This window comes from Podarcis cretensis (assembly GCF_951804945.1).
Source record: "Podarcis cretensis genome assembly, chromosome: 3".
In the NCBI taxonomy this organism is placed as follows: Eukaryota; Metazoa; Chordata; class Lepidosauria; order Squamata; family Lacertidae; genus Podarcis; species Podarcis cretensis.
In genome coordinates this window covers 92,780,634-92,891,469 of record NC_137172.1, presented here as the reverse complement: position 1 = coordinate 92,891,469, position 110,836 = coordinate 92,780,634, and the positions used below count along the sequence as shown (strand labels likewise).

The following is a 110,836-nucleotide window of genomic DNA, read 5'->3' as shown; positions in this document are numbered from 1 at the left end:
TTTTTTGCGAGCTACTGAGGACTGTTTATTTTCTCAGCAACGGCTGTAAACTGAATTGGATTTCCCGTGCGGACATGCGTCTGAAACATAAACAAAGCGCACTTAGAGTTGACATCAGGCAGCAGTTTTGTAAACTGAACGGACAGAGAATCTCTTCACCCACAACATCAGTCCTCAGAGTAAGAATGATCTTGCTTGGCAGAGAAATGCTGGTTGGCCCGCCATGTCTCCACGATGAGAAAATAAACTTCCTTTCCTTCTTATAACTAGGTTTGTTGTTGTTGTTGTTGTTGTTTAGTCGTTTAGTCGTGTCCGACTCTTCGTGACCCCATGGACCAGAGCACGCCAGGCACTCCTGTCTTCCACTGCCTCCCGCAGTTTGGTCAAACACATGTTGGTAGCTTCGAGTACACTGTCCAACCATCTTGTCGTCCCCTTCTTGTGCCCTCCATCTTTCCCAACATCAGGGTCTTTTCCAGGGAGTCTTCTCTTCTCACGAGGTGGCCAAAGTATTGGAGCCTCAGCTTCAGGATCTGTCCTTCCAGTGAGCATTCAGGGCTGATTTCCTTAAGAATGGATAGGTTTGATCTTATAACTAGGTTTACTATGCCTAATTTTTCCTAGTGGTCTCTTGTGCATTTTAGAGCTGCATCCCCCACAGAATAAACATAGTTCAAAAAGGATAATGTGAAGCCGGGGGTAGGCGGCATATTGTACATAAGGATATGGGGGAGGGGGGGAGGGAGAAGGATTAGCAACGAATGAGGAATAGCTTTTGAAACTGATGGACTATGCTGAAATGGCGAAATTCACTGCCGAACTAAGAGGACATAATGACAAAGTGTTTAAGGAGGAACAGAGACCACTCATGGATTATCTATCAAAGTATCACCCATACATGAAGTTGTGGGCAGGATTTGAAATATAAGCGGTGGATTACTGATGTGATCACCCTCTGTTCTCTGGCAGGGAGGGAGGATGCCATTTGGTGGTTCGCCTCAGGTGCCAAAATGTCTTGGGCTGGCCCTGCCACTAGTCAATGTGGCCTCCAAGTTCAAAGGCAGCGAGTTCCAAGAACCTCATGCCCAGTTTGTGGGCTTGCCATGAGGCATCATACAGTCATACCTCGGGTTGACTGTTTTTGGGTTGCACTCTGCGGTGACCCGGAAGCAATGGAACGCGTTACTTCTGGGTTTTGCCGCTTGCACATGCGCAGACTGTCAAAATGACATCACGCGCATGCGCAGAAGTGGCGAATCATGACCCGCACACACGCAGACGCACAGACGCAGGTTGTGTTCACTTCAGGATGCGAACGGGGCTCCGGAACGGATCCTGTTCATATCTAGAGGTACCACTGTATTGTCATATTGTCTACAGTAGGAGACCAGGTGCTTGAGTCAATAGGCTGGTCCGGTGGGCTTTTTCTTATGTTCTTATCAGCACCCGGAATTGCACAAATGCTCTTCATAGCAAAGAAATATAGGAAGGTTTCGCCTGTCAAATGTCTGGCCGTCATACAGCTCATAAGTCAGGGGGAAAACTGAAAAGAATATGAAGTTGATGCTGAATGTCGGCATAATACATCAGAGAAAATTGCACTATAACCTTGTTAGGGAGTTGTGCCCCAAAATGGTATATTAGCTCATGCAGGAGATACGGTAGCCTGTTGCTGTGTAGCTGGTGTGCATGACCCCTCACCTCCAAGTGTTGGTGCTGACCTTTAAAGCCCTAAAAGACCTCGGCCCAGTATACCTGAAGGAGCATCTCTGCCCCCATCATTCAGCCTGGACACTGAGGTCCAGCGCCAAGGGCCTTCTGGTGCTTCCCTCACTTACAGGAAACCAGAGGGCCTTCTCGGTGGTGGTGCCCGCCGTGTGGAATGCCCTCCCATCAGATGTCAAGGAAATGAACAGTTATCTGACTTTTAGAAGACATCTGAAGGCAGCCCTGTTTAGGGAAGTTTTTAATGTTTGATGCCTTATCATGTTTTAAATATTCTGTGGGGAGCCACCCAGAGTGGCTGGGGAAACCCTGCTGAATGGGCGGGTTATAAATAAATTATTATTATTATTATTATTATTATTATTATTATTATTATTTATTATTATTATTATTATTATTATCATCACCTCCCACATTTATATATATCATTGTAGAGTCAGAAGGGATCATGAAGATCATCAACCCCCTACAATGCAGGAATTTGCAGCTGTCCCTGATGGGGATCGAACCTGCAACCTAGGCGTTATCAGCACCAACTGAGCTATCCAGGCTTGCACATGGGCAGAGATTTATCTAACCAACTGAGCTATCCAGGCTTGCACATGGGCAGAAATTTCTTGTAACAGGGACTTGTGCGGAAAATTATCGCCACGGGGAAAGTCATGATGTCGTGACTGAGAGCTCTTTCAGAGGACTCCCACCAGCACCACCGTTATTCACAGCGCTGAAGCACTACTAGTTCTCCAACAACTGAATAGGCAGCCAAATGCCTTATCAGGGATGAAGGTCCATGGAAAGGCTGCATGCAGTTCCCTGCAGGAAAGTGGGTTTCTGTGTGGGGAATGCCTGTGAATTGCTGTTGATTGTGTTCAGGCTTTGGCCTCTCCTGTGTGTTGGGAGAGTGAGGTCAGCCTTTTTTTCGCCCAGTCTAGCTACTGGCATTTACACTGCCCATTTATAGTACAATGTAAATGGAGCTGTCTGTCCTATGGTATTCCCATACATAGCAACTGATCTCATTGCCAACTCAGCTATTCCATGCTTTCTAGAGAGAGGGAGAGAGAGAGAGACTGCGCACAGGAGGCACTTTCCATAAAAGGATGGCTAGGGAATCTTGCTTTATTCTGTGTGGGGCTTACTGTTTCAACTAGCAAATCAGTGCGATTAATGAGCCAACTGGGTATAATAGCGGGAAAAGATTTTTCTGGCCCACCACAAACCTAACTGCAGGAGAGGTGGTAAGAACTGATTATCAGGGGGTTTAAGTAGATGTGCCCAGGGAGCTCTGATTTCAGGAGAGTCATAGAATTGTAGAGTTTGTAGGGACCCCAAGGGTCATCCAGTCCAACCCCTTGCAATTTAACACGGCAGGGGGGAATGTTTATATTCTAAATAGCTTTGTTCAAGCTCTAACCCCTTCTTCGTTTTGCTGGAGGGTTGCTTTGAGAAAGGAGAAAGTGGCAGGTGTCAAAGCCTTTTCTTCCCACCTCGACAGACTGTTGCCAGTAATATTATTAATAATCCTCCTCTTCTTATATTTAAATATACAAAAAGATAACCAACCATTATTCACACAGCCACAGAGTGAATACAATGAACAAAATGATCCAAATAGACCTTCTGCATTTTTTATCTCTGGGTTTGGTAGTTTTGGGGGACCAGATGAAGCTCATGGGCTCCCAGTTGCTGATTCCCTCATATCTTCTGACCTCAAGCATGTTTCGAAAGAATGTGCTGATTTTCCAACTAATCTTACCAATGGCACTCTTTCTGTCTACTCAGAAACTAGCAGCAGCACACATTGCCTGCTATTACTTTTTAGAATGCAAGTTGCATACCTTCCTGCTCTAAAGTTAAAATGCCATCTATACCTGGCACTTCTGCTAGCTCTAGGAAAATTGTATTTATATACTGGAACTAATTAGAATTTCAGCTTTGTTTCTGCAGCCACTGCAAAAGCAATTGCATCCAGGAAATACTGGTTCCTTTTATGAGCCTTGACTCAGCAGGCCTTGAAATAAATGCCCCCCGGCTGCTGCTTGCTTCTGACATTTTATACAAGTTGTTTTTCTGCGGTTGTTTTTTTCTTCTGCCTGTCTTTATTTTCATTCTTTATTTATTGTGCGTTAGGGAGTTTGGGAAGGGGAATCTATGCAGAAAATATTCTTCTTGTGTATCACTAACCCATTTAAAAATAGCTATGCAAAAATATGATCAGGCTGAAATACTGAGCAAGCTGCAAATATTTCCTAATACTGTACATGGAAACTGGTCTTCCAAATAAAAATATCAGGCTTTGTGGATCTCTGCTCCTGAATTTCAGCAACTAATAAAGAAACCTAATTTTAGCATGCTGATGCCAAAATTTAGGGGCTTTGTTTTTGATAGACACCAGGTTTCTGCCACCTAGAGCCTGCAAACTGGCATTCTCTTGGGTTCAAAATACAGTCGTACCTTGATTCTTGAACTGAATCCATTCCAGGAGTCTGTTTAACTCCCAGAACCATTCAAAAAACAAGGCGTGGCTTCCGACTGGCTGCAGGAGCATCCTGCAGGAGCATCCTGCAGCCAATCGGAAGCCACAGAACCTACACCGGATGTTGGGCTTCCAAAAATCATTCAAAAACCGAAACTGTCACTTCTTGGTTTCGGTCATTCGGGAGCCGATTTGTTCGGGAGCCAAGGCGTTTGAGATCCAAGATACAACTGTATGAGATGAGTTGGGGACATTCCATGTAACCCATCTGAATGATGGTGACAATAGCCTTGCTTAAACCATACCTATACCCATCTGCTAAACCAAATCCAAGACTGGCTTCAGGGTATATTGTCCTCTCGCAGGCCTCTTCCACTCTTGGTGTGTCCAGTGGGTCCTGGTGTCAAGGAGCCAACAGGGAGAACAGGTCATTCACAGAACAGAGAAAGACAATGACACGCCAGCTAATTTACATTTAGCTTCTTTATTAAGGAAGCAGAACAGAGTACACACATAGACTTCTGAGGGCTGCTCCTGTCTAGATGGAGCAGTTGTCCAGACTGGCTTCACTTCCTATCCCTCTGTGTCAGGCCCCTCCCTCTGTCTACGGTGAGCCCCAAGCCACCCCCTCTGTTTCTGCCTGGCTCTCTGCTCTGTGACATGCAATAGACGCCTCGTTCTGGGAGTAGCATCTTGCAGGCTGTCAGCAGAGAAGCTGTCAAGGTGACTCTCTGGTGGAGCTGCTAAGTCTGATTCCTGCCGCTGCGCTGTACTGGGGCACCTGCCTGTCTCCTCCTCTTCGTCCTCCTCCAAATTCCCAGCCTCCAGCACTTCCCAGCTCTTCCCCTCCTCTGGGATGTAGCTGATTTCCCACCACCAAGAGCCCAGATCCAAATCCTCTCATTCTGTGCTTTCCCTGGGGGGCTCTTGGTCAGGCACCCTCCACCAGTTCTCATCCAGCCAGTCCCTGACATCTGGTAGACTTATACCTAGCTTTGTGGGCAGTGCCCCAAGCAGTTCAGAGTGGCTGTCCCCAGCCACCCTTTGAATTTCACAGTGTCTGTTATGTACTGAGTTGAATAGGATCCAAATTGCAGCAGTCTGATTGGTCCTAGAACAATAGGATTCAGAATGCAGCAGTCTGATTGGTCCTAGAACAATAGGATCCAGAATGCAGCAGTCTGATTGGTTCGCAGGAACCACCCAATCCAACTCCAGGTGGAAGTGAATGCGCAACCTGATTGGCCTACAGGAGAATCCCGGAATTAGCCAATCACGTGGGGCCCATTGTGTAAATAATGTATTTAAAGCAGACATTTCAGGGGAACTTCCATTCCTCCTCACTACTATGAGCTGAATAAAGAGCATGAAATACACACTTGACTCCAAGTATATTTCAGTGTCCCAATCTGGTTTCATTCTAGGGAAACTTTCCCCAAACTGGCTGTCTTCTGGCTGGGGCCATTGGGAGCATTGGGGAAAATGTAAATGGTGCTTTTAGCTCTCCTCTGTAGCTGCATCTGGGTGGTGGGCCAGAGGGTGTGAGGTTGTTTTTTTTCTAAAGGAGGCCCAGGCTGGGATCAACAGTATTTGGGGCCTTGGCAGCTGTCAAAGGATGCCAGGTGTGGATACTGGCCCTGACCATATTCTCCGATGTTTCAGAGTTGAAAATAGGGACACATCTGCTCGCAGTATCTCTGTCCTCACAGCAAAGATCATTGCTTGAGCCACCTGTCCCGTCCTTGCAAAGTTGCAGTGCCTCTCCTCTGCTGGCAGATTATGCTGCAGCAGCTTGCAATTTATCCCGCAGTGGCTTCAGAAGCTGGGCATTGCGTTAAATTAGTCATAACCTTTTTTTCTTTCTTTTAAGAAAGCAGCAACCTCACACGTTAACTATTTTTAATCGAACAAATACTTGCAACCTTCCCATGTGCCTTCCCATGTTTACTGGGAGTAAACAGAAGAGTAAGCATTGCCTACCTATTAGTAAGGGACGCTGGTGGCGCTGTGGGTTAAACCACAGAGCCTAGGACTTGCCAATCAGAAGGCTGCGGTTCAAATCCCCGTGACAGGGTGAGCTCCCGTTGCTCAATCCCAGCTCCTGCCAACCTAGCAGTTTGAAAGCATGTCAAAGTGCAAGTAGATAAATAGGTACCACTCTGGCGGGAAGGTAAACGGCATTTCCGTGTGCTGCTCTGGTTTGCCAGAAGCGGCTTAGTCATGCTGGCCACATGACCCGGAAGCTGTACGCTGGCTCCCTCGGCCAATAAAGCGAGATGAGCGCCGCAACCCCAGAGCAACCTCCCTTTAATCGATGGACTGGCAATATGACAACACTTCCAACTTATGAACAGACTGCTTATAGAGGTAGACTTTGTTTGGATAAATATGACAACATTTAGAATGAGTTTATACAGAATGTAGTAGGGTATTAACATCAATATACGTACAGTGGTACCTTGGGTTACATATGGTTCAGGTTACATATGCTTCAGGTTACAGACTCCGCTAACCTAGAAATAGTGCTTCAGGTTAAGAACTTTGCTTCAGGATGAGAACAGAAATCGTGCTCCGGTGGCACGGCGGCAGTGGGAGGCCCCATTAGCTAAATTGGTGCTTCAGGTTAAGAACAGTTTCAGGTTAAGTACGGACCTCCGGAACGAATTAAGTACTTAACCCGAGGTACCACTGTATTAGGATAATAACACTTTATCAATTTATATACGTAGGTATGACATATATTACATTGCATTTTTGTATATCACCCCCTTTCTAATACACATCTTTGCTCTTTTTTCCCTCCTCATTTCCCTCTCTTTTTCCTTTGTATCACTTTATTTCTTTATAATTGAAATTATTTCAGTAAAAATATTAATATTAAAACGTGTCTTCTTGGTGCAGTCTTATTTTGGGGTACAACCTCTGTAGAACTTATATAGTCTATTAAAAAACCTCAACAAAGGAATCACAAAGAAGTCCACATTGCTGGTGCTGGCAGCAGTGTCATTTTCTGATGTTCCCCACCTTTCAGAGAATATATGCTTATAATTTATAAAACGCCAAACCTTAGGAGCTGTATAAAAATGAATGGATCTGTTCCCAAGACATAGCAAGGGAAGAAAATGAAAGGTTATTATCAGACTAATGTTGAGGAGATCACAGTATGATAAGGCTTTAAGTTATTGGTGGCTTTGCATTGCATGATTATATTATTATCTAGCAAGTGAATAAGCACATGGTGCAATAAACCAGATTAAAACAATGGACGTTTGTCCTGTTTCGCTCCTATGGGAATGAGCAATGGGTATATGGGTGTAGCTGGAGGGGCAGGGGGTAGCTGCCCCCCCATTAAGTAAAACAATAAAAATACTTAAGTAACTGAGCAATCACATTGGTTCTCTCCCCCCCCCCCAACAAAAGTCCTGCCGCCTCTAACAAAAAGCCTACCCCACCCCAACAGAAATCCTGGCTAGGCTCATGAAGGGGTAAGCGCCTATTTGTTAGTATTAAGCCCTAAAGTTACAAGCTCTTGCTCCTTCTCAAAGGCTGATTTCAAATGGGGGTTTAATATTGCCAACAGGTCGCTCAGACGTACCACTGGCAACAGCTTTTCAAAACTTTATTGGATTTTTCCTGGAAAGGGAAATGCCAGATTCAGTGTGGGTGGGGTAAGAGTGAGGGGTGGCATTTGATGGTGTGGCGGATGCTTGTGAAAAACTTGCATGCACAAGTAGCACCATCCCTTAATAAACAACCACCTGGAAGCATCCTTGGGCTGTAATCTGAACCCCATCTGCTTGGTGATAATTCCCATTTAATTCAATGGGATTTATTTCTGAGTAGACATGGTTAGACTTGTGCTGTTACTTGGTCATTGCAAAGACCACACTGAGATCAGGTAAGGATATAATTTAACTGGGAGCATTATTGATTCTTGATAATTTCGTACCACTTAAAGGAAATATATTTGTTTTTTCCCAAATTTCAATATTCGCTTGATTTATTTCCTCTCTCTTATTGTTAAATTCATCGAATAGGGTGGTGTGTTTTTTTTGTGAAAAGCTTATTTTGAGCAAAATAAGAGATGACAGCAATAATTTGTGTCAATCACATTTACAAAAATATCCTTGCTCAGAACAACTCCATCTGGTGTCTCGTCTGCTAAATCTTGAAGGAATACTCTATGAGGAGAGGTCTAGATCAACCATGAGAATGAGCTTGTAACTTTTGTCTTTCACATATAAAGAATGGTTTTCTTCCATGTTGTTTTGTCAAAAGAAAATGTTGTCGGGGCTGCCTGGTCGGGGCATGTCAGAACTATATACTCTAAAGCTCTGTAGATGCCCTAAACGTTGATCTGTTTATCAGTGAAATTTCACACACTGCATGAGTCAGAGCACAGGAGGAATTTGGCTACTAAACCTGTAAAGCTGCAGCTATAATGAACAGCAGATACTACTTGGCCACTACTTGGCCACTGCTGCCCTCTGTGGGAAATAACTAATTTTTGCCAGACTTTCCCTAAACATCTCTTGCACTGTGGGGCCTCCATTGGGAAGGTCACGATGAGGTTTCCTATTAAGCCACAGCTCAAAAATGCAATTTTTTTCCCACAGGCATCAGGTTGGTCACTGTGATAACAGGATGTTGGATAAGATGGACCATTGTCCTCATCCAGCAGCAGCTTCTTCTTATGAATGAGAGTAGAACCTTCTCAGTAATTACACCCCATGCTTTGAACTCTATTTCTGGAATGTTTGTGCTGTTCTGCTTTAAAGAAAATTATAGCTGGGCTTCAGAGTAGGGTAATGGATTTTTTACCCCAGTGGCTTGAATATATGTAACGGCTTAAATTTTGACCCTAGTTATTTCTAGCTACAAGGACTATTTTGCTTCCTAAATTTGTTGTTGTTTAGTCGTTTAGTCATATCAGACTCTTCGTGACCCCATGGACCAGAGCATGCCAGGCACGTCTTCCACTGCCTCTCACAGTTTGGTCAAACTCATGTTCGTAGCTTCGAGAACACTGTCCAACCGTCTTGTCCTCTGTTGTCTCCTTCTCCTTATGCCCTCCATCTTTCCCAACATCAGGGTCTTTTCCAGGGAGTCTTCTCTTCTCATGAGGTGGCCAAAGTATTGGAGCCTCAGCTTCACGATCTGTCCTTCCAGTGAGCACTCAGGGCTGATTTCCTTAAGAATGGATAGGTTTGATCTTCTTGCAGTCCATGGGACTCTCAAGAGTCTCCTCCAGCACCATAATTCAAAAACTATACGGGTCTTTTGGCTCCAAACACACCATGCATTTAAAGCCCATGGCTTCTTCCAAAGAAACTGTAGTTTTCGCTACAGTTCCCAGCACCCTTGACAAACTACAGGGTTATTTGGGGGCAGTCATGGAGTTTAAGTGTACACAGCAACCTCGAAAAGTAGAAGTGCAGATCAACTCTCATGTCAGGCCATCTTATTTCCACCTAAGCAGATTGTAAATTGCCATTCCTATGGAGCAGGGAAGGGCACTCCTTGGTTTGCCCTTAAAATCCACAGCGAGGAGTTGGGATCAAGCTTTTGTGCTGTAGGGAACTTGGTTCAATTTTTATAGCTGGCGTGTTGATCTGTCCCTCAGCATGACTACTGCTGGATCTGCTCCAACCTGTGCCTCACATTGCCACAAGATGTCGCCGTTTCCAAGGCTCACCAAATTTGCTTTATTGTCAACTAATAATGTTTATACCATTCCCCGCAATAGCAATTAATTTGGAAAGATTCGTAGCTTTAAAAAATAGCAATAATTGAGCAAAGCCTGGTTTCATTTATTTATTTTTTTGGCCACTTTTAAATCAAATATCTGAGCAGGAAACAATATCGAATCACGTTACCACAAGAAACTCGTTTTAAAACAAGTAAGAACCGTAAATAAAGTCACAAAACAGTTCAGTGAATCTGAAAAGCACATCATTAAAAAGATCAATGACATGCCTGGGCAAATTAAAATGTCTGCAAAAGATGCCTAGCACCCACTGAGGACCACACCAACCAGATCTGTGAGGGGAGGCCACATTAAACCGTGGACCATTAACATCAAGCAGACATCTTTTTAATTCTGTAGCTAGGATGATTTCTGCTCATGATGGTATTGGGGCTGTTATACCTGATCTCCCTGCCAATTTGGCTTGTGCCTCCAAAGCCTTTGGGACACCCATACCTACAGCATTTCTCCTTAGCTGATCCATGCAGGTCTACTAAGGAAGGGGAAATAAAATAAAATAAAATAAAATAAAATAAAATAAAATAAAATAAAATAAAATAAAATAAAATAATAAAATAAAATAAAATAAAATAAAATAAAATTATTTATCCCCAGCCACTCTGGGCAGCTTCCAACAAAATATTAAAAATACAATAAAACATCAGACATTAAAAACTTCCATAAACAGGGCTGCCTTCAGATGTTCTCTCCCCTTCTGCATCCACCAAATGTTCCCCTGTCACTTAGGACAAGGGGAAATTGCAGCTAAAATTGCATCTGAACACTAGGCTCTGCCTACCTCAGAACTGTCTACTCCTTTTTTTTCTAAATTATTATTATTGCTGCCGCTGCCAAAGTCAGCAGGGATTTTTTTTGGGGGGGGGGCAGCAGAAACATTTTCTTGTGGGGCCTGACCTGGGTTAGCTACCCCTGCTGTATAGGATCCACGTTCTTTAATTACTTTGTGAATTTGGCACTTTCTCGTGCACAGAAATGTGGGGAGCTGCTTCGGATCCAACTACTTCAACCAGCTCCATCTTGCTAACTGTCTGCGACTCTTTCGAGTTTCATGTGGGTCTTTTGTAGCAGAGGTAGATTTAGGGCAGAACGACTGGATCCACCATACTGGGTCCAAGCAGGGTGTCACAACTATGGTGAGCAGAATGGAAGGTGAGGGGGGGGCATCAAATTTTGGCCTTGCACAGGGTGCTGCTTAAATGTGAAAGTCCATCCCTCTTCTCAGTCCTCTTCAGGGATGCCAGGAATCCATCCTGGGGTCTGGTACATGCCAGACATCTGCTCTGCCTGGTTACAAGGCCCTGCGTTGGTTAGGCAGACTTTTTCTCCTATTGGGCATTCCCCTTTTGTGTTAGCGGCAGTTCCATTGTGAATGAATGTGCCCTCCATTCTGAGGCCCTTTGAATGTATTCAGTGCAGGGATTATGCTTAAGCACTGATTGTGTCCCAGGTCAAAAGAAGGTTCTGCCGAGTCAGCAAAGTGACTGGTCAACAAAAGCATGTGTAGAATTCCTTTTAATACTGCAGCCATATAGCTGAGCTGGGCAGGGAGGAGGAAGGAGGCAGTATTCATAAGTAGGAATGCCGTGTCACCTAGGGTTGCCATATTTCAAAAAGTAAAGAATCAGGAAAGTTGTCGAGCTTTTTGACTTGTCCTGGTAATGTCTGGGAAAATCTGGACATATGGCAGCCCTACTGTAGCCCTGTGTTATGTGTTGCTGAAGGATGTGCTAATTGGAGGAAGAAACCCCTGAATGCTAAAGTTCCCTCCCAACACATTATCAGGTAACTGATCACTATAGGTGAAATGAAGGTTTGGGAGCAATTGGCTTCCATGCCTTATTCCGGGGCTGAAATGATGGCGGTACCGTATTTTTCGCTCTATGGGACGCACTTTTCCCCCTCCAAAAATCAAGGGGAAATGTGTGTGCATCCTATGGAGTGAATGCAGGCTCCTTGGCTTCAGCGATAGCAACGCAAAGCCTCCAAAGTGCAGAAGGAGCACTCCCTCCACGCTCCGGAGGCTTCAGGTTCCTTTTGCTGAAGCCGCGAGAGCAAGACTCTCCTGGCTTCAGCGAAAGGAACCTGAAGCCTCCGGAGCGCAGTGGGAACTCGCTCTGCACTCTGAAGGCTTCAGGGATAGCTGCCTGAAGCCTCCAGAGCACAGTGGGAGGTCCCACTGCGCTCCGGAGGCTTCAGGTTCCTTTTGCTGAAGCCAGGAGAGCAAGAATCTCCTGGCTTCAGCCGAGAGGTAGAACTGTGCAGCGCCCCTTCAGCGAAACGGGAGGAGAAATGGAAGGGGCCCCATTTCTCCTGCCGCTTCGCTGAAGGGGTGCTGAGCAGAGAGGGGGAGAATTTTTTTTTTCTTGTTCTCCCCCTCTAAAACAAGGTGCGCCCTATGCTCGGGTGCATCCTATAGAGCGAAAAATACAGTAAATGTTGTGGGGAGCGCAATGAAATCCACATTCCCCTATCTTCTTATTTCTCCCCAACTTTAGTCAAATCACACCCAACCTGCAACTTCCCAAAATATAACCTGCTGTAACAAAAGGTGAGGAGTGTGAGCCTCCTTTGTCTACCCCTCCACCCCCCAAAACCTTTGCCTTGAGCTATCTAGATGCTTGTGAGCATCGCTCAGGGATTCCACTAGTGTTGATAGTGCTGGTTGGGCTTCTGATACAGTAGGGATGGAGGAAGCACTGTCACTTTCGGGTTCTTTCAGGTTCGAGATCTGGTGGTGGTGCCCTGCCTCTTCCCCCCTTCCATTTAAGAGAGCACATGTGTGCTGGTCCGGGGGGGGGGGGAGGTTACCGTGGGGCGAGGTCCAGGACCTGAGTTGAGGGTCGGCAGACAGTCCTCCTCGGGCGAAGCGGGGTCCACAGAGGGAAGCCGGGCAAGGACAGGAACTCTGGGGGAAACAGGACTGGATGCTGGCCGAAACAGCTCATCAACGACGTTGCTCCCGCAACCTGGGACCGGGCTGACTGGTCTTTATCTTCTCTGAGCCCAGGGGCGGTCCCGGCCCCCAGGAGACCCGCCAGGAGACCCGCCAGGAGACCCGCCAGGATCCAGCACAGGTGCAGGCGCTTCAGAATCAAGGCCCTGCCCCAGTTCAGCTGGCCCTGGAGGCGGGGACTCCTGTGCAGGCTGGGATTCCTCCAGTTCAGCCTCTGAATCGGATTCCCAGGCCATCACAACATGCTCATCTCTTCAACTTCAGGAATGAATGTCAAAACTTCATCTGGAAAATAAATTCCACCCATTCTCAAATGGCGTTCACATACACCTTAAGACAGACCATAAGATTCAGGTAGATAAAATCTGAGTATTAGAATCTGGACCCTATGGCCCAGCTTTGCCAGTAATCTACATTTTTATTCCTGCTGTTTTTAATTGTTTTTAGGGTGGGGGGGGGGCTCTGCTATTTTTTGCCTTTTTCCCATCCGCTTCCCCTTTTCATGATATCATAGCTCTTTTATTATTTCTGTTAGCTGCCTAACAGAAAACTGGTCCTAACTGCTAACCTTCCCTCAACAAGCATTTTGCACCACTGTTGTATACATCGTTATTCAAAACCAAGTCCTGTTGTGTTCTCTGGGCTTCCTGTGAGGTAAGTGGGTGTAGCATTGCCATCTCAAATGAAAAGCATCAGAAATGGCCCTGATTAGGGGATACGAACTGCTATTTCTGGTTGAAACCCCAATTGATCACAAACACTAGTCAAGGAAAACTGAGCCTTGCTCCCCACCCTCTCAGTTCCCACGCCCTTTGACAACTGTTCATATCATGGCTAAATATGGACTCAGATATTATTTAACTGACAGGTAATAATCCTACGTAGGTTGCTTCTTTGTTCCACATAGAACATATTCATGACTAATTTGAACACTGCTGATCGTAGTTCCTGTAAGGCAACAAAGCAGCCATAGTTTTCATAAGGTTGTGGGATTCCCACCCGCCACCCGCCCCAAGAATTGAGAGGCTTGAAGGAAAACCAGGACAGGAAAAAAAGCTTTAGTGGTGATACACTGACCCTTCACAAAAGGATCAAGGCTTATACCTGCAACGGAAATGGGGTGAATATCTCAGCATATTAAGCAGAGAAATGAACAACCTTTTTGCCCAGACAGATGGCCTCTTCACTTCTCCGTTTGCAGGAGCCAGCGAACAATCAATGAAGTCTTCATTGCTTCAGCCAAACCAGGAAACTGTAGCTAATGGCTTCAGAAACAGCCAGGATATTAAGCCCCAGTTTATAGTGGGTTTAGAATCTTGGCTAATTCAGAAACAGCTAACCACAGTTTCCTGGTTTGTATGTGATGGGAAACTAGACTTAATGGAATACTTCCTGGTTTGTTCCCTCACCTGCACAAAGGGCCGTGTGAGGACAGAAGGCTTGTCCATATCTCAGCTTATTATAGTGAGACATGGTTGTCCAAATGTTGCTTCCTCCCAGGTAAGTGTGTATAAGGTTGCACACCCTTAGAGTCAGTGCTGTTTTTCTAGGGGTGAGGAAAAGGTGCTCGAACGCACCACGAATGCCTCCCTTGTTTTCTTAGAATGACAATGTCGCCCACCCGAGAGGTTCTGGAACTAAGTTCTGGTGAGTTCTGGCTGGGGGAAAAAAGCCCTGCTTAGAGTGTCTTTAAGTCATTTATTTGCCTCCCTCCTCATTAGACTCAAGGCAGGAGTTGTGGAGGTGGTACCTTAGGCTCCCTGGAGAGAATTCACCACCCTTCTTGTGTGTTAAAATCATGAGCATTCATGCTTTGCTTTCACAGCCATTCAGCTGAAAAAAATGACCCTTTAAAAAAAATAAATGCAAGCAATTTAACGAAGCATGGAAGGGGTGTGTTAGAGGCATGCTTCTTGCTTTTGTCCAGGAATCAAATTTAGATCCAAAGAAATACAAAGCTGGCCACCTGATGTGATTTGAAAATCTCCCCCCTCCCCAGCACAAAGACCAGGGCTGCGCATGAACAATCGTTCTCTGTATGGCAAGGGCAAGGAAAGAGATGCCTTGCAGCAGTTCAATACCCCCTTCCTATTTATAGCCTTAAATGCAACGGTTAACAGCACTGGTCACGCCAGTTTTGCTATGGGGCCTATTATGTCACCAGGATCCCTGCATGGATTTCTTTAAACGCAGTGTACACAATTGTTACATTTTGCACACAACCTGTTCAATTAAGTGCTGCCTGGCTTGTGTGTGTACGTGACCTTTTGAGAGAGGCTTGTGGAGGGCTGTTGATTGAACTCGCACACAGTTGAAATACCAGAGATCATTTCAGAATGAATGTTTATTGGCAGGGGTAGGATAGCCCAGGGTAGCTATTCACACCTCCTCGTTTAATATATCAATTTATGCTTCTTCTTCTTTTTTTTTTGCAGGGTGAAGCATGGGGAAGAGTGCAGAAGGTCCCTGATTCAATCTCTGCCATCTCCAGTTAGGGCTGTTGCAAATCCCAGACACTGCCAGTCAGTGTACACAATACTGAACTAAATGGGACCAGTGTTCTGACTAGGTACACAGCAGCTTCCTGTATTCCTACAAATCATTGCATTCAGGCTGCCTGTGTTTTTGCTGCCTTTATTTCCTGTGCCTTTGACAGCAGCGCTATCTGTTGACATTAGCAGGAGATATTGCTCACCTCTGCAGATCAAGCTGCTGTTAATGGCACATGAGTTAGCCTGGCTGTCCCCTCCCCCCATGGTCAGCTAGCAATTTGATTCTGTATACCTAAGACAATTAGCAACCTATTGATTACAACAGACTTCTGGGGTCAAACAGAAGCAAATCGGGACCTCTAATGTTCTGTGGGCTTTCTCATTTCAACCTAGCCTTTATATAACCCATTAAAAGGTGCAATAGAGGGACGCGGGTGGCGCTGTGGGTTAAACCACAGAGCCTAGGACTTGCCGATCAGAAGGTTGGCAATTCGAATCCCCGCGACGGGGTGAGCTCCCGTTGCTCGGTCCCTGCTCCTGCCAACCTAGCAGTTCGAAAGCACATCAAAGTGCAAGTAGATAAATAGGTACCACTCCAGCAGGAAGGTAAACGGCATTTCCATGTGCTGCTCTGGTTCGCCAGAAGCGGCTTAGTCATGCTGGCCACATGACCCAGAAGCTGTACCCCGGCTCCCTCGGCCAATAAAGCGAGATGAGCGCCGCAACCGCAGAGTTGGTCACGACTGGACCTAATGGTCAGGGGTCCCTTTACCTTTACCTAAAAGGTGCAATGAGAACATCTCCACCTAACTACTGTCATTTCTGCAGATCCTCTTCTTGTACAGCAGAATTGGGATTACTAGGGAGTAGCGATGGGTGGATTTGTCCATTTTGGTTCTCTATTTTCTCATTTTACTGTAAATCTAGTCCTTCACATTTCTGTAGCAATGTGATTTAAGAAAACAGCAACACTAAAGATACCCTCATGAAAATTTGCAAGCATTTTAGTGTAAATTTCTCCCAGTAAACACATTTCTATTTTTCTTGATACAAATATTTTTGCAAAACAGTTTCTGCTAATAATAAATTTTTATGCATACTCTGCCCTAGCAATGCAATTATCATTATTTTTTGCAAACATTACTTGGTTGGGGAACTGATTTGCAAAATTCAGAGAAGCGGAAAAGTCTTGGAAGGATGGCTGTCCGTGAAGACCAAAGCTCAAAAAAGAGAGAAAAAGAGTCAAGGCTAGCTTTGTGCTGCGATTCATACAGAGCAATTACGCCCCCACCACACCCCAAAGGATGTGTATTTCATTCCTCAGGGTACTCTGCAAACTTTTTTTTAAGTAACAAAAAACAGCAACACAATGGTGGGCAGGCTGGGTCATCCTCTTATATACCTGCTGGGATTGACAAGGCACCTGACCCTCACCTGAATCTCATAGCTCTCCTGTAGCTGCCTCTGATAAGTTATCATTTAACTCTTGGGGAAAATAATTAGCATCACACGTCATGTGCATGGAAGTTGCCAAACCAATTAACCAGCTAGAAGGATTACTGTTAATAGCACCAGTTTTCCTATAACTTGATATTGCTGGATAGTTTTGATGAACTGCAAAAGCATTTTTAGTTTGCTTTCTGTTGCCACCCTGGAACTTTTCTTTATTAGTGCCACTTTGTTTTGAACAATTCCTTGCAAATGAAGGAAAACAACTTTTCTGCTTGTATATGTTGATAATATAATTTTGGTTACTGAGGACAAACAAGATTATACAAAAACAAGATTGGGTGCAGGCCTGGCTGTGACCAAGGTGACCTCTGTGCTTGCTTGCTTGATCAATAGTTGTTGGGAACTTAAGGTCCCTGCTCTCTGCTCCCTGCTCTCCCTTCTTATGCTTTTTGTACTGGACCTAGAGACTCCAATAGAGTGCATTCCATGTCAAGAAGGAGGGCAAGTGGGCACTCTATCAAATGACAGGGCAGGAGTTACATGGAGCAGGGCCTTTTCACTGGTGGTGTCCATTGTATGCCTCACTCTTCCCAGACCTGCTCTCTTTCGGCCTGCATTTTGGAGCTTTATAATTTAGGAAGACTTTGGTATAACTGGTTGACAAGTTTTATCAGTTGCTGACGTATGAGCGGATTTTATTTGCTGCTATTCTGTGCTTCTGGTGCACCAGGGTTTACACCAGCATAATAGAGTTCACCAGGGTGCCAGAAGGGATACAATTTATGAGCTTTCTCCATTATCTGCACAGCTGGGGGTGTTCAGTCAACAGTGCAAAGGCTGAGCTGAAGCATTCCCTGCTGGTTACCTGCTTTCAGCAATAGGGGTCACTGTTTGGTAGTACCCAACTGGTTAGCTGTCAGATTCTAGAGCTCCCCATTGGTGGCTCTTAGGTAATTCATAGGATAGAGTCCATTCATAAAACACAGTGTTCATTCAAAAAGCAGTAACATAAATCTCCTTTGCTACATATTGGGTGTATATTTCAGCAGTTGAACGTACAGGTTTATGGCCATGCTGTAGTGTAGTGCTTATGCAACTGTGAATAAAAGTGACTTGGCTCATTGTCTCGGGGTATGGGGGGGGGGAGAGATGACAAAACTGATTTCCAATAAGTGCCCCTCCTTTATTTCCATAACAAGTCCTTGAGTCTATACTCTGAATAGTGACACCAGGGACCTAGAAGGTGCAGGTCTTGTCAATCCAACCCCTGCACAGTCTCTGTTAGAATTCCTGCTCCATGATTGCAGTCATGGGATTTTTGTCTATCACATGACGGTGTATGTTTTGACTCCACAAAGTGGGAAGTGACTGAGACAGAATGTTTGTGTTACTGTGTTCCATGAAGTGGGACTATTGTCCTTTGTTCTTTTTCTCTTTGCTGTCTGATGCTAGAGAGAGAGGGAGCCATGTTGCAGTGCTCTGTGTGTGTTTATATGTAAATAAAGTAAATTAGCTGAGTTGCTGAGGTCTGTTACACAAGCTGCAAAGACTCTGTGGATCCCTAAGTGTGCCAATGTCTGTTGGCATCAGTCGCTGTGATGTTCAGGTTGAAGAAAGCTTTTGAAGCTCCCGAACGATTGGCCAGGAGGGAGAGAACATGCCAGTCAGGCATGTGTCTCTGCCAGGGTCCTACTCGAGTGTAGGACAAGCTCCTGACAGTCTCATCAGGGCTGACCTTAAGGCGATTGGGGCAATTTGGCAAAATTGGGCCCTGTGTGCTGCTCCTAAGGGGGCCCCCTCACCAGGGCAATCTAGATGGATTTTATTTATATCTAAAAGATTTTGCAAACTTTGGCTGTGAACTGGGGCCCTACAAAAAAAAAAAAATCAAGTTGCGCCCCACTGCTTCAAATTGGGCCCCACTGGCTAGCCCTGAGTCTAATAGTTGCTGGGCTTGAGTTACCCCGCCCTTGCATGAATTCTTGGGTTTGCAATTTTGGGAGAGGGGAGACTGCGGCACTGGGGAGCAGGCAGGCTGGCGAGGCCCCCTAGATTTAGAGGCCCGAGTTGCCCTGCCCTCACATGAAGTCTTGGGTTTGCAATTTTGGGAGACAGCCCGCTGGGGAGCGGGTGGGCTGTCGAGGCCCTCTAGATTTAGAGGCCCTAGGCTTCAGCTTACTTAGCCTATACATAGATCTGGCACTGCTTCTCATGCCATCAGGTTGTGGCAGGGCAGAGAAGAGTCACAGCTACTGAAATGATATTTTCCAATTTTCCTGCCACCCCACCCTGCAGAGGCCCTGCCCTCTTGTTTTGCATCTGGTCAACCTGCTACAATCCTAAAACAGCTCCTGGCTGGACATGAACAAATGATGCCACAGGGTGATCTATCCAGCACTCTGCCAGCCAAGGAGTGGGGGGGGGGTGTGTGTGTGTGTACATTAAAACTGCTTGTGCTGCTTTCAGAGCAACATATTGCACAACAAGCGGGGCAGAAATGGTCAAAGTGGTTCTCGAGCGAACTACTTTTCAGGGGCCGGGTGGAAAAGTAGAGAAAGAAGATTATTGTGCGTGCTAATTAACTCTGGAAGGCTGCCAAGCTGGGCCTCCAACTACTTCCAAGTTTCTTATCATGAAGTTTGTTTGGTAAATAGTTTGGCTCAATCTGTTTGGAAGGATTTGGCATCTCCACACTAGCATTCTTTTTATCCCCATTCGTTTTCCCACTCGCCAGATCACTAGTTAATTGATTAGCGTGCCTCTTCCTCTGCTAGTTCCCATTCTGAGTTCTCTTTGCTTTGCTTTGCTTTCCTTATGTAGGTCGACCTGTTTAAGTCTTCCTTACCGTGGTTATGCTCTTCATGTTATTACTTTAGTCAAAAATAATCACAATGCTGTAGGTTTTTAACAATATTGTCAGCTGCCTTGCAGACTCAGTGAATTGCAAGATGGGGAATGAATGTTTAATGAATAAATAACAATAGATTTCCTCCCCTATCTGTTAAGAATGGTTAAATGATCAGTGAGAAGTGGCTGCGTTATTACAGATGGTGCTTATGGCAAATTCTGCATCCATCAGGGATGGAAGCCTGCAATAAAATAAACAAAATCCCATTGATTTTCATATAATCATTTGCTTTTGTATAAATTGATTCAAGCCTACGAGAGGCAAAGAGCTGTGGAGGGCACTGAACCTTTTCCTGCTTGGGCAGAGGAAACCCAAATCAATTACTCTCTGGTTTGTGAGACTTTCCTAGGTCAGGGATAAGAAACCTGGGGTCCTCAAGATGTAGTTGAACTCAAACTCCCATCAGCACCAGTCAGAATTGCTGGATGCTTTTATTGTTTTGTTTAGTCGTTTAGTCATGTCCAACTCTTCGTGACCCCATGGACCAGAGCACACCAGGCACGTCTTCCACTGCCTCCCGTAGTTTAGTCAAACTCATGCTGGTAGCTTTGAGAACACTATCCAACCATCTCGTCCTCTGTAGTCCCCTTCTCCTTGTGCCCTCCATCTTTCCCAACATCAGGGTCTTTTCCAGGGAGTCTTCTCTTCTCATGAGGTGGCCAAAGTATTGGAGCCTCAGCTTCATGATCTGTCCTTCCAGTGAGCACTCAGGGCTGATTTCCTTAAGAATGGATAGGTTTGATCTTCTTGCAATCCATGGGACTCTCAAGAGTCTCCTCCAGCACCATAATTCAAAAGCATCAATTCTTCGGCGATCAGCCTTCTTTATGGTCCGGCTCTCACTTCCATACATCACTACTTCCATACATCAAGGGGTGTGTAGTTCTGTACCCTGGCCCCAAGTCTATGTTTGCATGGCACAAACGATTGCAGAATTGTGCCCTGCCCTTGTGGCTTCCTTATCCTCTTTTCTGAGCTCTCTCCCCACTCCCGGCCATACAAGAGAAATCCTTGGGCATGTCTGCACATATGAAATGGTTTTATCTGTTTTGTGAAATATGCAATTGTTTTAGGTGTGCTTTTATTGCCTTGTGAAATTGCTTTGAGAGTTTTCATGGGAAGCAAGTCACAAATTAAATAACAATAGTAAATGGTGTCGTTTCTTTTCCCATGGGACCAAAGGAACCTGCTATCAGTCCAGAGCTTTCAGTGACAACCTGTGGATGTCCCAGGTATTTTTGAACACTTTCAAGCCTCATTTATTTCTGTGGGACTGTTTGAGGGCATGATCCAAGTGACTGGCTTTGAAATGATTTTGACTTGAAAGTGCTTAAAAATTGACTCATATGTTTTAACTTATATTTCACAACATGGTTCAAATATTTAAAATGTTTTAACATGTGTCAAAAGAAGTATTACAAAATTGTCAGAGTATCTAAAGGACTGTTAAAGATTATATATTTTTTAAACTTTGCTGCCATCCTAGTCCCACCTGGGTATTAAGTCCCATTAAACTTAGTGCAGCTTACTTCTCACTGAATAGACAAGATTAGAATTGCACTGCAATGCTGCAAGCCTATATGCACTTATGGAGAAATAAATTCATATGAATTCACTAGGACTTCATTCTCAGTATACGTGCATAGGATTGCACTGTAAACTAAAGTATTCTTCCAAGTAGTTCAGTAATGTTTGAAGCTACCAGTGCTTGCTGCTCCCATGTTATTCACTCTGGGTTTATGTCCTGCATGATAAACCCAGAATAATATCATTGGGTGTCTTATAACTTAAAGGTTTGAGCCAACTAAAGTGGCCATCCCCGTTTCAACTGGTGCATCTTAAAAAGAGTGCATAGCTACTGTTCTGATCCACATAATGCTCTCTTAACATGCTATTAGCAAAGGAAAACAATACTGCAGACTCCCACTACCCCTGGCAACTTACCTTGTAACAACATAATGGGCAATCGCTGATAAGCAGAAAACAGCACGGCAGATTTAAGTGCAGGGTTACATTCCCATAATACTGGAACACTCTGAGAACAATGGGCTATAAATAGTCACACACACGTTGTACCAACTCGGGCACATTCAAGTCTTTGCTGCGGTGGTACCAAAATTAACACTTGCTTGTTCAAAATTTAAACAAGGTACAGGATGAAATATTGTGGGGCTAACTTTGGCTAGTGCATGAAAGCACACTTCACTTGGCATAAAAGTGAACTTAGCCTCATCCGTGCAAAGAAGGCTATTATACAGCACCTGGATAGCTAGTCTATGACTTCTCTGTACATCTAACTCAGGGTTTGTATGTTGGTCTGTAGCTTTTTTTTGGACTACAACTTCCATCATCCCTAGCTAGCAGGACCAAGATGATGGGAATTGTAGTCCAAAAACAGCTGGAGACCCAAGTTTGGGAAACACTGATCTAAATAAAGATGTCGTTTTCATCCAAAGGGATGTATGAAACTGGGTGGGTGGGTGGGATTGCATTCCTTTTTATTGATATAAATTGAGGCCGCTGGTTCCACTATCCTAAAATCACATACTAGAATAGCTGCATTTGGTTCGTTTTGCCTGTTTTGTACTCATTTTCTCTCCACAGTGATGGCCGAATGTTACAGAAGCAAATCTCCTAGAGGGGACTGCATCCTGAGAAATGATGTCTAGGACTGCAGCTCCAGGATTGTACAGTGAATCTTGGGAAGATGTCCTGCTGAACACAGTGGGACCTGCTTCTGAGTAAACATCCTGATGGAGGACGCTGAATGCTACATTTGATATACAGTTGTTACTAGCTGGTGTTGCAGGAAGCAATAGATACAAAATGTCCTTTCTCCTGCTTTGCAACTGTTAGGCTTTGCACAAAGGAGTAGTGGGAGATAACTCGCCTCTTGAAAAAGTTACATTCGATGCAAGCTACCTCTCATACTGGAAGTCTGAGAACTGTTCAGATACAGTAGGGAAGGTGAGAAGGGTTCTGGCAGGAACTGTAGCCACTTGTAGTCTCACAGGTCCCACACAAAAAGTACAGTAGAAATATTGACTAAACGTGAATTGCAAGGAACTTTTGGTCTTGTCAATCCTATGCTCCCAAGGATTGAGAGGAAAATGTTCTTGAATGGCAAGGCATTGCTGAAAGGGAGAAGAGAGTGCTTTAGGCAGATAGATGGACACCCTTCCATTAGTTAGAACACAGGAAGTTCTCTTATGCTGGGGAAAAACCATTGGTCTACCCAGTTCAGCCTTTTCCGCACTGACTGACAGCAGCTCTCCCAGTTTTCTGACAGCGGTTTCTCTGGAAATGTTAAGGGTTGAACACAGGTCTTTCTGCATGCAAAACAGGTGCGCTAGGATAGTTGCAAAACTGCCACGTACATGTGGGTTAGGAAGCCTTTGCTCTTGCTGCTGCTGTAAATAATAATAAAAATCAGAGCATGACTATGCCATGGAGACTGGCAAAAAAATATAAGTCTGAATCTATTTTGCAAATGTTGACTGCAGAGCGGATATATTTGTATTACTGATTTTTATAATTAATAGACTGAGTTAAAGGTACCCATGACTATTATATTAAAATATACATGTGTCTGTTGTAGAAATCCTGATTGTGCTGTTTGGGTCTTTTTAAATACAGTGGTACCTCGGGTTAAGTACTTAATTTGTTCCGGAGGTCCGTTCTTAACCTGAAACTGTTCTTAACCTGAAGCACCACTTTAGCTAATGGGGCCTCCTGCTGCCGCCATGCCGCCGGAGCACGATCTCTGTTCTTATCCTGATGCAAAGTTCTTAACCTGAAACACTATTTCTGGGTTAACGGAGTCTGTAACCTGAAGCATATGTAACCTGAAGCGTATGTAACCCGAGGTACCACTGTACAGGGGTTGCTGTTTTTTTAGAGCACTGCAGGTACAAAATCAGTTTGGCCAGTGACCACAGCAGGGCTTGGGTGGGGCATGAATATTTTTAATGAATGTCTGAAATGTGATGACCTTTAGTTCTGCTCCCAGACTAGTCAAATTTTGTGACGGTCCAAAAGGTAGAGAGAAAGAGAGAAAAAGAGAGAGAGAGAGAAGAGAGCAATTAATGCTGACTCTCATCTTCGGCTCCATTCCTATAGCTTCTTACCTGAGACTAAACCTGATCGTAATTGCTTCTGAGAAGACATGACAATTAGGATTGTGATATCAAGATGATTGTTAGAATTAACTGGTGTATATATCCAAAGACATTGCAAAATTCATCTAGGATTGTCAGCCAAAACATGCAGAATATGAATATTTACCCATTTTTTGAATATACACTGAGTCCAACTCTTTGAAATGCCACCATGTGTGGACAGCCTCAAATCAACAGCTGATGTCTTGAGCAACATCTGCATGTGTTTCATGGGCTGCATTCAATTGCATTCCAGAAAATTTTGAGGCAGAGGCCCCATCCCACTTTTGACAAATAACTATGAGTTTTATTAATTTATTGCTTCTTGTTGACTGGTCAAATTTTAAAGCTCCCTCTCTATATTATGTCACTGGCTTTATATAACAAACAAGCTCAGCATTCCTCGCATGCCTTTCAGGAGAGAAGAAAGGCGTTCTTCTAACAATTTTCCACAAAGGGCAGGTGATGGCTTAGATTATGCCCATTCCTCTCCCACAGCTTTCAGATAGCAAGCTGAGAATTGGGCTGCCTCGTTTTATCTATAAGGAGATCAGTTCAGTCTCTAGGGATTTGTGACTGAGTTTTGTGTTTGTTTGTTTTTGTTTTTCAGTACTTGGAGGAACACAAAAACAATCCTACTGGGAAATTTTTTTGCTTCTTTCCTTTTATTATTCCTTACATTTTTCAATGCATGCATTGTTAGAAATATAAAGAAGATACAGAACTTTATCTTGGTTAATTGAAACTAATAAAAATTTTACTGGTACTGCAATTCAAAGCACACCCGATGGAACTCAGGGAGATTTATAGTGCAATCCTGTACATGTACACTCAGAAGTAAGCTCCACTGAATTGATCATAACTTACCCCCAGAAAATTGTGTATAGAATTTCAGCCTTACTTTTGGATAAATAACTTTAGGAAATGTCACACTTTAGGGACATGTCAAGGGTAGGAAATGGGTGCATCAAGGGCAAAGGGAGGAATAAACAAAGCTGCAGTATGTCCTTCCTTTTGAGAATGTGGGCCGACCTAAACTACCTAAAATGTGGATGTACGGTAATTAAATTCACCTAACAGGAGTCAATATAAGCACAAAAAATGAAGGTTAACGCTGTCTGATTCACTCATGCTTCCTGCCACCCAGAAGCAATTAGGGTGCAGCTTAATTTACAGAGGAGATGCGCCCAAGTCCCCTCTGGGAATGGTGGAGCAGAATGCAAGGAGCCTCACTCTCTATCTACTTATCCTTCAGGGTCCTTTTTCTTATTCCTTTTGGGCAACTTCTCCCTTAACTTCCATATGCAGTCCTCAGCCATCCCCCAGATGAACTGACAGCGTTCATTTCCCTCATATTTGCTAGACGGCAAAGCTGTTTACTTTCCTTAGCAGTGGAATGTTCCATGCCATGTTCCATGCCATCATTTTAGCTGTTCGTTGGCAGAGACTCGTTACATGCAATACGATATAGACATAGACACTTCTGCAATGAGTCAGTGCGTTGCAGCTAACCTGGTGCAATCGCACTGCACAAGGCCTTGCATGAGTCATATGACAATGTGATAGCAGAGCATGGAGGCATGCCTGCACTAATCCTAATCCCAGCCACATTATTATTAGGACCTAGAAGCCCCCTGTGCAACACTTTGACAACAGACATGAGTTTCAAGGTCTGTAGCTCAGACTATGAGGTGTTGATGAGCTTCTGCCAACAATTACTTTGAAGGACCTCATTAAGACAGGTCTGTGAGTACTTCCAGATATGGGAAGCTCTGGCTATCATATCACCAACACAGGATGCTGACTAAGAAATACCTTGAAAAAGAGGAGCATGCGAATTAGATATGCAACAAATCAGATTTTGAGAGGGACGGTATGTGTTCTTTAGATATGTATGGTGTAAGCACGTAACACACAGTGATCCTGCTTAAATTCCTTCGAAGAGGGTGTGTGCTGTAGCTGCTTATGCCTTGGACTTGGACTGGAGAAGGTAAAAGGTAAAGGTAAAGGTACCCCTGACCGTTAGGTCCAGTCACGGATGACTCTGGGGTTGCGGCGCTTATCTCGCTTTATTGGCCGAGGGAGCCGACGTTTGTCCGCAGACAGTTTTCTGGGTCATGTGGCCAGCATGACTAAGCCACTTCTGGAGAAACCAGAGCGGCACACGGAAACACCGTTTACCTTCCTGCCAAAGCTGTACCTATTTATCTACTTGCACTTTTGGTGTGCTTTCAAACTGCTAGGTCGGCAGGAGCAGGGACCGAACAACGGGAGCTCACCCTGGCATGGGAATTCGAACTGCCGACCTTCTGATCGGCAAGCCCTAGGCTCTGTGGTTTAAACCACAGCACCACCCACATCCCATTGGACTGGAGAAACTCAAGTTCAAATCCCTGTTCAGTTGCAAAGCTTATTTGGTGATGTTGGTCTGGTCATGGAATGAAGATTATATCTATGGCAAGAGAGTTGAAAAAGATTTTTTATTTGAGGGTTTTTTTATTTTAAGTATTGTTAACGTGAAGAGTGTGAAAGTTGGGGGTGGAGTTGGAAGTTTTGGGCAAGACAGCTTGTGTTCTCTAATTATGCATATTTGCTAGGGAGGTGGGGATGGTGTTGCATTTCTAGATACATGTAGGGACTCAGACTTGTGTAGGAGCAACACCATCTTTCCTAGAAACCTGTCGCTTTAATTCTGGTGAGCACAGAGGTACTTTTACTATATTTCTTCTGGCTAGTGGGGTTTTATTTTTTACTGCCAAGCCTGGACATAACTCGTGGCCCCTTGGTCTCAGCCTAACCCACCCCGATGAAGTGGCACTCCAGATGTGGCCCTGCTGGCTGCTGCTGACAACTGGAGCACCTTAGGCTCCTCATCTATGAGAAAGGAAAAAGCAAGTCTCATAGTAGGGCAGGGCTGCTCTCCTTTGTGCAACTTAATTCCAAGTACGGTGGGCAGAGAAGGATGCTGTGCCTTGCAGAATGCCTTTGATTCCCTGACTTTGATTTGCAAAATGAATGTGGAGGGGGCTGGCTGGGATGCCATGTGAGTGGAATCCAGTGGCAAAATTTTTATTTCATAGGAGAACAGTTAGGGCCAGAGGCGCCAGCCTACGACGGCAATTGGGGGGGGGGGCAGGCAACATTGCTATCATGAGACATTACAGGTGTCAGCAACACACCTCCCTCCCTAAGCCGGGCAGAAGCATCCTAGACTTGGGGAAGGAGGTGCCAGACTTTAACACTCTAATGTACTGGGAATATTTAGGGAACTAGCCTAGTCCCCTTAGTCCACATGCCACTGGTGGAATCTTTCTCCTCAAAAGAGGAATCACAGAGGTGGAAGCAGGGCCGGATTTAGGTTTGATGAGGCCCTAAGCTACTGAAGGTAATGGGGCCCTTTATATGTCCAGCTGTAATTTGTTAACAACAAATTGTCACTGTTTTTTGTGTTGAATATATGCTATATGGTAATTTACGGATCTAATAGGTATCTAAAGCCATTTGCACATAACAAATAGGAGCCTACACAACACAAAGCACTGTTGCTGCATGTAGGTTTTATTTTATTTGTTTATCTTATATTTTGGAAATGTACATCAAGTTCCCCCCTTTAAATTATTTGCCGCCCCTCCCAAGAGAGTGGGGCCCTAAGCTATAGCTTATTTAGCTTATAGGTAAACCCGGCACTGGGTGCAAGGGACCACGAGGGTCATCTAGTCCAGCCTCCTGCAATGCAGGAATCTTCTGCCCAACATGGAGCTCAAAACCCACGACCCTGACATTAAGAGTCCCCTGCTCTATCGATTGAGCTACCCCTGGCCAGGAAACTTTGGGAGAAGCGGGGGGTGGGAATCATTCCCTCTTCTTTTCGCCACCCTTCCTCCCCGTCTCCTGGAATTTCTCTCCGCAGCCGACGGAGGCGAGGGGCTTGTTCTTTCTCCCTTCTCCCTTGCTTGGGTGTCGCACGCAGCACCTCGGGGTCAGATCCCCGAGTCCCAGCGAGGGAGAAGGGGAGGGACCAGCGGCTGGTGATGTCAGCTTGGGAAGAGCGAGGGAGGGAGAGGAGGGAGAGGGAGAGCGCGACGGAGGAAGGGAAGGAGGGAGGGAGCCAGAGCGCAGAGCCAGCGAGTGTTCCGGGTCAGGCGCAGGAATGAAGAAAGGTGCTGCTGCTGCTGCCTCTGCAGCCTGAGCGACGAGCGAGCCGGGCTCCTTGGGAGAACTGGGAGACACTGATTGGACAGCGGAGGCCCAATAAGAGACAAAAGCAGCAGGAAGGTTTTCTGTTTCTTTTCTTTTCTGCGCGTAGTAGTCTGGAGCGGCAGGAAAGAGTTTTCTCCTGTCCCAGGCGAATGTTTGCAGGAGCTGCCGCCGCCTCCTCCTCCTCCTCCTCCTCCGGGACTTGCTGAGGAGAGAGGAGAAGGCGAGGGCGGCCTCGAAGGCGGCGGCTGGCAGACCAGCGAAGGCGACGTGCCTGGGGAGCCGGCGTCGGCGGCGAGGGTTGCTAAGGGCCCGGTTTGGAGCCGCCCCCCTCCGCGCTGCTCTCCTCTCTCTCCCCGCGCTCGCTCGCTCGCTCAGGGCGAAAGAAGCCTCGCGCGCGCGCGCGCCTGGCGCTGGAACTGGAAGCCGAGCCGGGCAGGGGGCCGCGGGGAGGCTGAGGCGCTGCCCCGAGTGGCCGCGCGAGCCTCGCGCAGCTTGCCGAGGCTTGGGCTGCGGGAGGCAGGCAGAGGGTTGCCGCCGCCGCCGCCGCCTTTGCTGCTATGTTTCATTGCATCCCGCTGTGGCGGTGCAACCGTCATGTGGAGATTATCGACAAGCGCCACTGCTCGCTGGCCGCCGTGCCCGAGGAAATCTACCGCTACAGCCGCAGCCTCGAAGAGCTCCTGCTCGACGCCAACCAACTCCGAGAGCTGCCGAAGGTGAGCGAAATAGGGGGGCGAAGAGACGGCGGGGCCGCCCTTCTGGGGTGCGCGCGTGTGTATGGGAGGGAGGGAGGGAGGGGAGAGATTCATTTTCGCAGGTGGGTCAGGAATGGAGCGCCGCTCTCGTCTCTCCCCACCCCTCCCCGATCCTAAAGGTGAAAGAGTCCGCGAGAGGTTCCTTCACCTCGGCTGGGACTGGGAGCAACCATTAGCAGCGAAGCGGGGGGGGGGGGAGGTGGCCCATTGAAATCAGGGCCGTTTCTCAAACTTCTGAACTTCGCGGCGGGGCGTGGGGGGGGGGGAGTTCCGCCCTTAGTGTTCTTCTCGAGCCACCTATCAGCGCGGGTGACTGGTTTACTCGGAAGTTGTGTGTCGTGACCCCCGTTCTCACGACGGCATCAATACATTCCGACGGTGGTCTCTTTGGCGCATGGGCTTCTGTCAGAGCGCGCTAGCAAAAGCCCCCGCCCCCCCCCACCGCTCGCTAGTTTGGGATGGACAAGAGGAGAAAGTGTGGGCGAGGAGCTAGCTAGGTAGGGAAGGGGACCTGAAAAACAGCTGTCTCTGCCTGGGCGCCAGCCTTCCTTGCCAACACAGCCCTAAGTCTCAAGTCTTGCAAGACCTGCTTTTCCATTTGTGTGATGGCCTGTTTGCCTTGTTTAAAAAAAACAACAAAACAAAAAAAACTGTCCTGCTTCACAGCCAGATACGAATGAGATTTTAGAATAGCATCTTGTCAGGAAAGAATAAATGAGGAACAAACAAACTTGGGACCCAAGATATAGTGAAAGTGGTACTGGGCTCTTGTTAGGTAGCCCCTGTCTTCCTGATGTAAATAAATTCTGGATTTTTTTTCCACTGGGTAGTGCTGGAACTAACCTTCCATTTTCAGGTATTACTGTGGAGATGGGAATTGTGGTATTGTGTTCAATTAATGTGGTCATGAGGGTGGCCACTTATAGTTGTTGAACTGGCCCATGCTCAGGTTCACCATGGAAAATAGAACATTTGGATTTACACTGAGATGAAGAAGACCATGTGAACTATCCCCTTTACACAGGAACTATTGCAAACATTGTTTTATAAATTCCTAGTCTCCTGCTGTGTTAGTTTTTTTTGTTTTTTGGAGGGGGGTTGTGTTAGCCTTTTGTTAGCCTGTCCAAATAAAAAGGTTCTGAGTGGGTTATTTTATATTTTAAAAACATGCACGGTACAAATAAAGCAGACCCTGTGACTAAAACTTAACCACGTCAGCTCAAATTACCTTGCATCTCTTCTGAAATACTTGGGGTAAGTCTGTAGTGAGGCCTCATTATAAGTGAGTGATATAATCCATAGATGCAGCAATGGTATTGATATGTGCTGCTTTTACCAGTGGTTCTGAAAAGGATCTTTAGATGGATTTAAAATATGGGCAGAAAGCATTTTTATGGCCTCAAGTAAGTCTCCTTATGCCACCGTTCCCCCCCCTTAATGTACCAGTAGATACTTCCCCTTTCACTGTACAAGTTTATGAATCAAGTACCACCACATCTACATTTGTGGTGGTGAACAGCCTGTGGTACCGACTGGCTGAGTTGCTGTGGTTTCTTGGGGAACTAAGCCCTTTGCAGTCCAGTTTCTGTGAGGGAAGAGAAGGTTTTTGGTATGCCTAGATTAAAGTGGAAACACAGGGTATGCCTGAGAACTGGGATACAGGGAAGCTAAGTGACAAGCTGCATAGACAGAGGCTGAAATAGAAGGACAGAACAGGTAAGGACCTGAGAGAGTAACCTGAAAGAAGCATAGGTGGATAATTCAGCTTGAGGAAAGCTGCTGCTTGCTGTTTTAGCTACCAGATTTTGGTAAAAGTTTCCATGTGATGTGATGTACAAGCATGTCTGCTGAATCAGCATGCATGACACTTGGAGAAAACATCACCCTTATTTAGCTCTGGTCATGCTTAAAAACCCTCCCCACCATTTATACGTGGCTAGTCGTGTCAAAATACTAATGAGCATTTCGATGTGCATATGAATCTGCATCCCACTGGAAACAATATGGTGAAGACAGGTGTGTATTCTGAGCCACATTTGGTTTATAGCAATGGTTCCTGATTCTATAAGACAGGGATGGGATACAGCTGGACTCTCAGGTCCCATTATCCCTGACTGTTGGCTGCACTGACTGCTGCTGCTGCAAGTTGGAGTCCAGCAATATCTAGGTAATTCCAACATCCCTGCTGTAAGAGATGTGGAAGTCTGCTTTCCCATATTGAGCTTTTTAGCTGCTTAGGAGTGCAAGCCTGGAGTGTACCCCTTGGTTCAAGTAGCTACTAGAATGGAGCAGAATCATCACTTTTGGTAGGTAGGCCATTTTTGAAGTAGAAAGACTGAGAATTGTCAGTTCTCAATTTATAGGACGAGTGTTGCTTGTTTCCTTTTGCTATTTTCACTCTTAGAACCCGTACCCTAGGGGCAAAGGACTTTAGCACCTATAAATTGTCAGAGGACCTGAAGTATTCTGTGTGATGATTCATTCCATCTAGGATATAAGGAACTGTCTTGAATTAAATCAGGTTAGCTGAATTCCGTGGGAATGATAGATACAGTATACTGCTTCACTGCTTGTGCATTGATTTGGAATCAAACATTCTGTAATAAGAAGACCAATCAACTCTCTCTAGTACTGGCTTTTCAAAATCTTAGAAAATGGTATTCCCCCCAGGGGGTACTTAAGGGTACACAGTACCAGCACCTCTTTTTTGATTGTTAAAAATGTAGCACTTACTGTAACAACTTCATGGTGCGTACCAGCACCTATTTTTCTAGAAAAATAGGTATTTCCTAGTCCTGCTCTCTGATATTATTTTACTGGAGATCACATTGCTCTTTCACTGAGCTATGCCTCTGCCATATACAGTTTGTGCTTCCCCTCTGGAAAGGGAACTTCATTAGAAAAACTCAGTCTTCTTAGATTGCCTTCTTCCAGGATTCAAAGGCACAGTTTCATGGGTGCAAACCTTTGTGCAAGTCATATGCCAAATCACTGAGCCATACTGTGTGTGTGTGTTTGTAGCTGCTTCATGCTCAAATATCATGCTGGGGTCTGTCAGTTTGTTTGTCTGGGTAAAGTCATTGAACCTGACAACATGCTTCTTAAAAGTGATAAACATGTTTGTCTTTCCATTCTTGAATTTTTCCTTTAAGAAATACAATACCTTCAGCTCCTATATTTGGTCTTCTAAAGAACTAACCTTATTTCTATTGTACTCTCAGTTTACAGTGACTCTTCTCAGAGCAAAACATGGTTAAGAAAGTATAACTGGTTCGAAGTGGATGTCTGAACTAGGGTGGGGGAAGGTTTATAAGTGATCACCAAACCAGAACAAGAAGCTATGGTTTGAAGTTGTTTTCAAACCATGGTTTTTGCCAACTCTGATTCAAGCCCCCTTCAGAAGTTACTTGGGTGAAAGGGGCTGTATGAGTAGTAGGCACAGCAAGGCAGGACTACTGCCCCCCAAGTCACATTGCTATCTGCCCACACACCCCTCTATCCATGCATTGTGTGGATGTCTTCATGGGGGAAGCCTGTCTACACACACAGGCACTCACTCATTCTGGGATCCTGATCATGCAGGATCTAGTCCTGCTCACAGTAGACATTGAAGCTCCTCCACATGCAGCTGCTGGGTGACCTTGGGCCAGTCACACTTCTCTGAAGTCTCTCAGCCCCACTCACCTCACAGAGTGTTTGTTGTGGGGGAGGAAGGGAAAGGAGAATGTTAGCCACTTTGAGACTCCTTCGGGTAGTGATAAAGTGGGATATCAAATCCAAAACTCTTCTTCTTCTTCTCTTGATGGGCATGACTAACTTAGGTTTGTTGCCTTCAGTGGTCTACTCTGAGTAGGACTTAGTTGTGTGTGACCCATAGGGTTTCTGAATGTGTGCAAGCCTTTGTGCGTAGACACTGACTCCCCCTATGCACAGCCTGAGGCTTCTTTTATGTGAGGAGCCCACTTCAGATGAGTAAGACATGAAGGGACTTTGGTGTGATGTCTGCATGAGCAAAGGAGTTAGTCATCACTCTTTTTGCAGAGATGCTGCATCCTGGTCAGGGGAGTGAACTTGTTGTATGTATGTGCTTCTAGTCTATAGTTACCACAAAGTATGGCTTGGTGTGTTTTCTGAATTCAACAAAAGTGTTTCATTCATTCATTCATTCATTCATTCATTCATTTTCATCTGCCCAGTGATGTATGGTTAGTAACATGTCAGATCCAGGAAGTGTTTCTAGGGCTTGAACCCAGGTCACATTCCAGCATTCCACTTGCTTCTCCCCACAGCCAAAGAAAAATAGCCACCAGCTGGTAAATAAAGGTTGCATTTTATCTGTGGCCCTTGCTTCCCTTGAAATTGTTTTAGGGAATATTGTGATTTCCAAGGGTCATAAGGCAGGAACTGGCAGGCTTTAACACTTAAGGGTTCTATTTTGCTTTGTTTTACTGTAGCTCAGTCAGTGGCAGCTGCAAAATAGAGGCTCGACTGGGTGGACCTGATTCAAAGAATTAGAACCAAGCTCCCTCTGAGCACATGCTCAGCCCATAAATGTATGATCAGTACCAGAAATGAGCTCACAACATTTTTCACATGAAGATCCTACTCTTGATTCTCCTCCCAACCCCTTAACTTTCATTTTCATAAACCTAGTTGGGCATGGGGGTTGGGAGAGCTTCGTTGTTAAACAATTGGAAGTCAGAAACTTTTGCCAGTCTCCTAGATGTCTGTCAATAGATCCCAATCTACCTTTTGCTGACCCCTGTTTTGAGCTGCTTTGAGTAGTCCATAGGTATTAAGAAGTGCAGGATAGAAATTTCTACGTAAACAAATGTGGTTCCATTAAAATAAAGCTTTACCAAAACCTTTTATTTACTGGCACTGTGATGAAATAGATATATATATCACCTCTGCCATTACCTCTCTCTGGTCTAAATAACATTTTGTGCAGTTTACCAAACATCTGAGTGTACATATTTTCATTTTTATGGTCTTTGTTTTGCACCTTTCAGAATTTATTATTATTTATTGAATTTTATATCCTGCCCTTCCTCCCGAAGGAGCCCAGGGTTACAAGCAGACCCACAATTTAAAAACGAAGATTTTTTTTTTTTAAAAAAAACCCCACTACAATTAAAAGCACTCTAAAACCAGTAAGTCTGAAACATTCTAAAAGCATAGAGTTAAAAATATGATTCCACTCAATGGTCTCAGTGTTGCCAGGAACAGTATTCTTTAGCTATCAAATGCCTGGGTAAAGAGGAATGTTTTCAAGTTTCTCCTGAAAGTTACTGATGATAAAGATGGGTGCATCTCTCTAAGGAGAGCATTCCACAAACAGGGAACCACCAATGAAAAGGCCCTGCAATGCGTGAGCACTAACTGAGCACCCACTGCTGACAGCAGCACCAAGGCATCTACTGCTGAGCATAAGGTTATCTGACATGGTTGATATCTGGGAAGGCACTCCCTTCACTATATTTTATGCCTTCTTAAACACATGGGCTACACTGTCTAGCAAGTGACTACCAGGAACACATCTTTGTCTTTCTCAGTTGTTGTCATTGCCAGCAGGATGGCTTGCAATTGTGGATTCATAGCTAACAGATTTATCAACATTAGGTGTAGTTTGGCTCTCAGATCCAATGTCCAGAACTCTGCAATTCCATAGTATAGATATGGTCTTAATAAATAAAGAAATTGTCCAAGGTGTGAAAACATTGAAGGGCTGCCTAAATTAGCGCTCTGAACATTTGATAACTTGTGCAAATAAGGGGGGGGGGGAATGCAATGTATAGTAGAGACAGAAAACAATAACCTCACACACCTGTCCCGATAGGGGAAAACTTCCAAAGCATAATGGAAATCTCTTTGCCACCCTGATTATGTGTAGGAAGAACAGATCAAGCAATGTGTGGGGGCAATGCAGTGTGCATGTTTTTATAGCTATTTCCTTTCAGGAAATATATAACAGAAGCAGTCTTTTTCAACCTGCTGTCCTCTGGATGTTCTGGTCTACAGCCCCCCCCCCCCAGTCCTGACCATTGATGATTCTGGCTGGGGGCTGATGGAAGCTGGAATCCAAAACAGGTTCTGGAAGGCTGCCTTAGTGGTTTAGTATGAAGGGGAAGGCTAATCGCATTTAGGCAAGAAACAATGTGTTTTCGTTTGCGAGCCTTGAGACTTTAAAGCAATTCATGCCTTTCCCTGAGAGATGACAATATAGGGTGTGTGTGTGTGAGAGAGAAACAGAATGAAGCTAAATGGCATTTGGAGAATTGCAAATACATAATGGAACTGACATTTCCTTATGCTCCAAATAATAATAATAATAATAATAATAATAATAATAATAATAATAATAGAATTTCTTTCCACCCAGCAAGTTTTATCGCTGAAGTGGATGGCTTGTTGCCTGAACATTCTCTTTTGAAATATCTAGATTCTCTGGAACAGCAGGTTTTAAGGCATGGCATGGCTTCAAGTCAGCTAAGGTATGCAGGTGATACTGTACCATGAGCAAGGCCAGACATATGTGAAACTGGATAATTGAGGTTCCTGCAATGCTTCCGTATATATTGCCCTTCCTCCAAGGAGCTTGGAACACTATTATTCTAGTAATTCTCCTGTGGTGGAGGAAGGGGATTCTGTGTGGGTTGTCACTGCCTACCTCTCCACTGTCATGAAGGCAGGCTTTCGAAAGGGTACACCTGTGGTGGGCAAGGCATTCTCCAGACTAATTCAATTCGTACTTAAGTAACTGTGTGGGACAAAAAACAAAGCAACATAGTTCCAGCTTAGTTCCAGTAGTAGTGGAACTGTCTTATATGCCTTCAGACTGCTCTCTGGGCCATTGCTGTGTGGACTGTGAACGGCAGCGCTTTTTGGGATGTAAATGTTTCTGACAATACTGCTTGCGTAGTTTCTCAACTATACCCAGGACCCACAAGAGAATATCTCGTGTCTCATGCCTTGTTGATGCCTTAACAGTCCCTAACCTTGTTTTCACAGGTGATTAGTCACCTTTTGGCTTCTGTTCTTACAGGATGTTACTGTGTCCTGTCCCCACACTAAATGTGAGGCGATTTACAATTGGTCCTGTGATAGTGTCGATTTGAAAGCAAGTTTTCTAGTTAGGGGTTGCAATGAAGTGAGGACAAAATATAGCACAAGTTGCTTCAAGGTTTTGCACACCGTTGCAAACAGTTAGGATGTTTTTGACGGTAGGCATCTTGGTTGGCTTCTGTGAGAAAACAAAATGCTGGATTAGGTGGTCAGTTCCAGTCAACTCTTCTTGTGTTTTTATGATAGCAGCAACATATATATATACCTGTAGGTATTTGAATTTTCAGTTTAAAATATGAATTGGTACATCACCTCCTTAAATTTCTCATTTTTAATACTTGTGACGAGTTTTTTTATATATTTCAAGCTAAACTTGGTTTTTTTAAATAGTTGCAATGTTCTAAAACAAATATGATACTCTAATTCTGATTCAGTTATCTGAATGCCATTGCTTAGGTAGCCTGAATTACAGCACACTTGCACAAATGGGAGGCAGGAGCAGGCATGGGGTACCCCTGATATATTCAGAGATACAAACCCTACAAAGGCATGGATGGCTGCAGCAGGGAGGATATTCCCTCCAAACATCCTCATGGGTATTGAGCAAGCCCAGTGCCTGTAGAATGCTGACTGAGGGAAAACACCCTGAAAACTGGGTGGGAGGAACAAAATGGGATGGAGGGGCTAGAAGAGCAGCACGGAGGAAGAAGCACAGAGATATAAAGATGCTTGCCTGTTTACTTGCTCCTGCATAGCCTTCTGACTGAATTTGAAGGCCTGCCTCAAGCACCCACCCGCCCCTGTTTGCATGTTACTTTTTGTTCCTCTTATTGTAAGTTAATATGATCAGAATATTTTCATTGTTCCTTGAGGCTCTTCAGACTGCTTAGCTGAAAGAGCACTTGGATTATTAACATGCATTTAAAAATAATAATAATAAATTGCACTGTAGTGGCTAAATGGGTCTAACAACTTCTTTAATTTTATACTTTTCTGCAGCCATCTTAAATTTTGGACGCTTTGTCAAAAGGAGTGTAAGTGTCTACAGTTTAGACTGCAGGCTGGCCAATGACCTGGCAGTCTTCATCAAGGAACTTTTATCCAAGCCTTTGGGAAGGCTTGATGTTGGGAACTACTCAGAGAATGTTTATCTCCTGCTTTTGTTTTTAGCATTTACAACCCATCTTTCCTCCAAGTGTCTCAAGGTGGTTCTCTCCCTCTTCATTAATATCCTCACAACAACCTTGTGAAGTAGTTTAGGTTTTTTTTATATCTTGCTGACATTTCTGTTTCTTTTATTGTGAACATTTTATATAGTGTTCACTGTTTTCTTTTTTTTTTGTATGTGACGTATGGTATCGGGTGGCCTCTAAGTTAGGTAAGTAAACTCCATCCTAGGATCATCCAAAGCAGTTTGAAGACACTTGAGGCACACCTCTGATGCTAAGCCAGATAGACAGAAGTGCAGGTCTTCAGAAACCTGACGAAACTCTGGATTTAGCTGTCACGTCATGTCTTTCTTCCCTGTCACAATGTTTTATGACAGCCTTTCCTCTATAAATTTGGAGTGGAAAACCTGGTTTGAAAACGCCTTAAATCAACAGGGTGCAGGCCTGCACTCAGTTACACCCAAGTGCTTCCAGTAACACTTGTTTTCTTGCAATGTGTAGACATACTTTGGCAAAAACCTTATTCTCAACAGTACAATAGGGATTTTCATCTGTCCTTGTAGTGAAACCAATGTGTACGGTACAAGACCCAGCTGGAAAATGTGGGCTTAAATGGTGGAGTTAATGGGGGAAGGGATGGGTTGCAAGGATGGGTGGGCGTATAAGGGACACAACTAGAAATGTCCATAGCCCAGTAGGACTAGCTTATGTGAGAATTAGTGGGTTTGTATGTTTATACAGAACCGCTTAGCATCATGAATTTGCATTCTTACAAAAAATGAAATGCATCCTCTGCCATTATCTCAGGTCATCTCTTAGGAACCATAGGCAGCTCCCTTATACTGTTGGTCCATCTTACTTTGTATTGTTGATACTGACTGGAAGATGCTCTCCAGGGTTTCAGCTAGGGAGTCTCTCCCAACCATACCTGGAAAATCCAGGAGCTTTCGGATGCTTTACCACTGAGCTATCCCCCTTCCCCAAATAGTCCACATACACATTTCTTCTTTTCACATGCTTGCTGCCTCCAGATTTGTGTGGACAACAATGTGTAGATTAGTGGTAGGAAGGGAGTATGGACCTTTCCTTCTTGGGATGCGACTTGAGATTTCATTCTGTACATCATTAGTATCTCTCTCTCTCTCATTAATCCCAAGTGCTTTAAAAGTAGCTGCAATGAGTGTGGCGTACTTCAGATTTCAACAACTGCTGTAATTACTTAATGCAGAGCACTAACTCAGTAATTGCCCATCTTCACGAAAGCTTTGCAATTAAGGGGGGAGGGGAATATATTTAACAAAATTCATATATTGCTTGTTTTAATAAAACTTCTAAGTAGATTAGAGTAGACACATGTAACTTATTTGCAATGTTAGAAATTAGCCAGGCACCAGGTGCATTTTGTGACTGGTGTGGGTCCAATTGCAACCACATGGAGATCTCTGGATGCCAGGTTGATGACTGGAGAAAGCAAAATGTCACTTACAGAAGGACCTGAAATAGTTTCCTTTGAATTTGTTTTATTCTAGATTGTTTTATTTGATGTTTTAATGTGTTGCAAACCACTTTGATGTATTTTCTTTAAAATATAAAGCAGTGTAGAAATGAAAACAACAACAACAACAACAAATCTCATTGCAACCCCCCCCCCCAAACCACCTAGACATTCCATTGTGGCAACCATAACCTAGGTCTAAGGTGCCATTTGGCAATTAGATTATATATTTAAGTTTCTAATACTACTTCTACAGGTCTGGATAGGCTTGTCCTAAACAAAAATATTGCAAGCAGGCACCAAAAAGAATACAGTGTAGAGGAAGGCAGTTCCTAAGTGTAGATGCAACAGCCTAGAAGCCCAATTTATTGCAAGCTTGGAATGAGTATTATGTGGCACCTGGAACAGTAACAGTGCTGCGGATCAAAGTGTTCAAGGGGGCATCCATAGGGTAGGGCAATCCTGCAAGTAAACTGGTCACAATACAGTTTTAAATACAGATAGTGATGCCTAGAATGTGGCCCAGTAATAAATCAGGTTCTATATGCTAATGGGGTCTTGGGAAGCTCCTCATAAAGGGCCAGTGTGGTGTAGTGGTTAAGAGCGGTGGACTCACAATCTGGTGAACCGGGTTTGATTCCCTGCTCCTCCACATGCAGCTGCTGGGTGACCTTGGGCCAGTCACACTTCTTTGAAATCTCTCAGCCCCACTTACCTCACAGAGTGTTTGTTGTGGGGGAGGAAGGGAAAGGAGAATGTTAGCTGCTTTGAGACACCTTAGGGTAGTGATAAAGCGGGATATCAAATCCAAACTACTACTACTACTACTACTACTCTTCTTCTTCTTCTTCTTCTTCTTCTTCTTCTTCTTCTTCATTGTAGTAATCTAGTTTCAAAGCCACCACTGCCTGAACTTCTGTGGCCAAGCTCTCCAGGGGTGGTCATAGCTGGTGCAGCTGGTAAAAGGCGCTTCTAGCCACTAGGGCTACCGGGTCCTCCATTGACAGAGCTGGTCCCAGAAGCACCACAGGGCTGGGCTGTGTACCTGCACTAGCCAGTGTTTAGTTGGCTTTGGAGTGAGATTTGTGCTCTCATCTTCGTCCAGCATGCTTCCTTAGTCTGAAGTTCCCCAGAATGCCAAGGAGTCGGCAATTGTGTTGGCTGCCCATTTCATCTTTGCATTGCATAGTGAGAGCAGGGCTTTGACAGAATGGCCAGCTTCCCCCACTGCAAAATCTCCCTGAGCATTCGGGAACACATCAGGTTCCATCAGTCTCAAACTAGGTAGTTCCCTCACTGATAACTTCTGAAGGCTTTTTAAAAAACAACAGCAATGACACAGACCTGTAAAACTCCAAAAAATATTGTTTCTTAAAGGGAAAGTTTGTACCATTCAATTCACTTTCAGGGGACTACAGTATAAGGCAAAGTCAAGGTATTTAATGTTTTCTTTCTTTTGTGCTACATTGTTATGTTGTTCAGTTTTGTGGTTGGTTGTGCAAGAATTACTTATACAAAGTGGCAGGCTGGGTTGTTTACTTATTCTCCATGGCACTGCTGGTAATGGAAGTAATCTGTCTACATTCTCTCTTCCCCTTTCCCGCTGCTGAGCATGACTATCCAGCTTGCTAGTGTATGCCCCAGTCCTTGTTTCTCTGTTTCCAGTTAAACTGGCCACAGATTCGGTAGCATCCAGTAACAAACTATGATTATAGGTTTCCTCTGCAGCAGCTGGAGGTGAAAGCTTTCTCCCTCTGCTGTGATCTGATGAGTCTCGCAGCAGATGCTCTTTAATCTTCACTGCTTTTGCTGCTCATTCTACATGTTGTGTGCGTGTGTGGGAGTAAATCTGTGCCCACAAGAAAACAAAGCAAAGCAATGATTTCAGTGCATTGCTGAAGTGAGCATGTGGAAGTTAGGTTTTGCAGTAACTCTGAATTGTCTGTGACAGAAGGCCCTCGCTTCTGTTGAGTTGCTTCCCCGTTCCCTCCTCACCCCCGAGTGGGTCTGCAGTAATGTAGACGGGCTCAAAATTGGCCTCTTTGTAGGAGTGTAGGTCACCCAGATGAGAAGCTTTTCTGAGCACAGCTGCCACGACTAGACTGGCGATGTCAGAGGGAAGTGCCAGCATTTGGTGAGGGTTCAGTCATTCTGCTCACTCTACCTCTTGTCTACCTGTTCAATCTTCTTATTTTGCTAACCCTGTTAGACTTGAGATCACCTGCTAGATCTCAAGTGGGTGAGCCACGCCCAGATTTTATGGATGTTTTGGTTTCAGCATGATCCTGCAAAGGTTTGCACTCTTTAATGCCTCCCCTACCTCTGTTGTCTAACCTGTGTTACTAATTACGAAATACCATTCTGTGAAAGAGTACAAATTGAACAAGGCATCTATTAAAGTCTTAGAAGCATTAAAAGATAAGGCGCCCAGCTTTCTTGTATTATATGGCTTGGTTGTTTGCCACTCTGCACTTCTTTTGGAGAAAGAATGAGACAGAAATTTAAGGAGGGGGACACACACAGTGAGAACCATGCTTATAACACTTGCCATGTGTTAAAAAACAAAAAACAGCTAAGGTGTTAAATCTGCAATTTCTGTGAGATGGTTTTACACCCTTGTTTGTTGGCAAAACTGTCTACATGTGTACAATTAAGTAAGAAAGGACTACTGTTAATTGCTCTATGTGGCATCTATTACCAGCAGTGATAAGCTACTGAAAGTAAAAGGTCATGATATAGCTGGTGTGATTTCCCCCCCTCCACCGCACTGGCACATAGCATTTTCAGATGCTTCCACTGGTACAGAGAAAATCACCAGGCTGCATGAGGTAGCTGCTGTACACTATCTGTCTACCATGAAATAACAGCTGCAGTGAGGGTGATTTGAAAGTGATCTCTGTTTGGTATCAGTAATGTTTAGACTGGCTAGTATGCTTTAATTCAATTTTACATGATCGGGAATGACCGGAAAATGTTAAGAACATTAATGTAGCTATAAAAACATTTATATACTGCTAAATCTTAAAAGAAAATATCAAAACAGTTCACAGCAACTTTACATAAAACCGATACAATAAATCCCATGTAATGTTTTTGAAATCAGAGAACTATTGTGGAAAGGTGTTGTTTTTTTGTTGCCAATTAATTTTTATTGAATTTTACAAACTTTTAAACAAATCAACATCAAATTTAACATAAAACCATTTAAAAGTTGTATTCTTAAGTGCCTAAAAAAGCCTGATGAAATAGAAAAGCTTTCAGTAGGCATTTCAAAGTTGGAACAGAAGGAGCCTGTTGCCTCTCTATCGGTAGAGTGTTCTGCAGGACTGTGTTTATGAAACTAAAGGCTAGGTTGCTTGTTGTTGTCAAATGAGCCTCACCTACTTGGCTAATGACCAATGATGCATCAGCAGATAATCTCAGTGATTTTGTTAGAGTGTGTGTGCAGAGGGTGAGTAAGTGATCTTTGCAGGGTGACCCTGTGCATCCTTTCTTAATGCACCACAGCAGCAGATTTGTGTTGTGTGGCTGGAAAAATCCAAGGCACCTTGAAAATTGCTCCTGGTGCTTGAGGAATTTGAAATATTTCCCCTTGATTCTGTGCTGGGCTGCCTCCTAAAACAGCAACTCCACTCCCCGCCAGGTTGGTGTTTGGATGTTTTGTATGGGGTTTGGTCCCATTTATGTTAAACAACAAAAACAAAGGGCTGTTCCTGTTTCTGTGACTACATCTTTTAAATGGATGGATGTCCAATACAAATTGTGGGAGGGAGGGGCAAATGCTCATCTTTTTCAGTTCTCAGCTATTGGCTAAAAGCTCATGCACTCATTAAAACTGAGGTGACTTAAAAGCGGATGACAGATCTGGTTCTCCTTCTTCAAGAAAACTGCTGCATTAATCACAGAGGTGTGACGGAATATATTCTTAGCTATATCACATAGCTGCACCATATGCACCATAACCACTAACCCTGGAATCCCCAACATCACACTCAAAACCTCCCTTGGCACCTGCCAAAATCTGTCCCAGTTTCTTAAAATCATTGCTTTTTGGCTTGCAAGGGTTACCTGCTTTTGTCTGTCTTTTTGGTTGGAGGTGGGTGTTTTGCCTGTTTGTGGGGTTGGTTCTGAGCACCGCCAGTTTTTCTTTTGTGAAATGGGTATTTTGTGGTGCCCGCAACAGTTTCTAAAATTTCCAAATGTTTCCCTTGGCTCTAAAAGGGGTGTGTGCATGTGTTAGGAAATCTCTGTCCTGATCTACCTACTGGGCCTTAGCAAATGGAGGAAAACAGTCACAAATTACTAACACTATACGGTACTTGCATGCAGTGTAACCACTACATCTTTAGACTGAATAAGGGAAGCTTACAATCATTGCTGTAACATTTTATAAGATGCATCCATTGCCCACAGGCACATGGGTGTAAGTACATTTTTAAAAGTCCTAAGCAATAATTACAAAAAAAGAGGCTAAAACCACAAATCACCTACGTACAGGTGAGCACTCATTTCAGTAATGGGTAGTGGTACAAAGTTTTGAAGCTGAATTATATTCTAGGTTGGAGCAGCCCAGAGGTTCAATGAAATGGCAGAGGATGCTATGAGAATGCCATGCTAAGTGTTCTGAAAAAGTGGGTCCTGTCTCTGGGAGTCCTTTGGGATCATATTCAGGGTGGAGTGGGAGAAGGAAAAAGGAGGAAGAAAGTGCAGTGAGATTTCCTTCCTTTTTTTGTTCAGGGTTTTGATTTGAATCACCACATGAATCTCTATAAAAACAGTCTTCTTGATTAAAAGCTGTTTGCACACAATGAGTAAGATATTGCATACCTATACTTTCCACAAGCTGAGGAGGATTGCTAGAGTGAGGGAGACTTCTCGGAAGTTTGTTCATGTAAGACTTCCTCATGTAACATGTGTGGGATGCAATATTTGAATAGGTTGTTGTGTACAGAATGCAGGTTTGACTAGCACAAGTGGTATCCCAAGTAAAATTCAGGTGTCAGCAGTGTGATCCAAACCTATACACGCCAGATTTTTATGCATGCACACCATACTGAAGTTACTGTATATAGCTTGTGGCTTTTGTAAGCAGCATGCTGGGAGGAAAGACAAAGTCAGGTGGTGGTAGCTTCCACTTACTGGAGGCGTGGTTTATGGCTTTGCCTGTTCATCTTATCTGACGACTTGAGAGCTCTTGATATCATTTCTGCAAGGTGGTGTGGTGGTAGGAAGAGGGAAGATAAACAAAATAAATGTCTGATGTCAACGTGCCATTTCACATTATGGATTTTTAAGTTGTGCTTTTTAAAAATTATGCAAATTGGTTGCCGTTCTTGTGCACAGAACATATTTCCTGGACCGTCCTAAGTTCCTCATTCTCCTTGTCTCTTTCGGTCAGGCTGCTTCTAAACTAGCTTTGACTTTACAAATGTTGACCTTTTTTTGCTAAGCTACTGCAGACAGCTTGGGGTCAGCACAAAGTACTAATCACAGGAGGATTATAAGCAAAACATTTCATTGCATGTCACATAGAAACCTTAAAATGGGCAGTGTATGGTACCAGCAAATTTCTAATACTTCTATTGTATGTGGGTGTCAGAATCACTACATATATTCACTGTTCAATCATAGAACAAAACAAATGATGTGGAAGTAGTACATTTTACTACCTTCAGTTTGGATGCAAGCTCCCCTGATTTACAATATCCTTCTAAATATTTAGAATTTGTATCACTTAATTCAAAACCTGAATGCTCCATTCAGCTTAATTAAAAACTGTCCACAATATTTGCATATTTTTGGGTGGTGGTGGGAGGCACACTTTGTATTCTGCTACTTTTAATAATATCAAAACACACGTGGGTTAAAGCAGGTAAGGTTTGGCATCTGGAGGAAGAAGCAAGGAAGAGTGTTTTCTTATCTCTTCAGCAACAGCAAACACATCAAGTTGTAAGTTTGCCCCTAAGGGATACAGAATCTTTTGATCCTTATCTCCAGGAATCCCCAAAATGCACCCTTCTGATTTGCAACACAGTGTTGTCGACTCTACTTTAAAAATTAACATAATATATGTGTTTAAACAATTTTCTTTCCTCTAGAGCAGATCTGTCCAGCCTGTGGGCCCATCAAGCTGAACGCAGCACATTAGCTTGCCTCTTGCCTGCCAGCACAGCTGTTTTTGCAACAAAGAAAAGATTTATTAAGCCACCCCACAGCTTGTGATCTACTCTGGTGTGTCACAAACTGTGCAGATGTGCTCTAGATTTATATGACAGGAATGAAATATGCTTGTACCTTTTTCTTCCACCACCTTGTTAGAAAAAAATGCTTTCTTCTCCTTCCTGGTGCCTGAATTCCTCTGGAGAATTGTGATGAGTTCCTATGCATTTACAATGGAATTCCCATCCATTTCAATGAATGGTATGGTTTTGTGCTTGTACAGTTGTACCTCAGGTTACAGACGCTTCAGGTTACAGACTCCGCTAACCCAGAAATAGTACCTCAGGTTAAGAACTTTGCTTCAGGATAAGAACAGAAATTGTGCAGCGGTGGCGCGGTGGCAGTGGGAAGCCCCATTAGCTAAAGTGGTACCTCAGGTTAAGAACAGTTTCAGGTTAAGAACGGACCTCCAGAATGAATTACGTTCTTAACCCAAGGTACCACAGTAAAAGGAAATGTATGCAGAACCACTTCTCTCCAGCTGAATAGAGATGTGTGCACTTACACTGCTCCAGAACTATTTATTTATTTATTATTTGTTTATTTATTAGATTTATGTACCATCCATCATAAGCTCTCAGGGCAGTCCACAGAATAAAACGAGTAAATAAGTAAAATGAAACTGCAAAACAATAACCCCCCTCCCACAGGCACATTAAAGAAAGGCTGCAGAATATTAATCAGCCAATATTAATTAATTAGATGAATGTCCAACTATGTGGAATGCTGGAAGTCATCCTGTGTGCCTTACTGTTGCAGCAAGCTGTGGCGAAAAAAAAGGACAATCTAGCCATGAATTTCTGACCCCATTTGAATAAATAAATAAAAAAAAAGCAGCAGCACCCTTTACGTGACAATTGTATGCTACCACTGCACAGTTTGTAATACCCAGTTGGAATAAAAAAGGAGTGAATTTGTTCAGATATACTGGTTATGAGGACAGAGCACTGTTATATAGTGATATAAGCAACTTAGCTTGCAGAAATAGGCAACCTGACCAAGGGAGTGCCTGCCTGGGAGTGCATGGGGATCAGGAAAGTGAGAGCCTTATCGTTGGTTGTGCAGTGGTAAACATGAAACGTGTTGGGAGGAAGGGCTGATGTAAACAATTTTTGCGCTCTCCTCCATTCAATTGATGTGATTTAGAAAGTTAGAATAGTCTTTGGGTGACGAGACAAAGTCTTTGTTGCTGTTGTTTAGTCGTTTAGTCATGTCCGACTCTTCGTGACCCCATGGACCAGAGCAAGCCAGGCATTCCTGTCTTCCACTGCCTCCCGCAGTTTGGTCAAACTCATGCTGATAGCTTCGAGAACACTATCCAACCATCTTGTCCTCTGTCGTCCCCTTCTCCTTGTGCCCTCCATCTTTCCCAACATCACGGTCTTTTCCAGGGAGTCTTCTCTTCTCATGAGGTGGCCAAAGTACTGGAGCCTCAGCTTCAGGATCTGTCCTTCCAGTGAGCACTCAGGGCTGATTTCCTTAAGTCTGGTAAATTAAGTAATGAAATCTTCATTGCGAGTAATTGAAAAGATGCTTCGGATGAATTCACTGTGATCACAATTATATATTTAACACTATTTCAGGCAAGGGGAATTTTAGCGGCAAAGAAACACCATCAATGTTGGCCAAATTGGCTCACATGTTAATGCTGTCATTCAGACTTGACCCCATGCATGCGTACTCACAGGGGATATTCCACACTGGGCAGTCTCTGTCAAAGAGTGAGACTTAAAGTGTCACTAACTAGGGAACATTAAATGGTCTTTGCTATACCGCCTGGGTTTATTTTTTAATGGACTACTAACATGACTACCTGCAGTTTTTGTATACGCACTTAACAATGGATAATTATTTTCTCTTTCAGCCTTTCTTTCAGCTTGTAAAGTTACGAAAACTCGGGCTTAGTGATAATGAAATTCAGCGGCTTCCTCCAGAGATAGCAAACTTTATGCAGCTGGTAGAACTTGATCTGTCTCGAAATGGTAAGCCTGATTATATGAATACATACATCTTCTATATGGAATTGTTTTAAGGATTGTTCATGGCGAGTCAAGTTTAAGTACCTCAACACAGAACTGTTTAGCCAAATCGAACTGCATTTACTCTCTCCCTACTTGGAAAAGTCATGGGTTGCATGTTTGCATCCCGCCCCCACCCCAATTGAAACCCACACAGGTGAAGGGCTAAACCAGCACATAGGCTCTAAGCATTAGTCTTGTTTCCTTCCTAACATGTTGGCTTACATGCATCTTCACATTTCCAGTATCGAGTAATAAGGTTTCCTTCCTGGGTGATGAAATAGACTAGCCTACAGGTGGACAACCTGTGGTCCACACAGGCCTTTTCTGAAGCCCACCATGGAATACCCATCCCTACTGCCACTCCTGAATGTGTTGTGCTTCCCTCAGCCTGTCCAACAACTGCTTGCCAGACTGCTGGGAGCAAAATTTGCATGTGCCAGATGGTGCATGGCAGTGGAGTGCAGTGAAATTTTTCATAGGGGAACAATTAGGGCCAGAGGCACTAGCTTGCAAGGGCCGTTGGGGGGGGGGTGTCAGTGTCATGAATATGATGTGATGCATCTCCAGGGCTCTGGCAGGATCCTGGAGCTCTTCTGTTTCCTTCTAAAAGTTGGATGGGCTTTGGGAAGATGGCAGGACAGATCTCGGACGCATCAGAACCTCGCACCTCCCTCCGTAAGCTAGGCAGAAGCTTCCCAGGGTTTGGGAAGGGGGCACCAGGGGAACATTTAGGGCACTACTCTAGTTCCCTTAGTCCAATGACTGCAAAGCTTTTAATATCTGATGAATTATTGTATTTTAATATTTTGCTGGAAGCCGCCCAGAGTGGCTGGGGAAACCCAGCCAGATGGGCGGGGTGTTGTTGTTGTTATTCCACTGGTACATGGGATAACTCCCCCTTTTCACCTTGCTCCCCATCTCTCTGCCCATTTCATACATCTCTGCTTCCCAGTCTTTGGGGAGAACTGAGAAGCTAGGCAGGGAGAAAGAGGTGCATGATGGGATTGCTGAAATCCCCCCCACATGCCTCTGGGCCATAAAGGTTGCCCGCACCTTGTCTAGACGTTCTATTGATTGCACTGAGGCCCCTTGAAACTGCCTCTTTGAGCTGCCTCACTTGTCACTGTGGCATGTAGAGGTTTTGCCACTTCCTGTGGGAGACCAGCTGCTAGGAGGCTGAAGTGCCAGAAGAATGGGGAACTTTCATGTGATGCCCAAATACAATGCCTTGATTGTTCTGTGTGCTATGGTAGATAAGAAAAAGGCAACCCATTATGGGAATGGTAGTTTTAAGCTGTCTCCATGAAGCATATAGTGCAGACAAGCCTATAGTATCAACATTTTGGCATTGGGGAATAGTGTTCTAGCTGGAAAAATAACTTGGGTGGAACATTATTGGGTTGAAGGTGCCAAGTATCTGACAGTGGCGAAGATTACCTTCATTGAGATACTCCAGCAGAGAGCAGTACCTTAAAAAAAAAAAAAATTCTGCTGTTGAAACTACATAACATGTTTCCAGTATCTGTTTTTGTAAAGACTTTGTCAAGAGAAGTTTGACATTTGCAGAGGTCTGTCTTATAAAAAAATATTAAAATTTGTATGGAGAGGCATCACTCACATGCTCAAAGGGTATGGATAGACAGAATGATTGAAATTAGCAGTCTGAAGAGAGGCTGCCATGAGAGAAAGGAAAGAGGCATGGTAATAGTATTCTCTGTAACTGGTATAAACACAGCTAAGGAACATAGCTGTGGATCAGGAAGTCCCTGTTCTAAAATCTGAATCTATTATTAACTCGCTAAATGACTTTAGGCAATATGGAGGATAATAGTACTGGTTTAGGGTGGGGAACTAGATCATTATTTTCCCTACCCTTCTTGGGCCAAGTTAGACAGGTGAGCTGTTGGGTGATCATTTGCCAGTATAGGACTTGCAGAGCATTGCACAAGATGGAGCTTCTAAAGACCTGACAATTAGGAAAAAGCATTTCAGCTTAGCCATGTTTTTACCTGCCCAGCAGATGATGGTGGGTGGCCATGGCTTGACTTGAAATGGACTTGCGAGCCAAGTGGGGAGGCCATGTGTGTGTGTCTCACTGGGCCTGTTGGGTTATTGTACCCCTATTGAGTTACTGTACGATTTACAGCAAGATAATGGAAGCGAAGCACTTTGGATGGGTAAAAAAGCTCAAGTCAAATGGCAACATTGCAATTGCTACTATTCTTTTGTTAGTTCCACATAGGTATTAGGCTGTCGCATTGCAGGGGTCCCTTCCTTGAGTCTGGCAGAATAAGTCAAAAGATTCTAAGCCTGCATGTTCAGAGGACCATTCTCTAAGGGTCTCTCCAAACTTCAGTCTCGAGCTAAGTCAAGCTAGCTGGAGACAGCTGCCACACCCCTCCTGGCAAAACAAAATAGGTCTGGTTTCTTTCTTGTTCTTGGCAGCTTACTGCTGCTGCTTAGGGAAGCAGTGGCAAAAGCAGGGGTTGTACATGCAAGAGCAGCAAGGCCTCAGACCTTGGAGAACCCTAATTATGGGGAAACAGAAGCTGCTCTTTCGATTCTTGGCTGTGCCTCAGTATCTCCAAAACAACTTCTTCCTTACTATTAAGTGTCTGTAAGGTTTTAGGATGTGTGTTATTCTTTTTCAGTGTTGTCCTTTATGCTTGGAGTTTTAAAGTGTTTGTCCAGCCTATCTCTCCCAGAGATATTGCAGCAGTTTTAGGTTTTTTTTAAATTTATAGAATTATTTAAAGACCACCCTTCTGAGCACAGCTCACCCAAACAGACTTCCATCTCATGAAAACAACACTAGAATGTGTCCTTCCCACTCCATAGATGTTGGGTTGCCCATTTGATCACCCAAATGTCTACTTTCATTGTCCCCTCTCTTCCAAAGTGTTTACATCAAGGTGGGAAGCCAGTCACAAGCACTATGTTGGGGCTTTAAAGGCCTGAAAATGAGTGTCCTGTCTATTGTGAACAGAGTGATACCTATCTCCTAAAATGTTGAACCTATTGCTTTCCCAAGCACTATTTGTCTTTCAGTATTCTTGGTGTTTTGCTGCAGAGTGATAAGGAGTGAGTTCAAGAAAAGCTGAGTGAGCAGCTAGGATAGACTACTTTTTGTTGAGCATTTGCTATATTCCACACTCTCACTGTAAGACTTTCCCATTGCTAAGTGACTCTTTGATACTGTCATACTGGAATCATTGGCTGTTTCTAAATTACCTGTCTTTTTAAAGCATCCTGGTTTGTTGACACAAAGTTTCTGGGGCACTTATGCAATATCCACCGTTTGCTGAGCATTCATTCTGATTTGTTTGTGGGGAGGTTATACAAAGTCACATGAAACACTTGTTATCCTATGATTTCTAGTGTTTTCCCCTGGGACTTTCCAATTTTTATTTTTGGAAGTTGCTTTGTTGTGTATCGTGGATTTGCTGGTATGTGGTTGACGCCTACTGCAAAATAACAACAGTCTAGAAGTGACCTTCAATGAGCCATCACAAACTCAGTCACTTTTATTTTCTAATTAAGTGGGACAGCTGTTGAGTGTGTAAGGATTATAGTAGTATGTTTCTTAACAGGTCAACTCCACAGCTGAAGTGTGATGGAGTAAATGATGATTTATAGGTTTACTGTTCAATGTAAATATAAAGGATGAAGAAGTAGGTAATGCAGATTAATTATTTCCTGCACCTCCCACTTTTTAAAAAACCCTGAAAAAAATCTTCCTTTACAGGTTTCTCAGGTAGCATTATGACATATTGCATGCAAGGGTGTGGTATGAAAGTTAGCTATATTTGTTAATAGTGAACTACTTTAAAAATATGCAAATATTTACACACATTTGCAAACAACTAGAGGAGTAACTGAAATGTTCAAGTTCTAAGTTCAACACCTGGTAGAATGGCTAACATTATCTCTTCCATCTAGCTTTATTGATTTAGAGTTTGTTGACTTGCTTTCATTGTTCTTAGAGCTTGTGTTTTCTGTTTTTATTATGCACACTCTTTTGATGGTTCCCCCCCCCCTGTGAAGTGGCCTATAAATTTGTTGCTTAAAATAAATTTATCGGGACTGCTACAACATCTATATATCCTGAAGAACAGGGTTGGAGAATTTCTGACCAATGAGCCAGACGTGGCCATCTCTGCCTTGGATTCAGCTACACTTTCCCTTCCTCAGCCCAACTCCCATGCACCAATTAAGCTTAGAAAACAGGACCCCATTTATGCAAACAGGGACCATTTTATCTAAACCTAATTGCCCTAGGATGGCAGTGATGATTTTCAGGGTGGCAGCCAAAGGGGAGAGAGGAGGGTTAAGCATTCCCTGCACACAGTGGTCCCCTCTGAAGATTCCCCCCTCTTAGATATGGAGGAAAAGGTTGCATTTTTGCCAATGGAAGTTTTCATGCTGAATCCCCTTTCCCAACCAAGTAGGCTGGGGGGGGGGAGTGTGGGTGAGAGGAGGAGGGATGGTGCAGGCAGAGGAAGAAGAAAGAGAGAGAGAGAGAGAGAGAGAGAGAGAGAGAGAGAGAGAGAGAGAGAGATATGACTTGGCAGTGGATGAGTGGTATGTGTGAATGTAGCAACGTGTGTGTGTGTGTGTGTGTGTGTGAGAGAGAGAGAGAGAGAAAGAGAGAGAGAGAGAGGAGGCCCCATTAGCTAAAGTGGTACCTCAGGTTAAGAACAGTTTCAGGTTAAGAACAGAACGAATTAAGTTCCTAACCCAAGGTACCACTGTAGATGAATGTGGCGTATGTATGAAATCATATGAGAAGGAGACAATGAGTGGGGCTTCGAGTCCACGCACTTGTGGCTTTTGCTGATTCATCCATCTAAAATTGTAGAATTTGGAAGTTGTTTGGAAGGGGTGCAATGCAGCTTAGGAAGGGCATTTGGGGAGGTGATACTCATACAGGGCACCTAAGCTGGGTTAGTTTTTTTGTACGGTTACCTATGCTGTTAGTTTTTTCCTAAGCCCGTAAAGCCCATACACCTTTCTCCTCTGAAATACATAGCCTAATAATGATAGCTTGGCAGAGTCTGCAGGTTTTTTGTATTTTTGTTTTGTTTTAAATTGCTCTCATTTGTCCTTAATGTAAACGCGGTAAGTCTTCATGATCCACCATTATGTAATTTCACTGTACAAATAAGCCAACATTTTAAGCGCAGTTTCAAACTTCTGCCGGAGCAGAGTGGCTGTGCAGAGAAAAGAAAACTTCACCCTCTGCTTATAGGAACCTCACAGGAGGGAGGGAGGGAGGGAGGGGGTGAAGAATATGAAGCACAATGCATCTCTGTGCACACAGCCATATTTGCACACACACCCCCCCCCCCGGTGCCTCCTTCCTTGCCTCAGTGCCTCAACTCATAATGTCTAGCATTTCACTTGCACTGATTAAAGCAAAGTTATATCAAATTCGGTAGCATTTTAGTGAAGCAGTGTAAATAACTAGTATTACATTATGTTCCTAATTAAACTTGTACACTTCTTTAAGATTAGACTGTAATATCAGCTGTGGATGCAATGCATATTGAAGCTGTGGCAGCAAATAATGAGAAGACAACCGTGCCTAGAAAATAGAAAAAGGCATAATCTTAGGCCTTGCCTGCCGTACACCCACCCCTATACAGTGGTACCTCTGGTTACGTACTTAATTCATTCTGGAGGTCCGTTCTTAACCCGAAGCACCACTTTAGCTAATGGGGCCTCCTCCTGCTGCTGCGCTGCCGGAGCACGATTTCTGTTCTCATCCTGAAGCAAAGTTCTTAACCTGAGGTACTATTTCTGGGTTAGCGGAGTCTGTAACGTGAAGCGTGTGTAACCCGAGGTACCACTGTACCATTTTAACAGTGATGGTTAAAATGGCACATTGACTCTTGGCAACTGTTGTTCAAGGGTGATGGAAACTGTAACTCTTTGAGGTGTCTCTTAACACCCCTTAACAAGCTACAGTTGTCGGGATTCTTTAAGGGGAAACCGTGACTATTAAAGCAGTACAAGAGCGCTTCGAACATATGGTGTGCATGTGACTTTATATGCAGAAGGCTGCTCGCTTGGTTTTCTCGCTTCAGCTGGCCTAACATTCACTGACAATGTGCCTGTTTGCGCTGTCCTGTGCCACAGAGTTTATATAGCCTTGTTGTTCAGCAGTGTCTGTGTACTGACTGTTTGCCAGAGCATCTGTATGTCACATGTTTATAGAGCAGCATTCACTGGTCTTCAGGGTTGGATATTCCAGGGGATTTGAACTGGTTAACAATGAGTGTTAGAAATTAATCTTCATATTTAGCTATCACGCAGGCACAAAACTTAATATAAGTCAGACTAAACATTCAGGGGGGAAAACCTATCTGACCATAAGAGCTGTTTGGCAGTGGAACAGCCTCCCACAAGAGGTGGTGGACTCTCCTTCCTTGGAGATTTTTAAGCAGAGGTTGGATGGCCATCTGTCATGGATGCTTTAGCTGGGATTCATGCATTGCAGGGGGTTGGACTAGATGACCCTGGGAGTCCCTTCCAGCTTTGTAGTTCTATGTTTTTTCCTGCTTCAGCAATATTTCATTATGTTCCTATCATCTGCTACTTCTGGTTGGTTGGGGGAGTGTGTGTGCATGTGTAGATTGATATTGTCCTGCCCTGCTTTTTTGTCCAGTGTATTTTATTTTGCAATTAAATTATAATGGCAATCTAGAATATATACAGCTCCACCTTTTTAAACCTTGTTGAGAATCTCCTTGCCCTTTGCCTCGCATTCCACCTCCAAGGAATCTTCTGTGGTGTCCCTGAGTGCATATTGACTTTTCTTTTGAGGTCTGTGTCAGAAACTGACTTGGTTCTTCATGGCTGTGATTATGCTGCATTCCTCTTTCCAAGCTACTAAAACAGTCAGAGGCTTGTTTTCCTTTTCACCTACAGTATATGTGTGTGTTTTAAAAAGAACGGGAATTGCATGCAACTTTAGCTGTGTTTAACGCTGCCAAGGGTGTGTTAACATGAGGGGAGAGAAAAGGGTGATGTAAAACACAATGCTAGTGGAGCCATAACGGCTTGTTCATTTTGGATTCCACTGAAATCCCTAAATGATAGGTCTATATATCAATGCAAACCAATATCTATCATTGCTTTTAGAAAGATATTTACCAGACAGTACCTTACAAAGTTGCATTGCTTTGTAGGATCTAAAATGCACTGAAGGTGGTATTTGCTCATTGCTCAGAGCAGACCCATTGAAAATAATGGTCCTAACTTAGTCATGTTCATTCATTTCACTGGGTCTGCTCTAAGTAAAGCTGAGTTGAATACCATTCTTTGATTTTGAAACAGAGATGGTACGGTAGATTCTTGGTTGCTGTTTCTTACTCTTTGTTTTCTCACTTGCAGATATTCCTGAAATCCCTGAAAGCATTTCCTTCTGCAAATCATTACAGGTAGCAGACTTCAGTGGGAACCCACTCACCAGGTAATCTTCATAAAATGGAATGAATGGTAAAATTGCAAAAAGTGTTCAGGTCTTAGAAGTGTTGTGTGTAAAGGTAATCTTCTATTTGGCTTGAACTTGGCAGTTTTCTGTTGTGCCCTTCCTCTGCAGGAGCCCATGGTGGCATAAAAAGATCAAAAAATAAAATAATAAAACTTGAGGGCAGAATTCAACACATTGCTAAATGGAAGCATGCATGTGGGGAACAGGATTCACTTGCAATACTGGACTTGCACCCCTCTCTTCCTCTCACGCCTTCCTCAAACCTGTTCTGGGGTTCCACTAACTTCCTGATTGAAATAGACTTAGTGGGGTAAAAGGGGTTGAAGTCCTGTTGTGCAAGTGGATCTCATTCTGCATACAAAACTGCTTTGTTGAATCCCTTCAAAGGTAGCTCTATGTGGGGCTACCTTTGAAGGTGACCCGGAAACCACAACTAATCCAGAATGCGGCAGCTAGACTGGTGACAGGGAGCAGCCGCCGAGACCATATAACACTGGTCTTGAAAGACCTACACTGGCTCCCAGTACGTTTCCGAGCACAATTCAAAGTGTTGGTGCTGACCTTTAAAGCCCTAAATGGCCTCGGTAAAGTATACCTGAAGAAGCATCGCCTCCTCCATCATTCTGCCCGGACACTGAGTTCCAGCGCCTTCTGGTGGTTCCCTCACTGCGAGAAGCAAAGCTACAGGGAACCAGGCAGAGGGCCTTCTCAGTAGTGGCACCCACCCTGTGGAACGCCCTCCCCCCAGATGTCAAAGAGAAAAATAACTACTAAACTTTTAGAAGACATCTGAAGGCAGCCCTCTTTAGGGAAGCTTTTAATGTTTAATAGGTTATTGTATTTTAGTGTTTTGTTGGAAGCTGCCCAGAGTGGCTGGGGAAACCCAGCCAGATGGGTGGGGTATAAAGAATATATTATTCTTATTCTTATTCTTATTCTTATTCTTATTCTTATTCTTATTCTTATTGAAAAATATGAAATTAAAAGTGGATGGACCACTTTTTGAAACACTTTTTGAAACAATGACTGCTACTTTAAAAACCGAATTGATGAATGGTGGGAAGGCCATTAACCTTTTGGCAAAAGCCAGTAAAAAATTCGAGATTTCTGTGCTGCTTAATGCAACCTCTTTTTGTGGCAGTGAACTGTTGGTGTGTGTATTGGCAACTGCGTTTCTTTTGTCTGTGCCAAAGACCTGCATCCCCCAGAATAATATGGAACACTGAATCAGATGAGCTTACACAGAAAAGAATTGGGGGGAGGGAATGTGAGAAGCCTCTCAAGAACTATTAATGATTTGTGAGACTGCTCAGGCATGTGGGCACACACCACCTCTAAACCGAGGCCATTATTTTTTTTAAGACTGTAGCAGCTGGTGGAAATTAATGGCTGAGCGTGATGCATAAATGCTGAAGGAAAGTGGACAGATTTCTTCAGGAACCTCTGTGCTACTTTTTGCATGGCTTAGTGTGCTTCATCACAGGATACAAAATACGGGCACCTCATGACAATTATGAATGGCTGCTGTTTTTCTCAGCAGAATGCAAGCAATTATATATGTCTGGGCGTTTTATCAAGGAAAAATGGCAGTTTAAATGTGCAGCACGTGCTGCTCAGAACGATGCAAGGGATTAATATTTGTAACCTGTTCCAGAATACAAAATCTCAAGTGAGAATGGGGCAAGCTGATCATATTCTGCCTTGGGTGGTCCATTGTGCTGCCTCATTGCTTTTTCAGCCCCTGAATGTTTGCACATTAGACTGAAGCAAGCAGTGCAGCCTTAGTTAAGCTGCAATACTTCCTATTCTGTTTATCAATCCCATCAACAACTAACTGCTTCCTGTTTAACAAACAACATACATTTAGACAAGAACAGAGGCTGTTTATCGCCTCCTAATGGGCTAATTATTTACATGGAGAAAGTGATGTTAATCTTTCTTTCACTGCAATTAAGCCTTGATTGAACTAGAGGATCATGAGAGATGATATCTAATCTGCAGCAGATTCTTGTATTGAAATGAGCTCCTGTGAATGACAGCCATCTTCTTCACATGCAGGGCTAAGAAAAGAAGACACAGCAGCTGATTGATGTTTGCCTTTTGTCAGTCTAGTTGGATTCAGTGTTGTGGCTCTGTTCCACTTTAATGAACTATTGATTTGTTTTTTTAAAAAAAAAAACAGCATGTGCTGTGTGCCTTGTTGCAGGCCAAGCTGCCTGGTTGTAAGAGAGAGAAGGCTTTATTTTTTTTTCTCTTTGTCCTTGAGAAAACAGTTGTATGATGAAAGCAATCCAAAGGAGGTGGTGGGAAGAAAGGCCTTTCCAACAACAATACATTGGAGAAGAAAATATATGTTAACACACACACACACACACACACACACACACAAAAGATTAACTAAACTGAACCACTTAGCACAATTTAGTTGATTTACTTTTTCCATTTGTGTTTGGACAAACTGACATTTTGGTTTTAAGGATTGCACTGGAAGAATAGCAGAGCAAAGTTCAACTCCTAGCTGCTGCAATGTAAACCATGCAGTGCTTCTCCAAGGCAAGATGCTGAGGAGAGAGAGAGAGAGAGAGAGAGGGAAATGTCCTTTTCTGCTGTCCTTGGCTGATCTGTACTTTCCTTTTTCTAGGTTGCCTGAAAGCTTTCCTGAGCTGCAGAATCTAACATGTCTTTCTGTAAATGATATCTCTCTACAAGCATTACCTGATAACATTGGAAAGTAAGTCCATTTTAAAATAAAATAAAAAAATTGATGCCTGAAATTTGTCAATGGTGGATTTTGTGCATAAGCCTAAATACCTGTGAACATGGTATAGAAAACTGGTTATTTTTTTCTCAGGATATTTTGCAAGTATCTTTTAGGTCATCTAGAGCTGGAGTAGCATGGCTATCAGGTAAGCTGGCAAGTCTCCAGTTCAAATTTGCATCCCACCATCAATTCATATGAACTTTCTTCTCTTCTTCCATAGTTTCCTGCTACATCCAAACATGGGAAGCTGTTATAACTACGGTACATTGGTTCAGGCTAATCAAACTGTGGTTTCAGATTCTGGTTGATTAACTGCCTAGAACAAACCAGTTTCCAATATTTGAATGTAATGGAAAACTATCTAAAGCTGTTATCGGAAGCTTTACCGACGCAACCCGCTGGGAGAGCAGAGCTGAAGACCACCTTGTTCCAACAGGCTTTTGGGAATTGACTGCTTTAAATGAAAGGGCAACTGCTGTGCTGTTTTTATTGCAATTATGTTTTAAACAGCTTTTATGTATGTATATAGTTTTTATTCTATCAAATTTTAATTGTCTTTTGATGCTCGTTTCTTCTATGTTTCTTTCTTTCTTTTAATCTGTAAGCCATCTTGAGTCCCATCAGGCAGAAAGACAGGGTATAAATAAATATATAAGAACTCTATATAATAGTTCATAACTAAGCAATGCTTAGTTGATCAGTTTTATGTGGACACTAGTATCTTAAAGTCTTTGAACAGTCTCGAAAATACGAAGTTCCATATCTTAAAAGCAGCATATGTTTAAAAAAAAATTCCCCTAGATTTATATAAAACTGCCCAATAACTTGTTTTTCTGGATGGCCAACCATATAAAATACCACGAGACATTAAAAAACCTTTCATAAAATAAAAGCATTTAGCAGAGGGTTTCCCAAACTTGGGTCTCTAGCTGTTTTTGGACTACAATTCCCATCATCCCTGCCTAGCTAGAGATGGTGGGAGTTGTAGTCCAAAACCAGGTGGAGATGCAAGTTTGGGAAATCCCGATCTAGCACAATTCAGGATTCCAGTATCTTTTGGATCCATTTCCTGGGCCTTTTGATCTTCATCTGACATCCTCCTCCACTTGCCCCCTTAGGGAAGTTTGGAGGGTGGGGACAAGAGGAGAGGACCTTGTGGCTTCTTACTTGTTGAATGTTCCTCCTCAGTTAGATCTGCCTGGGACCATCATTAACATTCATTTGGTTACCTGGTGAAAAGCCTCTTTCTCCTCCCAGCCATTTTATGATAATTTATGATAAAAGTTCTATTGTTTATTGCTAGATGTTGCCTGCTGCTGAAGTTTTATTTCACTGGGTTTATATAATAAAAGCAGAGCAAAGAGCCCCCTTAACCTACACATATGCACAAAAAGTATCTATAAATACACTTGGCTAATATTTTAAATCAATAACTCCTTCAAGAAAAAGATTACTGCCTTTGTGAACTGAGGGAGTCAAAGCACTTTTTAACTTCCCATTGCAATTGTTGATTTTAGTACTTATTGAACCAAAAACAGAATTCACTTCTATAAAATTAGAGGTTCTCCATAGGTAGAACAGAGGGAACATGAAGCTTAAAAAAAAACTTTTGTTCTTTTTGCTTTCATCTTTTGATAATTGTTTTCTTTTACATAATGGGCACGTAGTTATGCCCACGTACAAACTGAGGGGGCCTGATTCAACTCGCTGTAAAAATAGTGCAGTCCCCTGACCTTCAGGAAGCACGTAAGATCTACTTGGTAACTTTGGTATCACTTTTTGTTGTACAATGAATATGAATCAGTAGTTTGTTCTGTGTGTGCTTGTGTGCGTGTGTGCGTGCACACACGCTTATGGGCTGGCATTCAAAAACATGAACCAATTATGTATAATGTGTGTTAAATACAAATGACACCTGCAAATAAGCATACAGAATTGAATACAGAAAAAGGGGAAACATGGCAAGAAACGTGATTAAAAAGACTAATTCTGTGGGTTATATACGCAAAATATATCCCATACATTATATTCAGTTATTATATCTCATGCTCTAGGTGCAGTTCCCTGTCTATTTGCAGAGGAAACTGGATATGGTTTAAAATTAAGTGGGTAGGACCCTTGGCCTCCCTCTGTTATGTATGCTGGAACTGCTTGTATGATCAGGTTTCAATACATTATACATGATAGATTATTAGTAGAGTACTGGTTAAGTTGTGTGACAGCTTGTTACAGATATCTGGAAATCTGCCTGTACTGCAGAAGAGCAGCACAACTGATGATACAAATTATTCTTTTTAAATCTGCTGCGACCCACAGCAAGTATTTATCAGGATTCAGTGCTCTGACAGCTAGGTATTCAGGTGCAGTTGGGCATGGTGGAAGCTTCCACTGTTTAGGGGATGCAGAGATCTTGCTCTAAAACAGCTCTAGGTCTCCGGGAGTCTTCTAGCTTTTCCACTTCTAGCTATTGAATCTGTTCTTTTAGCTTCTTCCTCTATTCACTTTGCACTTCACAAATTTCTCAGGTGCATGGAAGGCTGATTGTTATCGTATTTCCTAGGAATTTGGGAATTCTCAGGATGTTGATTCTTCCTGGGGAAGGTTGCGTACTAGCTATCCCATGGAATGCCACGTGGAATTTCACTTCTGGGGTTCCTGTGAAGCCTGGAACTTTAGAGGTCTATGGTTCTTATCACTGGTAGCTTTTTTGGATAGTGCTATAGAAGCAAGAGTTTTAATGTCCTATTCATTTATTATAATAATTAGCAGTTCATCTCTGTTCCCACCCTGCTTTCTTCCCTGTAGTAATTCTGGAACAGAGTCATCATTCATTCAGACCAGTCATTTACAGGGCTGCAATACATAAATGGGGGACACGGGTGGCGCTGTGGGTTAAACCACAGAGCCTAGGACTTGCCGATCAGAAGGTCAGTGGTTCAAATGCCCGTGACGGGGTGAGCTCCCGTTGCTCGGTCTCTGCTCCTGCCAACCTAGCAGTTCGAAAGCACGTCAAAGTGCAAGTAGATAAATAGGGACCGCTCCAGTGGTAAGGTAAAGGGCGTTTCCGTGCGCTGCTCTGGCTCGCCAGAAGTGGCTTAGTCATGCTGGCCACATGACCTGGAAGCTAGACGCCGGCTCCCTCGGCCAATAAAGCGAGATGAGCGCAGCAAACCCAGAGTCGGCCACGACTGGACCTAATGGTCAGGAGTCCCTTTACCTTTACCTTTACCTTTAATACATAAATGGGGAAAATAAAGACAGCAGTACAAATAGCAAAGGCAGCAAGTATATGGGGATAGAAAAACATACAATTGTAGAGGCACAGTATATTATAATATACTTGCTTCATACACCGCACAGTACATTTTGCTCAACTTATAAGTATGTGTTTCATGCATACCTACAGGACAGCTTTGCTGAGCCACAGTAACTAAAGATACTGCTTGCTTCTTCAGTTTCTTGTATCGGACAAACTGAATTCTCGCCTACCAGAATGGTATAGGAAAAATGAATTATAGATGTCTAGCAGGAAATAGATAGGACTGTGCACTTCTATACATACCCAGGATAGCTGGACCTCAGCTGCTAGTTATGGTTTAGCTGCATTAATAGATAGCTATATTACTTTCGAAATATTTGAATGAAGCCAGCATATTTTAAGCACTGCTCTGATTTGAAACTGCGCCAGCAACTTGGTTCTTCTGAAAAGGGCATGTTTTGGAATGTAGCCCCCACAGGCTTCTAATTGATCCCATACTTAAAAGTAGAAAAGACATCTGGAATGCCGAGGGAGAAAAACAACAATTGTAATTACTTCAGAAATTGCATACTCCCTGTGTTGGCTTGGCAATATTTCTTGCATGGAATTTATACTTGAACACAGCTTTGAAACACTGGACGTTTGGTGGGAAAACGTTGGGGTTTTGCCTCGCAAAATGTGTACATACTGTAGCAGTATACTTTGCATCCCCCCCCCAAAAAAAGAGGCAATAGTGAATGATACACCTATATGTTACTGTGGAACACCCCACTGTTCTAAGTTCACAATCCCATGGCGTGAACTGGAATCTTGGCCCAGGGAGTTGTGCCAGCATAGCAGCCTGAGATTAACACCACTGTGCTTTCAACAGAGGTAATGCACAGTTTAAAGGACCCTGTGTGAGAGACAGGGAAGGGGAGATATCCCAGGGTGAGAGACTGGGAGAAGAGAGGGATGCTCCCAGGTGGGAGCTGGGAAGACGCATCTTTTTCTGTATGAGACAAAAGTTAAGGTACATTGTGAGAGAGGATTTTGTATTCTTCAATCGCTTCCATCTTTTTTTCTCTTCTCTTCTCTCCTTTTATTATTCTTTGTGTAGATTAGCTGGTCTTTTATTGTATAGTGAAAAAATGCAATAAAACTTCATTTAAAAAACAAACAAACCAGAGGTGATGTCAGGATAGTGTCTACTCAGCTGTCACATGACACGAAAATGGCCGGGGGGGGGGGGGCAGAGCTGGAATGTGACTGCAGAAGTCTCAGATGCCATTCTGAGGTTTCCTTGACCACCACTGAGACAGCTATGATAATGTAATCCTATGTGTGTCCAAGTGGTTTCCGTGGAATTCAGTCTACAAGGAACGTAACAGGGCATGGCTGGCCTAGACATATTCCTAACCACTGTCACTTTTGAGTACAGTGACAATGCATTTCAAAGGGTGGCTATAGTGTGAAATTGCAACCAAATTCTACGCGTGAATTTGACTTTATTCAGTAGCGACAGGGAGGTCTCTTTCCCACTACACTATGCAGTTAATTCTCTTTATGTGTTGTTAGCATAACAGTGTTGCAGACCAAACTTCTACCTTTGCATCTCACAGGCTTATGGCTGCAGTGTTGGTGACCCTCCCCTCCCCACTTTTACCCATGTATTTATCTGCTAAGTGAAGTAATATTTCATGCATCTGACCAGTTTTGGCTGTAGCCCATGAAAACCTACGCTTACAATAACATTGTTGTTCTTTACAGTGCCACAGAGCCCTTTGTTGTGTCTTTCTGCAAAAGTGACTAGCATGGCTGCCCCTCTGGAATTTAAGGCAGAGGGAGCTATGATGCAGAAAATATGGGCATGCATTTCTGTTTTTTGTTTTTGTTCAGGGAGGTTGGAGGATTAAGGCAGATTACAGCGTTGGGATAATGTCCGATACCTTGTGTTCCATTTGGTCCTAAATAAAACCCTGGCCAGGGTGGGGGAATTGTTTGTTACTATGGTGACGATAGGCTTTTACTATGATGGGAAGTGAGTGGAAAGCTTAGCTTAGTCGTGTAATGCCACTTACAATGATGAACACTCCATAAATGGGAAGTTATGGATAGCTGGAGATGCGCTGAACCAACAAATGCAGTTTGTATACCAAAGGCATGTTTTCTTTAATTGAAAAAAAGGGGGGGGGGAAGCTTTACACACTAACACCTAACCATTGTGTGACACATCCAGGCAATTCATCCTTTTCTTCTTGTCTCTACTCCACCACTCATTCAAAAAACAAACATTTTTAGCTTTGAATTTAAGTGTGTGAGTTTTCATCCATTGTCTGGGTACTCGTTTTATAACCACCAGTTTTGTTTAAAATAGGTTCTCATTTGCCTTAACACATTCTCATTACAAGAGTTTGTCCTTATCTATGTGTTCCAGATTTTATTAATCTACACAGATTCACTAATAGCATTAGTTTTCTTTAAGTGTTGAGTTATTGGTGTCTAAGCAATGTGAAACATGAAATGGATCAGTCTTTTGCAAGTTGTAATAGCATTGTAAGGGGGTGAAAGTCCAATTTTCCTTAATGTTTTTTATTGATCTCCGTCCCAACAGTTTGAGTGATGTGTATCCACCAGTGCCTTTTCTTGTTATTGTGATATGTGGAAGCTCTCCCTACACATCCATATAAGTAAATGATTTTGTATTTGCCATTTACTCTTCATGGCTTTTGAAGTGGGCATGAATCCATGAAAAAGATTATGCCATAATCTTTAAGATGTGCCATAAGATGCTTTATTTTTCCTGCAAGAGACTAATATCGCTACCCCTTTGGAAATTATTTTTAATGTTCTTTTTAAACAAAGACAAAGGATTAATGAGGTTTGTTTTATCTTTTTTAGCCTTTATAACCTGGCATCACTGGAATTAAGAGAGAATCTGTTGACATATTTACCTGAGTAAGTTGTTCGTTTTAAGTTTGTTATGCATTCATGGCATGAATTGCAGCATTTCTGCCTCCCTTTCTTTCTCCAACCCCATTCTTTAAATGAGTCATTCAGTACAAAGAGATGGCGCTGGATTGCAACATTTTCATTAGCATCTTTTACTTTAATTTGTGTGAATGTTATTCAACAATTAAGAGGGGAATGTCCTAGCCCTAATGCTAATAGGCTGCTTTTAAAGCCATGTGTACAAAATACACTATTCTTGTTTTCCTAGGTCAGTTGCCCAGCTGCAGAGACTAGAAGAGCTAGACCTAGGAAACAATGAACTTTATAATTTGGTAAGCTTCCCACACTTTCCCCTGGTTTATAGTGTTGGTGCATTAGTATGCAAATTCCCAAACTGGCAACAGTGACATCTGAAAAGTGCAAGGCTTCAAAAGAGTGATTTTGTACTGATTGCAATTAATGCTGTTCGTTCCAGTAGCATTTGGAACTGTCTTTGCTTATTGGGACCCAAAAGCATCTGTCTTCAAAGGGCTGTGGACGTGGATAAGGAACCTCTTGCAGGGAGACTATAGAAGGTTATTGGGGAATGTAACTCCATCTTGGGTACACAAGTGCAGCACCTGTTGCTCATGCTTTATCAAGAGAAGAGGATCTAATCATGTGGTCCATGGATGTGAAGCTTTTATGAATAACAAGGGTTTGCAGAAGGAACTTCCAAGCAGCCATCCCATTCAAACGAAATGGAGTGAAAACAGCCTCTCGGAGGAAGGCTGTGGTTTGCTTCCACTTCCTGAAGCAGAATAACCAGCAATCTGCTGTTGAGACTCACTGCCCTCCAGTTGGCACCTTCTCAACATCTAAGAAGGAAAGCCACCACATCTCTTATAGGACAATGTTAAAACATGGACAGTTGGTCTTAAGATGCACTTTGGAGAGAGCTTGAAAAATCCCACTACTCTGCTTTCCCACTTTGAGTTCCATGGGCTTTGTCTAGTCTAGGATGATCATCTTCTTCTTTTTAAAAAAGTTAATACTACAGTGGTACCTCAGGTTACATACGCTTCAGGTTACAGACTCCGCTAACCCAGAAATAGTACCTCGGGTTAAGAACTTTGCTTCAGGATGAGAACAGAAATCGTGCTCCGGCAGCACGGCAGCAGCAGGAGGCCCCATTAGCTAAAGTGGTGCTTCAGGTTAAGAAAAGTTTCAGGTTAAGAACGGACCTCTGGAATGAATTAAGTACTTAACCCAAGGTACCACTGTAATGAAATGCAAACTCACTGAAATTACTTATATGCCCACTTGTTCTCATCCATACGCTTTTCTTGGCTTAAATGGAGAGCACTTAAAATTAGCATTACTTTCTTCTGTTTGACTTCTTTTTCCTGCAGGTAATGTATAAATGCACACATGACATGATTCCAGCCATAGAAGAGTGAAAGGTTGTCACAACTTGGTGATGCTTCCTTGTATAGATTATTGTTTATGTAGACTCGCCCATCATGTTTCCTGTATAGATTGTTTTTGTAGGCTTGTCCTTATAGTCATCGCCTCTAAACCATTCTTCTCCTTACTTCATTCCTCAACTTTCAGCTTTCCAAAACTATATTTCCCTTCCCCCATTTTGAAAATTTGCAAATTCTTTTTAAGACTTGCTTTTATGCCTCTCACAGTTTGTAGTCTTTTTCTTTTTAACAGTCCTCACTGGTGACAGAAATGGCAAGCACATCAAGAGAAAATCCCCACCTGCCCTCCTTAACTGCTTTAATGTTTAATTCATGTTTAAAAATACAGATACACTCACACACTAAAATAAGCTCAAACTGTACAGTATGAAATCACAAATTTAATGCATAGATGATATATACACAAAATTAAAATTCTCCCCAAAGCTAGACAAGATTAACATTCCAGTTGCTTCTCTTTTTTACTTTCTTTCCCTCATCCACTGATGTGGCACTGAAGGCAGAGCATGAAAAAAAAAAATAAAAACAGTGCAGGCTCTCATTTAATAACCACAGAGAATGTGCATTGAAGACAGACTACAGCAACTAAAAATATTCTGAGGTTAAATTCTTAATAATGGTAGTTAATGTTATAGTGTGGTTTTGGAAGCTCACTGTTAAAAAGCAGGGGGGAGGAGGGGTGTGTGTGTGTGGCTCTATTGCAGTATAGAGTCATTGCAAGTTGGGGGTAAGTTTGCTTAAGGGCATTAAGTTGCATTGTTTGTCTTGGCATTTTGCTCTTCTTGGCATGTTCCTCTTTCAAGCGGGTCATATAATTTCATTTAAAGAGAAAGAAAAAAAAATACCAGGTTTTTCTAGCAAGAAATAATAAAACGTAACTTCTCAAAATAGTGGCCCGTCAGAATAATGTGAAACTCTTAGATCCCAGCACTTTAGAACATAGGGAGATGGCCCTTCTGTCGTTGGTGAAAATGAAGCGCTTCTCGTTACAATGTTTCATGCACATTATAGGTTGTGGTTGTAATCAAGAAACTCTGTATCTGCGAATGTTGCTGGAAAAGATTTCACTTCCATGAACTGAAGAAAGGGCTGTGGAATGTCGGCTGGAATGTTTTGGGATGTGGTTAGGGTTATCAGGAGCTGACCCTGGAAGTGGAGTTGTTGCAACATGTTGTGATACCATTTCTCCTCCTCCTTGAAGTTCTGAACTGTTAGCAGTGTTAAGTAATGGCATGCTTGAGCAGCCAAGAACCAGGAGGAGACACAGGTTTTGTGCTTATTCCTTATCAATGGCTGCACCTATTTGTTGTGAGATTTCTTTGCAATGGGACTTTGGATATAGCAAACACAAGCGTAATGCTTGCAGGAGTCCTGCATTCTTGATTTGGCTATAAAGGATACTTAGCTGAAGAAATGATGTTATTTTGGATTCCCCTGTGTATTTAAAAGTATTTTGCAATGGTATTCATGATACATTTTCTCTCACGTGTTGCAGCCAGAAACTATAGGTGCACTTTATAATCTTAAAGATCTCTGGCTAGATGGGAACCAGCTGGCTGAATTACCTCAGGTAAGAGACAATTCTCATAAATTTTTAAATTACACTAAACTACATCGAACATTATTATTATTGGATGACTGAAGGGGAAATCTAAGCCCTTCATATCCTGTTATTTAAAAAAGACAAAGTGTCCATTTAAAGATTATGTAATATTTGATTTCCGCTTGTAAATGCCTTTTCATCTTTGTATGTGTGTTTTGAAGCTGAAGAAGCACAGGGGAAGTGATGTGATGTCAGTGATTCCTCCAGAAACCCATTGCTAGGCATTGATCCGTTTCCCTCTCTGCCTCACAGTGGAGAGGTCACTTATGTGTCATGCATAGCTGTCACTGTTTCCCTTTTTTAAAGGGAAATTCCCTTATTCCGAATAGGATTCCTTGCAAGAAAAGGGAAAAGTTGACAGCTATCGTGTCATGTAACTGCAAGGAAGTGGAAGGGGCCATGATAATCTCGAGGGGGAAGTAGGTGACTCTCAAGGATATTAAGCCCCCCAAAGAGTGGTGAATCCTTTTCAGCCTGATGGATTATTTCCTCATGGTCGACCTTTTTTGTGGGTGGGTATGGTCACATGCCAGGGAAGGGGGTCAAAGGTAAAAGTGGGTGTGACCAGAGGCAAACATTAGGGCAGGTGGGCAGGGACTAAAATGGGCACAGTAATGAATGGGGCACTTACCTTTGTAGAATAGGCTACATTTCAGCTACTCAAATGCCGGATGTTTCTGCAGCTCCTCACACACCTCTATCCAAGCAAGCAGTAGACTTACCAAGTCAAGCAAATGTATTTAAAGATGATGAGAGGTGTCGCTCAAGCAGAGGGGGTAAGGCCTGGGGAATGCTTTGGAGCCTAAAGGGCTGCATTTGACCCTTGAACTCCAGGTTGCTCACCTCTGCTTTTCACAGTTTTCTGTTTGGAAGATGAGGAACCTGAGAGATGCTCTACACAGAAAGAGCGAGCTGCTGTTTTGGAATGTCTGCTTTCTGCTATCTTTCCACCTGTGTCGATTCAGCAACACGAGTGTTTTGATAACTTGGGAACTGAACTATGAGAAAATGTGTGTAGGTGTGGATTTTATAGTGCGGGTTCGCTGGCATGTGAGCAGAATTCAACGTAAATGTCGTTGATTTTACAATCGGAACATGCACCCATATCTTTGGCTAACTGTAATCCAAACATTGATGGTATAATGGCAAAACTTGGTATACAATTCAGTGAGATTAAATAGTTAAAATATCCCCCTGTTAGACATATTTCTTCTTACAAGGAATGCAGATGCAGGTTCCCCATATACTGATACTGAAGCTTTAGTCAGCAAGGACTGATTTGACTAATTGTGTGTGCCTAAGCTTTTACATGTTTAGCCCTTTCACCTTGAATAGTATTGAGAATTGGGTGTTGGCTACTGTTGAATGAATGACTGGCTGGCAGCGCTGGGCTGCACTCATAAGTCAGCAAATTAACTTGGACTGTTAGCACATGCTAGGTATTGCACACAGAGATTTTACTGGTGAATCACTTGTGATATCATCAGAAATGAGTTGTCGTCTGGCAGAGAGGAATTGCCCTTTTGCCGTTAAGCATCTTGTTATGGGGCAGTTGTCAGATCTCTGGGTGCTGCATGTTGAGACATGACTTAGATGTTTGCCTTGTAGGAAATAGGAAGCCTGAAAAACCTGCTTTGCCTGGATATCTCCGAAAACAAACTGGAAAAACTGCCTGAAGAGATAAGCGGTCTGCTGTCTTTAACTGACCTACTCATCTCTCAGAACCTTCTTGAGGTGCTACCGGATGGCGTAGGTAAGTGAAAAGTGTTTTTTTAAAAAATAAAATAAAATAAAGAGCAACAAGAATTTAATCAAGTCAGTGGCGTAGCGTGGGGGGTGCAGGGGGGCCCGGCCGCAACATCTTGGGGTTAGGGTTAGGGGGCGCAAATCCACGGGTTAGAGGGCGCAAATTACTTGCCTTGCCCCGGGTGCTGACAACCCACGCTACGCCACTGAATCAAGTCCAAACATTTCCAATGAAACAATTTCTTTCTCATAGAAATTTCTGCTTTGGACTAATGCTGGTAAAGGACAGCACAGTACATTGGCTACATTTACACATAACACTAGCCCTTGGTTTAGGGTTGCAAGAATGAGTTTGTGTGACTCTTGGACTCATGTATTCTCCAGCCTCTTTCCTCCTCAGGCAGGGCCATAAGCAGAATAGTAATAGCTTCTGCTTTTGTCTATCCACAATTTAGTATTGTATCCAAACTTTAAGCTGTGAAGAGAGCCTGGGCTGTCTAGTGGTTAGAGCAGGCTTCCTCAACCTCAGCCCTCCAGATGTTTTGAGACTACAATTCCCATCATCCCTGGCCACTGGTCCTACTAGCTAGGGATCATGGGAGTTGTAGGCCAAAAACATCTAGAGGGCCGAGGTTGAGGAAGCCTGGGTTAGAGAATGTCTGGCCCAGGACCTGGGAGAGGTCAAGGTTCAAATCCCTACTTAGTCATGAAGCTCATTGGTTGTCCTTAGGCCATTTGGTCCTTCTCAGTCAAACCTACTTCCTGCAGTGACTGTGAAAATAAAGCAAGGGAGGGAAAAGAATCATGTACACTACCCTGAGATCCCTGGAGGAAAGGTGAGAGATAAAAACAAACTAGTATAATAAACCACAGCTTGCTTCCGTTTTAGTAAATTGGTGCTTAAGACTACAGTGGTACTTCAGATTACATACACTTCAGGTTACAGATGCTTCAGGTTACAGACTCCGCTAACCCAGAAATATTACCTTGGGTTAAGTACTTTGCTTCAGGATAAGAACAGAAATTGTGCTCCGGTGGCGCGGCAGCAGCAGCAGGAGGCCCCATTAGCTAAAGTGGTGCTTCAGGTTAAGAACAGTTTCAGGTTAAGTACGGACCTCTGGAACGAATTAAGTACTTAACTTGAGGTACCACTGTAATGTTAGCTAGTCTGGACTCAGATGGACTTGTAAGCTGTAGTTAGTCACTCTCTGCTCTGCTACCTCATCTGCTCAAAAGACTTCTGCGTCTTCCATGATACAGGCAGTTAAATCTTTCTCCCACTTGAGCCTGTAGCTTTGTTCTGGAATACCAACATGGTTCTCTCTCTCAAATCCATTTATGTCCTGTGGTCATTTTTAAATGAAGTGTGATAGCTGCAAATTCATTTGCTTGCATCCATTTCTTTTGCGACATTTCTTCCTTTCCCACTATTGCTGGCAGGCTTCCTGTGGCAGGGACCTAGTTTTATTTTTTTGCTTAAGTTAAAGCACTATACATATTGATGATGTTATGAAAATAGTAGTAACTCAAGTACAATGGTTTTCAAGTACAGTAAGGGAATACTCTTAAGAAAACATCTCACATGAGATTCTTCCCACTGTAATATCTCTATTTTCGCAAGCTTTATTTTGATTGCCTTATCTTGTCTGGTGCTGCCCAGGCCTCTCCCATCTTTGTCCTTGCCTTCCTCCCACTTGCTAAACATCCTGGCTGCTGCCCTTAGTACTCCAACTCTTGGTGATATAGCCCACTGCAGTCAGTCAGCAGTTTCCTTTTTACTCACTGTGCCTTGCCAATTTTTTATTGGTACATAACCAATTACCTATTACGGAGAGGGCAACTGGAGGCTTATGAATAAGGTCATTAATTACCTTTCATCAGACTCTCTCACTGTGGCCACAGCATTAAAAATGAAACTGCCCCCCCCAAAAAAAACTATCCTAAAAATGCATGAATTTCTACACCTGTGTCTTATATCCAGTGGATGGAAATATGGAATTGGACCAGAATTCAAATCCCTGCTGCATTATGAAGCTTGGTGGGTAGCCTTGGGAAGCCAACCACTGTTGGCTTAACATACTTTATAGGGTTGTTGAGGATATATTGAAATCAAGGCTGGAAAAAGGTGATTGGGGGCCCTGGTGCAGTTTGCAAAGTAGTTGTCTCCCCTCCCCGCACCGAATACACAAAGCAAGTTGTGAAGTATTTTAAAGTACCTAACAAATTTATTATGGCATCAGCTTTCAGAAACTACAAAAAATAGTCTCAGCCACTACAATTTTACAGTAGTCACAAGCAAAAGACAGTTTGCTAGCCTTGCTAAACGAAAAGAAAGTACTCTGAAAATGGGCAGTATCACATTTTAAACTCACTTAACTTACCATAAAATGGCATACTGATCTACCTAGATCTGCATTGATAATGACAACCCTCCTCCCATCGTGAACTTCTCCTTTGCTTTCTCACAAGAAATCTAAGACTAAGCCCCATTAAACCCCAGTGATTCCTATATCCTGGTATCCAAACAACTCACTCATCCATCACTGCTCTGACTTCACTCATTGGCTAAAAACATTGCAAGCCAGGTGTAGCCAGGGAAGGCATACCTCAATGGTTCTTGACTATATTGTCCTTTCTTGTTCTGTAACAGCTACCGTTAAAGAGCTTGGATAAAAGAATTTAGATAAAAGTCACATGGAGTTTTGTTTTTTTCATTTTCTAGATTATAAACATACCTGAAATAATTATTTTTGAAAAGACCTTATTAGAAACAACAACACTACAAAATTTTGCTGGCACACCTCAAGTATTTTAGAATATCTGCTAATGATGTCTGGCAAGTGTTTTATGCCACATATTTGCTACTGGTGCAGTTAAAGCAACTACCATAAACTTCTCCCTTCTGCTTGTAGGTAAATTAAAAAACCTATCCATCTTGAAGGTTGACCAGAACCGGCTTGTTCAGTTAACAGAAGCAGTAGGAGACTGTGAAAGCCTTACTGAGTTAGTTCTCACAGAAAACCAGCTGCTGGTAAGTATGGCTGCAGCTCTTCAAATGGGTGGCAGTAATTAAGCCTTTTGCCATATTCTGACTCATTTTCACTGCAGCATCTTTGTTTTTCCAACTTATGACTACTCCAGTAAAATATAAGACAGTCGAATTAGTACCCTTCAATGTGCATTCTTAAACACATACTATGCATACCATGGAGGCTGTAGTCTAGGAAAAATATGGGATTATCAGAGAGAATGAGAACAAATTTAGATTTCAGTTTTAAGCAGCTGTTACTTGCATCTAGCTTGCTACAACTAATTATTCAGAAAACATCTGTGGCATATATGAAAAGTGCAACAGAAATGAGAACACGCCCCCACACAAAAAATGGAACTGGATCTTTATTTCCCCAAAGAAGGGCCAGTAGGGTCCAAAGCACATTTGATTAATAAATATGTTTTGCCTACCCTGCTTATTTATATATCTGTTTATTTTGCTTGCATATTTAAGAAACCACAGGGATGGAAAAGCTACTTATTACTTCTTTGGGTGAAATGTCCCATCATTACATTCTAGCACAGTGTTTTCCAAACTCAGGTCTCCAGCTGTTTTTGGAATGCAGTTCCCATCATTCCTGACCACTGATTTTGCTAGCTAGGTATGATGGGAGTTGTGGTCCCAAAACAGCTAGAGGCCCAAGTTTGGGAAACACTGCTCTAGTGGTAGGAACACCTGTTCCAAATTTAAGAAACTTGCCAAGATTGGCTGGTAGGACTTCACTACTGTGTCATTCTATCTTTCTTCCCTACCCAATTTATCCTAGCATGCATTCACCTCATAATGGAAAGCCTTGATTAAAAGGGTTTGGGTCCACATATCTCCCCAAATGAATATCTGATTGCAAATGCTCTTTAGTAAGCTGATGGTTATATCTTCAGAGGGAGAGAGGCTTTAATTTAAAACCTCCAACATTTTGCATTTGCCCAGTGTGGTGGAGCAGCAGCAATAGCCTCCCAGCAGCGTAGTCACTGCTACTTACTGGGAGTGATGAGGTTGGGGTTGTGCAAATGCTATTGCTGCAGCTCCACCCACCCACTCCTGTATCAGGGGATCTGCTCCTGCATATTGCACAAAAGCTCGCCTAATAATTCGGCAAGTTTCTTAAATCAACTAGATGATTTAAAGGTATTGGAACAAGGAGGTAGAAATCCATAGTGCACAAAAGGATATTTCAGGTTCCTGGTGCTGGAAATAGAGGCAGTGTAGAAAAAGAAAATGGAAACAACAACAACAACAACAACAACAACAACAACAACAACAACAACAACAACTTATTTATACCCCGCCCTTCTGGCTGGGTTTCCCCAGCCACTCTGGGCGGCTTCCAACAAAATATTAAAATACAGTGGTCTGTTAAACATTAAAAGCTTCCCTAAACAGGGCTGCCTATGTTGGAGCTGTTTCTGACACTTCCAGGCGGGTGCCCAAGTTAGGATGGTGTTAGATCTTGGGATGTTGTGTTTTCAAGCAAAGGGAGGAGGAGAAGGCAAAAACAGTAAGGGCTGCAGAGGTGAGGAAGCAAGGAGGGTTCTGAATGACACAGCAGCATTTTGATTTGCTAGGCAAGATGCACACATAAAAACAGAGTGCACACCATAGTTACTTAACTCTGTTACATGCGGCTTCATCCTCAGATTATTCATATGTAAATTCGTATGTGGTGGTGAGCATTCCTCTTGGCACTGCCATCACTGCTCATTACCTGGGATGGGGTTAGGTTTGAGTCAGCAGTGAGGTCATAGTCACATGGTTGTAGCAGAGGACTGGTGGCAAAGGTCATGTTAGTGCAAACATGACCTTGCTTTGCTCTGATCTGCCCCACCACATTCACCCCTAGAACTTCATTGATTGAGCTCGCACACCTTGGAATCTTAAGTCTTTAAATCTCAACAACCTGTATCATCTGGAATTTCCAAACTGCTCTGAAAGGTAAACACATATTGAAAAGCTGGTGGTATTGGTAATCACTGACATTGCTCTGCTTTGATCTGAAACAGACTTTGCCGAAGAGCATTGGACGGCTAAAGAAGCTGAATATACTGAACGCCGACAGAAACAAACTAGTGTCTTTACCCAAAGAGGTAAGCAATATCCCTGTTGCTTGTCTTTGCAGGAGAAACTGGACAGCATGTAAAAAGGTATGTCATTTCTATTCAGCTAGCAGCCTTGGGTCAGGGATGATGGGGCTTGTAGCCTAACAACAAATGGAGAGCCATAGGTTCCCCATTTCTCAACTAGAATGAAATGTAGTTGGGCGAGAGCTTGGACTGCACTGACTAGTAAAACCTGAAATAAATGGACCTGGGTGGATGGAAATAAATGCACGTAAGGAAGTGTGTTAGAGCAGTCTATAACTGAAATGGTAATTTACTGTCCAATGTGCTGTGGCTGGTGTCTAGTGGTTTAGCCCAAATGATTTCGCTTCTCATGGTCTTGGACATCCCAGAACTGAAAGGAGCTCTTAATTTCCATCAAAATCCACTCAACACAGCAGATGAAGCATTTTCAAAGTTAGAAAAAGGAAGAAAGAAGGCCAGTTCCTTTCCCAGGGCAATGTTTTGGAACACTAATTGCTGATGAATGTGTGGTGCTCTATCAGAATACCCTTGAAAAGTCCCAAGCAATTATGAGTATTACTGGTTAGCCATTTAGCTTTTTATGGTTAAAAATTACTATGCAGAAGTTCGTCTCAAGGTCACAAGATTTGAAATGGCATTGGGTGCTTGTAACAAATGAACTGAAGAATGCTGCCTTCTTGGATATCTATACAACATCTGCAGGGTTTTTTTTGTTTTTTTAAAAACATTTTGTATTTAGCACACTGATGAGATTGCATTGCTGGCAGTCTTATTGTCACAGGCTCTTGTCTGTGGCAGGTTCTGACCTGCAGAATGCTTGTGTCTTTCTGTGTGAATAATTTACTGAGGAGTAGCTGTGCTTAGTCTACTGCAGCAAAACAAAAAGCATTGCAGGAAGAAAAAAAAAGATTTAATAGATTTGCTATTGCAAATTTGCTGAGAATCCTCAGGAGACCTAGATTCCTCATAGGAAGCTAATCCCGTGATCTGTTTGAGCAAGCATGTACCTTGTAACAACCCTGCAATGTAATGTTTCTGGATTTCAAAGCATAGTGTACCTTGCAAATGTTCCCTTTAGTCCTTGGGAATTGCAACTTTTGGAAGTAAACGTAGGCTTCAGTTCTGCCATCTTAGTCTAAATCTGTGTCCTTTAAGCCTAACAAATGTCACTGTGGCATAACTTTCAACAGACACAATTACTTTCTTACACGTGTGTGTTCCATTCTCCATTTTATGCAAAAACTGTGCTGGGCACATGTAATCTGCTTGGTTTGCTTTTAGTTCTGCTTTGTTGCTGAGTGAAACTGGTTTTGGTTTTTAAGGAGGGTGGGAGGGGGGTTGGAATGACAGCCAACAGGCTTCTGGTGGTGTTTTTTTTTTGTTGCCAGTGTAGCTGTTTGATAACATTTGCTTTCAGCAAAATATGAACATGTGCTATAAATAAGAAAAGCCACACATGGTGTGAAAGTCAAAATGACAAGAAGAAATTTAATTTAATACATCCAGAGACTGAAAGACTGCAGGGATGGAGCAGTGTGGTGAGGAGTCTGCCAGCTGACAGCCTTACAAATTCTGCAGACTCAGCCTGGTGGCAGGAGCCTTGGCCCTGGAAGTAGGTTTGATTTGTCCTAGTAACACAAAGGCTTCAACTCTGCCCTCGCCACTCAATGGGATTACTGCTACATTGCAGTAAACATTTCAAAAAACAGTCTTATTAGCCCTTGAAGGTCAACACAGGTTTTTTGGTTCAGTTGGCCACATGCTCCTGACCTTTTAGGCTTCCAAGTCAGAGAGGTCTTCAGAATTTTCCTTTTCTTTGTAGTTTGGATGCTGATTTTTCTGGCCTCTCCGGATACATCTGGTATCTGTGGATAGGCATGATGGATGGGGGCAATGAGCACTGAGTATCACCAATCCTGAGTGGTTCTGCAGGCTAGAAAATGTGAAGGGGGGGCCAGTATAAAGAGATAGCCTTGGATAAGCGTACTCATACCCTTTTATATAGGATTATACCAAATCAGACCAGGTCTCCATTTAGCTCTGCAGGGTTTCAGATAAGTCTTTCTTAGCCCTACTTGCAGATGTTGGGACTGAACCTGGGAGCTTCTACACTTGGGTAGGGAACCTGTGGCCCTCCCTATGTTGTTGGACTCCAGTTCCCATCAGCCTTAGCCAACATGACCAATGATCAAGGATGATGGGGGTTGGATTTCAACATTTGGTGGGTCACAAGTTCCACACCCCTGTCCTACATTGAAAGCATGGGAAACGTAACCAAATGTGGTTACTCTCTAGATTCTCAGCCAACAAATATGTTGACAATTAAGTGTATGAGAACAGTTAATTGAAAGCAAAGCAAATCAGCATCCTTAATTGGATGTTACTGCAGAATGAAGATTGTGTTCAACTAAGTCCTACTCAGAGTACACCCATTGTAATTAACGAACTTAAATTGGTAATTTCCATTAATTTCAATGGGTCGGCTCTGCATAGGGCTAGCATTGAATACCACCCTGAGAGTTTATTCTGCAGTTTTATTCATACAATAGTAGAGAAGTTTGGTGGTTATATGATACTTCATTGATTAGAAAATGTGAGTTCAGGAAGCTGACTGTTTTCTTCTGATGTCAGTGATATTTAAAACTGGAGATAAAATTAAATTATAAATAGAATTTTGTCTTTCACTGAGTACCACATGTATGGTAGGGTCTGATAAGAAACAGTTTTTTGCCTGGTGAGTTTAGCCTTCTTTCTGTGTACCACTTAATTTGTTACAAATATCTGAGGGACCTGAATTGTGCCTGGGGGCCTGTAGATCCAGCCTGTCATTTTACTGTGAAAGCTTCAGATTATACAGAATGAGCTGCTACACGAGGTTGACTGTTGTGTTATAGTACAGAGATAACTGCATGCTGAGTCAAATAGTTGTCTTGTTGAGAGCAGGAAAAGAAATACTGGAGTTCAGCTTCAAATGTATCAACATACTCTGTACAGAACCTTAAATATGATAGCATGTGCTTTATTTGTTTTTTAGAAGCATAGCAAAAAGCTTGGGTAATTTTTCTGCTCCGTAGTGCCATGCAATTAAATGTTTGGCTACAGACTAAATAATTAGTGGCCAATTTATTTTTTGTTTAGTACAGAGTCAGGCAATGGTATAAGCCAGACCCATAAGCCCTTCTTCTCCTGTCACAAATACCAGCTTCCGGTGTCGCTTCTGCTGCTAATAGGTCGCTCCTTTTGCTTCCATTAACTGTTCAAAAGTCCAGTTAGTTTTGCTCACTCTCTGGATCTTGAATATTCACAGATTTATTTCCCTATACCTTCTTTGGTATTTTTCATGATGTCATAAGTAGCTGTTTCAGAGCTTCAAACCTCATATTGCCAGTGGTGAACTGTGTCTGGTGTTACATAAACCAGCTATTCAGGCTGCTCCGCAGCTAATCATAGCCATCAGTGCCACCTACAGAAATATGACAAAGTGAGCTGCCAAGTGTGATAATGAGAACCTCTGCTGCGCAGTGTTGGGATGGAACCTTGACAAAATTCTGACAGGTGAGATCAAAGGAGGTGGGCTTGCGTTGCCTTAATAGCAAAGGGGTTTGACATGGGGAGATTAGTGGGTGGATTTCAGCAGGCAGCTTCTGGCAGGCAGGCAGGTTTGATGAAGTGACGGTCAGGTTCTTTTATTCCTACCTGTTTGAAATCATTATATGAACTAACAGCTGATTCATACACAGTGATTTAGTTCATTGCTCTGTTATTCGGCATTTGATGTGGGGCAGCCTGCTTTGATAAGGTATTGTCTGAAATGGTGTGCACTGATATAAAAACTCTGGTGCTTGTTAGTGGTGGCTGTTTTACACCTGCAAATCATCACTTAGTGTTGAAGTTTTGGAGTTCTGAGATCATAAATATATATACATATATACGAATTTTGTCTATCGTATTGTCACCTATTTTCTTGTTCCCTTTTTTGCAAATGGGCATCTTTAACAAAGTCTAGAATCAGAGCCCCTAAAGATTCTTGGTATGCAATGTAACATGCACAAATGAATACAATACTCTTCAGTCATACCAGGTTATCCAAAAGGGGTCAGAGGAACATATATGCCATTCAACTAACCAGATTCAAACGTCTGCTATTTTTGACCTTTTTTTGCATTTGTGTTGTGTATTTTGTCCTGCACTAGAGCCATGTTTTGAGATATACATTAGGAATCTATAAATACATAAAAATGAAACGGTGGTTAAATATATAAATTGGCAGCTGGGACTAATAAAACTGTTGGCAAATATGATATCAAGTGAGTCGCTGCCTATTCATCACTTGACTTAGTCAGATGGCGAGAGGATATTCTGGATTAGTGTTGTGGCATGGATGCTTCGGAACATGCATGCCGTTTAGAAAATAATGTTAGTTCAACTACGGAACTCACTTCTACAAGATGCAGTGACGGCCACCAAATCGGCATGGCTTTAACAGAAGATTAGGCAAATTCATGGAGGAGAAGGCTATCAAGGCCACAAGCCATTGTGGCTATGTTCTCTCTCCACTGTTGGAGGCAATATGCCCCTGTATGCCAGTACTGCTTGTGGCCATCCCATAGACATCTGGTTAGCCACTGTAGGAACAGGATGTTGAACTAGATGCACTCGATCCAGCAGACCCTTATATTCTTACGCTCTTTGAACCCTGTTTATTTGGCTTGCCACAAAAGTAGAATGGATTCTCCCACTAAAATGCTTTCCCTAGTAATCATTGCTTCTGTTAATTGTTGCATGTAAGTAAATGTTTCTGCAAACTCTCCTTACCACTATTTGTAGATATTTCCCCTCTCTACAAAGTGTGAAATATTTTGGCAGCAAGATCAGTAAACCTCAAGGTGCTGAACAGCCATCCTTTTGAACCCAGTGTGTCCCCATGTTACAGAACGGGATGCAAAGAAACTCTAAGCCCTTGTCTCCATTCAAATTCCTAAGTGTGCCCATAACACCTGAGAACTTCACCGGAAAGTTTCAAGATCAGAATTTTGTTTCACCTAAGGATTCATTCATGCCTAGGGAACCCTGTAATTTTTGAAGTGGAGGTGTAAGTTTCACAACAAAAGACTGAGGTGATTATTTCAAGAAGGGCTATTAGTTCACAGTTGATATCTTACCAGTTTTGATTGGATGCTACATCTTCACCTATTATTTTTGACAGAGCTGCATGGTAACAAATGGTTCAACCTTGTCAATGTTGCTCAGCTGCAAACTATGGCATTTTTAAAGTAACTATATGTGGTAGATATTTAGAATGTGCTGTGTGTAGCCAGCCATTAAATGTGTAGCATTTTTGTGCTCTGAATAGTCAACTTTCCTATTAAAAAAAAGAAAAAAGAGAACCCTTAAGGCATTATTTGCATCTCATGACTGTATCCTCCATATGAGCATGAAGTGTAGATAGCAAGCAATCACTTATCATATAGCATTCATTTGCAAAACTCTCTCTAGGATGTATGAAAACACATGGGGAACTGGTCATTATTATCTGACCCTGTGGTAAGCAAATACTTTGCCATGTTTTGGATTAGGTCCACAAAGCTCAGCATTATGGACAACTAGCTTCTCACATGCTTTCATTTAGTCAGTTTACAGATTTATTACAGTTTACCATGTAGTGGTCAGTTCACCAGGCAAATTGCTCAAGGCTGTTCAATGCAGAACTAGCTGGAAGCCAGTTTCAGTGAAGGAGCGGAAATGTTGAGTTCTCTGGTAGAGAAAAAAAATGTCTCATCATAGAGTGTGTGTGCTTGTGCAAGACTGGTATTGTCTTGTCCTTTGAAATAATAGTGTGTGTTTATATCAAACAACTGTCTCTTGTGTTTTTCTTAATTGTTAGCTGCTTGGAAAAATTGAGTCAGGTAAACTCTTGTAACCTTGTAAGTATTGTTCTGTCCACGGTTGCACTGATTCCTTTCATCCAAACTGCTTTCAATGCATGATGATTCCAACTGGCTGCACTTTCATTGCCCCCAAAAGTCTGGGGTTTTCCAGCTCAAGGGGTGGGTTCCTCTCAAGAAGGCTGCATGGCCAAAACTCATTCTGCTTGTTCTCGACACAGAATCATTCAAAGAAAACACTCCTTGTGTGCTACAGGGCATCATTTGCCAGCTCATCTAGCATTCACTAACCAGAATAATTGTGCTCAGTTTTTTCATTTTAGAGATGCACCAGTTAGGCAGACAATGGATACTTTTGCTACGGTTCCTCATATCCTGTCAAGAGTACTTAGAGAAATTTTAGTGCATGGTTTTTCACTCCTGGGGAGGCTCTGCAACTTAAACAAACACAATATATAATCATTTTGCTCATGCTTTTTTTCACTATGAACTCCTTGCATGAAAATAGGAGGAAAGTATGCCTGTTTCTAATGGAAGGGAATACGATGGAAATATTTATGTTGGCAAAAAGTTTGCATAAAGATTAAAATGTGATGAAAGGAATACTTTTTTTTTGTGGTTACTGGGGAAAAAAAGATTTCAGTTGTAATGGAGGGAAAACGAAAATGAAAATGAAAATTCAACCAAAATTGAATTGACTCCAATAGCTAGCTAGCGTTTAATGAGTTGTTTGAAAAAGTATTTTTAGATTTATAACCAAGGCTTAGAGGGGGCTTTAAAGTGGCTTGTTGATACAAAGATTGTGGTCTCCTTCAAACGGTACAGACTCTCTCTTTAAGTTGGTGGTTAGCATCAGTGGTAATGACAGTAGAAAACTTTTTATCCTTTTAAAAAGAGAAATGTGATGATGGAAATTCCATTCATGTTGCAAAGTGACCATCTTAAAGATGCATGTGCTGTTGAAGTTCTTTATAATAGAATGCCTATTCTCTTGAAATGAAGCTTTGAACTTCACAGAACCTGGGCGTGAGATGATATCCTGAGTTCAAGATGCATAGTGTTTTATACGCTGACATTTAGGTGAATGTAAACAGAAGCTTATATAGAATTTCAGAGGAAATTGGATACTTGACACAGTAAATTGAAAAGACCCACTCTTAAATCCTATACATGTTCATTTAGAATAAAGGCTTGCTGATTTTAGTGGAACTTACTAAGTCTTATTACATTTTAAAACCTACTTAGAATTGCTAACTTTAAAATGGCGATTGTGATTTTGTGTAACTTAAAAAGTATGCCTTAAGTGCTTTTCGCTTGAATCTATTGCTTGAATCTATTGCTTTCCATTGTGCTATTGAGTTAATTATTGGGGTTCGTGTAAATTATGGCTTTTTTTTTTTTTAGCACAAGATGCCTTACAGTGCACTCTTACATAAGTACTGAGTTTTCAAGTTTGCATAAGCGCAGTCTCAATAATTGCTATGGAGCAACCTTGTGGGTGTTTTACTTAGTATAAGCAACTGCTGCTTTAAAAACACCTCAGCTGCAAATAGAGTGAATTGAAGATGCATTTGACAATGAATCTTGCTTTGGGCAAGCAGGTTTGTGTATTCCGTTGTTGCTTTGTAGGTGCGCCAACATATACAAACACATCCCTGAGCACCTGATGCAGAGTAGCATGTAGGGAAAAGAAATGAGATCAGGAAGCCTAATTTTAAAAAGCAGTGGCAGAACCATCAGACCAGGAATTCAGATGTTTTGCTGAAGCTTATCAACTTTGTTCCCAGCTGCTCTCTTTTAGTTGCTAAACAGAAGAACTTTAAATGCTGTCTCTGAAGCTTCCATTGTCCAATGGGTTAGCTGAGAAGGAATCAGAATGAGTGTCCCAAGACTGCCCCTTAGTGGAGCGAGTTGTTGTTGTTGTTGTTGTACAAAGCAACTACTAAGGCAAACATGAGTATTCTAGTGTGCTGGTAACATTAGTACTCACAGTCCATGTTCTACATGCATACTGTGCCTCTGCAACAATAATGCATTCTCTTTTCTTTTCATAAAACAGATTGGTGGGTGTTGCAGTCTAAATGTTTTTTCAGTACGTGACAACCGGTTATCTAGGATTCCTCCTGAGATATCACAAGCCACAGAACTTCATGTCCTAGATGTAGCTGGAAATAGGCAAGTACTCGTATGCACAACAAATCCAAATTATTTTTGTAATGTATTCAAGATGCATAATGTTTGCTACATCGGATGGGGTATGTGCAATTTGGTAGCTGTTATAAACACAGTTTTTTAAAAAAACCACATTAATAGTTGAATGTTTAGGTTAGTTCCCAATTTAAGTCAAATGAAGAGATGTGTTGGATTTAGATTTATTTATTTATTTTGCTATTATTCCACTGGGGTACAGCTGTACAGAATGGTACTGCATCTGTAATGAGATTGGGGCATGCTGTTTTTAAACACCAGATATCTTAGTATTATTTTATTATCTTTTCCATTCAGAAGACAAAATAGGTACTGGAGGTTAAATCTCCCTTCCTTAGACTGTTGTGCTGTGTTAAGATCCAGTAGCTACTGTAATGAGATGTGAGTCTTTATGCTGTCTGGCTCTAATGTAGTTCACAGCAATTAATCCCCCCTCCCCCCAGTTTGCAGAATTTAATTCCCCCCCCCCTTTCCAGTCACTTACAGCAATACCTATACCATTCTCACAACGCTTTTAGGGAAATGCATGGAATATGAAGAGTTAGTTGGGTGGGTGGAATACTGCAATTTTCAAGACCAGACACTACCTATGTATACTTGTGAAAATGCCAGGCTCTTTCCTGATCACATCAGATGCTTCTTGCATATTTGCCTGCACATAACAAAACCAATGTGGTAAGGCTGATCTTTTGTTGGAAAACAGTAAGTTACATAAAGTGCACAGAAACCATGTAAAAATTTAAATTTGTATGATCTTGCATGGGGAAACAGTTGTTTGGGGCACCTTCTTCTACCTCTTTGCTGACATAAAAACAAGACTTTTTCATAACACTGAAATGCTTTATTCTCCATAGCAGTTTAAGAACTATTAGGATTGTTTTCTCCTCCAGGTTGCTACATCTTCCCATGTCGCTCACCAGCTTGAAGCTGAAGGCGTTGTGGTTGTCTGATAACCAGTCCCAGCCTTTACTTACGTTCCAGACAGACACAGACCCTGAAGTAGGGGAGAAGATTTTAACATGTGTTTTACTTCCTCAAATGCCTTCTGAGCCCGGTTGCCAAGGTAAATACATTTTACAGATCAATTTCACATGAAGCAAGATGGCTTCAGGGGTAATGAGAAAAGCAAACAAAACTCCCTTAGCTGCATAGTATCATGTAAGTGTGTTATGCCTCTTAAGAGGTTTTCAAGAAATTGTAGTTTTTAGGTTATGAAGTGTTGCATATCTTCTGCCAAGTGATGATAATAATGGCTTATCGGCTCCCCATTCCCTGTAGTTTTACTTTTAACTTATTGAATAAATGCAAATCATTAGCTTGATCTTGGAACAGCTTTTCTTGATGATGTTTAAATATATTGCATGTTCTTAGCTCTTAGCTCAAGCAAGTAGAAGAGTTACGTATATAAAGTGATTTCTTTGCACATGCAACTGAAGACAATCTTGGGCATTGAGAGATTTCAGGGAAACAGTCTTAAAGAAAAGAGTTCCAGAAAGCTGATGTTTCAGCCTTTGTCTGCTCATATATGGAGACATGAACAAAATTTCCTGATAAGACTGTATCATTGCAAATGCGATGTAATGTCTTTCCTAAACATAAGCACAAGATCTTTGCAGCTGACCTCTCAAGTGAATGTAGTATGGAATTGTCAAACGTGTGTTTTTATCAGGAAAAAAAACCTTGACATCTGAACTGTTGGATATACGCTGATGCTGACTTCTCTAACAACCTTCTATCTCTGTTTGCTATCTCTCATAACAGATAACCTACCCCGATGTGGGGCACTGGAGAGCTTGGTAAATGAAATGTCAGATGAGACATGGAATGAACGAGCAGTAAATAGAGTCAGTGCAATCCGCTTTTTAGAAGACGAGAAAGATGAAGAGGATAATGAAATGGTATGTTTTCTTGGAAAGCGAATGAAAAAGTGGGGCCGTAAGCATGGTTTGTTGGACTACTGATGATTCAGGCATTAATTTACACAGCACCAGCAGACCATTACTAAATTGCCAATTTTGTTAAATGCTTGTAATCAGATACTCTTGCAGAAACCCCTGGGTAGCAAAATATTGCTACTTAATCCTAGCTTTAATGGACTTTTATTGTCTTTTTGGGGGGGTTTTCCCTTCAGTTTTCCAAAAACAGGATGGAAGTATCAATCTTCTATGGAAGATCTAAGATTTGGAACCAACATCCTGTAGGCAGCAAAGCCCTTGGAGTTATCCCTCCCCCATTGGACTGTCTCCTATCCTGCCATACTGTTTGTTGTCATCGCCACAATCCCTTCCATCGCCCTGCCTTCATAACATGATCATTTGTATTGACATCTGAACTGGCAGGAAATGTTCAGTGTTCTGCTCAAAATGAAGGAGGGCCGAGTGGGAGCACCTGTCACTGTCCTTATGAGACCTCCACTAAAGCACATCCCCTCTCCCTCCAAATACGCCCGTGAAGTAGGTCCACTTAAATGATTGCTTTTTACTCACAGAAGATGTCAAACGGCAGGCAGGCAACCTTCATATAGGAGTGTAGCAGTATGAGACATGTGTTTGCGTTCACACTTAAAAACAAATACCTTAGGTATACACTTAAAGATGCCATGTGTGAAATTGTCCACAGTACAAACCTAAAATATGCATTAAAGGAATGTTCTTGCTTTGAATAGTGACTACAGCATTTTTGAGAGTAAGAACAAAAGTGTTTCCTTGCAATTAATACTTAACTGAACTGCAAAAGGCCCCTTCTACCGTCCTCATATATTGGAGCAACAAATTGACTCCCAGTCCTTCTGACTTTCTGTAACTGGTGAAATTGCACAGTTCATATTAAAATAATGCTGCTATAAAGCAGTTAAAATTGCTGTGATTCATTTAATATCATGGTTTGTGTGTGCACGCGCACACCTTCTGCATCATGGGACAATAATTTAATTTTGCTCGGTGCATAGCAGGCGCACACAGCCTGCCACCCCCCTCACTTTCACTTATTTTTATTCTTCAGAATCAACTAAAATTAAAAGCAGGGAAAAGATTCATTGCATAACTAACAGCAGCTGCCGTGACTCAGAATGCATATGGTGGTGGATGCTTTTTACGAAGGTGCTACAGTCACTTTTCTGAGCAGAATTGCATTTCACAGCTGCATATGTAAACTAGAATTATCAGCTGTCTTTTTGCAGCTATGGCTGCTCACAAGTAAATGTATGTTGACCACATTTCCCACAGTACACAAGTTTGAAGAACAGATGCTTATTGAAATATGTATCCTCTGTGTTTTGATGAACATCTCATCTTCAAACATTAGTGTTGACAATGTGGGTGCATTTTTCACATAAAGCATGAAGTGTCCCAAAAGTAATGGCATGTAATTCCAGAGGTAAAATAGATACAGAGTATGGCTACTTTTAAATGCATGGGACTGCAGTGGTGGACTGAGTCCCTTTAAAAGACAGTGGTGGGTCCATTTATTAAAAAGCCAACTCTGGACACAATGGAGTGTAATATCTATACACCAGTCACCAACACCCATTTCTTGGCAAACATAGTGGAAAGGGTGATTGTGGAGTAACTGCTGGTATTCTTGGATGAGATTCATTATCTAGATTTGCTGCAAGCAGACTCGGTTTTAGAACCCAATCAACCTTGGTTGCCTTTCCTTGTGAGACAGGGGGAATGCATCTCTGTTACTTATGCTCTGTCTCTCAGTGGTTTTGGATACTTCCTGGACCAACCAGTTTTTGAAACTCCCAATTGTTCTGGATGCATTTTGCGACAGGGAATTTCATTAGTGCAATTAGTTTCTCAGCTCTGGGCGTAGCACCGCGCCTAAAATTTCAAACTAAAACTGCAGAGTGGAAGGAAAGGGGAACCTTTTTCTGCCTCCCCACTTCCAGCTACTCTCTAAAGACTGGAAAAGAGACCCTCTTAAGAATATTAGAGGGTGGGCAGGGAAAGGACTAGACCATGTGAAAAATGAACATAATACTTACCTGCAGTTCATTCATCTTCAGCTTTGTATTCTTGTTATAAGAAAGTGCACCTAGACATTCAGTTGTTGCACCCATAGCCTAGGTTTAAGGTGCCATTTAGGTCCTAGCTTTCATATCTCAGTTTCTAACAGTCACGGTGGGATGGGTATCGGGGGCACTGTACTACAATGGTTCCGTTCTTACTTTCAGGCCTATGTTTGGAGAGCAGCGTTGGGTAAGTGCTCTGTGGTCCTCTGGCATCTTTGCTATGGGGTTCTGCAGGGTACTATCCTGTCCCCAGTGCTATTTAATCAGGCCGCTGATGACAGGCAGTCCTATTTTGCCATAACAATTAAATCAGGAGAGGCAGTGGAAGCTCTGGATCAGTGTAGTGGTGGACAGGATGAGGGCCAATCAACTGTATTTGAATCCTGGGAAGATGGAAGCACTTTGAGTGGGTTGTCCCCTCAATGCATGTTGCCTCTCTGCATCACGGCAAGCATGCCTTCAGCTATTAGGTCTATCCCCTGCCACATTTTATTTATTATTATTATTACTATTATTTTTAAGCAGCTATTTTAAAGTTGACAGCACATTTCCTGGTAGACTCAATCACTGGTATTTGATTGCCAAGCCTGAAAAGCCATTTTAAAGAATATATATAGTTTCTTAACAAGGGGGGGGGGGAGTCACAATAAGGAGAAAAATCATTTATTCCACTGTTTGTTTTTAGAGGACACTTCTAAGGCGAGCCACTCCACACCCTGGGGAGTTAAAGAATATGAAAGTGAAAGTGGAGAATTTACGGAATGATATGAACGCTGCTAAAGGACTGGATTCAAACAAAAATGAGGTCAATAATGCCAATGACAGAGTGACCACTTCTGTGTAGAGGCTCGCCTCCCAGATATTTGCCTCCTGTGTCTTCCCACCTGCTGTCGAACCGTTACTGTTGCATCCTGGGAATACCATCCAATCAACCCTCATGTGTTTTAACCAGAAATCCGACTCATCTTGTCCTTGTGTCATTCCTTTGGAAGGTGCTTCTCACTGGAAGAAGAGTGCCTTATTTCAGTCCAGGCATCTGAGCACAGGGGGTGCAGCGCGCTGAGAACTGCTCCCCCACTGTGGTTCTTTCCAGTGTTGTTGTTTTTGTTTTAAAAAAGGATTAAGAGGTCTGTTTTGTTTTTGTTTTGTTTTTAACAAGGGGAATATGCTATTATACAATCATGCATCTCTTTTACCCAGGGGTGTTGGTCTGCTGCTGTTCTCCTCTGCCCTTCCCCCAACCCCAGTTCAAGTGATGGGGTATTTATTCTGCCCTGTTCTGGACTGTGGTGGCGGGGGAAAGTAGTTTTATTGCAGAATTGATACTTTTTAAACCTCTCTGGCAGCTCAGATGGTGTAAATTTTATAATTTTTTGTATAGGAGTCGAGTCTCATAACAAACCAACAAAATGGATGTATTTCATTTTTTAAAAAAAGAATTTTTAAGCGGTACATTTTACTATTTGTGGAGGGTGAATTCCATTGACACATTCATGCTTGTCATATCTGCATGTGCCTTAATGCAGCCTAATGAGATTAGTTAAAGAAGAAAAAAGCCTAGGAGACAGCGAGATTAGTTTGAAGAAGGGTGCCTCCTCAGATGTGCTGCTTTGCAAACAATTAATGTTTAACTTCCTCCCTTTGTTTTAAGAAGAAGAAAAAGCTGAAGTTTTTCTGCAAAGTGTTTTACTATGGTGACGACACTGAATTGCCACTGCCTTATAATATGATGCACTCACACACTTTTAAAACTTGTTCATGAAGAAATTACTTGGGCTGAAGCAGCATTGCAGCCATTAGAATTTCAGGTGTCCACTTTTAAATGTGCCATTTGTAAAAATAACATATATTTTAGAAATGGAACAAAATACACAACAGCAACAGCATAAGTTGTGAAAACGAATGTTATGTACTGTACAGGCATGATATTCTCAGACGTACTTGGAAGGTTTTATATCTCTATAAAACCTTAATAAAACACTAAAAAAACAAACACCTTAGTGCCTTGGTAACTTTTTATTCTATTACTTATAAATGGATGTATAACTTTAATTCATTTGCACTGTATTTCTTACTAAGTACTGCTCAGTGTCAGTCCCCAATATTACTGCTCATAAATGTTACTTCACATTTGCTTTGAAATGCAAACAACAAATGCCATAGGGTGATAGCAAATTTTTGATTTGCTGGATGTCGATTCTTTCAGACCTGCAGATAAATATAACAGATGTTGCTTCACAAGGTAGCTTTGTTAGTTCCAACAGCCTGGCCAAAGAATGTAAAAAGCTTTTCGGTTTCTAGAGGAATGTAAATTCTTATGTCTGAGTCACAGAAGTTCTGTGGTCCTGGTGGTGAAACATTCATGCTGAACTGTCCCTGTTGATCAGAACACATGCAAGTGATGGGAAACCTGTAGCTCTTTAGATGTTGGTGAACTACATCTCCCATCATTCCTTGACCGTACCACCTGAGGCTAATGGGAATCCAACCACATCTGGAGGGTCACAGATTTCCCATCCTAGGCAAATGGAAAGCCTTCAGACATACTGTGTAGTGTGCTGTAAACCTGGAAAACACCAACCAAATGACTTTTATGACTTGGAGTAGGAGTTTTCTAACAAGGGTCTTGTGTTTTGCAAAAGAGAGCCCTCCTGGAAAATGTATTTCTAAAAATCTGTAAGTCCTTCATGAAAACATGTGTTTAGAAAAGATGTGTAGATGTTTTAAGCTGAGTGATACTGTGCTGCGATGGAGAACAGTTGCAATTTGGGGGTGGGGGAAAAGCCTAACATTGTGGGTTCATTCTCAAGAATATGTAGGTAGAATATTGTTACAAAAGCATCTGCACAAAGGTTTGCATGTTCTGCAGAAGAACAATGTTGGGGCAGCCCTAAGAGGAGAGCCTTCTACAAAGATCCAGGTTTGCTCACTGCTAGTAAAATAATAATAAAGGAAACTACTCAGTTCAAGGGAGACAGATATTCTTTCATTGTTTTCATTACTCTTGCGGTAAAATTCACCGACTTCACCAGTAAACAGGCATATAGTTTTCAGTTGGCCTGTTAAAACTGTTAAGGCCTGATTCATCGTTGGTGCCATATAGATATAGATCACTGGGTTATGAAATGTTTGTGCTGACTGCACTGAAAAGTTTTGGCTTGGATCCTAACATAATTTAGCTTAAGGAAGTTCATGGAAGGAAAATACTCTGCCCCCACCTCGCAGCAAGCAGCCCCTGCACCCTGTCTCACATTGCTCAGGAAGGTACCTCCACCCACCTTACCGAAATGCTTTTCTGGGGTCACAGATGGCCTGGAGGAAGGAATAGTAAACTTTCCTTCTAGGAACTTCCTTGTTAACACACTTCATAATCCAAGCGATTGTGGTGGACCTATTATGGAAGCTTGCTAGCTGGAGACTCATTAACAAAGCTTACCACCATATCTTAGAACAGCCAATTAACCATCCCTATCAGTAAAAGGAAAATAGTTTTGCAACTTGTGAACATGGTTGTTGTGGGATTAGAGTCTGCAGCGTTTGGGGCAATTCTTTAAATTGCATTAAATAATTTACTACCACCGGTCGTTTCTTTTGCTAGCACTAGTTTATATGGGCATGCCTCAGTACACTGCTCCTGTGTAAGTAACATCCCCAGTGCCAGAACTGTTTATATCTATTATGGAAGAAATACTTTCTTCCCAGTTTAAATGAAATCATTTTACTTAAATATGGCTTGTGCTGGGTGATAGGTTGAATGGCTGCTGTCATTCAGCAGAGGCTGCAGTGTATTCTGAGTGGTACAATGTTTTTTTGCTAGAAGATTGCAATCTGGGCATTGTTCCCTTATAGATGTTCATGGGTGAATGATGTTCCAAAGCAAGAATATATTTTTCTTGTCTTGTTGGACTATATTTGCACTAAAGTGTGTTCATCAGTGAACAAGAATGGGAGAAAGCAGAATCCTGATCAAGTTGCAGTTGAAACACAAGTGTGAAGCCACAGTATTTGAAACTTTGCATCTGATATTGCGCTAGAATATATCTTGCATATTTTCACTCCCTTCTTGGAAATAGATAGAGGTTTGATCTGGTGCATAAATATCCAAATGGAGAATTATGTTGGAATCCTATGCATGCACCCCCCCAAAAGAAAATTCATATGGGTGTCTACATCCATGCCTTTTACTTTTGCGATGTAGCAAATAAAAACACCCTTCTAAAGTACTGCAAGTACAGTGCTAGCATTGATGGACCATTGGGAAGAAAATACAGGGGAAGCGATACATGAAATCTAACTGCATGTGTATATCGGTCAGAGTCTCTTCATGGCTTCATCAAACACAGTTTTCAGATTTAACATCACTGCGTTTCTGCCATAGGTTTCTTATCACTTTAAAATCGCAAAGCAATGCAAAATGTATGCTTAGAGAAGTGCATATGAAGTCGACCGAAAGACATGCTGTGTTGCTAGCAAAAGAAAAAGGTCAGACAAACACTGTATGCACCTGTGGGGTATTGATTTACTAGATAGGAGATATGTACACATATAAACATTGCCTGGTGTCACCTGCCAGCTCATTACATTGGAAATGAATGTCTTGAAACAGATATACATGATAATTTGGCATCAAAACCCTTCCTATACGGATTTTGCAAACATAGCACCACTGTAAATGAAATTAGGTTTAACATTATTTTTGAAAGTTCTGAAAACATTTCTTTTGAAGCATCGTTCTTACCACTTGCATTTACTGACCTTCAGTTCTTATTCAAAAGACTTTTTCCAGAGGATTTGTTGCCAGTTGCCAGAATTTCTGAAAAGATTTTATCCACAGTGTAGATGGAATTCCATCACCAGTTCTCTTGAACGACTGATCTCCCAAGAGAATCCATCAGGCAATAAAGCATTTGGCCGGTTCTTACTGAACTTCTTTCCTTCATTATTGTTTATTCTTCTAACCAAAGGCCATGGACATTGGTGCACATGAGAGTACTTCTATTTTCTGCTGCAGCTGTAGAACTGCTGCCTTGAGCCCAGGTTGCACAGTGGGGTTAAGAGACTCCTAAAGTTGCAGAACATCCTAGTCATTCCTGTATGTCTTTTACTTGAAGTCTCACTGCATCATGGGAGTTGTAGTCACACTTCCTCTCCAGCTTTGAGAGGAAGCTACTACTTCCAGTGACAGAGGAGGAAGGAGCCAGAGCAACAGGGTAGGTTCCCTTTCTTTATGTCTAGTAAAATACTCTTTATCTTTCCCTCTTTCCCCACTTGCTCTCTTTTTTGATAGGAGGGAAGCAATATGTGTGGTATGCTTTGCCCAGTTTGAGACTTTATGCAATGCATGAGCAGTTTGTTCACTGTTTTCCCTGTTCACTCCTTTTCCTTAACTCTTTCCCAGTCGGCTATTTGGAGAGGGATGGGAAGAGCTGGGCATGCATATGGAAGTTTCAGTAACCAGTTTTCATTCTTCAAGAACACTTTCCTTCTCCCTTTGCACACACGCTTGGCTAATTAGCTGTGGCATGATAACAATCCTAGCTATGCCTCCCAGAAATCAATTAAACTTACTCCCAGGTAAGTGGCGTTCAGATTGCAGCCTGATTCAGTAGCGAACAAGGGCATGGCCAATGCAGCGTAAACAATGTGCAAGAATATTATTGATCACCGCAAAACTTGGGTTGGCATAGCCTCTAAACAAGGTTGTTCCACCCAGGAGGGCTATTTCATTAACGCCCTGTCTGTGGGCTTTCTGGACACATCTGATTGGCCAATGTGTACTGAGATTGAGTGTATGCTGGCAAGATGTAGTGTGCTGTGTGGTCCTGCCACTGAAAAATGGTAATGCCCTTTCAGATCTGTTACAGGATGGGGCTGAGGAAGCTATTGATGTGAAGACAGATGTGAAGACAGCATTTGCAGGTTAGAACATCTCTTCTGCTCCTTTGCCTTTGCTTATATAGTATTAATATTTAGGCCACTGATGCCATGATGTAACAGAGGAACAGGATGGTGTAACTCTGCCTTGCTTGGTTCATTTTCTCTTTGACTATATTTTCAGTACATTTTTTTTTTCTGCACATCACTATTTGGGCCAGAGCGGACCCCCAACATTTCTGTAGCTACTTCTCTTCAAGATGCACTTAAAACTGACTTCTAGGGAAGCATAGCTATCCTAGTGTGCTTATTAACTCCACACTGTGCAATTTTGGGGCTTGTGCCAGCATTCCTCGCTTTTTGCTATCCTAATTCTTCCCATTTTAATTTCTTTGCAGACCAAGATCTGAAGGAGTTCCTGGTGCAGAGTTCCCTGGTTGTTGTTCTAAAAATGTTAATGTCTAATAACTAGGTGTTTGTAAATAAATCATCATAGTAGTAGAATAGCACTAGAATTAATATTTAAAGCTCAATTTTTTTTTATAATGGCTAATAAAGTTGTTGAAATAAAGTGTGCTTGTTTGCATGATGGTGGTGGCACTGGACGAGGCAAGCTCCTTTTGGACTGCTTTTTTGTTTTTGCTAACTGAGAGAAGTAGCTTTTATCTCTTACACGGTCTGACAAAAGTGGGATATGAGGTAGCTGCACCTGCCCTGTCCTGATTCTTTCTTTGTCATTAAAGTGGGGGGGGGGGGGAGGCCAAATGGGCCTTCAAATTTGATATTCTATGGGTGTTTGTTTGAGGGCGAGGGGCGAACCAGACCAGGACATGAAAGGGTGAGAGACGTTATAGCTACCTCCTTGCACTTTTGGCAGCTGCCCAACGCCACTCATTTCCCCCACACATCACATCAGCGGGAGTGTCGCGCTGAGCTTGTGGGACGCTGTCCCCTCTTGCATACCTCTTTCTTAAAATCATGTGTTAAAATCATGTGTCAATGGTATTGGATGGCTGACGCTTTTGCTCGTGGTTCCTTATCCTTCTGCTCTGCCATCTGATGCACTAAGCTCTCATCCTCTGCTTGCAGATTCCATTGTCTGCTTCAAGGTACAGCTCTCCTGATGTACATTTAGGTGACATTCTGGCCTTTATGGAAAGAAAGCTCAGTGGGCAGAGCATACGCAGAAGGTCCTTGGTCCAGTCCCCAGAAGCCCCACACTGGGCTTGGAAATAACCCTACTGGAAGCTCCGGAGAGTTGCTGTCAGCCAGTGTAGATGATATTGAACTAGATCGGCGGTTCTCAACCTGTGTGTCTCCAGATGTTGTTGGACTACAACTCCCATCACCCCTGAGCTCTGGCCTTGCTAGCTAGGGGTGATGGGAGTTGTAGTTCAACAACATCTAGGGACCCACAGGTTGAGAAAGGCTGAACTAGATGGACCTAAGAGCCTGACTCTGCTTCCTGCCCTGAAGCCATCTTTGGGATTCACAGCCCTGAAGGAGTTGCAAGGGTGTGCCTTATTTCTGCTCCTCATGCTGCATGGCTCCCTCTAGCTTGCTTGTGCTCTTCTGTAGCTTCTACAGCAGGGAGCCTTTGCTACACACGGAGGCTCCTTGCACTGTTGAGAACCCCAGGAGATCGGGGTTGTCGATCACAGCCCTCATTTTGTGCTTCCATGACTGTAACACGTCTGCGGGGGACCTCGGGCCTGAGAGTCAAATGTAGCCCTTCCAGCCTTTATCTGATGCTTGGAACTTGCTCACTGCTTCACAACCTAGCTTTTCTGCTTGACTGGAATGTGCCTCTGATTATGCCTCTTGCTTGTCTGGATGTGTGTGCGTGCAGAAATGACACTACTGCACAAAGGTAAAATAGCCATCAGCTGCTCCACACACTTTTCCACCTGCCCTCAGAATGTTGCCCAGAAGGGAATGTCGCCCTCAGGCTGAAAAATGTTCCCTACCCCTGCTGTAATGTCTGAAGGCTCACATCAGTCTTGGTTGCAGTCTCTCCCTAATACCTGCTAGCTAAATAACTTTTCATAGTGTTTAGTTACAGCACTTGGCACTGATCATCTGTGTTTGTCTCAGCAGTAATAAGGAAGCTCCTTACCCACCTCCTGCTTCCATAGATCTCTAAGCTGGTATAGCAACATACTTTCTTTCCCAGCTGGTCTGATGATACAGATCATGGGCTTGCCAATTGGTTCCATGCATACTGTGGAACACGGCTTGCTTGCCGGATGGCTTGTTTCTCTGCACTGGGAAGCAAAGGGGAACTGTTTGCCCTGATGAAGGATAAGCATCCTGTAGCTCAGTGTCTACCCATCGCAGGGCTTCTCCCTCGCCTTGTGTAAGGGGAAACAAACTGTGCTTGGCTGACTCAACAGCTGGTTTGCTTGCTTCCAGGTTTCTCATCATGGTGATTTCTGTTGCCGCTGTGAGATGACTGTATGTTCTGGTTAGGTCCTGAACAACAGCTCACCTTAAGCTTGTAGTTACTGGTTCCTTTGAGTCTCTTTTTGTTCTGTCAGCAGGCATGCTTAGGCACCCTGTCTGCCTGGGCTCCTGCCTTGCTGGTGAGGATGGTGGTGGTGGACGAATTAGGCTACACCTGCTATATCATAGTTGTGGGCTTGACGGTATTTCCTTCCTTTGTAACCAGCGTAGGTTTCTGAAACGGCTGTGTCTTGTGGTTGAACCCATCTCTTCACAGGTGCCATTTTGGAGCATCTCATTTGGTTTTTCCCAACTCAAACTTGAGTTTAATTCATAAACAGATTACTTCAACCAGCTCCAAAGTTGCTTGAGCGCCACTCCTTGATCAAACATTTCCTCTTATCCTGACAAAATCTGATGCCATAACACAGGGATGGCTGTGTTGCTCCCATCATTGCCAAAAGATTTTGCATGTCTCTGCCCCAACCCTGTTCCTCTCTCAGCTATATCTCATAATAATCAATCAAAATATTTATTACTGTCAACCAATCATTAATGAAAATATAATAATCCAGAGAGGGACCATCAAAGATCTTGCATTGATATCAGTTGTGTGAATGCTGTTAGAAGTGTAAATTACTTAGTACTGAACAGAGCTGCTGAAGAACCAGATTTTTCATGAAGTGTGTGAATCTTTTAAACACTTAAAGAGCTACTCAGAAAAATAACCCGCAAATCCCTTTTTATGTGTTTTGTGTGTTTAAACTCAGTGTTCTGTTATGTCAGCCCATTTGGCTTGAATTGCTGTGGGCAAACAGTCCATTTTCTTTAAAAGACGTTGGCTAGAGACAGATTCCTTTGACTCGCACTAGAGTCTGCTTACCTAGTGTGAAGTGTTTCACCATGCCACTGTCTCTGGCTATAGAGATAATAAATGTTTCATAGGATCCAGCAATTGGAGACGAACTAGGAAAATCTGTTGCGTTTGTTTCTTGCAACAGAATCCACTAGATGGTGCCATAACAGACACATTGCTGGAAGTTCCATTCATTGTTTGTGTATCACACAATTACACATCCCATATGTGTATATATGTGTTTGTGTGTAGAGTTTGCATAAATATGTAATTTGCATAAATTAAAGATATTTAATGATCTGATCCAGTCCTCAGTGAAGATAGTGGAAGGGCTGTTGCTTTGGATATACTTGCCATTTTTTGTCTTGTCACATGTCTGGAGATTTCCTGAGTGTTTGCCTTATTTATAGCGATTAAGACCACCTAAATACTGCTTGTAGTTACCAAATATCCTAGATTTTTTCTATAGCCCACCCATTCCCAAGAACTATGAATGGATAAAAAGAAGAAATGTAACATGCTGAAGTTATCACTCTGCTGTTTGAACAAGGCTTATGTATTGTTAAGACAGAGGTCTTAACTCAGTCTCAGGAAGACAAAATGAGGCATAAGTTATGGGTCCAAGGTGTACAGAGCTTTATAGGAGGAGAAACAAATGAATGCTCCTGAAATATGTTGTTTTACCTTTGTCTTTATCATCTGGATGTTTTAGGCAGTCATCAAGAATGGCACCACATATGGCCCAATAGACTATTAAGTCTACCATAGTTGATAAGCCTATTGATAGCAGGTGTTTCTTATGAATTTCCAAGCACATTTGTCATCAGAGGCAAAAGTAACTTAGAAGTTACTTTTTCAACTCTTTTTGATCCAATCAGTCCTGTAAGGCTAATAAAGGTTCAAGAGGCTTGTGAAGAAGCTGAACTTTGTTGCAAAGTCCATAGCTCTTGTACAGTTTGATTGCCGGAAGTATCAAAACATTTAAGACGAAACTTTGACAAATTTGGTAGATCGGTTTTAAGATTAGGTGTCTTCTTGGGGACATATCTGTATCTGGGAAGTTCCCTTGAGCTCATCCATGCCACTGCAACCCCCTCTCCACATATTGTGGATGGAAACATCCAAACTTATGTTTCCATTTATGCATTGTGTGAATGATGGGGAGGGATAGAGCACATGGGAAGGGTAGGCTAAACAAGCCTTGAGATGGGGCAGATAGCCCAAATTTCTGGATAGGCTCATCTCTGCATGGCATCTCTCTGTCCAACAAAATAAGAGTTTACCAATAGCTACTGATGAAAGTGAATGTCTGTGTGTGTCCCCCTGCCTCCAGTGGTCCTATTGTTCTGGCAGGCAACAGCATCTTCTAAGTTGCTCACTATTGTCCAACCTTTTTGTCATCAGATAGTGACTCCATTCATTTCCCACAGCCAATGACTGGCTGACTTAGCAACACACCTGATAAGCCTGTGCTTGACTGGATGCCTGGCAAACTTGAAGTCATCTGTTCTAGCTTGTGTCCAATTAGCAGGCATCCTTTTTGAGTGCCTGAACTCTGTACTGAATTAAACTCTTGTGCTTTTGCTCTTCCATGCAGGACTCTGTTAAATGGCTTCCCAAGTCTCCTAAGCTGCATGGCAGTCATAACTGGAATTCCCAGGGTTCTCGCTGGGGCTCTTTGAAGGGAAAGGAGAATGTCCAAGGGTGCAGTCTGTACAAATTCAACTCGTCCAACGAAAAATGGAAGGAAGGGCGGATCAGCCCCGAACAAGAAGCTGAGGAGCTGGAGGATCCTGATGAGGATGTAAGTGCCAATCCAGCAAAAGATATGCTGCACCCTCCTGCAGCCATATTCAGGCTTGAGGAAATCAAAGAAAAGAACCAAGGAGAGAAAAAAGAACTTATGCTGGCTAATGTTGTAGATTCTGAATGTTATTAGGAAGTAATAACATTCACAGATTTTCTAGCAGTATGATAGCCCTTGAACTCATTGAAATCAGTCCAATACTCATTTACATGATTGCTGCATATCAGAAGTTGCTGAAAAAATAATGAAAAGTTTGAAGGGCAAAAGAACAAGAGATTCTGGAACAGGAAATAGAGGCTTTGGTGTGTGAGAGAAACTGGGTGGTATTCATCTAAATTTTACACATTGAAATTAATGGACCTAACTTATGTTCATAATTTCAATAGGTCTATGCTGAGTAAAATTCACTAGTTTATTTTGACATATATCAACTATCCCTAGTGTATGTCCAGAACAGACAATTTTGTTCTTCAGATTTTCACAGGATGAACTGTACAATGCCAATCCTCACTGTTGACTGATAATCTTGGGATTTTCACAGCAATGTAAGTTTGCACATAGACATCTGAGTTGCTGTCAGAAACTGTTGATTTCAGAGCTTGAGCTGAGATTCTCTGGATTTGTGGAAAACATATAATCCTGGCTGTACCTTCAGAAGTGAGAGTGAAGCTACACAAGTAGCTCTGTCTGCCTTTCATGCCTTTTCACATTTACTGTGGTCTGGTTCACACATAAAGCTAAGCCATGGTTGGTTTGTTTGTTTGGTTAAATTTACACAGGAGCCTATATCCAAATTCTCTGGGAGTCTCTTTGACTCTGGAGACAACCTTCGAGATCAAAGAAATGCTAGAGTCACTTTTCAACAGGAAAGGCAAAAAGTGGCAACCAAGTCAAAACCCTTCCCAGTGGCCAACAGCAAACCACAGGTTCCAGTTGCAGCTGCAAATAGCTTCCCGACGGATGGCAACAGGTTTTCAAAGGAAAGCAAGGAGCAGATCCCAGGAGCTGCAGATACAACACAGTCACCCTTGAAGGTAACCCATGAGCAAGAAGAAGCATTTGCCTCTTGGTTCTGCTTTCTAGAATGGAATGCTAATAAATGGAACAGTCTGTATTCATTAGCTCCCGCTCCGGTGGGAAGGTAAACGGCGTTTCTGTGTGCTGCTCTGGTTCGCCAGAAGCGGCTTAGTCATGCTAGCCACATGACCCAGAAACTGTATGTCGGCTCCCTCGGCCAATAAAGTGAGATGAGCGCTGCAACCCCAGAGTCGTCCGTAACTGGACCTAATGGTCAGGGGTCCCTTTACTTTTACCTTCCTAGGTCCCTAAAGTAGGCCCACGCTCTCAGTTACTTTTATACAAGGCAATGTGTGTGAGGGAAAGGCACTCTTTCTAAGTGGAGGTAAAGAAGAAGAAGGCTGAGAACCCAAAGCTGGTGAATAACTCTGGATAAGCTTAGATGCTGTTGGAGAAGTTTCCTGATGTATGTGTTTTCGAACTGGCTTAAAATTTATCAGTGGCTTGATCTGAACAAATTGGAAGATGAAACTGTTCAGGGCACAGAGAGATGGCATGTTTATCTTGCTTATGTCTGGGAGGACTTTTCTACTTCTGTTCTTGCACCTGGTAAAGACCCATCATTGCTTCTTGAATTAGTAGTTGCAAATCTTAGATTATGAAGCTCAGATCATATTTCGCCCCAGGGATACCTTGTTGTACTCACCATACTACATATTACCATAGGCAAACCTTGATTGAACACCCCATCTTCAGAGCTTACTATTCTAGATTGTTCTGAGGTTGCACCTTTCTGCATGGGTCCCATGTATAGGACCTTTCTTGCAAAGGTCACACGTTTAAGCATCCCATATTCTTAATTTTTTTTGTAGGGAGCTTGCCATTCTGCAGCATAGTAATGTTCTCTAGCCTGGTTTGCACACCATAGTAAGCTTAGCAACTCGCCCAAACCTGGGAACATGGTTAAGGTCTCTCCTTCTCAATCACAGCCTGTAACTGTGGGAGCCATATGGCTGGTCTCCGTCATGTAACCACAGGACAAACCCAAACTGTGGTTAAAGAGAAGAGACCTTAAGCTCACCCCTGGGTTCGAACAATATATTAAGCGAACCTTAGCTTGGCGAAGGAGGAGTAAGATGGCCACAATCTCCTCCTTGGGAGTCAGCACATTACTGCGTTCACGCTAAGCCCTGGTTTGGCTTAGCACGATGTGTGAACACAGCCTACAGTATATATGACATTTGTTACAATGAAAGTGAGGTGGATCAATCTCTGACTTTAGACTTGTCAAACTCAATCCACTTGCACTTTTGATTAATCTCTTGGAAGTAATAAATTAATAAATACTGCTTTGGTAGGAGAGGTACGAAATAAATTTGATACATAAAATGAACAACAGACAGTTGATAAAAAAATAAAATAAGCACAAGCCTTCCTCCAGAGTTGCAAAATACAGGGAAATAAAGATGTGAAGTGAGGGGCTGGTAGTTTAAGAGCCTGGTTTTCCAGAGTACTAAAATGAACGGACAACTTCACAGATAGAAGAAGCCTTTGCCCACTTCAAGACAGTTGCCTTAAGTGTTGGTGGAGGAGGGCAGAGCTAGTTTGCTCATCCCACCCCTATGTCTTTATTCCCCTGTATTTGTAATGCCTGGAGAGATCTTCCATTGATTTCTGATGTTGCTTTGTTTCCTCCTGAGTGCTTGCAATGCTTCCCAGTGGATGGGCATCATCCACAGAAGAAAAAATCCAGATGTGTTGTGGGAGTGTTGGGACAGCTTTGGGCATGCAGACCTTACTAGCTTATTTTAAACTGCATCCTATAGCCACATCACTTGAAGCAAGCCCCACTGGGACTTATTTGGAGTAGATCTGTAGAGGATTGTGTTGTTGACTGAATTAAGGAAAAATATTCATGGATTAACGTCCCAGAAATTGTGACTTGTCTTATACTTTCACTAATTACATTTTCTAAACAGACAAGATAGATGTAAACTATTAAAAATAATTGTTAGAGACGTGAGTGCTAGAAATCTGTGCTTTAAACTTATGCAAAGGAATAATTTGACAGCTTCTTGGTCAAACAATGCATTTTTTAAAATTGAAGCTGGCTTTGATCATTAAAAGGATTTTTATTTTATTTTTTACATTAGGTAAAGGGACCCCTGTGTAAATGTTGTGTTTTGAGCACCTAATGGTATACTACTTTGTACTGCCTAATGGCATAATTCATTTTAACTTATTGTTAAATTAATAGGCTAACTAATAATATGGGGTTGGATCCAGACTGCCCTGCTTGATGCAGAACCGTTGAAATCCATAGCCCTGATGACTAATTCTGAATCCAGACTGCCATCATATACTGCCTACATTCATTATGCCATCCCAAAATTAAGCTGTCACATTGCAATTTGTGTTGACAGTTGATACAGGTTCCATTGCATTGCATCCCAGATTACAAGATGGAGGAAACTGGAGGGAGAACAGGTGGGAGGGTCAATGCTGGAGGGTTTGGGTGAATCTGCTGGGGTTGTCTCCAATTCCTTTGCACTTCCTCAATAACTTCCGTCTTCCAGGAGTCATAAACAAATATATCTTAGAATTTATTTAACGGGGCTGCCATTTATGTTGTATAAGTATTCTTCCGGTTCTGTGCCACCATGTTTAAAAAGGTAATTTCTGCAGCACAGGCACTGCTGAGATCTCTGTTCATTTTGAACGAAACAGCATTTTCCATGTGTGTGTGTCATGCATGAGTTTCATTACTTGTTGCTTGTCTAATAAGAATGACTAAGTGTTGTGTTTGCTTGTTAACTGCCTATTCAATATGAACTACAATTCTCTTCCAGATAACGATTACTGTGTGCAGTCAAATGGGGAGTCTTGGTATTAGCATTGCTGGTGGAAAGGGCTCATCTTCATGTAAAGAAAATGATGAGGTGCATTTCATTACTCACACATTTTCCAACTACTAATTCTTTGTTGTGAGAGACCAAAAGAGTCGTCCTCCTGTCTTGCCATTGTCTCGTTGGAAGTCATTACATGGCAGCCTGTCTTAATAAGAAAAGCAGAAAGATTAGCTTATGCTGAACCTCAGAATAATCACATGAATTTCAACTTCTTGGGGGATGACTAAAATAATATTTGTTTGTTTGTTTGTATACAAAGCCCATATGTTGGAAATGCCATTACCAGTATCATTTCCCACCTTGATTCAAGGTGACTCTACTTGCTTCTATGCTAATGCAAGTATCACACCTGTTCATTTCACAATTGCTCCTTGCTCTTGGGGCAGTGTCTCCGTGTCATCATGCCACAAAAACATTTCTGTTCATGGTCTCAAATCTCTTCCCAACCCAGCACACCTGATTCTGGCCCTCTTCTCTCCCAAGTGAATTTTTGGTTTGCTCTTACTAGCCCGGGAAGGCTGGCTCCAATTTTTGTTGTTGTGGCCACCAAAATAACTGGTGTCCGTATAATTTTTAAGGCAGTTTTTTTTCTCCCTGTGCGCTTAGTAATGCATAGCTAGCAAAATAAACTCCCAGGTCTGAAATGTCTTATTTCTCCCCAGGGAATCTTAATAGCACATGTGTCCAAAGATGGCCCACTTGACTTGGCTGGGGTACAATCCGAAGTCAAAGTTGCGGAGGTATAGAGTCTTTGCTTTCATATTTCACTTTATGAAATGCTCTCCTGGACTGCAAGGTAGGTTAGGTGGGTTATTAAAGGTCACTTAATACTGAATTGGCGTTTCCGTGTGCTGCGCTGGTGCCGGCTCGCCAGAGCAGCTTCGTCACGCTGGCCACGGGACCCGGAAGTGTCTCCGGACAGCGCTGGCCCTCGGCCTCTTAGTGAGATGGGCGCACAACCCTAGAGTCGGACACGACTGGCCCGTACGGGCAGGGGTACCTTTACCTTTACCTTTAATACTGAATTAAGCTCATTAGTTGTGGCCTACCCTCTTTCAGCAGTGTATTTTAGCAGATGGCCTGTACTGAAAGAAAATTGCTCTCTTCTTCTGTGAGAAAATTTTCAGTTGTAAGTTGCTCTTGGTTACTTTTTGTAAACAAAAAAAGGTGACTAAAATGCCAATGCTAATAATAATATTATGAACCTAAGTCCAGCGCTGCCGAAGACTTAACTTTTCACCCAGACCTTTAGATGAATCTGGTGGCATGCTTCAGTTGTTGGTTGTTAGGTTCTGGGCTGTACCTCTATTTATTTTGTCCTTTCATGACATCTCTGGTCTGTAACATTTCTACTGTAACTTATTCTGAGGTGACTTTCAATAATGAAGAGTGGGTAAGAAATTCTTTGAGTAATGAAATAATGGCCGGGAGAGAGAGAGAGAGGTGCTTTTTTCACTTGTTGAATAAACATTATGGTTCCAGGTTTCCTCACCTGTTTTAATAATGCCTGAAAAGTGAATTGGCTATTTTTCTTCTTTTTCTTTTTAAGGATGCCCTTATATCAGAACCCAGCACACCTGATTCTGGCCCTGTTGAGATGCCATCCAAAAGTGGACCATTCCAGACAGTAAATCATGTTATAACAGTAAGTAATGATGGAGGAAGATATCTATGCATTAATAGTGTCTGAAGAGGTGTTACTATTATGTTTTGGTAAAATATAGCTTAATCTCCCCTCCCCAGAAAAAAAAATCCCTGTTCTTTTTATTTATACCCACCTACCCCTGAATGGTAAGTTATCTGTCTGGTTCTTGTACTGAATTAAAAACAACCCACCAGATGTCAGTGTTAGCCTGGGCTCTTGTCAGAAGGTTTCAAATGCATCATCGACTTTGGAGAATGAATACTATTTACCAATAGTTAGAATTAGTTAACATTCTGCTTCTTCTCCCACCCCCGCAAAAAACCATAGGAACAAATTTAAAGTAAAACAGTTGAATAGATAGTAGTGTGGAAAATCCTTCAGGCACACAGCTCTTCTCCAGAAAAAAATGGAAATATGCCCTGTTGCAATAGCATTAAAATACTTGCTTCAGCACTTAATAGTTTAGCAAAACAGCGCAAATCTTCTCTAACTTTAATTCTGATTTATATTAGTAGATTAGCAAATATTAATACAGTCGTTTGTTCCAAACACTACAGATTGTGGACAAGACGGAGTGCTTCCGGAAGTGGCAGAGAGATATATCTAAGTTTGTCTGGCAGGGCAAAAAGCCCAGAATTAAGTTTAAGATACTAACTGATGTGAAAGAAAGAGGGGGCTTTGCCCTGCCAGACCTAAAGTTGTACTATGAGGCCGCAGCTTTCTGCTGGCTAAAAGACTGGCTACTTCTCGAAGACACTGACGTACTGGATCTGGAAGGTTTCAACAATGCTTTTGGTTGGCATGCATACTTATGGTATGACAAGGTTAAGATCAATAAGGCCTTTAAGAACCATATTGTCAGAAAAGCAGTGTTTAATGTCTGGACAAAATATAAAGACTTATTGGAAAATAAAACTCCAAGGTGGCTATCACCTCTGGAAGCTAAGGCCCGAAAAAGACCCAATATGGAGGCCAAATGGCCAAAATATGGGGAAATACTAGAAAAAGATGGAGACAATTGGAAATTGCAGAGTTTGGAGAAAATGAAGGATAAAGTGCGAGACTGGTTACACTACGCTCAGATTAAAGAAGTCTTTAAAAATGACAAAAAGTTAGGGTTCCAGGTGGAGAAATCGAAATTGGAAACAGAACTGTTAGAACCTAAGACCAAGGTACTTTCAAGAATGTATAACTTGCTGTTAAAATGGAACACACAAGATGAAATGGTTAAATCGGCCATGATAAAGTGGGCACAGGATATTGGGTATAACATTATGTTTGAGGACTGGGAAAGGTTGTGGACCACTGGGATGAACTTCACTGCATGTAATGCTTTGAAGGAAAATGTAACGAAAATGATATATAGATGGTACATGACCCCAGTTAAACTTGCCAAAATATACCATTTGTCTGATAACAAATGCTGGAAATGTAAAGGAAATGAAGGAACATTCTTTCACCTCTGGTGGACGTGCCCTAGAGTGAAGGCCTTCTGGGAAATGATATATAATGAGTTGAAAAAGGTATTTAAGTATACTTTCCCCAAGAAACCAGAGGCCTTCCTCCTGGGTATTGTCGGCCAGAGGGTGATAAAGAAGGACAGAACTTTTTTCCTGTATGCAACAACGGCAGCAAGGATACTCATCGCTAAGCATTGGAAAACCCAAGATCTACCCACACTGGAAGAATGGCAGATGCAACTGATAGACTATATGGAATTGGCTGAGATGACCGGCAGAATCCGAGACCTGGGAGAGGAGAGAGCTGAAGAAGATTGGAAGAAATTTAAGATTTATTTACAAAAATACTGTAATTTGGTTGAATGTTAAGGAGGATGCTAGATCATAAATAATTGAGCACCACCAAATTAGGCGGAATTAGGGCGATAAGTGAGATTGAGGAAAATATAAACCTTTTGGAGAATTATTAGATTATATTCAAATGAATGGGATACAAGAATCTAAACAAGATGATAAATTGCTGGCAAAATTTACAATGATGTAAGTGGGAGCGGGAGACGCGAGGAAGTCCAAAGAAGTTATGAAACTATGTTATGATATATGTTATACTGTTTATTATTTCTGTATTTGTATTTAAAAATCTTAATAAATATATATATATATATATATATATATATATATATATATATATATATATATATATAAACCAAATATTAATACAGTCGTATCTTGGATCCTGAATGCCTTGCGAGTCAAATGTTTTGGCTCTCAAACGCTGCAAACCCAGAAGTGAGTGTTCTGGTTTGCGAACGTTCTTTGGAACCCAAACATCTGACAGAGCTTCCGTGGCTTCTGATTGGCTGCAGGAACTTCCTGCAGCCAATCAGAAGCCACGCCTTGGTTTCCGAATGTTTTGGAAGTCGAATGGACTTCCAGAACGGATTCCATACAACTTCCAAAGTACGACTGTATACCCTAATGCCTAAACCATTCTAATAAAAAATGCAGTAACTGCTGAAAATTATTGGTTCTTTACATTTAGAGAGACAGTATTAAATATCAGTAGATATCAATCCAATGTCCCTCTGGTTACTGAGAAAACCACAAGAGAGAAAGAGATAGAGGATGGATGTTGTAGGCAGTTTCTGCAAATAATACAGATCCTGAAAGGGATCGCTGTGGCGCTGTGGTCTAATCCGCCGAGCCTCTTGGACTTGCTGATCGTAATGTTGGGAGTTTGAATCCACATGACGGGGTGAGCTCCTGCCAACCTAGCAGTTCAAAAGCATATCAGCAAGAGTAGATAAATAGGTACTGCTGCAGTGGGAAGGTAAACAGCGTTTCCATGCGCTTTGGCACTTGTCACAGTGTTCTGTATGCCAGAAGTCGTTTAGTCATCCTGGCTGCATGACCCGGAAATCACCACTCAAGGTGTCTTGTAACTTTCTAGTAGTAGTAGTAGTAGTAGTAACAATAACAATAACAATTTCATTACTTATATGTCGCCCATCTGACTGGGTTGCCTCAGCCACTCTGGGCAGCTTCCAGCAAAATATAAAAACACAATAAAACATCAAACATTAAAATCTTCCCTATACAGGTTTGCCTTCAGGTGTCTTCTAAAAATCATATAGTTTTTTATTTCCTTGACATCTGATGGGAGGGCATTCCACAGGATGAAGACCATCTTCTTGGTTCCCTGTAACTTCGCTTCTTGTGCTGAGGGAACCACCAGAAGGCCCTCGGAGCTGGACCTGTGTTTGGGCTGAACAATGGGGGTGGGCCGAGGCCATTTAGGACTTTAAAGGTCAGCACCAACACTTTGAATTGTGCTCGAAAGCGTACATTCTAAAAAATAGAATGAAAAAACCCAGCAATATAAAACCATCCATCAAAACCCCATATATAATCTGAGCACAGACCCTCTCTGGTCCTACCCCAGCCATATTTCCACTGTAGGTGGGCCTCTCCTTCCGATCTGAGGAAGAAGGATATGAGAATAGACTATTCCTAAGCTATCCAACATTTGGGGAACAGTTAAGCATTCAGAGAATATCTGGAAAATGCATGACATTAAAATTTGCAAGGGAGATCTGTGTCAGAGGAGAGTTCTTGGCAGCAAATGAATGTTAGCTTCTAGATTCTTTTGTGCAATTCACTTCTCTTCCCTACCCCCTTCCCTGCATTCTTTTACTGTATCCAAGATACCTCGAATCATCCTAACACGCCCTTCCACTTCAGACGAAGACACGGACCAGTTAGCGCAAGACCCTGATGACTTTGAGCCCGAGGAGACGGACAATTCAGAAGGCCACCTCTATTCAGACTGTTTAAACAATGCTTTTTACCCCCCTTAATAAATTATTCTTTTTAGAAAAAAAAGTTTTTCTGTTGCATTGAATATGGTTTGTGAACTGCTCAGATTTATTCATATTTTTAAAGGGTAGAGCTAGGTAGAATGAGATAGCCTAGGGAGCTTGCTGGCAGTAGATTCAGAGGTTTGATGAGCTAGATTACATTTGCAGGCCAGATATTCTCCATCTCTGATTTAAGCCAATACAACGGAATTGAATTTCAGCAGCCCAAAATCTACTGGTATGCTCAATTAATATGCCTTGAATTGTGCTTGGACTGGGATTTATAAAAACTGATATACTGAGTGAATTGTACTGTACATAGAATTGTAGGGTTGGAAGGGACCCTGAGGATCATCCAATCCAGGCATAGGCAAACTTGGCCTTCCAGATGTTTTGGGACTACAACTCCCAGCATCCCTGACCACTGGTCCTGTTTGCTAGGGATGATGAGTGTTGTAGTCCCAAAAATCTGGAGGGCAGAGTTTGCCTATGCCTGATCTAATCCAACCCCCTGCAATGAGGAATCTCAACTAAAGCATCCATGACTGATGGTCATCCAACCTCTGCTTAAAAACCTCCAAGGAAGATGAGTCTACCATCTCTTGTGGGAATCTTTTCCATTGTTGAACAGCTCTCACCATCAGAAAGTTCTTCCTGGTGTTTAGTTGGAATCTCTTTTCTTTTAACTTGAATCCATTGGTTTGGGTCCTACCCTCCAGAGCAGGAGAAAACAAGCATGCACCATCTTCCATGGGAGCCAGTGTGGTGTAGTGGTTAAGAGCAGTACTCTAGTAATCTGGTGAACTGGGTTCGCGTCTCTGCTCCTCCACATGCAGCTGCTGGGTGACCTTGGGCTAGTCACACTTCTCTGAAGTCTCTCAGCCTCTCTCAGCTCACAGAATGTTTGTTATGGGGGACGAAGGGAAAAGGAGATAGTTAGCCGCTTTGAGACTCCTTCGGGTAGCGATAAAGCGGGATATCAAATCCAAACTCTTCTTCTCTTCTTCTTCTTCTTCTTCCATCTGACAGCCCTTGAGATACTTGAAGATGGCTCACATATTACCTCTCACTCTCCTCCTCTCCAGGCTAAACATACACAACTTTGCTTCAAAATTCAGCTTCAAGTGCATTTTAAAATGAGCTATGCTGTCATACAAAAACTTATTTCAAAGATGATTGGGAAATAATTGAAGGAAAGGCCAACAGATTTTTCTTTCAGTCATTTTATCCAAACTCTCATTGATTTTCATGTCATCTTTTATGGTAAGTTTTTTATCTTACCAAAATGTTGGCCTAATCAAAAATATATATATAGGTGGCCATATTTTCACATTGTTTATGCAGGATTCTAGTAGAGGAAAGATAACTGAGAATGCAGAAGACAGAGCCCCCGACATTCTTAAGAAGATTTACTTACACAACAATCTCTTCATTTTCTCCGAACCAAAGGGAGATGTTCAGAGAGCTTCACAAAACACAAAAATTAAATTAGCCAATTTCACCACTAAAATGACTAGATTTTAGTCCAACATAATTCAATACTGAAAGCTGCATTTAAAAAAACCATAGCCCAGGCCCCAGAGTCAAGACATTAGCAATGAAATTGCACAGCAACAGAATTAAAGGCTCATTTCAAAGGAAAATGGTCTTCAAACTCTGGTGGAACTGAGATAAAGAGAAAAGTGATCTAGACTCTGAGGACAGGGAGTTCCACATATGCGATGCTATCCCAATGAAAGTGTCAGAAGACAATGGTACACGCAGGAGAGGCTCCATCAGATAAATGGGTGGATTCACATAGGTCTTTCAAGTCCTTGTGGCCATCATACCTGGCTGGAGGCTCCTTCTCATCAACCCTCTATCTTGATAACACAGGGTTAAAAACTGGGATTGTCCCCTGTCGAAAATTTATGATTTCTGGAATATCATGAGCAGTCCTTGCTCCTCGCAAGTAAGTTTGAGACACTTAAGACTACCTGCTGTAAGGTTCTTTAGAGAATAAACTATTTTCTTTTTTATGCTAGCTGTTTCCCCCCTCAGTTCTTTTCCTCTATCCCTAATCTTAAAAACAAAGTCCATAATTTGGAAGCTGGGATTCTTAACTGTATTCTTTTGATGATGAACAGAGCATCTCTACATCCTGCACTATAACAAACTTGATTGTTCTAAAGCCTCTTCTCAAAACAGGGCTGATGCAGGCATTAGGTGAAGCCAGGGCTGGATTTAGGTTTGATGAGGCCCTAAGCTACTGAAGGTAATGGGGCCCTTTATATGTCCAGCTGTAATTTGTTAACAACAAATTGTCACTGTTTTTTGTGTTGAATATATGCTATATGGTAATTTATGGATCTAATAGGTATCTAAAGCCATTTGCACATAACAAATAGGAGCCTACACAACACAAAACACTGTTGCTGCATGTAGGTTTTATTTTATTTGTTTTTTATCTTATATTTTGGAAATGTACATCCAGTTTTTTTCCCTTTAAATTTTTTGGGGGCCCCCAAGAGAGTGGGGCCCTAAGCTATAGCTTGTTTAGCTTATACATAAAATACGGCACTGGCCTTGTAGCTGCACAACCATCCATAAAAGAAGCTGAGCCATCCATCCATCAGTCCTCTGAGACGGTGGAGACTCTGCTTTTAGCTCCAGTGTTTTTCTCATTTTGACCTTGTCAGCTACTCCAACTGAGAACACCCCGGGCGTCCACAGCTAATTATTTCTGAATTCCTCTGTTTGGCCCTCATATTTCTACAAGCATAGTCAGACATCTTCCTTCGCATACTCTTCTGCCTTCTATCCCCAGGGCAGTTACAGATGCATGCATATTCCATACTTCAAGCCTGTTGTCGATCAAAAAAGGCTTGGCATAAAGCCGTGGTCAAGTGGTTCCTCTCTGAAAAACATATTATGGATGTTTAGCACTCAAGGTTCCTGTGTTTCTGCTCCTTAGAGGCAGACGTAGTATTAGTTAGTATAAGGCATGTGACACTATTTCCCCCCACCCATTTCCCATGGCTGGTTATCTCGCCCTCCTCCGTCGTATTTACAAAGCAAGCAGTATTGTCTGCAGAGCGATGGCAGCAGGTGCTGCTGTCGGAATGTGGCCTGTGATCCCTCACAAGATTAGCTTCCCCCTGGTCCTCCGATTCCACGCCAGCTGAAAGGGAAGAACTGTGACGATAACAGCAGGCTCTCCAAGTGCGTTTCATTTCCAGTGGGATACCTCTCTGCACAGAGTTTAATTTCAGCCAAGGGGTCACCATGCCTCAGCTCAGAAACATGTTTTTGTGTCCGAACCATGTGATGTAACGAGAAATAAACAGGTCTTTGAGCACGTTCAGAGTGCATTCCCAAAACCATCCCTGGTGCTTTCAGGATTATGGAAGAGTGGTTCTTAGACATGTGATGTTTCTAGTCATTCTGAGCTATAGCAATTTCCACTTTAGAAAGTTACCAGTGGCTATACTTAAAACGTTCACAAGAAAACCACAAACCGTCAACTTGCTATTGGGTTTCTGTGATGTTTGTAAGGGTAAGAACATCGACCCAGAGTTAAGGGTGGGGAAGAAATCAAACCACTATTTGCAGAGAAATGCAGCTGCCCTTCAAAAATCCGCAAGCTCCAAATTTCACAGTGCTGTTCTCGCCCCCCCCCAGCAAAAAAAAAAAAAAAATATTTATACAAACTTGTGGATATTCCAAAAAGATGCACACAAAAATTGATATATTTAATGTACCAAGAACAATATCTGTGAGTGTACCCATCTCAGGTGCTCTGTAGACACAGACACACACACTCCCCAACTCAGCTTCCCATTCTTCAGTTAAAGCTTTGGAGAAGAGAACTTCATGAGATAACTTCTCCCATAGGGATTTTTCAGAGCAGGAAGTAGAGGCAGCCAAGGAGGTTGCACAGAACTGGAGAAAGTTTAATGGAAAGAAGGACACAGTCACTGCTCACAAGCACCTCACAAGAATAAGGTAAGCCCAACAAAATTCTTAAGTGCCCCAAGAAAGAGGAAAAAGAAAAAGAAAATGGAAGACTCTTTGGCAGGCGAAGAAAAGTTCGGAGCAATTAGAGGATTCAGCACAGCATTAAGGGATTATTGGAGGATTCAGCACAGCATTAAGGGATTATTATTATTTGCTTTTTGTGACAGTACTCACTGGTACAGAGTATGCACAAACCTTTTTTCACAGCCCAGGACAGACATTTTGTGCCGGCACCACAGTCGAGTGGTCAATATATGAGTATTGGCACCTCATTTTCCACTGAAAAATCTGCTCCTCTTCTTCTTCAGATGTATTAGGCACTTGTCACCTAAAAGGTCTCTAAGCTGCTGACTTTTTAAAAGATATACCTTTGCAAATTCATAGAAAACATGAACATGCTCATAGAGACATCCACAATCCAAATACATGTCCAAAAACAAAACACTGTCAGTTTGGGTTTTGCAAGAAATAGCAGGGATGTGACCTACCAAAAAAGAAAAGAAAAATGAATTATTTCAATGAAAGCATATAGTTTAATGCACATTCATAATTTGAGGCATCATATTATCTGGAGTGATGGGGGATTAAAAACAAAAAACCACACATACCACAATTTTTTAAAATTTCTTTTTGAATTGGCATCTAGTAGGCTAGAACACACGTTTGGTTTAAATATGACACTGTTCACTTTTCACTGCCCTGTTAATAGCATTCATAAGTGTACAAAAATAGGGCATGAGAGACTCGCAGGCGCTTTTAGTGCGATGTGTGAAAACACCCTCAGACAAGTTGCTCCTGCTACTGGGCATGCTCTCCTACTGCTGGCTGGTAGCTGCTGCCCAGATGGCTCTGAACCACTTCCAAGGCAGCCCTGCTTTCGTTGGTGTAGCAACCAAAGGGTGTGTTGTTGTTGTGAACCTAGGAATCTCGCTCTGTGCGCCAGGGAATGGTCCCCCTCCCAGCAGAGTTACTAATATTGGACTGCTGACTTTTATCAGCCATGAACTGCTGCCAGGTTATTCTTCTACAACTAACTAGACATCAGAGCCTGCATCCCATGCTATGCAAAAGGCTTTTTGTGTGTGTCTGTACATATTCAATAAAATACTAGTAAACC

At 42.5% G+C, this 110,836-nt stretch overlaps 2 protein-coding genes and 1 long non-coding RNA gene across 3 annotated transcripts; 2 read left to right on the top strand and 1 right to left on the bottom strand.

Moving 5' to 3' along the window:
• Window positions 1–28,023: 28,023 nt before the first annotated feature.
• LRRC1 (leucine rich repeat containing 1) lies at window positions 28,024–87,349 on the top strand. The gene is made up of 14 exons (XM_079970493.1): window positions 28,024–28,846; window positions 46,698–46,815; window positions 54,250–54,328; window positions 56,991–57,080; window positions 63,250–63,306; window positions 63,569–63,632; window positions 66,262–66,336; window positions 67,978–68,122; window positions 71,028–71,146; window positions 73,168–73,251; window positions 81,193–81,308; window positions 82,232–82,404; window positions 83,103–83,239; window positions 86,042–87,349. Exons 1-14 carry the CDS (start codon window positions 28,688–28,690, stop codon window positions 86,198–86,200), a joined length of 1,575 nt encoding a protein of 524 aa, XP_079826619.1. The 5' UTR covers window positions 28,024–28,687; the 3' UTR covers window positions 86,201–87,349.
• Window positions 87,350–91,626: 4,277 nt separating this feature from the next.
• LOC307213491 (uncharacterized protein) lies at window positions 91,627–105,742 on the top strand (the record flags this gene model as incomplete). Its single annotated transcript, XM_079971411.1, has 7 exons — window positions 91,627–91,683; window positions 96,126–96,332; window positions 97,115–97,369; window positions 100,202–100,291; window positions 100,924–101,001; window positions 101,811–101,906; window positions 105,571–105,742. Coding segments are annotated over 7 exons (936 nt in total), but the record flags the coding sequence as incomplete, so codon positions are not given.
• Window positions 105,743–108,134: 2,392 nt separating this feature from the next.
• LOC307212949 lies at window positions 108,135–110,557 on the bottom strand. The gene is made up of 3 exons (XR_013837278.1): window positions 110,324–110,557; window positions 109,894–110,203; window positions 108,135–108,619 (listed from the first exon to the last, which is right to left on the bottom strand). It is a non-coding gene; the product is annotated as an uncharacterized lncRNA (long non-coding RNA).
• Between the last annotated feature and the right edge of the window lie 279 nt (window positions 110,558–110,836).

Coding starts and splice junctions, on each gene's coding strand:
- LRRC1 (XM_079970493.1), top strand. CDS start 28,688: ATGTTTCATTGCATCCCGCTGTGGCGGTGCAACCGTCATGTGGAGATT. Junction 57,081..63,249: donor TTACCTGATAACATTGGAAA/GTAAGTCCATTT, acceptor TATCTTTTTTAG/CCTTTATAACCTGGCATCAC. Junction 73,252..81,192: donor TAGTGTCTTTACCCAAAGAG/GTAAGCAATATC, acceptor TTCATAAAACAG/ATTGGTGGGTGTTGCAGTCT.